The sequence below is a fragment of the Ahaetulla prasina genome, chromosome 1 (assembly GCF_028640845.1).
Source record: "Ahaetulla prasina isolate Xishuangbanna chromosome 1, ASM2864084v1, whole genome shotgun sequence".
Taxonomy (NCBI): domain Eukaryota; kingdom Metazoa; phylum Chordata; class Lepidosauria; order Squamata; family Colubridae; genus Ahaetulla; species Ahaetulla prasina.
Window position 1 is genome coordinate 291979648 of NC_080539.1, and position 144179 is coordinate 292123826.

Genomic DNA, 144179 nt, shown 5'->3' on the forward strand with positions numbered 1-144179 from the left:
ACGTTTCTATCTTGACTGGATTAACCTAAAAACTCCAGCCTTTTATCAATCTCAGATCTCAATTTAGAACTTTAAAAGAGTTTCTTTGTGACAGAGAAGTTTCTGTTAGCATAGCCTTACGGTAACATTAGAGCAGTAGTGGGATTCAACCGGTCGGGCTGGTTCGGGAAAACCGGTAGTTAAATTGCTGTCTGGCTCCACCCCTTCCCTTCCCACCGCTTCCAGAGCCCACACACCCCATTTTGGCTCCCAGGTAAGTGAAGGGAGGGCTCCTAAGCCCAAAATGGGGTGCCAGGGGGCCCCGCCCTCCACAGCCTGTTTTAACTCCCAGAAGGCTTCAGGGAGGCCTCTTAGCCTAGGCCCAAAACGGGGTGCAGGGGGTGCAGTGTACCCCCCCTTGGCATATTTTTTCTCCCAGGGGGATATAGGAGGCTGAGTGCTGCCTGTCACACACCCTGGCCACGCCCACCATGACCACACCCACCCACCCAGTCATTAGGGCAGAGAACCGGTTGTTAAATTATTTGAATGAGATTAGAGCTAGTATTTCTAGAGGTGCTTCTTATCTGGACTACTTTGCAAGACAAACCTCAATGTTGCAAGACTGAAAGGACATCTTTGCCCTTCACTTTTATACTCCAATCAACTAGGGAGGTTCCTTCTGAAATGTTTGCCATTATCCCCATTTCTTCTGTGGAGTCAGTGCCTCTTATCTGACTGTTGCCTAATCTTCCTTTTGTCTCCCAAATTCATTCCCATATACCATTACAGAGAGAGATTCAGAGTGAAATATTGTGAGGAACTGTAGCAGGGCAGATAGCATGCCACTCCCATGACCTGCTCTGAAGATCCTCTCAAAATTAGTCATTTAGGCCAGCATTAAGTGCCAGCATTTGCAAGGGGGATGCCACAAGACAAGATAGCATTCACAACAGTGCAATCAAAGCCCCATTACTTTTGTGCATGTGTTGAAGGACTGATAAGAAGGGAGGCACTATAGTGACAATCAGCTTGTGGTTAAACAGAGAATAAGCAGGTGGATAAGGAAATGAGCAAGGCAACTATAGGGTGAGCAGGTAAGCAAGAAACAATGGATTGGTGATGAAGTAAAGGCAGCAGAAGATGACAGTTAATTATGTCCTAGTTACAATCCTTTACCATACTCTCCTTTGTCTTCAGCACCCATTCCCCTTCTTAACACCAGATCCAATTCTTAAGTGAAATGCTGCAGTACTTTGCTCAAAAATGGAATATTAGGAACCTTTGGGAATTGTTCCTGGCCCTACAGACAACAAAAATACACAGCATCCATTAATTTTATGTATCATAAAATTAACATGTCCTTTATCAGAACTCCCAACATAAATATCAAAGCATATCCAAGATTTTTTTTAAAAAAAATAGAATGTTAGGCCCTATGGTTCAAATTTGGCAGAAGTCACCCAGGTACTTGACATGACACAGTAAATAAGAATTCTTTTCTATGTTCTGGGATAAAGCCATGTTAAGTGATTGATTGTTCTCTGCCAATATGAAGTGTGCCTTATGCCATAATCATTATGAAATAATTTGCTTAGAAATAACCCATATAAATACTCCAACACAGGAAGGGAGGGAAGGAGGAAGGAAGGAAGGAAGGAAGGAAAGTTGTTTTCATTATTATGTTTGAAACATGATAATCACATTACGTTTCAATGAAACATTCACCACTATTTTCATTAAACTGGTTCACTCAACCATTTTTAAGCCATGCAGGACAAGACTGTGGAACAAACATTACCAATTTAACTTCACTAAGTCCCACTTGTACCCATAGGCTACATCAGTTGAAAAGTACAGTTACCCCTGGATAAGCAAAGGTCATTGAACCTGTAACAGCTGTGATAACAAAGCCATCTTCCTCATGATTAAGGATGAAAATTCCAAATTGTATTTCAGTCAGAGAACATTGGTGAGATCTGCCAAAATGGATTCCCACATGTGTTAGATGAGCCTGAAAAAGAACTACTTCTGACAGTTGCATATGGAGTGGGATAGTTGAGGAGAAAAAAAAAAGATCTGAGGTTGAATGAATAAAAAAGCTCGCAATGGGGAAATTTATGTAACTGAGAATACTCTCAAGAAAATTTGGCAGTTTTAAAAAGTCTCTCTGAGAATTTACATTTACAATGCAAACCAAAGGGAATTGCTTATAAAGTTCTATATGTAAAGAATATCCATGAACAAAACCAAACGTTTTTAACAAATATTTAAAAAAAGAAAACCCACAGAAAACCTGATGGATTGAAATATAAAGGTAGGCAATAAAAAGGAGTAGATTTATACCGATCCACATGTTCATAACTATTTCCATCATTTATTTATTATTTATTTATTAAACATTATTTTATGGCTGCCTAATTCACACAGGTGACTCCAGGCAGCTTGCAACATTAAAATCTACAACATAAAAGCCTATCACTGCCTCCATGGCAGCAACAATACAATCAAATTAACCATGTGCCACAGAGAAGTGGCCACCAGACTATTTTTCATGGTCCCATCAGATTACAATCACTAATAGATGAGACCCACAACTTACCTTCCTTTCCCCCTCCATGCTTTTCTACAAATGAAAAAATAATAATTTTAATCACATTTATATAGCTGTCTATCTCACAAATGTGTACAACAACGTACACCATAGAATAACCATAAAAGCACAATAAACATGGATAACAAGATCATGGGAACCAAATTAATACATAATTGAGCCATTTCATTAGATTTACACCCCACCTTTATTCAACGTAACTCAGTGGTGTAAATTTATGGTCCTACCTCTAATTTTTTTCCCATTAACAACAATCTTGTGAGGTGGATTTAGCTGAGAAAAAATGACTGGCCCCAAATCACCCAGCTACTTTTCATGCCTAATGCAGGGCTAGAGGTCAGTACCTCAGCTTTTAGCTGGTTGCCTCAAACCACCACATCAAACTGTCAGACTGCACTCCGTTACCTTTTCTTTTTCTCTTGCAACAAAAATATGATCCTATGGTAGTTGTATTTTTAAATAGGAGATATACATGTAGGAGTGCTGAAATATAAGCAATTAACAGCAACCATAAGTGTTAAGTTCTGGAAGTAACGAGGCTGGAGACCAGGGTAGTGACAACAGCTCTTTAATATAGGGTGAACCCAGCAACTGGCTGGGAGAAAAACCTCTCCTTTTATACAGTTCTACTGGAGGCTTCGTCCAATCAGCAACGTGCTGATTTCCCGCTCAAATATTTAAAGGTACAAACCTGAATACATAACACTCCTCCCCTCCCAGAAAACACTTTGCCTCTATTTACATATTTATTTACATGTTATTTTTCGACGTAGTCACGCAAATAACCTGGGCGTCTCCTAGTTCTTTCTGACCTGCGCGGTTCAGTTCTGGGTGGTGTTTTGAGCTGGTCGGAGGGGCTGTTTTCTCCTCCCAGCTCTCTCTCTGAGCCAACGGGCTCCGGATTATTGGCCGACTCTTTTTCTTGGCCATCCGGCCTTGGATTATTTTGGAAATTGTCCCTGCTGTTTCCCTCGGGAACCTGATGGCGTCGCTGGAACTCTGGGACCTCAGCTAAGTCTTGCGCCTCCCCGGGGTCATTGTCAGCTGTGAATTCAAATTGGTATTGGTCATGATCTGTTTCATTTGGTTCGGTTTGATCAGTTATTCGTTTCCTTATTTGATCTATGTGGCGCCTCCACACTCGGTTGTCTGGTAGCTCTACCACGTACGATTTTGGGCCGGTTATCTTTATTATTTGTCCTGCAAACCAACTAGGGCCGTCCCCATAGTTTCGGGCCCACACCCGGTCGCCTATGCTCATTTCCCTTGTCTTTTCTAGTTCCCCCTTGTAACCCTCTGGTGTGTAATGGGGATTCAAACGGTCAAGTGGGCATCGGAGTTTCCGTCCCATTAGTAATTCGGCTGGGCTTTTCCCGGTGGCCGTGCTTGGGGTTCTGTGCTGGACGGCTAGGAAAAAGTCTATCTTTGTTTGCCAGTCACCTGGCTTGAGCCTGGACAATGCCTCCTTAGTGCTCCGGACGGAACGCTCTGCAAGGCCATTCGACGCAGGGTGGAAAGGCGCAGAGAGGGCATGTCGGATGCCCTCCTCTGCCAGGTATTCTTCAAACTGGGCTGCCGTGAATTGAGGCCCATTGTCGGACACCAGAGTGTCCGGCAACCCGTGAGTTGCGAATAGATGGCGCAGGGCTGCGATGACTGCTTGACCGTAGTGGATTTCATGAGTATGATCTCCAACCATTTAGAGAATGCATCAACAACCACTAGGAACGTTTGGCGTGGAAAGGGCCAGCAAAATCAATGTGGATTCTTGACCAGGGCCCTTGGGGCTTTTCCCATTCTCTGACTGGGGCCGTTGGGGTAGAGGTCTGGACTCTTGGCAAGCCTGGCATTTCCCTACCCTCTCAGCAATCTCTGCGTCCATGAGTGGCCACCACACATAGCTTCTAGCTAACTCCTTCATCCTTACGATCCCTGGGTGACCCTCGTGGAGGAGGTCCAATACCTTTCCCCTTAATTTATCAGGAATTATTACACGATCACCCCATAACAGGCAACCCCCTTGAGCCGAGAGCTCATCTCGTTTTTTAACAAATTCTTTGAACCGTTCGCCCGGCGCAGCGGGCCACCCTCTCTGTACCCAACCGAGTACAGTCCTTAACACAATGTCCCGGTATGATGCCCGAGCCACTTCCTTAGATGTGACTGGGCCAGAGTCCAAAGAGTCAATAAGTAGGATGGGCGTTCCCGGAGTGGGGTCTTCGGTCGCCCCTGGTAGTGGGCATCGGCTTAACGCGTCCGCATGCCCCACTTCTTTTCCTGGTCGATGCTGCAGCTTGTACGAATAAGCGGCTAGGAATATAGTCCAACGGGTCAGTCGTGGCGAAAGTGCCACAGGCGTTGGGCGGTCGCCAGCCAGTATCCCTAGTAGCAGTCTGTGGTCAGTCACAATTTCAAAATTCCGCCCAAAGACATATTCGTGGAATTTTTTAACCCCTGACACAATGGCTAGTGCTTCTTTATCTAGCTGGCTGTAGTTTCTCTCTGGGGAGGACATCGTTCTAGAGTAAAACGCTATAGGGGCTTCTGTGCCGTTTGGGAGTCTATGGCTGAGTACAGCTCCCACCCCATAAGGGGAGGCATCGCAAACCAACACTAGGGGTAATGAGTTGTGGTATTGGATGAGCAGGCTATCACTTGAGAGCAGGTTCTTTACTGCTTCAAAAGCCCTATTTTCCGACTTTCCCCAAGACCAAACAGTATTTTTCCTAAGAGCCTATGCAGCGGTTCCATAGCGGTTGCTTTGTTCTTTAAAAGACCGTAAAATTCACCAATCCCAGGAATGCCTGCAGCTCTGCTTTGTTTTTGGGCGCTGGAGCCTTCCTAATTGCCTTAACCTTGCTCTCAGTAGGGTGAATTCCTTTCTTGTCTATCCGGTAGCCCAAGAAATCGTGGATTCGACCCCTATCTGGCATTTGTTTGCCTTGACTTTTAATCCGGCTGTCCGGAAAATGCCCAAAACCTTTCTTAACCGCTCCCCCAATTCCTCCATGTTTTCCCCTGAAATTAGGACATCATCGAAGTAGGGAACTACCCCTGGGAGCCCCTGCAGTAGTCGTTCCATTAGGTTTTGGAACAGCCCTGGTGCCACACTAACCCCAAATTGCAATCGGGTGCACTTGAAGGCCCCCCTGTGCATTACAATCGTTTGGGCTTCGGCTGTGCGGGCGTCTACGGGCAGTTGCTGGTAGGCTTGGGCCAAGTCTAACTTCGCAAAGACTTGCCCTTGCCCCAAAGAGTGCAATAAATGTTGCACCACGGGAACCGGGTAAGCGCTTTTCTGTAAGGCTTTGTTAAGCGTCGCCTTGTAGTCAGCGCAAATTCTAATTGACCCGTCCGACTTTATTGGGGTGACGATTGGCGTCTCCCACTTTGCGTGATCGACTGGCACCAAAATCCCCTGATTTATGAGCTTGTCCAGCTCCTTATCGATTTTTGGTTTTAGGGCAAAAGGGACTCTCCTCGCCTTAAGCCTAATGGGGGCTACCTGGGGGTCTAAGTTGAAGGAAATAGGGGTCCCCTTGTACTTGCCCAGGCCGTCCTTGAAGACATCTTCGAACTCGTTAAAGAGAATGTCTTTCAGGTTACAGTCACTTCTGTAGATGCCAGTCACTCCCATGCCCAGGGCACGAAACCAGTCTAGTCCCAACAGACTGGGCAGAGTCCCTTCGACGATCGTGATGGGCAGGGTCTTCTTGTATGGACCGTACTCGACTCGGACGGAGGTGGTCCCTCGAACAGGGATGCGATTCCCCTGGTAGTCGTGGACTCGTAGCCGTTGTGCTTGCAGGTGGCGCTTCGCGACGGACGGCAGCGACTTCGCCAAAGTGTCCCAGGACATGATGGTGATCGCTGATCCCGTGTCTACTTCAAGCCGGCACCGTACTCCCTCTATTTTTGGCTTGGTGAAGATCTTCTTCTCCACTTGGGTCGAGGCGCGGCCTATGACCACAGTTGTTTGGTTGGAATCCGCGCCTTTTTTGTTTGAGCCAATCGTGGGTCGCCTTGCCGATTCCGCGCTCCGGTTGGCCGATTTGAATTTTCGGCGGAAGGTTGGGCCGCTCGACAAACTTGAGCTAGGTGCCCTTTCTTCCCACACCGCCGACATGTCGCGTCCTTAAACTTGCAGCGTTGGCGCTGGTGTTGACCCCCGCAGCTTCCGCATTCGTCTCGGTCCCCTTTGTCGCGTTTCTCGGTGTGGCAGACCCCTTCCTCATCTTCACCGTCGGATTCGGTCTGAACCTCCTCCTGGTGCACCAGAGTTGCCTTCGCGCTCGCCTTTTGTGGGACCGGCTTCTGCAGTGTCTCTGCCGCTTGGGAGGACATTTCATGTGCTCTGGCTTCGTCCAGAGCGTTGGCCAGCGTTAGGTTGCTCTTTGCTAGCAGCCGTCGCCGCAAACGGATGTCTTTGACCCCTCGGATGAGTTGCTCGAGGAGCACCTCGTCTAGGTCACGGTATCCGCAGTCCTTGGACGCTTTTCTTAGGGCGGCCATGTAGTCACCGATGGATTCGCCCTCCATCTGTCTTCGCTCTCCGAATTCAAACCGCCGCACGTATTTGGACGGCGTTGGTGCGAAGTGGTTTTTTAGTAAAGTCTGTAAGGTTGGCCACGACACCGACTGCAACGGCGTTGGCTCTGCCAGGGCTTCCGCGATATCAATGACCTCCGGACCACAGTGGCTTAGGAAATAAGCCCTTTTTCGGTTATCTGGAACTCCGTGCAGTTCGTTGGCTTCTAGGAAGCTTTCGAAACGGGTCATATACGTCCCCCATTTCTCTTTCGCCGGGTCAAACGGTGCGGGCGGAGTGTAACTGGCCATCTCCGCTTTTCTGCCCTGGGTTTGCTGGGTTCGGGTCTATCGTGCTTCAGCTCGGTTCTGGTTCTCCTCAGCCTCGAGATCCCACCTTCGTCGCCAATGTTAAGTTCTGGAAGTAACGAGGCTGGAGACCAGGGTAGTGACAACAGCTCTTTAATATAGGGTGAACCCAGCAACTGGCTGGGAGAAAAACCTCTCCTTTTATACAGTTCTACTGGAGGCTTCGTCCAATCAGCAACGTGCTGATTTCCCGCTCAAATATTTAAAGGTACAAACCTGAATACATAACAATAAGATAAACCAGGAGAAGCAGTTAGGGCATCAGAGTTACAGAGACACTGGTTGGCTTGAGGCATGATTAAATTAAAATAAAACAATTTCATAAGCATTTAAAGCAAAGCAATCTAACGCTGAAATCAGTTTCAAGCTGCAACTTTAGAATCTTTCCAGTAACTCAAAAGAGTGGAAGAAATCACACAGATTTTGTCAGGTGCGAACAAGCAAATCTACATGTGAAGAGTTCAATTGCTACTTTATCACTCTTGCCTATTTCACAGAAATCTTCCCAGATAAGGTTCAACAGCATTCAAAGGGATCAAACCTTGCCCTCTTGTACCTACCTAAATATTCCAGACTAATTCCCCACTTGACTTTTTCCCGTGACTCTCTCCAACAGATTTATGATATCAATGTTTCTGCGATGTTCTTTCCTACAAACCATATCTGTTTAGAATTCATTTTAGAATAATTATTTAGTGACTTTATTGATGTATACTAGTCCTTGACTATTTCTCTGGAGAAGAATGCAAAAATTCTCATGACCAAAAAATGTTCTTCCTCAAATTCAAGAGAAAAAAAATAAACATATAATATGGGACTCTACCATTGGGCTTTGTGTGGCACTGTTAGTCTTATCATTGAAAAACAGATAATTCCCATGTCCCTTTTTCTTATTGGTCATCTTAATCTTCACAGAATTTTGTTCTCTTTAATCATTTCTTTGGTCCTTTTTTCTACCATTAATTAACTAAAAATTGTCTTCATAACCAACTACCGAATCACATATCACAATGCACTTCTGAGCCCATGCAAAACCCTCTTCCTGGATATAATTATACGGTAAAGAATGTCTCCTGGTGTACTATCTATTGAATTCAGTTTCATAATGCATGCCCCTAAACTGAATGACACATTCAAAGTCATAGAACAAGGGCTGGGGTTTATAAATACTAAGCTAGAATTGTTTATTTTATAAGCTTGTTAATGTAGACCTCATCATCCTCTGCTAATTGACACGTGAGGAACATCTGAAATTGTATTTGTACCTTTGCTTCATTTTTTTAGTTTAAAGGGGGGGAAAGAGGGAATGTAGGTGTGCATTTACGATCTATCATTATCACACTCCATTCCTAAAGGAGTACCAATGGCAACAGTTGAACCAAACCACTAATGAGGGAATAGCACTGCCAGGAGGAAGCAAAGATATAATGCTTTCACTGGTTTATTAAGGAAAACTTGAGGAATTGTTAATATATTTCAGACCTGCTGCCATGGAGAAAACCTTCAGTCATATTGCCAAAATCCATCTTTGAACAGAAAAGGCTTGCTCAATCACTTTTATTTATTTGTTCACTTAAATACCAACAAAGTTTCATTAAAGAAACTATGAATCATTTGCATTCGCTTCACCAAATGTTCTGTGAGAACTCTCCACTGCTTTTTAGAACAGAATTCTACCACGTAAAGTCATATAACAAAGGCTAAAGCAGAACCAAGAAAATGCAGCCTGCCTGATTTTACTTTCATCTATATACTAAATGCCACAGAAGCCACGCCACTCCAAAACAAATTTTAAAAATGGAACAATACTATTTTAAAAATTGCACATGAGAAGTTTTTTTGAACAATGGATCTTTTGCTTTTCTACTCACCTTATATCTCTATAAGGGTTGCAAGTCATATTTTGCATTAAAAATAAATAACTGCTAGGTTAAATGTGGGATAAAAGAAGGTGTATGTATTCACCCTGTTTTCTATCAGAACATGCATTGCTAGTCTTAATTTGATTTTTTTTTAAATCCAAGGCCTTAGTTAAGAGAATTGCAAAATCTATGTCTATTTGTGATATTTATACATAATCCTAAAATGGCATTTGTTTGTTGAACAACTCTGGGTTGCATACAACATAAAGCCAAAATGTTTTGTGCATGATATTAAGCCAAAAGCAGCTGTACTGTATTATGGTTTACAAAACAACCTACAGCCTGTTCAACCTGATTTGACTCTCCAGTAAATGAATTTAAGATTCTAGCCTAAACTCCAATCCACATGTTCATTTTAGAAGCCTACATCAGCATTCAGTTTGTATTAATATAGGTAAAAATCAAATTAATTAAGCATTTCTCATCCTCTCTACCAAACAAGTAAAATCAAGAGAAGCTCATCAATATATATGCACTTCCCTAGACAAATAGCAATGAAATAGTCTTGTTACTGCATCTGCACTCTTATGTTGTTTTATGTACTTGAAAGTGAGGGAAGCCCACCACCCCCAGAAGACTTATTATTATTATTATTTATTATTTATTTGATTTTTATACCGCCCTTCTCCCGAAGGACTCAGGGCGGTGTACAGGCAAAAATAAAACAGATAATACAATATACAATTTAAAAAGCAGATTAAAAAACTTATTTTAAAATTAGCCTGATAGGTTAAAATATACAAGACTAAAAAAACCCCATTTAAAATTAATTAATAAAAATTTAAAATTTAAAATTAATAAAATTCAATTCAAGCCAGCCCCGCGCGAATGAAAAGATGTGTCTTCAGTTCGCGACGAAAAGTCCGAAGGTCAGGTATTTGGCGTAAACCCGGGGGAAGCTCGTTCCAGAGTGTGGGAGCCCCCACAGAGAAGGCCCTTCCCCTGGGGGCCGCCAGCCGACATTGTTTGGCGGACGGCACCCTGAGAAGTCCCTCTCTGTGAGAGCGTACAGGTCGGTGGGAGGCATGTGGTAACAGCAGGCGGTCCCGTAAGTACCCAGGCCCTAAGCCATGGAGCGCTTTAAAGGTCATAACCAACACTTTAAAGTGCACTCAAAAGGCCACAGGTAGCCAGTGCAGTCTGCGCAGGAGCGGTGTTACGTGGGAGCTACGCGTAGCTCCCTCTATCACCCGCGCAGCTGCATTCTGGACTAGCTGAAGCTTCCGAGTGCACTTCAAGGGGAGCCCCATGTAGAGAGCATTACAATAATCCAAGCGAGAGGTAACGAGTGCATGAGTGACTGTGCACAAGGCATCTCGATCAAGAAAGGGGCGCAACTGCCGAACCAGGCGAACCTGGTGGAAGGCCCTCCTGGAGACGGCCGTCAAATGATCTTCAAACGACAGCTGATCATCCAGGAAGACGCCTAAGTTGCGCACCCTATCCTTTGGGGCCAGTAACTCGCCTCCAACAGTCAGCCGCGGCTGCAGCTGACTGAATCGGGATGCCGGCATCCACAGCCACTCTGTCTTGGAGGGATTAATCTTGAGCCTGTTTCTCCCCATCCAGACCAGTACGGCTTCCAAACACCGGGACAGCACTTCAACAACTTCATTGGGGTGGCCCGGGGTGGAAAAGTACAGCTGAGTGTCATCAGCGTACTGCTGGTATCTCACCCCGAAGCCACTGATGATCTCACCCAATGGCTTCATGTAGATGTTGAACAGCAGGGGCTGTTGAAATGAAATATTTTGAGGAATATTTTAAGAAGGCAGATTATTATATTTCCCAAAGGGAGAAATGGAGAAACATGGGGGTTTTTTGAGGCAGAAAGCAACTTCCACTTTCCTTAATAACTCACAGCAGTTGTCAGCACTTAAGACATAAAGAGCTTATTGAAAACTAGATAGTGCTATTCATAGGCAAAGCAAATACTACAGGCAGAAATCCATTCAAGACAGGATATTTTGAAACTCCCTACAGCAAAGACAGAGGCAGAATGATAGGATTAGCCCTCACTCAAGATCCAACACAGGTCAAAGCCATTAAGCCAAAATAAAATTGCATCACCCTCAGAGCAGACCAAACGTCAACCAAACCTAGCTCAGACAAACACCCAGGATTTGTACTTTGCCTGTAGAGCCAGCTATGACCCCTATATAACCCCTACCTGGCCCCTACATAGAATACATGTTCTTGCACAGGAACAAGAAGCTCAAATGCAAAGCTCAAAGAAAGTATAAAAATCCTTCACTCTCAACTCCATTTTGTCAGCTGCACCAGAACCATGTGCTTGGTGGTTCTGTTCATCATTAAATCTTCTTTTCAACTAGACATGGTTCCAGTGTCTTTCTCGCAGGTTGGAACTGAAACAGATGGATATTTCTTCCCACAAAAATAAAAACTATTTAACATAAATTGCAATTGCCTAGATGGCATAAACTATAAATACATTAGGAGTGAGCATAATATATTGTGCTTCAGTGATAACATTGCATGTTGCAATTTACCTTAGGGCTACCTTTCCCATGAGAATCTGAACCTCTTTTAGCATGGTAGTTTTAATATAAAATATTAGTCTCAAAATGCTCTGGTATAAAAAGGATATTATTAGTTTCTCACATTTGCCAGATAGCCTTCCATGTGTTGTTATAATGCTGTCTTTAAAATGCCTGGTGTCTGTAATTAGGGCCGGGAAATGTAACCCAGCTTCATTCTCTAAGAAAAATCAGCTCCTTTGGAAGTGATTCCCCTTGAAAGTCTTTATTATGTACTGGTTGAATCCCTACTGATAAACGCAATTCCAGCAAAGAAACCTATGAGCTCTGACTGCATGTGAGTTGTGAGTGTAAAGATCCAGCTAGCAAAGAAACAGCCAAAGGCCAAAATGGTTGAGATGTTTTTGCTATAAAAAAATGCAATGCAAAAGTTTTTCTCATTAGTCTTTTCAGCTCTAGTGATGCGCTCTTGCTAATCCCCAGCACCTACTGTTCAACCCAGCCAATCCAATAATCATTTCCAGTGGCCACAGATTAATGATATTCAATACATGAAAAGGAATCAGAGATAACCAAAAGATGGAACACTAAACAAGAGTTGCCACAAGACACTAGAAGGCTCGTTAGGAAAACCAAATATTGCAAGGAAATATGCATCCTTCCAGTATACTGTATAATAAGGAATTTATTTTTCCCCAAAACTATTGGGGAAGATTGCCAAAGATCGTATATATTTGATATATTTTAGCTGACAGGAACAAATGGTTTGTGCATTGTGGCCTCTGCCATTCTTACAAAAATTTTGTACTTTGTTTGCAATACATGAAGCCAAAGTCTAGTTGTTTTTGATATTCAACTTAATTACTGTCCCAAATGAAACAGTAATCATCCAATTTATAAGTATTCGTGTGCAGGGAGAATCCTCAAATCAGATTTTGAGGATAGTAGGGGGTTATCAGAGAAAAAGAAATGAGTATTTTGGTATCAGTTACTGCCATCATTACTGTTTCATTTTGGAACAAAACATAGCTGAATGCAAAACTCTAGATACCCTGGTCATATTGAATTTTTACTGATCCCAGTAGACCAAAAACTTACAATCTCTACATGGTACAGAGTTACACATATCTTTTTACCCATTGTTATAGCTTCAAAGTAAGAAGACAGTAAGCACAACAGATGCACATGTCAGAATAGCCTTCGGATCAATATTTTATTTTTATTTTTATTTATTTAATTTTGTCATAACAATATACACAAGCATCACACAAAAAGATTATATACTATGTAAACATATATATGATGACAAACAAGGAAGTATAAGCATATATATATATATATAGGGAAAGAAACAATAGGACAGGAACAGTAGGCACTTTTGTGCTCTTATGCATGCCCCTTAAAGTCCTCTTAGGAATGGGGTGAGGTCAACAGTGGATAGATTTTGGTTAAAGCTTTTGGGGTTATGAGAAGAGACCACAGAGTCAGGTAATGCATTCCAAGCACAGACAATTCTGTTACAAAAATCATATTTTCTGCAATCCAAATTGGAGCGGTTGACATTAAGTTTAAATCTATTGGTAGCTCTTGTATTATTGCAGTTGAAACTGAAGTAGTCATTAACAGGAAGGACATTACAATGGATGATTCTATGAGCTAAACCCAGGTCCTGTCGAAGACGACGGAGTTCCAAGTTTTCTAAACCCAGGATTTCAAGTCTGGTGGGATATTGTTATGCACCTTTTCCCCACTATTTTTTACCAAAATCTTCCATCTCAAAAATATTCTTAAAGTTCCCTTCAACCCCACAAATATTAGCCCAGTAATAATTGGCACAATTAACTATTTCATGAGGTTTGGGGAGGGGTCATTGTAGGTGTAACAATATATTGAAGGGTTCAGATTTATTAAAAACCTTTGGCTTGCTACTTTTATATAACACGTAACTGATCCCTGCATCAAGATTCTTCATACATTCTATAAAGCTGGAACATTGTACAGTTCTAATTCATACATGCCTCCTTTTGCATTGAGCTCTTGCTTAGCAGCAGTTCAGAAATAAAACATATTGTGGCTGCAAAATTACTGCCAAATTACAGCAAGGTGATTTCTAACAAGGGAAAAAGGCTGTTGGTTGACAAGCAGCTACAAAGGATGCTGGGCTACCCAATTCTTTCACATGCTGGTTCATTCCCACCCACTTTCCATTGAATTGGACGCTAATTGGACATTATGCTTTTAATTCCAAGCTACTTTGTAATTCTGTATTGTTTCAAAGCACTTAGGAATCCTGTCACTTACTGAATTTGCAACATGTTTTTGAATTCATTTTTAGGGACAGAAAACCGACAACAGAGAATCTTGTCAACATTCTATTGGCAGGGATTTCACTTAGACTTGGCTGAAAAATTGTAAGGGCTGCTCCATGCACTCAGAGGAATTATTAGAAAATGCAGAATTTACATAGCCTACCTATACTGTATATTAGAAATGAGTAGTATTTTGGATTCAATCAACCAAGAACCTATGGCACTACATTGTTGCTCAGGCAAGCTTCCTGCATACCTGACTCTGGAAAAGGATGACTTAAGGTATTGCAGAAAGATCATAAGTTCATACTCCCTGAATCATACTCTCTGAAGCAGGGGTGACATCCAGCAGGTTCTGACAGGTTTTGGAGAACCGGTAGCGGAAATTTTGAGCAGTTCAGAGAACCAGAAAATACCACCTCTGGCTGGCCCCAGAGTAGGATGGGAATGGAGTTTTTGCAATATCCTTCCCCCAGGAGTGGGGAGGGAATGGGGATCTTGAAGTATCCTTCCCCAGGAGTGGGGTGGGAATGAAGCTTTTGCAGTATCCTTCCCTTGCCACGCCCACCAAGCCACACCATGCCCACCAAGCCACGCCCACGAAACCAGTAGTAAAAAAAAATTGGATTTCACCACTGCTCTGAAGGCAACCTGAACTGCTATACAGCTCTAATGTAGTTTATTCCCCACTATACTTACAGTGAATTAATTCTCCAAATGTCAATCAGTAATGGGCCAAATATTGCTCACTCAGGAGACCTGTACTAGGGATTCAAACCGCCGAACTGCCGACCTTTCTGATTGACAAGCTCAGTGTCTTAGCCACTGAGCCACCGAGTCAGTTTTTAATCCAGGACATTTATTTTAATCTGACATTATATTTTGAGTATAGTACTAGCACTAGCACTTAGACTTATATACCTCTTCACAGTGCTTTTACAGCCCTCTCTAAGCGGTTTACAGTGTCAGCATATTGTCCCCAACAATCTGGGTCCTCATTTTACTAACCTCGGAAGGATGGAAAGCTGAGTCAGCCTTGAGCCTGGTGAGATTTGAACTGCTGAACTGCAGCTAGCAGTCAGCTGAAGTAGCCTGCAGTACTGCACTGTAACCACTGTGCCACCTTGGCTCTGTTGGAGTGGGCAGCTATAATGCATGTAATTAAATAATTAAATGTCCTGGGCAGTCAAAGAGAGATTCAAAAGAAGCTTCTTATTTGGAAGCTAGTTAGATGTTAGGCCCGAACCAGAAAATTAAACTAAGAACATGCCTCTTGCAGCTGTACTTTACACATCCAGAATGATGAGCAAAGAATAAGAAACAAAATGACTCTCTGGAGCCTCTTCTGTATTAACCACAACCAGGTAAAGCTGTTAAATCCTTCCCAATCTTACCTCCCCGCCCCCCACCTGATTTCTTACTTTTCAATCACATTTTTCTACTAATTTAATCTCGTTCTTCTGTTTTACTGCTCAGCTTTGCCAATTCCTCTTAAACAAGAAAAGATGAGAGGAAGATAGATAATCAGAAAAGCAAACCGTGAAGTAAAGATGATTCTGCAACTTTCCCCTTGCAATCCCTTCAAACCAAATCAAATGCCAATTCACAGAGGAGCATGATGGTAAAATGCCAAGTTAAAACTAGTCTAATGCCAACTTCAGGGGAGAAAATTGAACACATTTTGATACAGCTCTACCAAAAGCTAATTTACTTCATTTCTTTGCTTGGATTTCCAGTTAAAATAGATGCCCTAATGGCTTACAAATTAAACATGGTACCAGACCTTCATTATCTCCTGTGAAAAATGACAGCACTACCATATCTAAGTTTCTAAACTTGCATATGTTTTAACATATACTTTTTACTTCTATACATTAGCATAAGTACTCAGTGAAATGTTGACTTGCAACATAATTAAGTCTCTGATCTTTGCTTCTGTTTCTCCAAAGGGTTAAAGAAAAGACATAGAAAATGACCATTAAAAGCAAAAAAGGAAAATTATGATGTTTGGGGTTCTTTAACCTAAGGAAAGATTGAAAATATGGAAAGAGAAGGCATACTGTCTTGTCATATAGAAGAAACCCAGGAACATCCAATAAAATTGAGAATAGGATAGTCAGGGGAGATAAAATGAAATACTTCTTCACACATGTATGTTTAAACTAAGGAATTTGCTACAGTTCCAGAGGTAGTATTCAGCCAGTTTGGACCAGTTCGGGCAACCGGTAGCGGAAATTTTCAGTAGTTCGGAGAACCGCCAAATCGCACCACTGGCTAGCCCCAGCCATCCCACCCCACCCCACCCTGCCCTACATATCTTGCCTTTGCCACGCAGCCCAGGTAATCTCTGTGCCTCGCCTCTGCACCTTGCCGTTCTTCTCACCAAAGGTAAGCATGCCGCCTGCTCGTCCTTTGCCTTGGGTTGGGGCCTGGGGACACGCCATTCCCTGGCTCCGGCCTTGCCCTGGAGCCTCCGCCCACTTGCTGTTCACCTCAGCTGGGTCATGGAATGCACCATTCCCCTGGTCCAGCCTTGCCCTGGGCATCCGCCCCAGGCCACCACCACCCCTCTTGCCTCAAACTATGGCCCCCCCAGGCCAAAGCAATTTATTTGACCTGTGGTCTGCCACATTAGGCTGAAGGGCACCGGGGGAGGTGTGGGCACAGGAGGGCCAAAGCAGTTTGGGAATGGACCAGACGGTTCTTCTTACCTGCAAGAAGTCCCATCTGGGAAGCGCTGCAGCGGAGATCTTGCAGATGCTTCTTCCATCCCTTGCCGAGCCTCAGTCACTCATGGAGACGTTCCATGTGCTCTCCGGGTCAGCAGCTTCTTCTCTCCACTGCTGCTCTTGCTGGGAGAGTGTCTTGTGCAATTTAGCAGCTGTGAGCCGACACTTTCCTCTAAGTCCCATCCAGAAAGTGCTGTGGCTGAGAGAAACAACATTCAACATGGCTGCTGCTTCTCAGTGCTGCAGCGCTGTCCAGATGGGATTTAGAGGAAAATGGCAGCTTACAGCTGCTAAATTGAACAAGACACTCTCCTAGCAGTACGGAGAGAAGCAGCAGCTGCCCCGGAGAGCAGAGATGGAGGGGAGGATGCCCCGACAGGCTGCTCAGTTGAGCCTCACCGCATGGTGGAAGCTACGCACATGCTCATGCGTGGAAGCCGTAAGCGCTCACATTTTCAGCGAACCAGTGGTGAAATTATTTGAAACCCACCACTGCACAGTATTCTAAAAGAAAGTGATGTTTATCAACTTAGGAAGCTTTGAAATGTAGGTCTATCAGATCCAAAAGCAAGATTACCACTTTTAAAATTTAAGATTAAGATTACACCCCAAAATTCTGAAGGAACTGACAGACGTAATTTCAAAGATCCTGAGGCACCGGGGAACTGCCAGAGGACTAGAAAAGAGCTTATGTACTTGCCATCTTCAAAAAAGGAAAAAAATAGATCTAGGAAACTACAGACCTATCAGCCTGACCTCAATACCTGGGAAGATTCTGGAAAAGATAATCAAGCAATGAATTAGTAAACACTTAGAGGGAAACAAAGTAATAACCAAAAGCCAACATCGGTTTGTCAAAAACAGATCATGCCAGACAAATCTTATTACATTCAATGACAGAGTGACAATTAGTGGACCAGAAGAATGCTGTGGATATAATTTACTTATTGGTGCCTCTTTTAGAGGCAAAAAATATATAAGATCAGGTCTTATTTTCGAGAAACATGGTAGATAATCCTTGAGATATTGCTGTAATATAGCCAACCCATTACAGTTGGATGTCATGACTGTCATTAGCTGAAGCTTCTCACCTAACAACCCCACCATTCCTTCTCTCTCCAATGAATTGTTAAATGAGTGCATGGCTTGTTAAATGGAGCACAGGGTGTATCAAGGATGAGGAAAGCCCTTGGAGGCTAGCACAGCTGCACTGGCCCTCCCAAGGCCTCCCTCCACCTTCTAAGATGCTCTGTGGCCCACTTCCTGACCCTTGGGTCCCCACAGGCCTTTTCCCACTCCCACTGGATCCCCCCAGGCCTTAGGCCTGATTCTCACCCCCTCCCCCCAGGCCAAACACCCTTACCTTTCAAAGAAGTCTCCGAGGTCTTCTAGAATGCTCAGATTGATTGCATTATGCCCCATTTCTGGTTTCCGGTTTTCCAAGTAAGAATTACATAAGTCTGATTCAACATGATTCTTTTTATGCTTCCCTTGCAAAACATAAAACAGCTGGGGAGGTGTAATTTAGATCCATAAAGTTGTCTGAGTTGTAAGGAAGGCTTAGACAACCTTTTTTTATCCTACTGTTGATATTTTAATGAAATTCACAATTCCTGTAGAATTTCTTTAACTCAGAATTAAGCTATTATGAAAAACTATTACAGATCACTACAATAAGAACTTCTCTCTCTCTTTCTCTCTCTCTCTCACTCACACACACACACACACACACATTAAACTACAGATTCACCATTTAACTTAGTAAATTCACATGAACCTACCTTGTGTAGGTAATGATGTAGTACGACATAAAATTGTCTTGAAGTAACCACTGTACACAGGTGATCCTCAATTTAAAATCTCAGTTGAGACCAGAATTTTTGGTATTAAACAAGCCAATTGTTAAGTGAGCCAGGCTCAATTTTAGGATTTCTTTTTCCATTGCTGTTAAGCGAATCATAGCAGTTGTTAACTGAACTGAGAAATCGTAAAGGGGGAATCCTTATTTCCCCATTGATTTTGCTTGCCAGAGAATAGCTGGGAAGGTCACAAAGGATGTTCATGTGATTGCAGACACTTTATAAATACATACTGGTTATCAAGGGCCCAAATTTTGAACCATGGAGATGCTATGATGGTTATAAGCATGAGGATTGGCTGTAGGTTGCTTTTTTCAATGCCATTGTAATTTTGAACAATCACTGGTTGTAAATCAAGGACTACCTGTAGTTTTGAACAACTATAAATTAGAAACCAAACAATGCATACTTTGTTCTTAAGAAAAAAATTTAAATGCCATGGGGTACTATATTTAGGACTATAATGTCAATAAAAAGTGTTGTACAATCTTATACTAAGGTGGCACATTACATTTAACAAAATCAAGCATACGAAAACAATAAGTTGCCATCACAGAATCAAAATTTAATCTAAGATTCTGTCATTCTTTCCAAACAGAATATTGTTGTGGAGCTGCCTACCAAGAGCAAATCAACAGATCTACCCACTCAAAAATATATATATATATTACAGAGCTAACTGGTTTTGTTAAAACTGTCATATTATAATACAAAGAAAAAAGAAGGAAAGATAAGGCATAGAAATACCCTCAAATAACCTGTAGCAATTAGCTAATTGTACTAAATTGTATAATCTAATGTTATAAAGTTGTGTAAAACAACCCGTACAATTCATCAATACAAATTTGTTGATGTTCTGAATAGTTTCTTATGGTTTCCCATTTGTTCCTCTTTCTGCCATAAGTCTTTCTCCCCTGCCGAGGATCAATGATAATTATAATTAGACTTTTTATAGATTTTATGTTTGCCATGCAGGTGTTATCCCCAGGAACTATCACCTCTACTTTATATCCCCCTAGCAATTTGAATCAGATTTTTCATATTGCAGATATATCCCTTTTCCCAACTCATTCATCTCTGTAAATAAAGATCTGTTGGCTTCTTGATTGGGCACTTAATTAGAATTGCTAGAGGCGGTCACTACCTAGGAGATTAATTATCACAGAGGGGATTCAATCAATTATTAGAATGACAGAGGAGGGAAAAAAAGTCAGAGTGGAAGAAGAGAATTGATATACCTGTAGTAAAAGAAATATCAGCAAAACTCTTGAGCACAAAAATTGCTGCATTATTTATATGAAGAACAAAAGAGAGCCATAACATAAAAGAGAACAATGTTAATAATTGTAAAGATTATTTGATGAGCACAACTGCCACCCTGTAAAAACCTTCCTCGGTTTTTTTGCTCTAGATATGTTGGACCATACAACTCCTAGACATTTGTTCATTTGTTCTGTTAATTGGGTATCATGAGACTTCGAGTTTGTCAAATCTAGACAGCATCAGGTTGAAAAGACAGCAGCTTTTTAAATTGTTATTCTTTCTGATTTCTTTGAAGAGGAACAGGCCACTATACTATACTTGGGTTAAATGTTAAGTCAAATAGTGTTTCTAATAATGCCACTGATATTTAAGGATTATTGGTACTGCATTACAAGATAGACTTAGCTTCTTATTCACTCCAAGTTTACATAATCTTTTTTTCCCCATGCTATAGATATGCATCAATCTCTGTGGAGGAAAAAACCCAGTATTTTGTGAGTATGTGTATTGAATGTCATCTGCTGGGCAAAAAGGGAACAACGTATCAGTAAAGGCTCCTATTTTAACCCAATTGTTTTGAGAGCCCAATGCCCAAACTAGCTAATCTAAATTTCTTGGTTTAAGATTATATTTTCATTAAGTCGCAATGGCATTAATCCAGTTTAAATTCCAGCGCTGTATCACAGAAATGGATAAATGCACTGTCTTGGAAATAAACTTTATTAAACCCAATATAAATTACTACTATGAAGCACACACAAGATGATGTCTCTTAACAGAAATATGGAATAGATTGATAAATAAATAGCTCTAGTTTTTTAGGAATAAAGCTTTGAATGTTCTAAGAGAAAACCCAATGGACAAGTGGGCAATAATTGGTTGAATTAATCAAGAACATAGTTAAACATAAGCAAAATATTGTAAACTGAGGTATGTGCTTATATTGTGCCTCCACTCTGAATTTGGTCATATTCATAGTATGAATAGTAAAACTACAGAGAAAGTTAACAGCAGTCATTGGAGACTGCACCAGAGAGAAAACGAATAAAATTATTGTTTACGATGAGGCAAGTTGGCATATCTAGAGCATATCTGATAAGCTCTACAATCTTGTGACTCTGATCACAATGAAGCAGTATGATAGAATTATTGGTGTCATTTAACACATTTATTATTTAAGTATGTATTCCTAAACCTTGGTTAAAAATACAAGCCCAACATTTCTGCACTACCAAAAAAATCTGGATGATCACTAGAAGGAAGAAATAGAGGTTTCTGTATCTCTTTGCTATCCTCTAGTGCAGCGGTAGTCAACCTGGTCCCTACCACCCACTAGTGGGCGTTCCAGCTTTCATGGTGGGAGGTAGGGGTTTTGTCCGATACTGAAGCACTTTCCTTTTTTTTTTTAATTTAATTGACTTTTGAAAAAAATTTCATTGCATTATTTAAAAACATTTTCATTAGGTTTTCATAAAATTCCCCATGACAATTTAAATTTCTGAAAATATACTATTTGTAACGTCTGCGCATAAGTTTAGTTCACGTTACGTACGTGAAACTAAATGGCGCTATAGTGCGACTGCAAACAAAAGAGTCTCGTCCCAGAATAGCTCGTGCATCTCCCCCCACATCACCCAGCTGTAACAGACAAGCAGAGCTGTTAGCCGGCGCCCCCCCAACCGCAATCCAAGATGCGCAAGAGGCATGCGCAGACAACGATACACGGCGCATTACTGTGGAACCAGTGGACGGTTAGAAAATTTTACTACTAACAGAGATACAAAAGTGGGTGGTAGGCATAAAAAGGTTGACTACCCCTGCTCTAGTGGTGGTTTGGATTTCTGCCCTATCAGAAGCCCTGTATCACAGTAATATTTCCTCAGTGCTCTTCCACAGCATTCAGCCAGAGAGAAATACAAAATGAAGTTTTTAAAAGGAATACCGAGATGTGTACCCACCTGGCATGCACAAATCTGTTTATGACATCCAATCAGTTGATGGGCTTCAGCTTCATAGAGCCCTTTATTAGAATATAAATTTCTAATTAATCTGTGTCTTGATTACCAAAGTAAACAAATGCAATATTTAGGTAATCAAATTTATGAAATTTCACATTGGTGTACTGTACTAATGCTGAAATATAATTCTGGAACTAAGGAGAGTGTAGCATTAAATCAGATACATCCATACATTATTGAGTGACACCAGTGAAGCTTTACCAATTCTTATGTACACTGCATGGCATACAAAATGCCAAAGTGATATTAATATTAAAAAACTAAAAGTCTTTCAGAATGCTTTCAAATAGACAGATGTTCTCATGTGAGGTACACTTACGCTACACTTTTGCCATGTTCAATCCTTAATCAATTTCAACCCCATCCCAGACTGGCTTTGGAATCAATTTGATCAGTTTGGCTGATCACAGGACTGAATCCAGTGAAGGCTTTCCCCAGAATCAGCCATCAGGGCTTTTAAAAGAAGGCTGGTGCAAAATCTTTGTTTGACTATTTCCTTCCCCCACACAAACATGCACTTTCTTCTCACTACCATCCACGTCAGTGTTGTTTCTCCATTGCGTTGTCTGCCAACATCAACAGCTCAGGTAACCTGATGAATGTGGAGAAACATGAAATAGTAGAATAACTTTTGCCATTATATATAAAATATTTGTTTTGCTTTGAATGAAAAATATTGATCCATGATCCAATCATTTCAAATATGAAGTAATATTTCAGATGTAGCCTCCTCCATGTTGGGTCTAAGCAATTTTCCTCATTATGCTCTCTTTAAAAGACAAAGTAGTTCATTAGCAGGACGCTTGGATCAAGCAATACTTTTCTTCTGTCTGAATAAAGGAAGAAGACCATTTCTGCCATTTGCCCCTTTATTCAATGTGTCCTTAAATCTGCTTCAAAGAGTTGGAGAACATCTGAAATAGTGCTGGAAGTGACTGGGTAAAGAAACCTCTGAAAGAAAACAACCAAGTTCAGAGAGCACCAAGGATCCCTCATTTCATCCCCGAGCTACAAACATTCTCCTTTATCGGTAAGATTGATCTCTTTCTTTTCTGACAGCAAGAGCAATGCAAAGGTCTGAACCAAACAAGATCATTCACAAAATTCCAGACTAATTAGTGTTTCTGTTTGTGCCGATGTTTTCTATATATCTTTTTTAGGCCATGTAGCTGCTAATGCAAGCATCCTGGCATGGTTGCCTGAAAGACCAAGAAGCTAATGAAAATGGGAAAGAAAATACTGGAAAAGCATGGGGGGGAACTATTTCCTATCCTTAGACCAGGGGTCATCAACCCATGGCTCTGGAGCTGCATGTGGCTCTTTCATCCCTCTGCTGTGGCTCCCTGTCACTCAAAATATGAGTCACAACTACCAATGTGCGACACCCGCCGGCATACAATTTATTGAGCTTTTTGACTCCTGGTAGGCCAACCATGGATAAATCCAAGAAAAGTTTCAGAAGAAAACAGAATGTTTAATTCAACTTCATATGCTAGTTTTGTGGCCGCTCAGGAAATAGTCAGGCATGGGAAGGTTTTTGTGGCTCCCGGAGTTTTCTTTTGTTTGGGAAATGGGTCCAAATGGCTCTTTGAGCATTTAAGGTTGCCGACCCCTGCCTTAGACCTACTAATTGCAATGAATATAAATCTATTTATATTCTCTGTGTGTGCACGCCTTCTGGTTTTGACTCCTGGAAACTAGTCCCTGCAGCTTTCTTGGCAAGGTTTTTGAAAGGGGTTTGCCTACTTGTTAGGGTTAAGAGAAAGTGACTGACTCAAGGTCACCCAGATGGTTTTGTGCCTATGATGGCACTACATTTTCCTGATTTTACAGCTGGTACCTTAACCACTACACCAAACTGGCTCCCATTATACAACCATTCTGAAAAATCTAAACCTAATAAGCAAATATAAGAGAATGCAAACTTCTTTCCTCTGCCATAGAATGTCTTTAATAGAATGAACCAAAATGTTCAAAAATATTAAATCCATTTGGAAAATGTTGGATTTTTAAGCAACCAGGAGAGGACACCAGGAGTGAAATCCAGCAGGTTCTGACAGGTTCTGGAGAACCGGTAGCGGAAATTTTGAGTAGTTCAGAGAACTGGCAAATACCACCTCTGGCTGGCTGGCTCCAGGGAATGAAGATTTTGCAGTATCCTTCCCCCAGGAGTGGGAGGGAATGGGGATTTTGCAGTATCCTTCCCCTGGAGTGGGGTGGGAATGGAGATTTTGCAGTATCCTTCCCCTACCACGCCCACTAAGCCATTCCCACCAAGCCACACCATGCCCACCAAGCCACGCCCACAGAACCGGTAGTAAAAAAAATTGGATTTCATCGCTGGAGGAGACCTATTATTATATAAAAGGCATAAGATCATCAGTCATGCCAGAGAGAACATGGACTTCATATTAACAATGTGGTTTCCTTGTTTGTGTGGTGTGTAAACTACTCCTGTGATGTATTCATTCCATAGATCAAGAGAACTAAACCATGATTTCACCAGTTATAAAATGTCAGTTGTACCAGAATTCCCACTGGTAATTTATTACATCTAAAACAGGGGTGTCAAATTCGTGTCATCACGGCATCATCACGTGACATAACATGACTTTTTTTCCCTTTCACTAAATGAGGTGTGGGCATGGCCAGTGCGTGACACACCCGGCCTGCAGGCCGCGAGTTTGACAGCCCTGATCTAGAAGAACCTTCCAACCATTATGCTGAAAAATGAGGGAAGGCTTTATATTGCCTCAACAATGGCTAGCTGATGCTGGAAGAACCTGTAAATCAGCAGTTAGGAAATGGCAGAGATCTTAACCAATGTGCTGGAAGAAATCATCAGACTTAATGGGGGTAGAATCAATTACATGTTCATGGATTTCAGGCACAAAGAATCCGTCATGGCAGCCCTTATCCTTTTTTCATTTTAGCCACATAATTCAGACTCATCTCCAGTTCTGAATGAAATGCACAGGTCCTTTATAAAGCAGAGAAAAGAAGTAAAAGGAAACAAGGCAGTCGTTTATAATAGGCAACAATAGAGAATAATTTTTTTTATAACGTGCAAAAAGAAATTACTAGTGAAGTGCCTGAGAGATCTATTTAAGTCACTAATTTAGATAAAACCCAGCATAAGAAGTAAGATAGTTCAATAAAGGACTTTCCTCTGATTAGAGAGAAACAGATGCAGCATATGTATCTGTACAACTTTGAAATTTCATTATGAATGCTTCAAGCCAAACAGTTCAAAAATACCCTGGGAATCCAATATTATAAGCACTTTCACCAGCCATGGAATTGAAATGTTTTGCTCCTACTAGTGCCTTTCTTTTCATATGGCATGAATTGCAGGCTACCGTGGATTCCTACTGCCATCTTGTGGAAATTAAAGGTGGCTGTTAAATGTTTTGTTTATTAATGAGAAAACCCTTAAAAAGTCAGCTTATGCCATAACCAGGGATATAACTGCCTCATTACAGTTCTGAGTTCCCCAGATGCCTGATTTTGTTTCTCATAGCCTTTAATGTCAGAGCTGCCAGATCCAATCTGGAGAAATCCAGGTGATTACTAGATGGAAATATTATCTCCTTGCTGCAATCTGGTGATTTCCACTCGCAGAGTTTAAGCAGAGCTTCTAAACATTTGGAATGTTGAAGTCATAAAATACCATTTATTCCACAAGAAGGCAAATTATTGAGGCTGCTTCCTCTTATTCCCTGTAGACCAGAGGTGTCAAAGTTGTAACGACATGTTGTCATCACATGACATATCGCAACTTTTCCCCCTTCGCTAAACCGGGGGTGGGGGTGGCCAGTGCATGACGCATCCGGCCCACGGGCTGCGAGTTTGACAGCCCTGCTCTAGATCTTCAAGATCATATAAGATAGCCATGCTGGTTGGGGAATTTTGGAAATTGAAATCCACGTATCTTAAAATTGCCAAGTTTGAGAAACACTGGTTTAAGGTGTTGGATTGGCAGAAGGGAAATTCAAAAGCAATAGCAGTAGCACTTAAACTTATATACCACTTCGCAGTGCTTCACAGCCCTCTCTAAGTGGTTTTACAGAGTCAGAATATTGCCCCCAACAATCTGGGTCCTCCTTTTACCCACCTGAGAAGGATGGAAGGCTGAGTCAACCTTGAGCCTGGTGAGACCTGAACTGTCAAACTGCTGGCAGCCAGTGATCAATGGAAGTAGCCTGCAGTACTATACTCTAACCACTGTGACTGACACTGCATTAAGTTTATCTACAACTATGGAGGCCAATCATTCTTTCTGCCTAGCTAGCTTATTTCACAAGGATGTTGTGAATGTTTTCTACCACTGTTGTATACCTCTGGTTGTTTTTTTCAGAGCTGCCATTGTTTTTATCATGTAAAAATGCCCCCGGATTCAGGAGCATTCCTGGAATTAATGATTCCAGCTAGAGGTTGCTGTCTTGTTTTCTGCACAGTCTCATCCTCTTTTTGTTTGAACTAAGAAAATCCAAAAAGAAATGAATATTTTCAGGGGGGACAGAGATTTTGAGAGGTACCAAGGGAAGAATCATCTATATATTTGATGCCCTTAGACATCATAATGTAGTGTGCTTGTAGAGAATTTCCTTTCCATGCCCAATGAAACATAATTTTTCTTTACCTCGTTTAGATTTTAGGAAATGGATTTAATTCATTTTCCCTATTAATTGCTCATTGCTTGTGGTTTTGGAGACAGCACCAGCTTCAAGTTATGTGTAATAGCATGCATACCCATGGGTGGTCACATTGACCTCACTGTGATTTGCTACAGGAAAATAACACATGGGTGAAACGGCATATATCAATCAAAGTAGAGCTGGAAGGGATCTTGGAGGTCTTCTAGTCCAGGGCTCCCCAATCCCCAGGCTGTGGCCCACTACCAGGCTGTGGCCTGCTCGAAACTGGGCCGCCAGAGAGATGGGCAAGGGCATACACACGTGAAGTTCCACCTGCATGAGTAGATGGCGTTTGTGTGAAGCTCCATGAAGCTTTGCACACAAGCACCCTCTGCTTGAGTGAATGTTCACACGAGAGTACAAACATCCTCCATTCATGTGCAAAGCTTCATTTGCGCAAGTGCAGGGCACGCACGCCAGCCGTTCATACAAATGGAGCGGTGCGTATGTATGGGCACCTGCCACTCACCTGCCCCCACCCTCAGGGTTGGACTGCCAAGCTGCAAAGGTTAGGGACTGCTGTTCTAGTCCAACCCTGGTTCAAGCAGGTAACCTTATACCTGTGATGGCAAAACTATCACACACATGCCAGAGATGGCACGCAGAGCCCTCTCTGCTGGCACGTGCGCCCAAGGTCAGATCTCTGTGGTGTTTCTTTCGTGAGCGTCTGTTTCCCTGCAAGCTCATGAAAGAAAAAGATCTTACCTCTTGCTTTGCTGCGGGTGTTGGGATGCCCCACCTCCCACCGGCCAGCTGGTCTTTTTGTCTCTGCTGCGCATGTGCACACGTGCACATATCCAAGCATGTGCATGTCTGTGCATGTGTGCTCATGTCTGTCCATGCACACGTATGTGCACACGCACAACTTTCAGTTTAGGCATGCACACGGTTTGGGTACTCTGTGTCTAAAAGGCTCGCCATCACTGCCCTATACTCTTTCAAATAGGTAGCTGTCCAGTCTCTTCTTAAACACTTCCAATGATAAAGCACCTACAACTTCTGAAGGCAAGCTGTTCTATTGATTAATTGATCTCAGTGTTAGAAAGTTTCTCCTTAATTCCAAGTTGCTTTTCTCCTTAATTAGTTTCCAATTATTGTTTCTAGTATTGCCTCCTGGTGCTTTGGAAAATAAGTTGACCCCCTTTTCTTTGTAGCAGCCCCTCAAATACAGGAATACTATCATGTCACCCCTAGTCTTTGTATCAAACATCTTGGGGAAATACATAGCACAGCATTTGTGCACATTGTCATTACTCTGACACACTTTTTATTGCAAACACCAGTTATCTGTTTTCTGACCATCAACACAGCTGACAAAGAACACAGACACAGGTAAATAATATAAACAACAATACATTTATTACAACTGTACAAGAATCAAACTTATGCTAAAGTTTTTGATCATAGATGATTCTATGATTGGGGTAACCAGAGCAAAAGAGACTTCCTCCTAGCGTTATTATGGCAGGGTCCGTTTAAAAATAGACCATTAAAAAGAGATAAAAGAGCAAGAGAGACAATTCACCCAAAATGCAAACCGGGAACTTAACCCCCTTATAAAAAACTCAGTACCTTAGCATAAATAGCGAAATGTGTAGAAAGACACTATAACAATGTTTTCAAAAACATCCAGAAAGGAGGACTTAGGGTTTTCTTGACTTCCCGTTTTAGCCTTCTTGGTGGAGAAGGAAATAATGCAGAGCGATCTCTATGTGCATAAACTGTAAAGTGTAAAAAAAAAAAATCTAAATTACGACGTGTATAAAATGAACAACGGCTCGGCTTCCAGCTTTTAACGCGAGTTTTTTAGGGCTCCTGTTGGAGTCCGACAACGAGTAAAGCTATTGTCTGCAAACCCATCCCCGGCCATCCGCGATCACCCGCGTTAATCTAAAAGAGTAAAGAGGTATCACGTGTCTCGCTCCCGAACGACGACGTCCCCTTGGTGACGTCACTCGCGCAGCCGCCAGCCAGCGGCACGGCTGCATTGTCACCTCCTCCACGATAGGGGCCGCTGTCGGACAGGATGCGGAAAGCCTTGGCCCCCGGATGTTGCGTAGCTGTTGCGCGGCCTGGCTTGGCGGTATCGCTGGCTCGGGTTTGCGGTGTGGAGGAGGGAGGGTGGTTGTGTTCGCCGCTGCAGCGAAGGGCGTCGGGGGTAAGAAGGGTGGCCGGCCGGAGGAGCAGACGCCGAGGAGGCACGATGCCCACCGTGGAGGAGCTCTACCGTAATTACGGCATCCTAGCCGACGCTAAAGATACCGCTCCGGAGGTGGGACGCGACTGGGGTTTTGTTTTTGAGGGGGGTTTTTTGCCCCTGGCCTAGCGGGGCAGAGAAGGAAAGGGAAGCCCCTCGGCTCTCCTTTTAGATGCGGGAGAGAGAGTTGGGTTCGGATGGAAGCGTCGCCTCGGCCACCGCGGCGCGAAGGAGCCCGTAGGCCGACCGAAGTCTCCGAATGCCGGGGATTAATGTCCTTCTCCCTGTTCGTTTTGTTTACCCCAAACGAGCTTTCATTGCTAGTTTACGAAGGCGAGCGCCTTTGGAGGCTTATTCCCAAGGGAGGGGAGGGGAAGCTGTTCTCGTTTCTCCCGCGCGCTGTGCCGGATGGTTAGGATTTAACTTAATAAATAAACAGCAGACGCTGCCCAGTTTTGCATAAACAATGATTGGCGGACCCTAAAATCCTCTTCCCTCTCTCTCCCCCTCCCCATAAGAAATTTGGGGTCTCCGTCTTGAAGAGGTACTCTTCGGCCGACTCCCCAGAGGTTAAAAAACAAAGCGGTTGGCTTCTGAAGTGCTCTTACTTCACTCCGCCAACTGGAAGGCTTTATAGACGGGATCCTGTGAAAATCGACTTTAAAATGTCCCTTTTGTACCCTATGACTATCATTAAGTGTTGTACCTTACGATTCTTGATGAACGTATCTTTTCTTTTCTTTTATTTATTTATTTATTTATTTTGTCACATCATCATACAAAAAGATTATATAGTATATAACCATATAAACATATATAGGAAGAAGAAAAGAAAAACAATAGGACAGGAACGGTAGGCACGTTTGTGCGCTTATGCACGCCCCTTATGGTCCTCTTAGGAATGGGGTGAGGTCAATAGTAGAAAGTTTTTGGTTAAAGCTTTTAGGATTATGGGAAGAGACCACAGAGTCAGGTAAAGTATTTTATGTACACTGAGAGCAAATGCATCAAGACACATTCCTTATGTGTCCAATCACACTTGGCCAATAAAAAATTCTTTTCAATTCTGTGAAAATTGACTTTAAAATGTCCCTTTAAGTTCTGTGGGATTTTCTTTAGGCTGTGGTTTGTTTTGATCTTTTCTAAGAGTTGGGAAGTAGCAATGCCTTGGCAGCATGGATCATTTCATTGAGAATTTATACAGACCTGCTTTTTCCTAGGAAATGATCACCTGTGTAATAATAAAGTATACCTCTATATTTCAGTAAATTTCAATATTTACCTTTCTGCATGGTAATTAAAGACAGGGTAGAAAGTTGAGTGCTTTTTCTGTTGTGGTGGATAATGTAAAATGGCATTTTTTTTAAAAAGTGCTCATTCTTTTCCTTTGAAACATTTTCTTAAAATACATTGGGAGATGATCAGGTGTCGTATTTAAAAAAATCTGCCTCAAGAAATATTCAAGGCTCCTTTTCTGTCTGGCAGGTTCTTATACCATTGTTGTATAAAATATGTGTATTTTTTCCTTCAGAAAAAAAGCACTTGGTTACCCTTTTTGTACTGCAATTAGGTGAAGCCTGTAATTTACAATTTCTAGAGAAGAGGATGAGTACGTTGCAACAAAAATGGTGTGAAAGAATCTAATATTGTCTTTAAGGAGTTACAGGCACACTGATTATGTAGCATATATTATATAAACATTTTCTATATTAGATATGCCTCATAGGATACAACATAAATCCTGTTTTTCTGTATTTCATTTAGTCTTGTACTGAAATATTCAGCATATTGGAAAGGAAAATTGTATAAGTAGTGCATTTACATGGTAAGAAGACTAGATCCCCGCCCTGCACATTTAAAATGAATTGGCCTCTTTAGATTTTCTGAAAATATAGCAACTATGTTTTGTGTATATCTTCCCTTTTGGAAGAGACCGTATTCTTACCTTCAGGATCATTGGCCTTTCGGGTGAATACAATATAGAATATTTTTTAAAAACATAGAACCTACTAAGTAGACAAAATATGGTTAGGTACACAGACATCACAACTGTTGGTATCTCCTTAATTAAAGCAACAGGATCCAAGGAGAAGATGAAAGTTCTTTAAGAATTTGCCAGTGCAATATTAATTTCCATGTCTATGCTGAATCACATTTGGATGACTGCACAGCCCTAGTGTTAAAATACTTTCAGTCCTTTAACAGATTAAGCTTAGTGTTCAAAAGCCAAAATACATTAAGAATTGCAACAGCTATAAAAGATGCTTAGTCTTGTGAACTTAACTGGCCATTCTGAACTGTAAAAAGGCAGCAGACATTTTCTGGTTGCTTGGTACATATGGAGGATGATAAAAACAGTGCTTGTGGAAAGATTGAAGTAAATTGTTTCCATATGTATATTATTTCATAGGCTAACACTTTAATATGCTAGCAGGAATGGGAGCTAGCATATTTCACCTTTTGAGTACACTATCAAAAACCATGTGTAGCAGTAGAGCACTCAATCATTATAAAATATGATACTTTCAAAGTAGTATGTCTCTGCTATGGTAAATGTTTAGTCAGAAATGATGGAATAATCTATGAATTGTTAATAGATAATTTGCTTATGAGAAATTTTTCAGGCAAATGTAATTTTAATTTTTCATTGCTTACTTAAAGCTCTGCATTCTTAGAATTCTCTCTTCTTTTCTAGCACAAGGATGCTTATCAAGTTATCTTGGATGGTGTCAAAGGGGGTGCTAAGGAGAAGAGACTAGCAGCACAGTTTATTCCAAAGTTCTTCAAACATTTCCCTGAGCTGGCAGATTCTGCTATAAATGCTCAGTTAGATCTTTGTGAAGATGAAGATGTTTCAGTAAGTGCCTTTTTCTTTACAAAAGGGAAAATGCTAAAGTACCTGAAAATTGCATTAACAATACATTTTATGTGCCTATTTTGCCCATTCTCTGCAAGCACTTGCAAAATCTTTTTGGGTTATGGTGTAACTATTAAGATTGTTAATAATAGTACAGGGAATGGACTATTATTATGGATAGTCCATTCCCTGTACTATTATTTCTGCTATTTTGCACAATTAAAATATATACAAAAGTTGCTGAATTACATTGTAAATCTACTAATAATTAGTGTTGATTCATTAAAATCCTAAATATTGTTCATGATGGATTTTATATTGTGATGATCCTGATGCCGAATCTTTTGTAATTGAACAAATATTATACAGTTGTTCCATGTGTGTGTGATTTTTTTGTTGTTGTTGTTTATAGATCCGGCGCCAGGCAATCAAAGAATTACCTCAGTTTGCTATGGGTGATAACCTCCCTAGGGTAGCAGACATACTTACCCAGCTTCTGCAATCAGGTGAGACAGATTATTGTATTAGTTTTAATAAAAGGCATGGTTAAATATTCATTGCTATATCTTTCTTACTGTTTTCTCATCAGAAGTTGTAATATTATATTTTTGAAGAATTTCTCTTTATTCTCGTTATTTTTCACATTATTCCTGAGTATTATATTTTCCCATTGAAAATACGATATGAGTAAGGGATGTTGTGAACTAAAAGATACATGCTAATTTTGAGTCCTTATTAGCACTGCTAACACTACATAATGCAGAAGAAACATTTGGATAGAAGACACTTTGCGGCTTCTAATTCTTTCTTAGGTATTACCTATATAATTTTGTGGTCACTAAAAGTCAACATTAACTTAATAGCATATAACCAGTTGGGAAATTGTGCTTTAGATACTGTTTCTGAAGTGCACCACAAAAGCTAAAAACTGGCATTGATACCTGCCTCCAAGTTAGTTTTATGTTCATGTCTGGTGCAAAATGAACCTTTTTCTTTTGTTCTTACTGCGGTCATATACTTACATACTTGGTATATATCTGTACATGTGTACAGATATATATTTATTGTAAATATTTAGCCAGAATCATTTTTCTCTGAATTTTATATTTTTATTGTCGTCGTTTCTTTGTAAGGGTTTTGCCTGGAACAGTTTATTGTGTGAAATTCTTTATTTCCTGAATTTCCAGTATTTGGCACTATCTAGCTTAAAAAAATTGCTGATCCTTTGTTTTCTCTATTTTTAGATGATTCTGCAGAATTCAACTTGGTTAACAATGCTTTGCTTAGTATATTTAAGATGGATGCTAAAGGTAAAGGATGTGTTTTATACTAAAATAGTTTGTTATCTTTTTAAATATTTTGAAATAAAATGAAGGATTGAGTGTACTTTGTCGCCCAAAATAGAATAATAATCAGAAGAAAAGATGTTATGGCAACAATAACAAAATTACTTGCAAGGAAAAGAGTTCAGTGCTTGCACTGTGATAGTTATTTAGAAATATAATACAGATCAGTTAGAAAGTTACAAAAATCTTAAAGCTATATTTTCTATATTATTTCAACGTACATATAATGTAAGTATAAATAATGGATTGCATCCAATTGGTATGTCTTGGCAATATTTATTTATTTAAAATATTTGTATGAGTGCCCACTTCAACAAAGGTGACTCAGGTGTTTACAAGAAAAGTCAACAAAATTGTTCTATTTCTACCTTACTCCCCTTTTAGAATCTGCTGAGCAGATTTAGAATAAAAGTGATGGGGCTGGGAGAGCAGTTTAAAAAGGAGAAGCTTGCAAGGAGAGAACTCAAGTGCCCTTTGATATTGTTGGATGTAGCCGTAAATGTTTAACGAAAAGATCAGTTCCTTTCAGTTATAAACAGACGAATGAGTGTCTTTTATCATTGTTTTAGGAACACTTGGTGGTTTATTCAGTCAGATTCTTCAGGGAGAGGATATTGTGCGAGAAAGAGCCATTAAATTCCTCTCTACAAAACTCAAAACACTGCCTGAAGACGTGCTAACAAAAGAAGTTGAGGAGCTAATACTGACAGAATCAAAGAAGGTGGATATATTGTTAAATGATTGCAAAGATTTTATAAACAGCATGAACTATTGTACTACATTTTGAGTAGAAAACTATTTTGCTTAACTATAGCCATTCTCAAAAACAAGTTCGTGTTAATAATGATATTTTGGCATTGGTAAAGAAATATTTTCCTTTCTGGATTATGACTCCCTGCGTTTAGTTACTCAAGACCTTGGTCATCTCTCATCTAGACTATTGCAATGTTCTTTACATGGGGCTACCCTTGAAATCCATTCAGAAGCTTCAGCTGGTGCAAAATAGGGCAGTGAGAGTAGTTTTGGCGGGCCCTAGATTGGTCCACATTACACTTCTGCTCCATGAGCTTAACTATCAGTCTGCTTCTGAGTGCATTTCAAGGTGTTGGTTATGACCTTTAAAGGCCTTAATGGCAAAGATCCAGATTACATGATGAACCACATCCTGCTGTGACAAGCCAGGCTTTGTGCCAACAGAAAGGTCCTACAGTCCTAAGCGTCAAAGAATTCTTGACTGTCAGGATCCAGAAGCAGCGCCTTCTCTGCTGCAGCACCCACCCTTTGGAATATCTTCCCTTGTAAGGCAGAGATGGGGAACTATGGCCCCTTTACGACTTGTGAACTTCCAGAATTCCTGAGCCAGCACCTTCCTATCCTTCCACAAGAGCCTAAAGATTGCCAATTGCCCTGGGGACCAAATGGGGGATTTCTCACGCTGGCGGTATCTGCTGGATTGATGGCAGATTCCAACTCTCCCCCCCCCCCTTTGTTCTCTGCTCTCCACCCATCTATCTTTTTATTTTCATAATCATGTATTCTCGTGTTCTTTTACACTGTTTATTTTATTCTATTATTTCTGATAATGTTTCTTTCATTCCTTCTCTTTTATTGTTGTAAGCTGCCTAGAATAGCCCCACAGCAAGATAGGTAGCAAATAAATTTAACAAATAAATGTAGCATGCATGGTGTGATATTTAAAAAACTTTGGGTACAATGTAGGTGATCAGATTTTTTTTTCCAATGGAATAAGCTTTCTGTTCTTTTGGTTTACCTTGAAGTTTCCATATGAAATTCCATTGTTGCAGAATAGCATAATACAACCTAGTCAAGCTGAAGTTGATGATTTTACCACATCAAAGTTGATATGTATGCTATGTTATCTAAAACTAATTTCAAACTATTTCAAAATAAGACCTGACAAGTTTTTCTTACTGGTATTATAATTATACTTATTATAAGTATAAGTTATAAGATAGAATTGCATGACTGCTCACACACACACACACACACATATATATAAGTACCCATTCTGATGTGCAAAACATTTCAATTTCATTATCCCCATTTTGTTGAATAACACTCCAGATCTTGTTCTTATTGTAGCAAGAACATTGAGAGTCAAAACAAAACCATTCTGACGTCAGAACACTTTCAATAAGATGAAAATGACCTATTACAAGCTCTTAAGGTTTAGAATTGGAAATATGTTGGTACATTCTAGTTATTATAGTTTGTCTAGCATTAGTTCCCATCTTAACGGTATTACAGATTTCACATTGAGATCATTGTGTCAATATTTTTTTTCTTTTTCTGTTTTGCTTAACATCTAATCTGAAAAAGAATTCCTTGAATTTGTATGTTACTTTTGTGAGAGCCTTAAGCTCTCATAGGATCCTACATTCCTGTACCCAATAATTCATGTGAGATTAATAGAGTTCTTTGTAATACTCACACATTTTTCTCAGTTTGGCTCCATGCAATTTTGAATCTAGTTGATTCTCTTGATCATTAGCCTCTCATTGGAGGACAAAGTTGTTTTAGTTGATCCTAATAAAAATACTATTATCCTAATTTAATACTACTGTTAAACAGTACAACAGTAGAATTACCTGCCTTAAGATAAGAACGTTGCTTGTGTACAGTATCTTTTGCAAATTGCTTTCTCATGTTTTAATGATACTACTATTACCTGTAACCACTGTAATCAGACATTCAGTATGATATAACAAATAAGAATATAATTAAAATCTTCGCTTAGTTATTGAATGAACTTGGAAGAAATTAACATATTATGCAAGAATACTATTAGGCTAAATGAGCAGCTATTTAAGTACTGCGTACATTGCAAGTAATTACAAAATCACTTATGGGGTAAAGAAAAGAAATGTGCAAATTTTCCCTTTCAAGTGCTATGTCCTTTATAACCTGCTTTCTTGCATTTCTTCAGGTGCTTGAGGATGTGACAGGGGAGGAGTTTGTCTTATTCATGAAGATACTATCTGGCTTAAAAAGTCTTCAGACAGTAAGTGGGAGGCAACAACTAGTTGAACTAGTAGCTGAACAGGCTGACCTTGAACAAACCTTCAATCCATCAGACCCTGATTGTGTGGACAGACTCTTGCAGTGCACACGCCAAGCAGTTCCACTGTTTTCTGTAAGTATTCATGTTAAGGAATGTTGCATCTTTTGTGCCAAGTCTCAAAAAAACGTAACTGGCATGGTTGGAGTGAATGCGGGTAATCCTCACTTCACAACCATTCGTGCATTGGCTTTTCAAAGTTACAACCATTCCTCAATGTTGTGACTGCCACAGCATCCCAGTGGTCACCATTTGGGTCCCTAGCAACTTGCTTGCAATTACAACAATCATAGCCTTCCACTGTCACATGATGGCATTTGCAACCTTCACTGCCAGCTTCTAATAAGCAAAGTCAATGGAAAAGGCAGCAGGAGGTCACAAATGGCAATCATGTAATGTGCATAACAACTATGTGTGGTTCGTTTAACGACAGCAACCATAACTCTTAACTTAGTGTGACCACATCATGTCATGCTTTGCGGCCACATATCTTAGAGACAGAAAAAATGTTAAGTAGGGACTATCTGTATTCTATAATGCAGGACACAGCTATGTATACATTTCTTTTGAAAATCATTTTTATCTTGATTTTGAACTCTTACTCCCCACCACTAATCCAAAGGGCTGACAGTAGAGAAACAATAACAAAAATTCAATCACAGTGCATTAAATAAGGATTTGTCACTGAAAGTTGTAAAAGGATACATGGGTACAAATCACTTCTCTACTAAGTGGAAAAATATAATCCGTAAACAAGAATAAAAGATTCAAACTAGATAAGATTGAAGAAGAACAAATAATAACTTCTGAAATGTCCATGACAGTAATTACCTTCTACTCTTGTGGCTACAGAACAGTAATTCTGTAATATAGTAGCAATTCTCCCAGATGAATAATGCTAAAATGGAACACTGCAGGTGGCCGTAAATGTGACCTGGTTGGCAAGCGCCCAAAATTCAGTTTTGAGCGTGGAGGGGAATGGCCATCAGAATTTGGAATCCGGCTCATAAGTACCCACAGTATGCGAGGAATGCATTCCCATCGAAAAAGCTAAATGTATCATACCGTAATATACCTATTCTTATAAATATTTCCGAGAGGGAGAGTCATATTGATAGTGTTGCTGAAAAGTCTTAATACTAAATATTTGCATATTACTAACTCTTAGAATGTGCTTACCTATATTACTCTGCTTCCTCTTACATACAGTATTTAGATGCATTTTATTAATTGTACTTGAACTAAAATGATTTATTCTACAGTATTTTTTATTAAAAATAGTTTCAATTAAATTCCTTACGGTTTTATGGCATGTAGCATACAACAGCTAAAAAAAAATTGATACATTCTTTTCTTTAAAGTTCAATTTCCAACTTCAAAATATCCTTTTTTCTTTATACTGGTCATTTTTTACTTTATCAGAGTTTGAATTTTATTATAGATCTGTTATTCAGTTTTATAGATTAAAATGAATGAAATGTCAGCCAGCAATTAGCAAAATACTAATTTGCTTGAGTATGAATAAGTAGTTTACTTGCGGGTGATTTTTGCCTAGAGGGGTGATTAATTGCAATAGTGTTACAACTGTGCATAAAGAGCACTGTGTGAAAATGAGTTTCCCAAATGATGAAGTTAATTCATTCATCTCAAAAAATAAGGCCAGGCTTACCTGGTAATAGAGAATTGTAAACCATATTGATACATTTTTCCCAATGCTAATAATCTTACAGTAATAATTGCTGTTCTTATTTACCACAGAAAAATGTTCACTCTACAAGATTTGTGACTTACTTCTGTGAGCATGTGCTGCCAAATTTGAGTTCTCTGACCACTCCAGTTGAAGGCCTTGATATCCAATTAGAGGTAAGCTAATCTGAATATATCTAACATGGCTAGAATTACAGTTATTCAGTGTATATATGAAACAAAGAAATATATCATTAATAGTAACAAATGCCTTTTAAAGTTTTATTATCTTCAAAATCTTTCTAATAATAATATAAAATTCCATTTTATTTAGTACATTGCAGTGCAAAAATAAAAAGCAAATTACTTCTTCCTAAGGTTTTCAGTCTAGAATAATCTATAGTATAGTGCATTCAGTAAGGAGGCATATTTTTTTAACAAATCAGTGTTTTTATCAGTTTCACTTATTTATGTCATAATCAAGTGAGCAGGATACGTTTTTCAGGTCTACTTCTGTTTAACATCATCATCATACAAAGTTATAAATATTCATTTTTACTTCATTTTCTAAAGATAGAATTTATCTTTTTTAGGTACTAAAATTACTTGCTGAGATGAGTTCCTTTTGTGGGGACATGGAAAAGTTAGAATCAAATCTAAAGAAACTTTTTGATAAATTACTGGTAAGTGTATTCATAATCTTAGAAACATTGTAAATGTTCATAATTAAACTTAAATTTCTGATTGTTATTCCAAAGGTGCTTTTTTCAAGAGGCAACTGGACTTTCTGGTTGTTTTTTGTTTTTATTTTTGTTTTTTGTTTTGTTTTTAAAGATTGGAGATAGATGATAGCCTCTTTAACCCCTCTTATTTTGGACAGAGAGGATGCTAGTTTGAAAGAGGGGTTAAAGAAGCCATCTATGTCAAAATTGATCAGCCCTTTCTCAACAGAGGGGGGGGGGATATGACATATATCTCCAATCTATAACACAGTCCTTTCAACAGTTCCAAGAAAGCTCCACATCAATTTGTACCACTCAGGTGACCCTGATGACACACAGAAACCTCCAGGTGACCTTAATGCTCCCTAAAAGAATGCAAATGTCTTGCTGTCTGCGAATATAAATCCTTCCATTCCCCACCATCCAGTCAGAGCTCATTCTTGGATGAGAAGCGAAATGTCTTCAAAGAAAACCCAAAAAGTCCTCTTGAAAAAAGCACCTTTGAGACAACCATGACCTGGATGACTGAGAATCTCCATAGACATTCTGATTGTTATATAAACATTTCAGGAATTAAAACATTCCTGAATGTTTTAAACTGGACAATCCAATTTAAACTGTGTGTGTCATAATAGCTAACTATTTTAGTGGATTAGTTTTATATAAGGTGCGTGTGTTGTGTGTGTGTATAGAATTTGTGTGTATGTATAAAATTATAACTTATAAATGTATAATACATTTATATAAAACAAATATAGAAATGCTAAAACATTCTGAATGTCAGTTCTCTGTGATAGTGCAACATCTAAAAAGTAAATGGTTGGCAGTTTGTAGGACTTACTTTTATATTAAAGGGTAGCAGTCCATGTACTGTCACAATACATGGTGACCAAAGTATTGATTCTGTTAGTCACTTCTACTACAGAGTCAGAATTTTAAATGCCTTTAAAAATATATACATACATATATGTTGTTATATAAATAACAAGAAATGAGGATTAAAGCAATTTTCAGAAATTGGAAAGTAGAAAATTGCATATGAAATATAAAAGAATTGAAAAACTTCCAATTCTTAATCAGACGAGTAGGGAAGACCAATAAACTACTAGGAAAAATGCTGCCAGTTATTGTACAAGGATAATGGAATGAAATTTTTTATTACCATAGCAATCTTATTTGTAGATACTTGTTTAAAGGAACATTCAAATGGAATCCAGAGTGTTGTTCTTTTGACCAGTGCTATTCTCCCAGTAGAATTAAACCCCTCATGCATTTGTGTACCCAGAAATCTGCTTTTTTGAATTTTTTGTGTTCTTGGGTGGGAAAACAATAGAAAGCTCAATTTATAACTGAAAATGTCATTTACCGGTATATTCTAAAATGTTGGAAATAGCTCATTGTATATAATTTCTAAGAATTTGAAATACATGCGAACTGTTAGCTGAAAATAAATATTATATGACTTGTATTTCTATTTCTCAGGAATACATGCCACTTCCTCCAGAAGAAGCAGAGAATGGGGAGAATGCAGGCAATGAAGAGCCTAAGCTACAGTTTAGCTATGTGGAATGCTTGTTATATAGCTTTCATCAACTAGGACGAAAACTTACAGATTTCCTAACAGCAAAGTTGAACACAGATAAAGTGAAAGACTTTAAAATCAGGTAGTACTATGCAGCCTTTATTAGAATGAAAATAATACATCTAGGTTAGAAATATGAAGTATTTTTCTGTGCTACAGACAAATTATTCGTATTCATAAAAGAATGGTCAAAATATGTGAAAGGGAAAGATAAAAAGAGAAGTTTTCTGTGCCACAATAAATACAGTATATAGCCCGGAACTACAAATTACAATTTTAGATGTAATTGGTTTAATTGTGTCTTCTGAAGAATCAATCTTGTGATTTTACCTGTGAAGAAATGCTATTGAATTCTGAGAGAAAATTAATGTGATTGTGGTTAAAATTATTCCAGTAGCCTTTTCGCCACTGTAAGCTTGAGTATTGATTTCATTTATCTCAGAATTAATTATCACACATTCTAGGTTTGGCTTTCTAAACAGCACAGCTGCTGCTAAATATTTGGGTTCTAAATAGTACAAATGAAATACAATTTCTTCTTGTGAAAAAAATACGTTTGTTCTATTTTGCACCCATTAAATAATTAGCAAACTCAAAGCAATGTCCAATAGATTTACTACAAAGTATTGTCTGTAGGTGGTCCCACAATATTTTAAGTCAAAATTGAACTGCAATTTAAAGTTCTGGAATAATGCATGAGGACTGTCTTCCTAAACCTAATGCTGCTTTTATTAACAGCAGACAAAATGAATCTAGTGGACATATAGTGGACTTTTTGGCATAAAGTCTTGACCTTTGTCTCCCTATAAAGAAATTGTAGTCAGCAGGTGAAGATACGATATCAAAGTTGCTATTAGAAAACATTTTTGTAGGTTTCTCAGTGACACTCTTAATTTTTCTGGAATGCTATTATTGCCCGATTACCTTTAGAGTATTATTACTGTCTTAGTGACTTTTTACATTCCAAGTTAAATAGTATGAGTTGTGAATGTAATAATATAATTTATGGGAAAAGCAAAAAGAAAAATCTGGGTTTGCCTCGTCATGGATATAAAAGGCACTTGCACATTCATACTGTTAGTAAGTTAGTAGTCAATTATTTCATTTGATTTATTCTTGTTTTCAATAAATATTCTAATTTAGCTGAATCAGAGCCTGCAAAATAGCTGAGTAGACTGAGACTTTTGCCAGGTGGCAAACTAAGAATATGTTCAGTGTTGAGATTTGTGATTTATTGCCAAGCCATAATCAAGGGAAACTAATGGCTAGTTTCAACTGTTCCTTTCCAGTATTCATCCAGAATTGGATTAGATAAAGACCAAGACTAATAAAAATACTTTATCCAGGTTCCCATGATGATTGCAGCCATTCTTCATTGTCCATCCAGTATGCAGCAAAACTTTAGAATTTCAGAATCAATGCAAAGATATGTCTAGGGCAGGGGTAGTCAACCTTTCTATACCTACCACCCACTTTTGTATCTCTGTTAGTAGTAAAATTTTCTAACTGCCCACCGGTTCCACAGTAATATGCCGTGTATCGTCGTCTGTGCATGCCTCTCGCGCATCGTGGATTGGGTTGGGGGGGAGCGGCACCGGCTACCAGCTCTGCTTGTCTGTTACAGCTGGGTGGTGTGGGGGAAGATGCGCGAGCTATTCTGGGACAAGGCTTTTTTGTTTGCGGTTGTACTATAGTGCCATTTAATTTCACTTATGTAATGTGAACTAAACTTATGCGCGGGCGATACAACTAGTATATTTTCAGAAATTTAAATTGTCACAGGGAATTTTATGAAAACCTAATGAAAATGTTTTTAAATAATGCTATGAATTTTTTTTAAAAAGTCAATTAAATTTAAAAAAAGGAAAGTGCTTCAATATTGGACAAAACCCTACCGCTCACTATGAAAGCTGGAACGCCCACTAGTGGGCGGTAGGGACCGGGTTGACTACCACTGGTCTAGGGTAAAATAATAAGTGACTGCACTATTATTCATAAATTCTTCTTTTCATTGGCCAATTATATTATTGAACAGCATTGGATTATAATAAAACTTGTTTAAAATGTTGCATGCATTTATACCTTTGTACATGTTTCCTACTACTACAAATTTGGTGTTCAGAAGTTTTTCTGCCAGGCAATATAGATTTCTTTTTAGGTCGTCAAGTTTGTTATTCTTTCCTAAGATTAAGAAGGCTATTGGTTTCACCATATAGTCCACAGTTTTATATTAAATGCTTCTGTCTTCTAGATTACAGTATTTTGCTAGAGGACTTCAGGTTTATATCCGACAACTACGTTTGGCACTCCAAGGCAAAACAGGAGAAGCACTAAAGACAGAAGAGGTAAGTCTTTGAAAATTTAGACCTTACATGAATTTAGTTTAATTTCATGTCAGCGTGCAATGTAAAACCTGACAAACACTTATATTTCTTTCAAGTTCTTGAGTTCCTTATTGTTTTATCTGGATCAGGAATTCCAATTTGTAAGCTCATAACAATACAAAAGATATGACGTGTACACCCAATAACAGTGACTTGGTTCATAACACTAGTAATGTGAATTTTTCTGTTTCCAAAAGTACTAGAAAAGTCTCTTCCTGTTAGAGAATCTTCTGCATTATAAGATATATTATAAAGTCTGGTCAAGAACATTGATGCAAATCAGGAGCTTGTCTTTCACTGATAAAAGAGTCACTCAGGATAGCAAGATGGGTGGCATATAAATTAAATAAATAAATGCACAACTGAACTGTGAATTGAACAAAACAGGATAATCAAAGTTAGATACTCATGGATGAGGGAAGGAGGCAATTTTGTTGATTTTACCCTCATAGTATCTGTGAAGAATCTTCAGAGTACAGCAGTGTGTTGTTTACTTAGTTTTATCATTTCAAGAAATTCAATCAATTTCAAGAACTACTATAAAGGTTGTAAATAGCAAGTTTCTTAGCACAGTAATTTTTGTAGCTGTTAGCCATATCTTAATTACATATTAGCTGCAGATTATTAAAATGGTTTGTCAAAGCTTCTGTGAATATGAACGCTTCCAACTAGAATAAAGTATAGTATTCCTATTGACAAATAATTAGTACCTTCAGTGCCAAAAATTGGACTGGGGAAAAGTCAGAGGATATTTCAGTGTTTAAATCATAGGTTTAATTTAATAAATTAAATTAAATAGATTTATTAAATCAATTTAATAAATAGTCCTTTTTTTTTTTTTGCAGAATAAAATTAAAGTGGTTGCACTAAAAATAACAAACAACATCAATGTTTTAATTAAGGTAAGTGTAAATTGTGGGACGAAAATATTGACAAGTCTACTTTGTCATTGCTCTGTTTGAGCAATATGTGAAGCCTGTGTCAAGTATAATGTTTATGTCTCTGAAAACAACACAAGGAGAAAATGAGGTTGTTACATTTTTTTTGAGATGGACACATTTTCATCATTCTGAAATATATGAGACCTTCAGAAATCAGAATTTTTTAAAATGAGACTTTTCTAGAAAAGTTTTTCATAATTCAAGAAATGTGATTTCAGAAAATTCAAAACAAACTTCTCATTTTGCCTCTAGGATCTTTTCCACATTCCTCCTTCATATAAGAGTACAGTTACACTCTCCTGGAAACCTGTACAGAAGTCTGAAGTTGGGTAAGATAACAGTGAATGTTCAAATCTTTTCTTTACAGTCCAGAGAATCTTATTGTCTTTCATTATGCTTTTGATGAGCAGAGAAAAGGACTTACCAAAATATGTTAAATGAACTAACTTTTGTGCAAGATAATCCATCTAATGTGTTGGTGTAACATATGGCTGGCAACTTGTAAATGCAACATTGCAACCCAATGGGAGGGCATCAGGAGGTGTCCTGTGTCTTTGTGGTGTTGCTGGGTAGATAAAAAAGTGTTCAACTTTTTAGGATATGGAGATCTGTAGGAGGCAAATTACCTATTCCCATACTTAAAACTTAAAAAAATCCTGTTGTGACTCCAGCCCCCGAACCTGGCCCCATGCCCAAAAGTGATTCCGAGAGTGAGGGGAAAGGGCCGGTAAGGCTTACCTCAGGAGCACCGATGCCTTTGGCCCAGCTCCAGGAGCCAGAACCAGGACAGTTGGAGGACGTAATGAGGCTGTCACCACCTGATTCCTCCCTTCCTCAGGCTACGCCTTCAGAACCAGCTGATAATAATAATAATAATCGTCAAGCTTGGATTAACCCGCGCTTCAGAAGATTAGAGAGGCCTTCAGAAGATTAGAGAGGCGGCGTCATCAAAGGGAAGGGTGGGGCAGGAGCCCCACCCCACAGGATATATAAGGAGCTTTGGGACTGCTCGCACTCCACGGGGAGCAAAAGATTAGCTTCAAAGAGAGCTGATGTCTTACTCTGCTACTCATTTGTTTGAACTTTGGCAAGTAGCTGCGATTTCTCTGTCAGGACTGATAAGAGCCGTGAATCCACTGGCTGAAGGCCAGCTTGTTACTCCGAAGTGGGGAGGGAGACAGAACAGATCCCTTCAGATTTTGGTCCATTTTTCAAGGGCTTCTGTGGAAAGACTTTGTCTCCCAAAGACAATCTATTCTATTCCAAGGTTTATTTTTTAAAAAGGAAAATAATGCCATTAAAATTTTGCATCATAGAAGAAATATTAATAACAACAGAACAGCCTTTTATTTTAAAGTAAATATGCTACTGTATTGGTTTTACATCTTCTAAAATAATTTTCTTTCCAAAAAAAACTGGTGATGTAGTCACTTTCTCTCAGCCCTAGGAAGGAGGCAATGGCAAACCACTTATGGAACAACCTTGCCAAGAAAACTTCAGGGACTTGTCCAGGCAGTCATAAAAAATCACATATGATTGAACAGAAAAAAATACTTTTTCACTGTCATTGACATATTCCAAAATTGAGCATTAAGAATTTTGAATTTTTACTTGTCTTCTAATTATATTGGTCCTGACTTTTTTTTAAAGGCAAAAACGAGCCAGTGAAGATACATCTTCAGACTTACCAGCAAAAAAGTCCCAAGCTGGCCCCAAAAGAGATGCTAGGCAGATTTATAATCCACCCAGTGGGAAATACAGTAGTAACCTGGGTAATTTTTCATATGGTGAGTATTACAACTTAATACTATTACAATTCTGTCTAATTTGAGAACAGTCTTTCTTCCTTTGTATCCTTTTCAGGATTATGTATGTGTCTTCTTAGCTCTTGAAGGCATTCTAATATTTCATTTTAAATGTTAAAAGTCTAAGACAAGATAATACTACCTATGTATCTGTATTATGTAATTCAGGAAATTATTGGTATAGATAGTCCTCCACTTACAACCAGTTGCTTAGTGACTGTTTGCAGTTACGATGGACCTCTCCAGGGCTACTTATGGTCTTATGAAATTATTTTGATTAGACTAAAAATAGGTTATAGAGAAAATATAAACAATAAGATTACCACAGAGTAAGAACTTACCTTATTCTGTCCATGTAATTGCTATAAAAGAAAATTAGAAGGAACTTATTTAACCTTTTTTCTCTTTTCTTTGGTTTCTGCACTTTTGTCTTTGCTCTTTCTTTTTTCCTCTTTTTATTTTGGTTTTCTGGTATCCTTGGTCTGGTTAACTGTCAGCATTGCACTTCCTATTAAACAACTACATTTAAAAATACTCAACCCAGACCCCATATTTGGGGGGGGGACGGTCTTAACTATTCAGAAAACCCTTTGTAAAATACTATTGTTACTTTAATTTCATACAATGGTATAAGCACAGTTACGATCATTAGTTGACTTCCAGATATGGGAAATTATACTGTTTCAGATTTCAGGATCAGCAGTAGTAGTGAGTAGAATGGTATAGAAACAGCCTAGTCTGAAGCAGAACAGACTAGCTGTTTTTTAGATTGGAGCTAAACTGTTGAACTCAGTAACCATTAATACTGAGTAGAAGCAGCCCAGTTTACTAACTATTACAAACTATTTTTTCCACAACATATTAAAAGTCAAAAATATATATTTAAAAAAATACTCCACCAAGGATAGGTTAATTTTATCAGATTTCTCTAGGAAATCAGGCAGTAAATAGTCCTCAATTTAAAACCACAATTGAGGCCAAAATTTCTGTTGCTAGGCGAGATAGTTGTTAAGTGAGTCTTGCCCCCTTTTATGACCTTTCTTGCCATAGTTGTTAAATCAATCACTGCAGTTAAGTTAGTAACGGTTGTTAAGTGGATCTGACTTCCCCATTGATGTTGCTTGTCAGAAGGTCGCAAAAATTGATCACCTGACCCTGAGACACTAACTGTTGTTCCTAGGAGTCAGTTGCCAAGCATCCGAATTTTGATCATGTAATTATGGGGATGCTGCAACTGTCATGTGAACAACTATCATAAGTCACTTTTTTCAGTGCCGTTGTAACTTCAAACACTAAACTAATCATTGTCAGTTGAAGACTACCTGTACTCAGAGCTGTTGTGATTCTTATTAACTTTATTAGACACTGCTGTGTTCCCCTTACACAAATTGTCCTCATGTAACAACCATAATTGGGGCCTTGAAATGCACCCCTAAACAATACATTGTAAAGCAAAAAAAGCATGTGGCCGTGCCACTTTATAGAATAGAATAGAATTTTATTGGCCAAGTGTGATTGGACACACAAGGAATTTGTCTTGGTGCATATGCTCTCATATACAGTTATACAGTTCCCATTACCGTTTTTAAGCAAATGGCGCATGTGACCACGATTTTCAACTTCCCACTGACTTCCCCATTGACTTAGTGGAAGCTGACAGTGAAGGTTGCAAATGCTCGCTGCAGGGACATCTCAACTTTGAGGACTATTTGTATGTGGCTACGTAAATGAATGTAGCAGTAAGCTGCCCATAGTGCTATTTGTTTTGGATTAAATTGGATATTATTTGAGTTGTTCACTGAGGAAGAGGGATGGTTTCTAAATATGGTATATAAATGAAAAAAATTAGTAATAACTGCTGTTCTATGTCAAACAGTTTAAATGCACTGGGACATAACTTTTTATTTTCTTTTATTTCAGAGCACAGAGGTGGTTTCCGTGGTGGACGAGGAAGAGGATGGGGTGGACGTGGTAATCGCAGTCGTGGAAGAATCTACTGAAAGCATTTCCAAAGCCATTATTGTATGGCTAAAGCATCTTTAAAGTTTGAAGGATTGTCTGTAGGGGGCTACGTTGTCTAAAAGACTTGCCTTCCACAAAAGACTGGTTTAAATGTTCTTACACCTTTGTATGTATGATCTACTTTTCTAATGGACAATAGACTCAGTGAAACAACAACTGTATTTTTGGATGTTTAACAGCTGGTATTTTGAATTTGTGTTTGTTTTTAAAGCGTCTTCAAGATTTATTCAGGAAAAAGCATGGGTGTTCAAGCTGAAGCTGCTTCCGTACAGATGTTACATTCATCTATAAATGTGGCTTATAATACAAAATGGACTCTGTATAATAATAAAATACTAGATAATGGATGGAAATGTTCTAATTGAAATGAATAGGAACTTTTCTTCAAACTGAATCATATTTCCACATCGGAAAGAATTATACTGCAAAAGAGAAGTACTATAAACTGCCAAAGGCATGGTTCGTTGACTGAATTCTACGATTTTAAAAAAGGCAACAAGATAACATGCTGTTATCTTAATCCAATCATTTCTGGAGAAACGTGTTAATTTTAACATCTTGCTCTTCTCCATATATGGTTATACAATGTAGGTGTTGCAAATTGATTTTAAAAAAGGCAACAAGATAACATGCTGTTATCTTAATCCAATCATTTCTGGAGAAACGTGTTAATTTTAACATCTTGCTCTTCTCCATATATGGTTATACAATGTAGGTGTTGCAAATTGATTTTTAAAAGTTCTGTACAAATGTGTCCATGCAGACACAAAAAAGATCCAGTGAAAAATAAAATGCTAGAAATTCAATCCAGGGAAGATGAATCCTGTAGCAAATATTAACGTGGCTAATTAGTAACCTGTCCCTTGTTGAATTGTTTTTTTAGCCTTGAGCAGCTGTTTCTTTTCAAGACAGTTAAATGAGTGTATTTTAAAATAAGTAAAATTACATCAGCTTATTTGTACTTTGGTTTTTAAAAAAACCTTTACAAATATCTTGGTAATTCTTCCAAAATATGCGGTAGACATTTTCAAATCTTTATTTAAAACATTGTACTGTATCAGATGCAATTGCTTCAGTGTTTGACATTTTGAGACTTTTTCTCAGTTTTGTTTTTGGACTGAACATTGTAAGATGCAGATGATGGTATAAATGTTAGAAAGGAGTAAAAACATTAAAATCAATCCAGCTAGAGCTGGATTTAAAGAATTGCAAATTCCTTCTTATCTTAAGACCCGAGCCCATTTTTACCATATTAGAAGGCATAATAGAATCAAATATTTGTACATAGACATTTCTGACAACTTGTAATGTGTATTAGCTAAAATTAGTTTATAAAATGGACAGAGATGCATTTCTTGGTAACTACAGATTTCTTTAGGTTCTAATGGCTCATTCATCCTTTTCTGATATAGAGGTGTTGAGCAAAATGATTCAAGTTAAGGGTCTGCTCTACATTTGTTGTACTCATGTTATAAAGAAAGTGATTTTAAAATTTCCAAGTTGGATTAAAAAAAGGATTCTAATTTGGAGGGGTAATTTGTGTCTCCCATTAAGCTATTGTACTGAAAACTGACCAGTTCAAACCACAAATAGTGGATTAGATTTTGAAACATTTTCTATTCTAATATTGCTTATTTGGACTGTCAGTTTTTAGAAACCTAGCTTTTACGGAAGTTTAACTACTTTTACTACATATAGTTTTGGGAGGGGGCTCTGTTGAGTAATAGGTTGACAATATAGTTCTCGGAAATAATGTGCAAATTGTCAATTAGAAATAGCTCTCATTTTGTGTTAAAAATGCAGTGAATTATTTTGGAGATACCCTTTAACCACTTTTTATTTGTAAAATTTCCTTTATTCTTTTGCAATAAATCCATTTTGTAATTTTGTTAGTGATTTGTGGCTGTTTATTTTTTAATGATACTGATAAAAAGTGCAGAACAAATTATGAAGTCCTTGATCTCTGCATTTTCTGAATAGTATAAACGTTAGCAGTGTTTAGGTTTCTTATGGATATGTGACTATGTAAAAATACAATTTATTCAGAAACAAGCATACCTGGGTGTTTATGCTTTTATTGAATTCTTAAAATAAGACTTTTCACAGTACCTTTCTGAATAAAGCTAGGGAAAATGGCACCTTTAACATAAAGTTATGGTAATTCTTGGAATATTTGTGGGTCTGCAACTGACAACCAGAAGCAACTAATTACTTTCTTCGCACAATCCACCACTTGACAAGCTAGTTAATTTCATGTGTCACAGATGGACCAATAGCGCCTCAACTGGACTTTGTATTTGCCTCCTATAGTCAACCACTAATGTATAATTAGACATCGGAAACAAAAGGGCACGTTGAAAAGTATTTTATTTAAATCTGGCCAATATCTGGCCCGCAATAACTGGTCACGAAGACGAAACTATAAGTACAAAGGAATTAGAACAGAATAGAGCTGGAAGGGACCTTGGAGGTCATCTAGTCCAGCCCCCTGCTCAAGCAACAGACCCTATGCCAAATTTAGACAAGTCTCTTCTTAAAAACCTCAGTGATGGAGCGCCCACGATTTCCACTGGTTAATTGTCCTCAATGTTACTTAACGGGACCGTCTGCTGCCACCGATTGCCTCCCACTGACCTGTGCGCTCTCACAGGGAGGGACTCCTCAGGGTGCCGTCAGCCAGGCAGTGCCGGCTGGCGACACCCAGGGGAAGGGCCTTTTCTGTGGGGGCTCCCACCCTCTGGAACGAACTTCCCCCAGGACTTCGCCAACTTCCTGACCTTCGAACCTTTCGCCACGAGCTTAAGACACATCTATTTATTTGCGCAGGACTGGACTAGAATTTTAAATTTTAAATTTTGTTTTAACGGGGTTTTATTATCTTATTGTAATTTTTTAATATTCGGCCTTCTTTAATAAGTTTTTTACTTGGTGTTTTATTTTGTATTTATATGTATGTTTTTATTAGGCTGTAAACCGCCCTGAGTCCCTTGGGAGATACGGCGGTATAAAAATGCGGTTAAATAAATAAATAAATAAATAAATGTTAGGAAGTTTCTCCTCAGTTCCAGGTTGCTTCTCTCGCTGATTAGTTTCCAACCATTGTTTCTTGTCCTGCCTTCCGGTGCTTTGGAAAATAATTTAATCTCCTTTGTGCAGCCTCGCAAATACTGGAATACTGCTGTCTTGTCGCCCCTAATATTTTTTTTCTTTACACTAGCCAGACCCAAAATCTGCAGCCGTTCTTCATATTTGTTTCGTCTCCAGGAAAGAAAGAACATTCCTACACACACAAATTAAAAAGAGGAACTGGGCAGGCTTCCAGTTTCCAAAACAATTCTTCGGCGCTTTTTTTTTTTCCAAGCAGCTGCCCTATAATCACTCGCAGCAAGTCCGAAACGAGGCCAGCTTCTTTGGCCGAGCCAACAGTGACTGCGCGTTTTCAAGCGCTGCAGGGCAGATGCAACGCCGGAGTAACTTCCCCTTCCCTTCGCCAACAAAAGGGGCGTGGCACCTCGTTCGGCTGACGGCCCCTCGGAGCTTCGGATTGGCTCCTGCCTCCGAGCTGCACGTGGAACCGCAGGACGGGCGACGAAAACAAGCAACAGGCCACGCCTTCTCCCTTAGGGGCAACGCCCACATTCTTTTGCCACATTCTTCCTCCCGCCTCCGTTAGAGATATTTTAAAAAAATATATATCGAAGAGTCGCCTTCCTACCGCCATTCTACCAATTATACAGCACTCGCGCCGGACTTTTTCATCCCCGCATCAAACAGAATGTACCGCTACATCCAGACATGTCCACTCCCCCAATTTCGCGACGTTCGAACTCCTTTTAAAAAAACAAAAGAAAAGAAAACTTCTCTCTCTTCTCCCTATGAGGTAGACAGAGCGATAGAGACAGACGCACCTTCTTCTCCAAAATGGCGACTTGAGCGCTTCCGGTTCCGGGTAAGGCGGGCAAGGCTAAGGTTGTGGAAGATGGCGGTGGTGTCAGCAGGAGCGTCCGGATGGAGTGGCCGAAGGCTGGCGTGCGCCTCCCTGCGCTCGTTCTTCGGCCTCTTTTTGCTGCTGGGCTTGGCGCCTCGTCCAGGCACCGCCACCACGCACTGGGTGGTCACCGAAGACGGCAAGATCCAACAGCAGGTGAGAGAGAGAGGGGTTTTCAGGTCGACGCGAAGAAGGTCCCTGAAATGAAAACATTTCTCCCTTCCTCCTGTTCTTCTCGGGCAGGTGAGAAGAACCGAGGACTGCGCGGTCTTCTAGGCTAGTCGGGTCAGCTTCCCCTCGAGAGTTGCCGCGTAGATAGGTAGGTAAGGGCTGGCTTGTCCCTTAAGAAGGACGGGTGAACCTGAGGAGAGAGTTCGGAAAGTTTTCTCCCTTTGCGATTCGAAATATACCCTCCAAATATATTTTGCCAAATATACTTGGAGGGTATATTTTTTTTCCTCTCTCCCTCCCTCTCTCTCATTTACCTCTCGAAAGAAAGAAGGCTTGCTTAGCTTTTCTGTGAACAGTTTGGCTGGATCCACCAAGTCCGCGGTTTCCCCACACGGGCCAGTGAGAATTCACAAGGGAAGGAGGATGAACTCAACTCGCATCTCCTCTCGCTTCCGTGTGGTGGTCCGAGAATAGGCTGCCCATACGCGTGAAGGTTTTGTTTGGCCATCGAGATATACGGGTGACTCTAATTGGGACAGACAGAGGAAATGAAAACACACAGCTGCCCCCCCCTTCCTTTTTTTTTGTTTTTTGGTAAATGCAAAAGGCTAGAATATTAAGTTTTCCGTGTTAGAAAACTCTGGACCCTTAATAATTTGCTGCTTTTATGTGTGGCATTGTCTGCTTTTAATGATTTTATTTGTTTCAATTGTTTTCCCTTAATTTCATCTTGAGGTAAGCTTTCAAAAGGAAGAAATGGCTAAAGCTAAGTAGTTTTTCTCATATGTACTTGGTACCCACAACTGCCATTTTATTGCTCTTTCAAGTCACCTAAGAACATCTCTGCAGAGTTTTTCAGTCTTCCTTTGCTGAATTAGACTGGCTAATTGCAACTGCAAACCTTTAGTAATTGCAAGCTAACGTTGAAGTGGGGGGTGGCTGGAAACCCATCTAGCAATACTAGATTGCAGTTGCATTTCTGGGAATTTCACTGCTTGCTTCTTATGCATTTTTTTAATTGTTTATTACTTTGCTTAACAGTTTTATTATTTGAAAGCCTTAACCAAAACACGATTTTTAAATGAAAAGACAACTCTGATAGGGGAGAGTAAATTAAACATTACTATATTCTCAGCTGTTCTCCATTTTAATGACAAATTATCCAGGAGAAAAGCTACACTCTTCACATAAAGTTTACATCTCTCTTTTTCCTACCTATATATGGCAATGAGAAGCTGTTGGTGGAGAATAAAGTTTCAAATACTGCTTTCTGTTCTCATTGCAATGAACCAGATGCTGATGTAATTCTAATACAAGCATGACATCTCTTTGCAAAAGCCATTCTAATTCATCACTGCTTTTTTAAAAATCTTATAGGTTCAAGAATAATTTCTATCTGATACATTAATTAGATCGAGCATTGTATTCTCTCAAATTTCCTTTGACTGTTTCATTCAGATGATTCAGTGGGCAGCACTTACCTTTGCCTCTTTCATTCCATTTGCTGTTTAGTATCAGTAAAATTCAGTAAAAGATGGAGATTAATAGAGTTTCAAGAGTACAAAGTCCCATTTTGCCCTACAGGGACAGAACAATATTCTTTGGTGTTTAATGTTTGAATGCACCAAACCAGATTGCTTTGTCATTTTTAAAATAAATTCAATCAATAATAGTGCAGATAATAACCATCAGATAGCATTTGATTCTTAACAAGGAGTGATCTATAACATATATTCTTTATTCCCTAATGTCCTTGTATCTTTTTGTCATACTGCACATGTACTATAGGACTTTTTAAAAGAAATTGAGAAATGTATTTAGAATAGTCTTGTAATGAGTCAATTCTATGACCAATAGCTTTGAAAATTTGTGAAATTACTTAATATAGGAAGCCTTGAAGAGAATTCTATATTTTCTTTTTCTCCTGTGTTTCTATTTTCTCTGTCCACCATCTGTTGTTGTTTTTTTGTCTTAGCTCAGATTCAATAATACAAAAGAATCAATAAAAATTATTCCAGTTCCTATATTAGGAGGTATAAATTAGCTCTTGAATTAATAGAGCTACAGCTGATGTCTAATTCATATTTCATATTAGGTAGCTCACAGCTTAAGAAAAAATTACATTTTAAAAAATGTTGCCTTAATTAATCAGTTTATGCTGGAGAGAATATAAGGGACACAGTCTTTTAGTCCAGATCACTGACTATTTTAGATTTTTCTTTTTACAGTGAAACACACTGATCATTATGGAGAAAACTGCTTCTTCTGAAATTTTAAAAATTGCATTTCATTAAAGAATTACTAGGCGATATACAGTATAAATGCTGATACACATGGATAACTCTATTTCATTGATGCAGATAACTAGATATATAATATAAAAACTAATGCCATTAGATTTTTCTTCATTCTTCACATATTGAGTGCTTGCCAGCAGAAGGGACCATTATTGTCCAATGAAGTGCTCATAGCTAGGTTTTGCATTGTGGTGTTTATGGGCATTAATGGGTTTGTGTACATTTTGGAGGTTTATCACCTGTTCCCTATTCAGATGAATTTAATTTTAAATAAAATTTATAATTGTGCTACCAAGGATTCCCCTGTATAACCTTATTTATTTCCAGCAATACCCCTATAGGCATTAGAAGGCAATAACATTGATGGGTGGTAGCATTTCATTGTTTTCTTTGTAAAGTGTTCACATTCGAAGTTGAACTCAACTCCTAGTGACTATACATATATTTTCTTTACAATGATATAATGCTATTAATCTTTTCAAGAAAATTGGAGATATGAAGGAAACATTTCATGCAAAGATGGGCATGATAAAGGACCAAAATGGCAGGGACTTAACAGAGGCAGAAGAGATTAAGAAGAAGTGGCAAAATTGCACAGAAGAACTATACAAGAACAAACTTAACATCCCTGATAACCACAGTGGGGTGGTCACTGACCTCGAGCCAGACATCCTAGAATGTGAAGTCAAATGGGCCTTAGGAAGTCTGAGCAATGACAAAGCTAGTGGAGGTAACAGTATTCCAACTGAGCTATTCAAAATCTTGAAAGACAATGCAGTAAAATTTGCCAGCAAATTTGGAAAACTCAACAGTGGCCACAGGATTAGAAAAGGTCAGTTTACATTTCAATTACAAAGAAAGGCAATGCCAAAGAATGTTCAAACTACTGCACCATTGCACTAATTTCACATGCTAGCAAAGTTATGCTCAAAATCCTACAAGCTAGGCTCCTGCAGAATGTGGACTGAGAACTACCAGATGTACAGGCAGGATTTCGAAGAGGCCGAGTAACTAGAGTGCAAATTGCCAACATACACTAGATCATGGAGAAAGCTAGGGAGTTCCAGAAAAACATCTACTCCTGCTTCATTGACTATACTAAAGCCTTTGATTGTGTGGTTCACAACAAATTGTGGCAAGAGATGTTAAAGAGATGGGAGTACCAGACCATCTTATTTGTCTCTTGAGAAACCTGTATGTGGGTCAAGAAGCAACAGTGAGAACTGGACATTGATTGGTTCAAAATTGAGAAAGGAGTTTGGCAAGGCTGTATACTGTCGCCCTGCCTATTTAACTTATATGCAGAGCACATCATAAGAAAGGTGGGGCTAGATGAATCACAAGTTGGAATTAAGATTGCCGGGACAAATATCAACAATCTCGGATATGCAGATGATACCACTCTAATGGCAGAAAGCGAAAAGGAAGAGCCTCTTGATGCAGGTGAAGGAGGAGAGTGCAAAAGTTGGCTTGAAATTCAACATTAAGAAAACTAAGATCATGGCATCTGGCCCTCTCAGTTTCTGGCAAATAGATGGGAAAGAAATGGAAGTAGTGACGGATTTTATTTTCCTGTGCTCCAAGATCACTGCAGATGGGGACTGCAGCCAAGAAATTAAAAGACGCTTGCTCCTGTGGAGGAAAGCTATGGCAAATCTAGACAGCATACTAAAAAGCAGAGACATCACCCTGCCAACAAAAGTGTGTATAGTGAAGGCTATGGTTTTCCCAGTTGCAATGTATGGCTGTGAAAGTTGGACCATAAGGAAGGCTGAGCACCAAAGAATTGAGGCCTTTGAACTATGGTGCTGGAGAAGACACCTGCGAATTCCTTGGACTGCAAGGTGATCAAACCGGTCAGTCTTAGAGGAGATTAAACCTGACTGCTCTTTAGGAGGCCAGATCCTGAAGATGAAACTGAAATACTTTGGCCACCTAAGAGAAGGAAGGACTCACTGGAGAAGAGCCTAATGCTGGGAACTATTGAGAGCAAAAGAAGAAAGCGACCGCAGAGAATGAGGTGGCTGGATGGAGTCACTGAAGCAGTAGACATAAGCTTAAATGGATTCCAGAGGATGGTAAAGGACAGGAAGGCCTGGAGGAACGTTGTCCATGGGGTCACGATGGGTCGAACACGACTTCGCAACTAATAATAACAAATGCTATTATATTTTTATAGGATTTAATTTTTTTAAGTTCTTGATATCGATCTAATATTTTCTTATGATCTTCCATCCAAATAGTAACAGGTATCATCCTTTTTAGTTTTATCAAAGCCAGACAAGTTCATAGGGAACATTGTTACATTTAGTTTGTAAATGGACAGACTTTTCCCATTTCCTTTCAGCACCCAAAATATCTTTTGTATAAAATTAGAGATTTTTCATCTATCTGAACTAGGTGTTTTTCTTCTGTTGTTCCTTTTATGTTTTCCTTTTTTTAGACTTAACAAATCTTTGGTTATTGGTGTTCCTTTTTTTAAAAAAAAAATGTTTTCTTTACACTGCAATTTTTCTCAATATAATCTTTCTGTTGATTAGTGAACTAATTTCCAAAATTCTCAGCAAAGGTCATGATTGCTCATTAATTCTGAAACTCAAAAACTGGGATAGATGAAATCTATTTTATTATACTATATACAATAGGTAGCATGTGTAAACTTGGAAAGTGTAGTTACTTTTAAAATTCACGGTTAAATATAGGAAGCTAGAAGTTTAGTTTATATTCTGGTCACATCTTTCCTACTTGGTTATCAGTAACTCTCATCATTGTACTTACGTTTCCAAATTTGTTACCTTCCAGTGAAAAGAATTTTTGCTGACATTTTAAAGCACATAAGATAAAAGTATTCAACCATTTTTTTAGAAAATGTAAAATATGCAACAAATTCTATTAATTTTAACTTGAAAAATAATTAATTCAAACTGCAATCCATTAAAAAAAAAAACAAGACACTTCAGTATAATTGAAACTGGGGAGGATCCAATTTGGAAACTTACATGAAGATGGAAGAGAATATTCAAAAAGTTGTCTGTCAACCTGGATCTAAGCCAAAGATAATAAAAAGGGCCCAAAGTGGATACCCACAGCCCCAGAGAACATTGGGATGACTTTTCCTGACCACTCTGGACTGAAACTACAATGCTGTATAGCAATTTTAAATTGTAGCTCTTGAGAAATTTCAGTTCTTTAAGAACGCTGGTAAGGAAAAACATAACCATCAGTCTCCTCCATAATAAGTATAGTGTTGGCAGACTCTGTTGGCTTCAGGCTCTTAAGGCCAGCCCAGAGGGGTGGAGCTTTATTCTGTACTTGACCAGGAAGTATTAGGAGCAGAGGCTTGCTAGAGTTGAGGAAAAAGCTTATGAAACTTTTCTTCAGAGTTCATCTGGCTATCAGTCTACTTAAGCTGTTCCAAGAAGCATGGCTAAAATAGTTTATTGCAAACTTCAAAGGAACATATATGTTGGTGAAATAAGGTTGGCTTCCCTCAGGAGATGTTTTCAAGCAGCATTTGGTGATCAGATTGTATGCTGTCCTCGGAAGCAACTTCACAAGTCCTTTTTCCTGCATAGAGGGTTTTTGTTGTTTGTTTGTTTTTTAAGAATTACTTTTGATTTAGGAAGAACTAAGACTTTACGAAGTTTCGCTGAAACTTGTCTTGACCAAAATAGAAACATATTTCAACCTACTTCTTTAAAAAAAAACGTTCTCTTCTGAAATCTTTATCCTACAACAGAAGCAGCTATGAGGAACACACTCACACCACATTTATTTCTCCAGACAAGAGTCAGGAAATAGTTGTGAGAAAGAATATTTCCTCTTCAGTTTGCAAGACATTTATCCTGCTTGGCTTCTACAAGCCCAAGGGCCTTAAGTTTTATCTTTCTAAACTTATAGTCTCTGGGTTTCCATGAAAATAATGGGAGACGATATGAGATATGGTAAATGCATTCTATTTTTACTTGTCTATGAATATGGGATTGGTCAAATAGAGCAGGTGAATAGATGCCAGCTTTCTTGTCTTGGAAGACCTGAATTAGGCAATTCAAAAAATATGACTGGATGCTGCATATTTTTCTAAGATTAATTTTATCCTGTGTTTACTTTATATGAATAACTCAAGGTGACAACATATATAGTGGTGCTTCTTCCTATTACAGTCCCACAAGAACAAGCACCTGAGTGAGGTGACTCAGTCTTAGGCTTCCATGCCTAAGGTGGAAAAAGTGCTCACAGTTTCCTGTTTTCAGAAACATACTAATATGCTGAACGCAGAATGATATCGGGAAAGCAACAAAAAATATTATTTAACTATAGTTTGAATGACATGTTGGGAAAGCGACACTTGACTGTTTAGCATATTGATAAAGTTACGGTAAGGATTACCATTAAAATGTGTCCTTAAAGATATGCTAGGCATTCAGCAATTTATAGTTTTAATTAAGATTAGATATTTTCCAAAAACCTGTTAAAATTTCTTTAAACATAAAATTAGCAGGATGATCTTCAACAACACCCAAATTGTCTCTTATTACTTAGATTTATACTTGCGTCTTCTGATGGCCTTTTCCAGAATCACTACACTACAACAATCCTTATCCTGTAAACAGTTTTATTTAGGGAAGAAAGGGTTTTGTGCCCCATTTGGTATGATGCAGTTAAATTTTTTATTTGCTCTATTTTATAATGTTTTAATATTCAGTTAGGAATATGGTTGAATTGGACCTGCTGTGCTATTTTGAAAATACAAGTGATATGTATTAAATTATACACACCCTGACTTAGAAATAGCTACAGAAGTAGCAATAAGAAAATGAGCAGCCTTTAAAGCTGTGCAACTACTTTTTTCTTCGTCAAACATAAAAGTGATCTATAAGCTTCATTCAAACTTTAATTGAAATGGTTGAAGATCCAACAATATCAAATTCATTTTTATTACATTTTGTATGTGTGTATCTTTACCCAGAACATGTTAAGATTTAGGCCTTCGGACTATAATGTAACATCAGTAGAAGTCTTATTTATACTTGTGTTTTAACTGTTTTAAGTTTTTAAATGGTTGTATTATTTTATATTGCTTATTTGTTTTATCATACACTGTCAATAGATATGTGATATGGGCAACTATATAAATTTAACTAAATGCCAATGGTAAAGAAAAATATTATTAAAATTAATCCCAAATTCATTTTTAGGGTTGATCTGAACTTCTCAGAACACATGATTAAATAAGATATTACAAAAAGGGATGGGGTAGATGAGAGAAAGATTGACTGGTATGCAAATTTTAAATCATGAGTTTTTGGCAGTTCACTCACAAGGTGGATTTTATACTACAATCATTTTTTAAATGTTGCTTATGGACCCAATAATGAGTTATTCATATCTGCTGTGTTTAAACATAAAGTGGAGATGATTGGATTTCTACTATGCTGGGATAGGGAAATGAATCTAGTTTTCCTATTAAAATTGTACAAGTAATCTCAACTTTGTGTAAATTATAACACAATAATAATATTTCAATTTTAGTGAGAAATTAGCTGAATTCTCCCCATCTTACCTTGCTTCGAAAGTTACCTAAGAAGAAAATACTGATGTCACTGCTATGGTTTTGGTAGCTAATGATTCTGTTTTTATCTGGATTCTAAATGCCTTAAAAATAATATTGCAAAATATAGTTCTTTTGAAAAATAGGTATTGGCACAGGTTTTTGAATTTCAGTGAATATAGCATCCAACATCCATTGAAAGTTATCAACTGTACCTTAAGGCTAAGCTACTGCTATTTAATCCAACATTTTCTCTTTGGAAAAGAAATCATATTTTCTTACATGATTTATAATATGTAAATTGGATTGTAAGGATGATATGTATAAAATTCTGAAGGCTCAGTAAAATATTTAATACAAAATAAAATCTAGAAGAAGGTTATATGAAATTTATGCCTCTTTAATCTACAAATAAATAGATTTGAGAGTGACTGTTAGGTTAGCTGAAAGTGTGCTGATTAACTACTTGAAGCACAGACTAATTTCCTTCCCTAGTTCTCTGTGGAAATCTCCAGTTCCTTGTTTCATTGCTAAATTATTATTTTCTCATACTTTTCTCCCTCAGCTATACTATCTATCATGTTAAAGTAGTGGACTCTTGTTTCTTCATGTGAACAGTTTATAGTCATGAAATGCTTCCCGTTCTAAACATGCATCACCAAAAGATCTTTACACTGTTTCTTCAGGACCTTGGTCAGCTCACTTGTTAAAAAAGCAATAGGAAGGCACTGCACCTGAAGTTGTATTCCCTTGACTTAAGTTTAACCCATGTGGGTTGTTTGTTTGTTCCCAAACTGTTCTCATCTGTCTTTTGTCTTCAAAATAATTCTTTTTTTTTTCATTTTCTTTTCCTTGCTTCCTTTTAGGTTTCATTCCACTTCTGCATTCATCTGTTTATTGGCTTTTAATCTATTCATGTCATTGGTCCCTCATGTAAGAGATTTTAGAAAAATCTCTTGGGATGAAAACTTTTCTCCAGTTTTCCATCCTGTTGTGTAAAAACATTCTTCTGTCCCTGATGTGTTAATAGCTTGGCCAAAACACTGTTTCATAATTGTAAATGCAGAACTTGCAAAAATTTAGTGGTATTTAAAAAATCAGAAATTAGATGCCTCTGAAACTAGACTTTTTTCTGTCAAGTGTACCCATTAATTAATTTTTCCTGGGCATTTAATTTCTCACACAATTAAAGCTTTTGAATCCATTGTAGTTATTCTTTTTTATTTTTAATGGAACTTACTTCTGAGTATTTATAATAAAGGTTCATAATCTGCAGCCAAGGAGCTCCATTTTTGCAGCTCCCTGAGCACCTCTGGACTGGGTAGACCCAAAGTTCTGGCTTTGGGGAAGATATTAACCAGTAAATGGAAGCCAGAAACTCTGGAGAATTTTAAGTCACCTGTTTCATCTCTTAAAATTAAAAAAATATCTGACTTTTTTTTTCTATCTATAGTGCATTCAAATAAGAATTCAGCCCTTTTGTTAACATTTGAAGCTGTGTCTTCAGAGCCAAATGAGCTAGTTCAGTTTCATTTCTGAACAAATACTTTTGTTCCAGTCATTGACCAGAAACATAGACATTTTTGTGACAGATAGATTCCAGTTGATTATTGAACTATTAGTGTTGAATGTGGTACCTGAAGTATTACTGTGAAGAGAGGGGGTAGGGGGAGGAGGAAAAACTAGTGTAATCTAGCTTTAAAAGTGTTTTTAAATCTAATTTAGATGAGCCTCTCATTTGTTTGTGTTTTTCTTTTGTTATTGTCCATTGAATAGTGTTCTCTATTATGCAGTAGAATTTTCTTTTCTCTGCTTTTGAATAACAGGGGAGTTAGGGAAAAATTGATCATACCATAGTTTACATTATTTGAAATTTTTTCCTTCTTTCCAGAATATTCTCTAAAGATCTGCGAATATGAATTTTATTTTTTCTTTTGTCATGACTAGACAGTAGCACACTGTTGCAATATTAGCCACATGGAACCTTTGAGAGATTGCTTATGTGCAAAGATCAGCATAAGTAACTTTGGCTAATTTTATCATGTACAAAAGAAATAAGCAGAAACTTGTTTGACATCAAGGCTGCAGGATGTTTGCCTCTACATGGTGTGAAATGTATCAACACTTTTGTGATTAACCACAGGACATTCCTTTTCTGATAAGGTTCCTTTCACAAAGCTTCTTAGAAGTTTCTTCTACATACAACTATATGAGATTTATTAACATGCAGGGTCAGGATGTACAAGATGTATTTCTGTTTGCTACGTGTAGCTTGAATAGTGTAACTGTAGAACGCCTTAGACACGTTTGGGAGTGATGTCCTTGTAGCCTGTGTAGGCTGCCATGCAGCTGTACCACGTGGGCAGAAGCAGAGAACAAAGAGCCACCTCATAGCAAGACTTCCTCCCAAAATCATAGGCTTATAGATGTGCTTGCAGTCACGTATTCACATGTTGATTATATGCTAATATGTAACCTCCCCTGCTTACCTTTTGTAACCACTCATTTTTACCTAAACACAATAAAAGGGGGCTCTGGAATTTGCTCTGGGCTTTTTTCATCCCAGACATTCTCTAAGCTCTCATCCCGAGAAGTCCATGAGTCTGTCGTTCATCAGCAGCCTTCATGAGAAGCCCACCAGATGATTCAACAGCACATGTCAGTTACCATTTTGCATTTTATTTGTTCAGTTGTTATTTTTTCTAGTTTGTAACAATGGCAAAGATACAAGAAGTAGGAATGCGTGTTTCCTAGTTTCAAAATCTTAACCCGATATAGTTTAAATTGCAATTCTTCGTTAGATCCAGTATTATGCTTAATACCAATTTTCTAACTAGGAATGTAAAATGTGTCAAAATTGAATACCCCATATCTTTTTCAGCCAAAAGGAACCATACTTAAACTTAAATTTAAGCTTAAATAACTAAGATGTGAAGTCCAAATCCAACAAATAAATAGTCTTTGATACAGATCCATGAGTGTTCGTCATTCTGAAGATACGACAGTGTGATTTACTAGGATAGTAAATTCAGAAGCATGCAAGAAAGTCAGTTTGAAGGAAGAAATCATAACGATGGTTATTTTGGACTGTTTTGCAGGTTGACTCACCAATGAATCTGAAACATCCTCATGATTTAGTAATATTAATGAGACAAGAAACAACTGTTAACTACCTCAAAGAGCTGGAGGTGAGATTGGTGTAATGATTTTATTACCAAAATCAACTTTTTGGCAGACAAAAGTAGAAAACAATAATTTTCTTTGTCAATATGAATTTGTAGTCTTAAACATATTGAGTATGGAAGTTTTAGCCTCAGTTCTAAATTTTTAGTAGTGTACATTTACTACTATGTTACTTTGGTCATCCAAGCTGATACATGTCCTTCTTTGAGAGTTTAACTGAACTCTTTGGACTATAGTTGTATAATAAGTTACAAAAGGGTGGTGGTTGACTTTTACACTTAAGGTTCTTCCTTGTGCCAATGTACCAAATAAGTAGAAAGTTATTTTTAAAAAAACAATAAGCCAATTCAATTGCTGGTTTTTGATCGTATAGTTTAGGTGCAAAATATCTTAATTTTCAGCAGAATTATCTCTGACAATTTTTAAAAAAAATAATAATAATAAAGTGATCTTAAGACTTAATAGTTCCATTTTAACTCTTATAATCCTAACAGTTCCCAACCGCAAAAAATAGGCAGGTAAGTTTCAAACCATTAACTACTAGTAATATCACTGTGCATGAGATTAAGGAACAAGAGCTAATTGCCATGTCACTTTCATAGAAACATAAATGAGCATGTATTTTTGTGATATTTGTATTTTGAACAATGCATTTCATTTTATTTTGGCTTTTGTTTTTTATAGAAACAATTAGTAGCTCAGAAGATCCATATAGAGGAGAATGAAGACAGAGATACAGGATTGGAACAAAGGCATAATAAAGAAGATCCTGATTGTATTAAAGCAAAGGTGCCCTTGGGGGATTTGGATCTTTATGATGGCACATATATCACCTTAGAGAGCAAAGACATCAGGTACTAAGAGAGCTAATTGTACAAAAAAAATAGAAAAACTGTAATTTTAGAAAGGAAGCGGATATCATAGCAATTCCTAGCTGGTAACAAGCTGCTTGGATAATTGGTTATTATGTTAATTACAGCTGTTTTGGGAGGTGGAAGAATGAACAGTGAAGTGATATAGAAAAATAGGTTTTAGTAGAGTTATTTTTGGCAATATTCCTACATTGCTTTTCCTAATTAGTAATTTGTAATTTATTTCATTGCACCAAAACTCTGTAATTTATTTATTTATTCTTATGCTTTAGTCCTGAAGATTATATAGACACAAAGTCTCCTTTACCTCTAGACCTAGAAGAACCAGAATGTACTAAAATTTTAGATCTACCATACAGCATTCATGCATTTCAGCATTTACGAGTAAGTAATTGGTTATATTAGTATTTTAAATACTGCAGACCGAAAACTTTACAGTGGTGTTATTAGCACAGTAAAAGAGAATTCAGAAATAGCAACTGTTTTGATGACACAGATCTTTAATTCTGTTTAATTTTTTAAACAACTATACCTATTTTTTTGTACTGTGTTGTTTTCAATCTCAACTTGGTATTTATACGCTTATAAAGAGTCCTGTGCATAAACACAGTTAACATGATATCTTTCCGAATTATTGGCAAAGAAATCATAATTTGGTGTGGACAACTATAGATTTTCTAGTTGTGACTGTCATATTATGTCCACTTAAACTAGTTAAGCTCAGTGGATCTTATTTCTGAGTAGACATGCACTGCACCTATCATTTGAAAGATTTGTAAATTACATTTCAGATCAGTTCACCCCTACCAAGGCAACTAATTTTCAAGCATAATACAAATAATTACCCCATAAACTCTTATTTTTAAGCAGCAACATAAAAAGCTCCAAAGATCCAACATATTAAACCAATGCAGACTGTAATGTAAATATATTTAAAATGCTTTTAAAGTTACCCTATAAAACCATGTATTGTTTATCAAGTTGTAGCACTAATGGTTGCACCTGGGTACTTTTCATAATATTTTTGAGAAGTGTTACAAATGATCATTTAAAGCAGCTATAGCTTGAACTGGGAACATTCACTCAGCAACTGAAATTGTGACAGCTCTAAACAAATGATGGTTACAACTGGTCCTCGGATACCAACCATTGCAGCATCCCTGCAATCACATGATCGCGATCGGAGCTCTTGGCAACTGGTTCACTTTTACAATTTGTTGTAGTGCCACATGATCACCCTTTTTGACATTCCCTGCCAGTTTCTCATATATAGTCCACGATAGGGAAGACGGCAAGTTGCTGGGTAAATCTCTTCCACCTGAATACCTTTTCCAACCCCTCTGCACTCACATTGTGGTGGCTAGTCATGCATCCCTGCATACTCTTTCTGACCTGCACTGTGCCTCTTGTACACTCTGTTGCAGACCCTCATCTCCACTATACGTTCTCCCATGCAGTGCCTCTTTCACACCTTCTTGTGCACTCTCCTGTGTACCATCCACAACTCTTTCCTGCACCTCCTCACTTCCATCCCAACCCAGGAGTAGCAGCTTATCTGCCTGCCAGCCTGAGGCCTGGAACTTCCTGCTATCTGACTTTTTATTGTGGAAAATCATCAGGAAGTCACCTGACTTAATGACCATAGGATTCATTTAACAATATTTTTTTAAGTATTTTGCTACTGCCTTCTTAGGCCTAAGAAAGAGAGATCAGTCTAAGGTCACCTAGCTGGCTTTCAGGACTAAGACAGTACTAGAATTTAGGTTTCCATGTTAATTCAGAACTTTAAACACTGGAATAAATTTGCTATCCAAATCATAATAGTTACCTTTTCAAAATGACTATATTTTTATTAGAGTACAGGAAGGTAAACTAAATATGGTGAAGCAATAACCAATTTCTGTTGAATGGCATTAATTGGTTTATTGGGTTTTTTTATAAAGAATGTTCACCTATATTATCATGATGTCACACATCCATATAATTCTTACTTTATTAATCAGAATTGCTCACCTCAAAATGAAACCTATTAAACTTGAGAAATATTATATATGCACATAGGGCCATAGGGCAGCATGGTGGCTCAGGGGATAAGAAGCTGGGCTTGTCAGCTGGAAAGCCGACAGCCTGGGTTCAAAACCCAAGTGCCACATGACAGGGTAAGCTCCTGTCCTCATCCCAGCTCCTACCAAACTAGCAGCTTGAAAATATGCAAATGCAAATAAATAAATAGGTACCTCTACAGTGGGAAGGTGACAGCGCTCTGTGATGTCATGCTAGCCACATGACCACAGAAATTTCTTCGGACAGCATTAGCTCAATGGCCTTGAAACGGAGATGAGCACCATCCCCTAAAATTGGCAACGATCAATTATGCCATAAAGTCATTAGGTTTAAGGGGTGGATTGTTTTTTCGGAAAGTCACATCATCTTAAGAATTCAAATGCTAATTACTTTTCCTCTTTTCATCTAGGGTATTCAAGAAAGAGTTAATCTTTCTGCACCCTTGTTACCTAAAGAAGATCCTGTATTAAATTACCTATCAAGACGATTAGGAAGAAGTATAGAAGAGATAGGACATCGTATATATGAAGGTCTCTTGAAGGTATTAATACAGTCATGACTTTGGTGTCCTGTCTAAATCAGCATCATCTAGATGCAGCTTTTCAAGCTTGGGGAGCCTGGGGCCTGATTCATTTTTCCATGACCCTAAATGCCCCTTTTGACCATGACTGTTGAAAACTGATAGTACAATTTCTCATCATTTTGAAATGGGAAATTTATGACGAGAATGGAATAACTGTTATAACAAGTCATATCCCAGTTATAAAATAAGTCCTCCTATAAAGCCTAACATGTATTTTGTATGTGATATAACTCCCTCCAGTTTGCAGTTTTCATTCTCACAAAGTGCCGCTTCCAAAAATTTCCTTACTCTTTAAAAGGCCTGATGCAGTACATACATACAACAGTATGATATCTAAAAAGTATTGGGGGGAAAATAACTCCCAACAAAGTTATAGTCGCATACACAAAAATTATAAACATGGAATGATGTTTAAAATCTGCTTGGGCCCATATTTAGCTAAAAGAACATCATTTCTTTCTATGTTTATTATTCCTTTTACAGAATTCATCTTCTTGGGTGTTATACAATATGGCTTCCTTCTATTGGAGAATAAAGAATGACCCATATCAAGTAGTAGAATGTGCAATGCGAGCTCTCCATTTTTCTACAAGGTAAGATATATATGGGGAAGTGATAGATAGGCTTCACTGGGAACGTAACATATATGCAAATTAAGTTAATTGTGGTTTTCATATCACTTAGGATTGATAGGAAATGCAGTTATATGGGCTCTCATGCAGTAACTTATTATTACTAGGCCTCAGTATGATTTACTTTCTGAAATACAATATGAATGAGGAAACTGGGAATTTCAGGGCTAATGGGCTAATTATATATACTATTACTGTTTGCCCTTGCTCACTTTCAGTTGGAGGAAAATATCAAGATCTGGAAGAAATGTGTAATATAAATTGATCAATGAATAAATACAACATTTAGTACATTTAAGTAGTATTACTTCTTGTATGTAATATATTGGCTCAATGTAATACATTGTATGTAATACAATACAATAATATTCTTGTATGTAATATATTGGCTCAATCATTTCTTTTTAGCTACTTCTGATGTACTGTAATGCTATCAGTTACTTTGAACTAAAATATTAAATATAAATTATATGCCATGATACTTTCACAAGATGCTCTTTCTCATACTACTCAAAGTGATGTCTTTCAGTGTAGCTGAAAGTGCAGTCCTACTAACTATAAAGTGTTTTCTAGGCTAGAATGTAAATGAACGTAATTATAATTTACTTTACTCTGCCAGTAGGGTAATTTTTTAATTAGTTATTATTATAACTCAGATATAGATATACAAACATACACAGATTCATTCATACTTAAATTTTCATTCTGCTATTAATTGGAAGTGTTAGCTATATTGTTGCCTTCTTAGCATTAGGTTAAACTAGAAGTCCTATCTACAAAATTCTTCAATCCATGTACTTAAAGTTACTCTTTGGATAGTAAACTAGATACAATTTGCAATTTGAAATAAATCCTTCATATTGGGTTGGACCACCAGTTTATCAAGCCCTGTGTATAGTTAACATCAGTTTGAATGAAATGCATTTCTCCATAGTTTCAGACTACTTATTTCTGTTTTATATATTAGAAATCTATTAGCTATTTAGAAAAAATAAAAGCAATAATCATTATTATTTGTCTCTTTTCTCTTTCAGGCATAATAAAGATGTTGCATTGATAAATCTGGCGAATGTATTACACAGAGCTCATTTCTCTGCTGATGCAGCTATTGTAGTCCATGCTGCTCTGGATTACAGTGATATCTTCACCAGCTATTATACTTTAGGAAACATATATGCAGTAAATAAGACCTTAATTTCAGTTCTCCTGAATAATAATATTGCATTATTTTATTCTGTTACAAATTATTCTGTCTTAAGCTAGTAGATCATTTATATCCTCTTAGGGAAGGGGAATAGAAAATTCACTAAACTAATAATACAGGAACCATATATTTATCTCCAATACAGTCACATGATGAAATTAGTAATTAAGATAGTTGAAATTTCATAACTGATCTGTCTATGATAACTTTTATTTCAGCTGACAAACCTTTTTCCTTCTCAATCTTTTTTCAGATGCTTGGGGAATACAACCACTCAGTTTTATGTTATGATCATGCTTTACAGGCCAAGCCAGGGTTTGAGCAAGCAATTAAAAGGAAGCATGCTGTCCTATGCCAGCAAAAGCTTGAGCAGAAACTTGAAGCTCAACATAGGTAGGCCTTTCTTTGTTCTATAGTCATCAGAGGAAAACTCATGGGTTTCTGCACTTACATCATATTTAACTATTCTTGTTTCAGTTGTATATTGTGATTTAAAATATGATTAAAATAATATATAACCTTATTTTTTTAAAAAAATAATTTAAAATTCATTCTTGTTTGATTCTTGGTTTCTTTCCCTTTTAACATTTTTTGCAGTAATAATAATAAAATTAATTAAAAATGGAAAAGTAATATATGATTGGGTCTATAATGACAAACTAAAATAATACATCAAAATTAGTACCAAAGTTCATTGGTACTAATGGTACTTCATTAAAGCAAGCTGAATGGAATTTTATCTGATGTTTTTCAAGATCGCTTCAGCGAACATTAAACGAATTAAAGGAATATCAGAAGCAACATGACCATTACTTGAGGCAGCAGGAAATCTTAGAAAAGCACAAACTAATTCAGGAAGAGCAGATCCTGAGGAATATTATCCATGAAACACAGATGGCAAAAGAGGCACAATTAGGTATCTGTTTATATAGCAAAAGTTCTTAAAGAAACATGGAAACTATTGTCTAAAGAATTCCATTCTGTTTCAGGAAAACCAAGGTTTCTGTATTCAAATACACATTGAGTAAAGTACTTTCCAGATAAATGTTAGCATGATTTTAAAAATTGCTTATTGTTAAGTTCAGGTTTATTTTATCAAAGTCAGCATTACTTTATGGATAAACATTTGTAGAAATGTGAAGGCTTTCAGAATCTCCTTTCAAGCATCAAGTATTCTTCCCAGAAAGCCACCTTCAAGGCTGACTCATAACACACCTCTATTTGCAGTTTAACAACAGAAACGAAGGGCGGGGGGGGAAGAGAATGCTTGGAATGTATTGGGAGATGAGGAATCTATGTGAGCTGTATGCAGCCTGAGAAGATCCTGATATTTCAAGGCCATGCGATGGGAACCTTCCAAAGGCGCAGACTGTTTTCCCAAAATAAAAAGAATGTGTTGGATTGCTCGACAATGGACAATGAGTGGCCCACATGGGGAAAAGGGGAAATTAAATATGCTGTTTTTTGTATGAAAACCTCACAGCTAGTTTTGCTGCTTCTGTGCCTGTATGAATATATCAGTAAAGTTATACACTTAGTAAAATAATTTCCCAGGAGTTTCTTTTGCTACATATGCCAAACGGACAGTTGACAGCCACCTTGTGAGGTCATGGGAGTATTTGTAGCAATTCCCTAAATTGTGAATTTCCTTCTGAAATAGGTAACTACATTGTACAAAAGGCAGAGGTATGCACATCTCTCTAAAGTCATATCTGTAAACTTGCAAAATGGGAGCTCTCTGAATTATTTAAAGCCTTCCAGAGAAACCTAAACTATGCTGCAGATGTTTGTCCTGTAGCTCATTATAGCATGATAATGCTATAATGAGCTACATTATAATTTAGAAACAGATATTTCTAAATATTCTGTCTGTCCATCTGTCTATGCGTGTTTTTATATCTTGCAGGAAACCATCAGATTTGTCGATTGGGCAATCAGCAGCACAGCTTGCATTGCCAGTGGGACCAACCAGTCCGTTATCACCGTGGTGACATGTTTGAAAATGTTGAATATGTTGAGGTCTGTCTACACTGAATTTGTATTTGTGACCCATGATTTGTAAAGGTGAACAAAAGTCATCATGAGATGCCTAAAAAAAAGTTACCAGTGGCAAGGGTTTTAAACAAAATTTAGGAATGCTGATGTCTTTTCTAATTCTCAGTTCTTTATGCCCAAATGAAGCATATTGATCATTCCCTTTGGAGCCAGTGGCTTTTTCAGAGTCTTCTGACATTAACTTCCTCTTTCCACAAAAAATATATTGCCACATGTCTTTAACTCATGGAAAAATGGAGATTGTTCAGTACCATGACATGAAGATAGGCGGTTTTCTTTCTATGACACTACCTTTCGTGAAGCTTAAGTAAAGAACAGGTGCCAAGCTAAAATCAGTTCACCTATTTTATTATTAGATTTTTATCTCTCCCCTATGTTTATTACTTTATAAGTAACCCAAGGTAGCAAACATCCATAATACTCCTTCCTTCTCTTTTTTCCCCCCACAACATTTTTAGTTCTGGAAAAGAAAAATAAAATATAGCACACCCCTTGCCTCTTGATTTTATAGATACTTCTCAATCTGAGGCCTTCCATAAATTTCCATCTATTCACCACTCCTTCCTACCAACCCATTTTTGAAATACAGAAATTGAATACTATTAATATTTATTGAATATTGCCTTAAAACAACTAAATAGAAAAATCACTTTTAATAAAACAGTTCTGTCTTACAGTTAAAAATCATTATTCTCCTATACTTATCAATGTCCTATTTAATGTTAAATTTAATTATTTCAACCCAAAATTATGGATTGGGGAGTTGTATATCGCTCAGATTTTATTGTGATGCCCTATAGTTCCTTTAAGTAAGTAAGTAATAAATAAATTCCCTATTCTTTAATGTTATCGATTGCCTAGAATAGTTTCTTTTTTAGCACTTTAACATTTTAGATTAGATTAGAATTCTTTATTGGCTAAGTGTGATTGGACACAATAGGAATTTGTCTTTGGTGCATATGCTCTCAGTGTACATAAAAAGAAAAGATACATTCGTTAAGAATCATAAGGTACAACATTTAATGATAGTCATAGGGTACAAATAAGCAGTCAAATCATACTAGGAAACAATATAAATTGTAAGGATTTTTTTTAGCACTTTATCTGCCTCTCTTTCTTAGGGCTTCAGAAGCAAATTCTGTGCCTGATTGAAGTAAGAAGTGTTGGAGAAGGTTATCTGCTTAGTTTAGATGTTTTGTGAATGTTCCAGAATTTCCAAGCAAAATTAGGTCTAGTTAAATTATTTTTGTAAGAACGTTTTTTAAAAATGTCCTTGAGGTGTCAGTTCTATCCTTCATTCTCATTCCTGTTTGCAGTTTGGTGGTGATTCTTCAATTGCTACAATGGCATCTGTGAATTCTGAACTTCAAGTCAACAGCAGTGACTTCAGCCATTCCTTGGAGCCCTCCCCTTGGGTTCATTCTGTATTCTCATTATGGGGTTTGGAAGCTGATGATTATAGGGTAAATGATACAACAGCAATGTTACTTTTCTTCTGGCCTGGACATTGTGAAAACTTTTTAAAATATATACAGTATTTAGTACATAATACAATAGTAAGATTTCAGTTAGTCTGGCTTTCCTTTCCAGTTCAGATATTTTAAATTTGCTATAATGTAAATAAGAATAAAATGATAGCCACAATGGTGCCCAGAGCTTCATAAATTGCTGCTTCATTTTTGAAAAGCATTAGCCTGCTAGGAACAGGATCAGACTAGATTAATTGGAATCATTGTCATTGGCCACATTTAAGTGGAAAATTTTGCTCCCTGTTTTATTATATCATATTCTAAAAGATTTACCTAACATCAAATAAGTGATGGTTAACAAAATTATGCTATGGGGGTTTTTTTCTTTGTTTAGGATAAGCAGAATATTATGTGGCCTAAAAGATCAGATTGTGTAGAATCTTATCCAGCTATCCCTTCCCCAGAGGAATTGCCAACTTATATCCTGCATCCAGAAAACAGGGATCAAAGGTAAAAATAATGCATTTTAATCTTTCTTTGTTGTACTTGAAGCAGTTTATAATGCATCGTTTAAAACATCTTAATGTAATCATAAAAATATAAACACACTAAATTGCTATAAAGCACAAACTGCACTATAAAATAAACTTTTGAAATTATGAATCTTCATCAATTATAAAACTGCTGTCTTAATAATTACAGATTTTATGATCTTTTTCAATTTGCCATTAATTATGTGACCTCATGGGAGAGGTCAAACTGCTCTCTTGACTATTTGTAATTAAAAGTTCTGCCTCTGCTAGTTTCCCCACGTGGATTTAGCTATGCTGTCTGGGATTATTACTCTGCAGTCTGAATCATGTGGTTATTCTTCTGTGTTTTGATTGTTAGAATTCATTCATTACTTGGCAATCCAGGAGAAGATCTCACACAGACAGAATTTAATGAGCCAGATTGTTCTTCCATTACTGATATCCCCAACAGTGACTCTGTGTATTTCTGGATCAAAGAGCTAAACAGCCATCTAGATCTAACAGAAAAGATTCCAGATGATTATGCAAAGCAAGTAAGTTTACTGATTGTGAACATGTTTTAGTTTGTTAGTATCCACATTGTTCATGTTTTATAAATAGATACTCCACAGTAAATCTCCCCATATAAAAATCAAATTTAGAAATAGTGGAACTATTAAAAAAAGGAAACTATTACAAGATTTATGTTGTACAAGTTGATAATAAAGAATAATCTGCATTATAATTCTCTGTTGTTTTCACTGTGATTTTGTACACTTGGCATTTTTCAACTGCTGCATGAAACATGCAACTATTGAAACATATCCCATATGTAAAAAGATCATAATAAACTATGAACCAATGGTAATTTACACTTTGTATTACTATAAAGTATAATGTTTTAAACTTTGATGATGGTTAAGAGATTGACTGGGAACAATGAAAGCCTTCATTTGAAACACCTTTACTCAACCTTAATACTATGCTGCCATCACCCACCAACCAGTGATCGTAGTCTCCTAATATTAAAATACTTTACATGATATAATTATCATTTCATCTTCTGCCTGTCTATTCACCATGAGAAATAGATGTAACTAAAGTTTTGGGGGAGAATAAGGCATGGAATAAATGTTGTATTGGTCATGAGAGAAGGGTATACATACATACATACATACATACATACATATATTGTGCAATATTAGATTTCTACCCCGTTTTAATTGATGTTTCTACAACCATATGTAATATATAGCTAAGGCAAAAAAACAATATCAAAAAAGAGATCCATGTAACCATAGCACAGTCTCTGCCATACTGCCAGACCTCAGGACCAGCAACAAAACTATTCCTTTAAGTCCATGTGAAAGGCTGACGGAGTCAAGATCAATATAATCTCTGGAGGAATAATGTTCCAAAGAGCTGGCACCACAGCATTTAAGATTTTCAATTAGTCCTGTAATTTATATAAAATCTTATTTTTTTTCTTCAATAAAAGTTTTTATATTTTCTGTTTAAAACAATTTTTTATGCAGATCTTATATTCTCGTGTCAACAATCAGTCAGTTACACAGCAACAAATAGGATCACTCATCTATCATGCCATTTTAAAGGTGAGTTCCATTCTCTATAAGAAAGCCTTTGAGTTTGTTTTTTTGATGGTGTGATTTATTGCTATGTAAAGTTCCTTATAAAAGCAGTACAGAATGTTGATTACTAACTTAGTAGTAATTGCAAGAATGTTTATGCAAAACAATTAATACTACTTTTATGTTCTGAACTTCAAGAATTCAGAGTGTACTTCTGCTTAACATTTTCCTTGCCTTCTAGGCTTTTCCAGCTCTGTTTTTACATCTGTTTCAAGTAAGGGCCATAATGTATATGGGTCTAGGACTTCCCTACATAGGGGAGCTTCCACCACCACCCTTTCCATCTCCTAACAAGCACCTGAGGCTGTTTAGCCTTGTCCTAGTAAACTATTTCCCTTTTCTGGGAATCTTCCTCTGCAGCCCCCCCCCGCCTCCGCCCCCCCCCCCCCGGTCTTTTGTGGCTGCATCCCTCCCCCTCTGAACTGCAACCCCCGCTCTACTCCAAAGCATTGAGCCCCTGCACCAATTGGCTGGCTTCGAACTGTCCTGTGCGCCCAAAAGCCCAGCACGAACTGTACTGCGACGAATGGGCCGCAGCGAAGGGACTGGGACAGAGGGGCCATGGCTCAAAGTGCTGAGGCATAGTAACACGGAGGCAAAACACTGGTGGAGAAACAGGCACCGCCAAAAGGTTGAGGCAAAAAGTCCCATTCAAAATGCATACAATGCTCCAGGTTCTGATGTATGATAGATTTATGGGGGCAGTTTTATTTTAGTTTGTTTCTATCCCCTGCATGGAATATACAGCCACTACATACTGAACTGTTGTCTTCATACAATATGTATGTGACATTAAAGAACTTTCTCCATCAGAGCAAATTTTGCACTAATATGCATATATTTACATTTACTTAAATTGAACCTTATTTATTGTTTAATGAATTTTCATCCAATTTAAAAAGATTCTGAATCACAATCACCTCAGATTTTCATACACTGCTATCATTTTCAAACTTATTTAGTTATTAGTGATTCCTACATTACCTGAACAAGTTAAAAAGCATAATCCAAGCATAGATCCTAAAGAGCACTATTCCTGATTTCCACTTTTAACCAGTTAATAATTCATAAAATAACAGTCCTATTATTCTATAACTGCCAAATTTGCTGAAAAGCCTTTGATGAAAACTTCATCAGATATGTTTTAAAAATGCAGCTGTATTGTGTCAACAGATTAGGCTTCATCCACATGCCTGGTGATACATTCCAAAACTTCAAAGTTTGTTCAGGTTTTATAAATACCTATAAAAATACTGTACAGTTATATGCAGTGTAATTAAAGGTAAAATAATATTAAACAGTTGAGGAATGACTATGCCTGGCCATATAAGGTATTAGAATAAGTAAGGCATAACAGAATGGGTTTTTTTATTTATATGCTCCTCCATTTTATGAACTCTAATCTTGACTCTTAAAAATTATAAAATAATAAATCCTAAAGGAATATATGTACATAGATACTTTTATCGTTTTAATGTGAGCTATTTGATTAAAAAATACTGACTTAAGTGATTATAAAGTTACAGCTGGATTTATTCAGTTATTCAATTTATACTCTGCCTTTTTTACTTAACCGAGCATTCAAAATGACTGATAATTAATTGGATTTGCATGCACTGCTTCATAGTAAAACAGGTTTTTTTTTTATTCATATAAGTCAATCAAAACTGAGGGAGATTGTCATAGTACTTTCAAACCAGAAGTCAGGGATGCTGTACTAGTAGATTCCTGCACTGAGCAGGAAGCTGGAGTAAATAATTTGCGAAGTCACTGCCACTATTACTTCTGGATTCTTAAAGATTACAAAGATTTTGGGTTATGACCATGACAGTAACTTTCATTGGCATGATGGAGACCCTTGCTTCAAAAATATTGGGCTGGCAAAAAATTAAATGTTATTATACTTAATTTACCATTAAAATAATTAAAATTAAGTGTAACTAATATGATATTAAAATGACAATTTAATAACGGGACGATTGTAGAAGCTGGAATCAAGACATTCAGGTGCTACATGTAGCTCTAGAGTCCCATCACTACCTTTATAGGTGATAGGAGAAAAGGTTATTTTTGCTTTCTCACCTCACTAGGAGAGTTTTTCAAAAATGCAAAGAAAAGAAACTGAATGTGGAAAAAAGGTTTACTCTCATCTGAGAAATGCAAGTCATACTGTTCCACTCAATTCTAGGTTTGACCTGTTTTACAAATAAGGTTTTTTAAAAATCCAGCTTGTTTACAGTTCATTATTGTAGAATTAAACATATCTCCCTTCCTAGTCTTTACATTAGGTTTTGCCATTTTTCATGTTATATTAATAAATGCTACTTTTAATGTAAGGAAAATCCAGAACATATTGCTTTAGTCTCACTCTGGAAAGCAAGGAAAAGCCCCATTCCTTCCAATAAAGGACTTTTGATTGTATATGCAACTTGTTTTTTTAAGCATGACATTTTGTTAATTAATGGAAATACTTTAGACCTGTATTTGCAGCTAGATTGACAAAGGGTAAACACTGCAACTAACCAGAATGAAATTAATAAGGGGAATATTTCCTCTTTTTTTCTTTTTTTTCATCGACGTTTAGGCAAGGGAACCCTTATGGCTGGTACTCAGTGAGGCCAGCCTTTATTGGCGTGCACTTGGAAATGGTACCTTTGCCTTCACCTGTTTACGAAAAGCATTTAACTTGACCCCTCATGAATATCAAGATATCCCTTTAGTCAACCTTGCAAACCTTCTCATTCATTATGGGCTTCACCTAGATGCCAGCAAGCTTCTCCACAAAGCTTTAGCCATCAATGATTCTGAGGTAAGTGATTTTTCTCAGAGAAGAAAAGCAAGATTTCTTGTCTCCACTTTTGCTCTTTCATAAGAGTTTCAAATGGAAATGTAGAAGTGCTCCTTTTATTCAAACTTTGAAAAGCGGGTTTTTGTACTACAGATAACCCCCTCCCTTCCGGGTACGACCGTTCATTTAGCAAATTTTCACATGAATGAATTTACATCCAGAAAGAGTATTTACATTAGAAACTTAAAAAGAGGCCTCTGTAGCCAGGTGACTTGGATTCAGTCACTGCTGCTGGGGCAGCCATTTTTAATTCTGTGGCTTCCCTTTGCCATTCGGAGTTACAACATGCAATTTCCTAAAGCTGGCAGGTTTTTTTTTCCCCTGGTCATATGGCCAAACAAGATCCGATGATTTTGCAGCCGGTGCCGAGTTTGCTTTTGGTTTTTTGAGCTTAGCAGGGGCAAGGGTGTTTTTTTTTAAAGCGACTCAAGCCAAGAGTTCTGTAAATTCCCCACCCCACACCCCGTGTAGCTACCTGGAAACATTTGAGCTGACTAGCAACTAGTGGTTCTTTTTTAAAAAGCAATTTGCAAGCGGAGAGCTCTGAGAGCCTGCTTGGAGGCAATTTAGTTCCTGAGCTAAAGGCTGCACCAGAAACAGCTAATGGGCTGGCAACAGTGGGGAAAGCCTATCCATTCAGCTAAGGATGGCAGTGATCAATTAACAATTTGTAGGGAATAGTAATTTAGATCTTCATTCATTTAACAACCCATTTGATTCAATTAACAGATTTGATTTTAAAAATGTGTAAAATTGAGTCTGATTCATTTGATGAATTTTTTGACTTAAGACCCTTTTGGACAGGCTCCATTAGGGGGTACCTTGAAAACCACCTGTATTTTGTACTAGGAAATGAATGTTTGTATGACTGTTTCTTCTTATCTAGTGTAAACCAGAGAAACTATGAAAAATAAACTTTAAATACATAACATGAAAGTAGCTATTTTCTAATTTTGGCCTTTTTCCTCAACCAGAAGGTTTCGGATTCCCTGGAAGGATTAGAATTAAAGATGGTTTATAAGCTGTACTTAGGATCCAAGAAATATATTTAACAACTAGATGGATAACCTCATTGTAGTACAGAGAATCTGTTTGTTTCCTTGTCATCCTATTAGTTTGCCAATATTTTTAGTCTTCATTTGAAATTAAAGTTGTGTTAATGTAAGAATATATATAGCCTAAATTATTTTGTTTAAAAAAAGAATGCCCAAAAAAGTAATTACTGTAAAAATTCCAGTTCTTTTTATCGCTTAGCAGTAGAAGAGTTTTTAAAATATTGTGGGGGAGGGGGGTCCCTGAATCTCTTGGAAAAGTTAAAGCTATAGAATTAGAATATGCAAGTGAAATTCTTGCCTTTTCTCCCATGTTTCTGTATTGAGAAAAGTTTGTTTTTCTCCTTTTAGCCTCTGACCTTTTTGAGCTTAGGAAATGCCTATTTGGCTCTGAAGAATGTCAGTGGGGCTTTACAGGTTTTCAGAAATGCTCTAGATATTGCCACCAAATGTCTTGAGTGTGAGAGGAACCTGAAGCTGATCCGTTGTTTGCAGTTCTATCCATTTCTATACAACATCACGTCTTCCAGCTGCAGTGGTAAGCTACTATTGAAAATATTCCCAAATTAATATCCTAACAGTGTAATGCTCAGTCACTATGTTTTCCTAGTGTTTCTCAACCTTAGCAAGTTTAAAATGTGTGGACTTCAATTCCCAGAATTCCCCAGATAGAATGACTGAAAGGAGAAATTCTGGGCTTTGAAATCCACTCATCATAAAATCAATAAGGTTAATAAATACAGCATTAAGCAGAGCAATAACTCCTGCATATTTGTTTTTTCCATTTAAGTTTCATTAAGAATAATTGTTTCTCTCTTTTTTTCACCTTGGCTACTTTGAATTTCAGTATCTCTGCACATTTTCTGCTTAGATCATGCTAGATATTAACCAGACACTCTCTCCAGAACTTTGCCTCTATTTAGGACTGTTAATAATGTTTTCATTATTAATGAAGTCGGTTGTCATATTTTTGATAAGTACTGAACTTAAAATCTGACCATCTAAGAATCTGGGTTTAAAACTGAAAAGTTTCAGGATTGAAGGAGCAGGACAAGAACTTCTTTGCATATGCAGTTACTTATTCTTTTCCAGTTGTATCCTACTTCCATTCTCCATTAAGTATCTACTTCCTTTCTTATTACTTTAAATGTTATCAAAATATTTCCAGTTCTTGGAGTAAAAACAGAAAATATACATAACACTACAATACATCATATGGATATTTACAGCTTATGGTTCTTAAACCCTAATATTTCATCCATTTCCTGATTTCCCCTATTTAAAATGTGAAGTGGCAGTTTTGGCTAAAGAACTCTGCAGTTAAAATTTGCATTACTATTAGGATATGTGCCTTTTTTTATGCTAGATTTCTTGTATATTTTGGAAGCAATAGCCTATTATATTTTAATCACATACTAAAACAAAATCTGGGGATGATAAGAACTATGCCATTTCTTTTTTTTTAAGCTGTTTTCATTTGTAAGATTCTTAACAGCGGGACAGCGGGACATAAATGCTTCTAATAGGAGCATTGCCAATTTTGTACTGATTTGTTTTCAAGCGGATTATACTTCTGACTTTTATTAATAATTTTGTCCTCATAAATATTCAAGAACTAACTGTAGTTAATTCTATTGATCTATTGATTCTATAGATCAATAATTGATCTATAACTGTAGATAAATAATCAAGTAGGTTTTACATTTAGAAGCTTGGGTAATATATGTTTTTCCCCCTGTTGCTTTTCATATGCTCTATGACTGCAGGGGCAGTAACTTCATGCTGGGGTCAGGCATCCTTTCAGTCCCGTCATAATTTTGAACAGTAATTTAACTGGTTGTAAGTCAAGGACTACCTATATTCAAAAAATTATCTCTCACTGCAGAATAAATATTATGATACTTTAAAGCAAATAATGCTTTAAATTAAAGAAAATATACATAGTGAGTTTTGCCATAAAGAATATCCTGTATTATTCATAAGGCACTGAATAATAACTAAAAGTATGAAATATTAATACTACTGTTGGAGAAGTATATTTTTCCCTCTGTTTCACTGTGGCAGCAAAATATGTCCTAGGATCATAGTTAACCTAATAATGATTTCTAGTTTCCCTTTTCAGTATTTAAAATAGCATATATGATTTATTAGGATACTATAATGCTACATTCCAGATAAAATTATATTACAGTGAAATGAACAGAACAAGTTATAATTACTATCTTATGTCACATTGGTTTTAGTTGGAGTAAAGCATGACTAAAAAATTGTAACCCGTTATAAAAATTGTTTTATGAAAGAGTAAAATAATTCATTAATTAACTTTACTTTTACTATAAAATAATAAAGTAAATTGGCCTTTGCTTTTGTTGCTTATTTTAATGATCAGTAACCAGAATTCATTTGTATAAAGAATTTACTACCTATATTTATTTAGGAAGTCAGAAATGAATAATTATTCCTACAGTTGATTTTTGCAGAATAATAAATTATGGTGAGAAAAAAAATAATATGAAATAAGGTTTTAAAACTACAGTTTAGATTACAAAAGTTTGCCAACTTTAAGCTGTCACCATTCAGTATTTGTTCTCCTCTATCTTTTAAAGGACATTGGGTTATTTTTGAGGCATTAATTGAAATTCAGGCCATAACACTACTTCTTATTCTGTTCTATATGTAGCTTCAACATAACCTGAGAAGCCTTGCAAATAGCATTTCATAGCCTTTCTTATCTGCTGCTGATGTTCATAATTTAAATTTAGAAAGCCATCATTCATGTTGGGCCTCATTTTCAGATAATGTTGAGAACATACTATGATCTCTGTCCACGTCACAAAAAGAAAAATCCTGTTATATCCAATGATGCAAGAAGAAAGATAGGTGCAACTAATTAGGTTGCCAACTTAACTATTACTAATGGTCAAAAGGATGTTTTTAAAGAGATTATGATAGTTATCCATCCTAATACATTCTTAGAGGAGCAGAGAAAAGGTTTGTGGTCATATACTCCATTTGTGCTCTATTGTATTTAACTTTTTTTTCATGGTTTATTTATGATACAGCTTAAATTACATTTATGAAATATAAGGTGTAATGTCTAGGAATCGCCCTTATGCAATGATTAGATGTTGAGTTTTTGTGTATGTTCCTGCTATTGCTTTGATATAATTCAAAAGAAATATTTCATAACTAAAAAATAAAAAGTATCAGGAGACGTGCAATTGCTCTGCTAAAATTGTGGATAAAACTAAATTGGAGAGGGATGGAACAGTAAAGTAGAGGAAGATGTAATCCCACCATGCAAACAGAAGACCAGTCATGTAAAGTTGGGGGGCACACTTTAAATCTCTGCTGAAAACATTGTGAATCAGTGTTTATTAGTGCACCTGCTTACTGGCATAAATGTGGCAATTTCTGTGGAATATAGAAGAGTTGAGCTTGGCTTATAAAACAAACTGAAATGGAAGATTTATCTATTATACTATCTAAGCCCAAATTCTAAGATAAGTTCTAATAACAAAATCCATGTAAGGAAGGATTTTGAATAATCTTTACTGATGGAGTATTTGTGGCATAAAGCATTGTATTATATAACTTCCTTTGGACTACTTTGATTTCCTAGTTAGCCTGGATCAACTGTTAGCTGTTTATTAATTGAAGACTGCACTAACTATCAGAGATTTATTACAGTTTCCAAAGTGATAGTTTGTACAGCTTGTCAGCCAGTGCATCTCAGGTGCATTCTTTTTACTGGTGTCATTCACTCATTCCTACTGTAAACTATCAAGTGTCTACTAACAAAATCCCATAAGAATTAATCTAGATTCAGTTCAAATACGCTATATTTTGACATTATCTTGTTTTACGTAAAAAACACTTGTACACTTTTGCAATGATGTTGATATATGCAGCTCATCTAATTTGTTTCCTATAAGATGCTTTCCTATCTCTACATTTTATTCCTGGTGTTACATTTTTACAAAACTCCTATGATTTTTTTTTTTACATTTATATCCCGCCCTTCTCCGAAGACTCAGGGCGGCTTACAGTGTGTAAGGCAATAGTCTCATTCTATTTGTATATTTACAAAGTCAACTTATTGCCCCCCCCCCAACAATCTGGGTCCTCATTTTACCTACCTTACAAAGGATGGAAGGCTGAGTCAACCTTGGGCCTGGTGGGATTCGAGCCTGCAGTAATTGCAAGCTGCTGTGTTTTAATAACAGGCTATCTTACAGCCTGAGCCACCACGGCTCTGGTGCTAAGCATTCTACAAAGCTACAATAATTCCTGTGATATCTTTACAATGTAATGGACATTCTACACAAGAAAAGAAAGAACGAATGATTCCCTGAATTTACTGTTTCATAGGAAGAGTCTGCTTGTTTAATGTGACTGTGAGATGCTGCAAATGTCGTAAATGCATGCCTTGGTCACAGTTATTTTTCCACCACTGCTATAGCTGGAAACAGATGTTGTACGAGTCAGTAGGCAAGGATTTTAGCAGCCAGAGCTGGAATTTGAGGGGAGAGGAGGTATTTGTTATTAATTTAATTTGCTGTGATATGTAAAAGAAGAAATATAGCAATAGCACTTTACAGCCCTCTCTAAGCAGTTTACAGAGTTAGCATAATGCCCCCAACAATCTGGGTCCTTATTTTACTGATCTCAGAAGGATGGAAGGCTGAGTCAACCTGGTGCCAGTGACAATTAAACAGCTGGCAGTCGGCAGAATTGGCCTGCAATACTGCATTCTAACCACTGCACCATCACGACTCGTGTCTCTTTAACTGCTTATCTGCCAAGAAATGGCAGAAAATCATACCTCTAGTTTATGATTTCCATCCAAAATTAGGCAGCATGTTTTATACAGGTACAAAAAATAAAATGTTTATTGCCAAATTGCTCTTCAATTTCTAGAATCTCTAGTAACTGCCAAAAAAGATAAGATTCGGCAGCTACATGTGGCTATGGGTTGTTTATGCCCATTGTCATAGAAAGCTGCCAGTATCCATGCTACATCCTACTAGTATTCTTTCCCATAAATACGTTCATATGAGGCTCACATGAATTGCCTCTAAGTAAGTGCTTAAAAGTGCTGTCAGATTGGCAGGAGAGACATATGGGTCTTGTCTCTCAAGATAATGTATATATTCTGACGGGACTCTGTATAGTCTTTTCTGCCAAGCATCTTTAAAAGGTCATTATCCTCCATTGTGCATAAAAATGATTGGATTTGATTATGCCATTTTCCTTAATTAAGCTTTTGCTTAAACTAGCATCAGATACTACTTTTGTTATAGAACTAAATGGAGGCAAAGATATTAAACAGCATATTAAAAGTGGAATTTTAATTTAGTGTATAAATCATAGATTTTGTTTTAGTTTTAGTTTTTCATAATGTATTATCTAATTTATATGGTATCTCAAGTTTTCCACACCTTTACGTTTTTCCGGAGATGGGTATGCCAACCTCCTGAAATGCTATTTGACTTGTAATGGAGTTCAGCCATGAATATTAAGGAGGAAGGGAAAAATATTTGCCTTTTCCCTGTAAGATTTCCTGGGTATGCTCTGGTATCATGTCAATACCATGGGAAGCTGTCATTGTGCTCTTAGCATGATAAAGATGTTAAACCACCAAGGACTCTATCCAAACAGTGTTGTAGGTTGACATCCATTAATCTCACAGCATTGTATATATTTATTCTTTCCTTTAGGCCTTTTACTTCTGTATATCAATAATTCAAGAGATGTAGCAAGTGGTTTGCCCTGAGGGAATCATGTCTACAATCTCTCTTTTTCTGTGCATATCTCACAGGTTACTGTCATGAGAAGAGTCAAGATGACAACCATGCTAAGCAGAAGTACTTTAACCCACAAGATTCTGATATCATATTAATAGAAGAAACTCTTAAAACGGCTGCTGAAGATCATTTGACAGATCAGATTCATGGTTCAGCAGGGGATTCATCCTCTTTGACTTTAGAAAGTAAGTGAATACTCAGAACCAATATAACATTTAGGCAAAGGCAGCTATGTCTGGCAGTGGAGTTTTAGTGACTTAAAAATACACCAAATGCATTTAATATTTATACAGTTAGTGCTCGTAAGAAATCCTGCTAAACTTTCTGCTTCTGGTATAAAATAACTTGGATCAGGTGATGCAGGTCCTAAAAGGTTCATTTAAGTTTAAATTCACAGAGACCTAGCCCACTGACTATTTGTCAGAGTAACTCTGCAACACCTATACATCGTTTTGGTCAAAATTGGATTGCATACTAGGATGAATAGGAACAGTACAAACATTTTTCAAATTGTATCAAATTATTTACATTTTTTATCATTAAAACATTTGCATATCGCAGGTCAAACCACTAAGCAAATGTCTCATCTAAAACAGAGACTACAAGGGGATTCTATGGTGGCAGAGCAGTAGGATGCATGCTATTCTGAACTTTAAAAAAAGGTTATGTACCCCCAAAAAGAAGGTGAAAATCTAGGTGCGTCTTATGGACCTGGCTGTTTTGGCTAATTACCATCCGGTCTCCAATCTTCGCTTTGTGGCGAAGGTTGTTGAGAGTGTGGTGTCTTGGCAGCTTCCCCGGTACCTGGAGGAAACTGTCTATCTAGAGCCGTGCCAGTACGGCTTCAGGCCTGGGTACAGCACAGAGATGGCTTTGGTTGCGTTGGTTGATGATCTCTGGAGGGCACGGGACAGGGGTTGTTCCTCTGTTCTTGTCCTGTTAGATCTGTCAGCGGCTTTCGATACCATCGACCATGGTATCTTGCTGCCACGGTTGGAGGGTTTGGGAGTGGGGGGCACCATTCTTCGGTGGTTCTCCTCCTACCTCTCCGACCGCTCGCAGACGGTGTTGACGGGGGGGCAGAGATCGACCGCTGGGCAACTAACGTGTGGGGTGCCACAGGGGTCGATTCTCTCGCCCCTCCTGTTCAACATCTATATGAAGCCGCTGGGGGAGATCAACCGTGGTTTCGGGGTGAGTTGTCAACTGTCCGCTGATGACACTCAGCTGTACATTTCCACCCCGAACCACCCCAACGAAGCCGTTGATGTGATGACCCGGTGTCTTGAGGCCGTTCGGGTCTGGATGGGGACGAACAGACTCCGACTCAACCCATCCAAGACGGAGTGGCTGTGGATACCAGTGTCCTGGCACAGTCAGCTAATTCCATCGCTGACTGTGGGGGGTGAATTGTTGGCCCCCAGGGAATCGGTGCGCATTCTAGGCGTTCTCCTGGATGCACGGCTGTCTTTAGAAGATCACTTGACGGTCGTTGCCAGGGGAGCTTTTTATCAGGTTCGCCTGATTTGCCAGTTGCGCCCCTTCCTTGATCGGGACTCCCTATGCACAGTCACTCATGCCCTCGTTACTTCCCGCCTGGATTACTGCAATGCTCTCTACATGGGGCTCCCCTTGAAGAGCACCAGGAGGCTCCAGCTGGTGCAGAATGCAGCCGCGCGGGGGATAGAGGGAGCATCACGTAGCTCCCATGTAACACCTCTCCTGCGTAGGCTGCATTGGTTACCGGTGGTCTTCCGGGTGTGATTCAAGGTCCTGGTTATCACCTTTAAAGCGCTCCATGGCATTGGACCGGGATACTTACGGGACCGCCTGCTGCCGCCAACAGCCTCCCACCGTCCGGTGCGCTCTCACAGGGAGGGCCTCCTTAGGGTGCCGTCGGCCAGACAATGTCGGTTGGCGGCCCCCAGGGGAAGAGCGTTCTCTGTGGGGGCTCTGGCCATGTGGAATGAATTACCCGTGGGGCTACGTCTTCTCCCTGATCTTCGGACCTTTAAACGCAAGCTCAAAACTTTTTTTTTTCATCAAGCAGGGCTGGCCTAACGTTTTTATTGAGGGTTTTTAGTGGGGCTTTTAGAATTTTTAGAATTTTACATCCCTATTTTAATTATTTAGTGCATTGAATCAGTTTTTTAACCAATTTTGTATTTTAACTTTTTCGATATCTATGTTTTATTTGTGATGTACTCGGAGAAGGGCGGTATAAAAATTTGAATAATAAATAAATAAATACAAATATAGCCCCGCCCGCCCACCAGCCCCCACACTTTGGACATTTTTGACCCCCGTGTGTCACGTTTTCGGGCGGCTCCAGGCGGCTGGGATCTGGGTTGGGGCACAGCCTGAGGAACGAGCCTCTTCAGGACATTCTGGGGGCAGGGGAATCTGCCCGGCAGCTTCAGCGAACAAGGCGGGTCCCACGGTTCGCAGCTGGTTCCCCCTCTGGCCACCCAGCAGGCAGCTTAGGGCAGACAATGGCCACAATGACTTCACTCCCCAGCAATGCGAGGAGCCACCGCCATTGCCTTAGCCCTCTCCGCACCTGGGAGCCCCTAAAGCGAAATGTCCCTCTTTTCCAGCACCGCCGCCCATTGGCCCAATGCAATTTGCAGAGCCACCTTTCAGGCGGCAGCCGGTTTCCCTCGAATGTGCTTCAGGGAACCAGGGAGGAAAGCATTTTCAGGTGGCAGTGCCAGCTGCACGGCGTGCTTTTGGATTCAGGGAGGAAAGCACTTTGCATAGCATAGCAGGGAATGGGGGTGGGGGGTTGATGGTTCATTTGAAGGGGAGGGGAAAGCTGCACCTGGATAAAATCTCCACCGTCAAGCGGGTCTCGGAGGATGTGGCTGACTACTTCTACAAGAGATACGGGGGAGGACACAAGCTGACAGGTGGGGGGGGCACCTCCCTGGACGAAGCTGGCTTTGGCCCTTTCCTCAGTGAAAGCCCTCTGCAAGGACTGCACGGTGGAGAGGTGCCGGATGCTGTGGCTGAAGAACCAGTTTAGCAAATACTACAAAGCTGTCTGCAACCTCCTCAAAACAAATGGTAGAGATCGTATCCGGGGCAGCCTGGGGGTGGGGGCAGAGGGCCGAAGCATCAGCACCCCCAGCTCCTCGGCCTCTCCTCCGCCAACACCGACCACGGCTCGTACAGTTAAGAGCATACATCTATACCTTCCCCTTCAAACGACCGATCAACCCCCCGCCCCCATTCCAAGGGTGAAATGCTCCCGGTTCAGACTGGATCAGGCGAGTAGGTAGCAGAGATTGGGGCTAGTTCGCCGAACCAGGAGCAATGGCTGGCGGATGTCTGCAGCTGACAACTATAATGAATATGTCCTCCCGAAGCACCACCGTGGCAAACAAAACAACCCCATTGCTCCACACCTCTTCCTGCAGCCAAACATGCCCAATCATGCGTGCCCTTTCCTCAAATGGGTTGTGCATGGGGCGCTTGGAGAGCAAGCTAGCAAGACAGCTCTCCAACCTCTGTTTTTGTGCGTGCGTGCATGTGTGATGGAGGAGGGAGGGAGTGATCTGAACCCGAGCCACCCAAACTTCTGGCAGAGATGGGGGTGGCTTCTGAGCAGCCCTGAATCAGCTAGATCCACCTGACCTATTCCTTGAGTCTCGCTGTTCTCCTCGCCCCCCCCCCCACTCAAGCAGCGGCTTCCCTGCTCAACCCCAGCTGAGAAGAAATGTCGCTGCTTGAGGGGGATGGGGATGAGGGGAGTGAGGAGAACAGCGAGACTCAGGGGATAGGTCAGGTAGAGCTGTCTGATTCAGAGCTGCTCAGAAGCTGCCCCAACCCCTACCAGAAGTTTGGGTAGCTCTGCTTCAGATTGCTCACTCACTCACTCTCACACATGCACACACAAAAATAGAGGTTGGAGTGCAAGCGAGCAAGAGAGGTCTCCAACCTGTTTTCTTTGCTTCTCTCCGGATGCTGGTGCGGGCACCATGGATGGATAGCTTGTTGGGGCTGAGCAGGGAAGCCACTGCTTGAGTGGGGTGGGGGGCGAGGAGAATGGCGAGACTCGGGGTAGGTCAGGTGGAGCTGGCTGACTCAGGGCTGCTCAGAAGCCACCCCCGCCACTGCGAGAAGTTTGGGTGGCTCGGCTTCAGATAGCTCCCTCCCTCATACACACCCACAGAGGTTGGAGAGCTCTCTTGCTCGCTCTTTCTCCAAGCGCCCCATGAACAGTCCATTTGAGGAAAGGGCACACACGGTTGGGCACATTTGGCTGCAGGAGGAGGCCCGGGTGGAAGGCAGCTTTTTCTGCAGCATCCCCCTCACCTCTTTGTATCGTCCTGCAAGGTGGAGGCTTTGCCTTTGCAGAAACGGGGTGGGCGGGTTTGTATAGAGGATTGGCGGGGGAATGCGCAACCCTCCAGGATGAAGAGCAGACAAGAGAAGGCTTCAAAGTTCGCTTGGGCACTTGAGAGGGAAATTCAAAGCGTTGGGGGCTTCAGAAAGGCAGAGTGTGCTTTTGTGCAGCTCCTGGCTTCTGTGGCATTCTGTGAAAGACAGAATGTGCTTCTGTATTAGAATGTGGAGCTCCTGGCTCTAGCACTGAGTGACATGAGTGACGTCAAGTTGGCCACGTCCACCCAGTCACATAACCACCAAGCCACGCCAACACCAAGCCACGCCCACAGAGCCGGTAGCAAAAAAAAAATTCACCCCTGCCCCATTCCCTGCTATGCTATGCAAAGTGCTTTCATCCCCGAATCCAAAAGTACAGTGTGCGGCTGGCACTGCCACCTGAAAATGCTTTCCTCCCTGGTTCCCCGAAGCACATTGGAGGGGAACCAGCTGCTGCCTGAAATGCTGCTCTGTGAATTGCATCGGGCCAACAGGCAGTGGTGCTGGAAAGGAGGGACATTCGCTTTAGGGGCTCCCAGGTGCGGAGAGGGCTTAGGCGGTGGCTCCTCACATTGATGGGGAGTGAAGTCATTGGGGCCATTGTCTGCCCTGAGCTGCCCGCTGGGCGGCCAGAGGGGGAACCAGCTGCAAACCGTGGGACCTGCCTTGTTCGCCGAAGCTGCCGGGCAGATTCCCCCACCCCCCCAGACCATCCCGACGAAGCTTCTTCCTCAGGCTGTGCCCCAACCCTCCCCGCACAGCATGTGAGGGGTCTCTGGGGAAAGCGAGTAGTCCCTGCGGATCACAGGAGCACCCCGATAAGTTTTCCGGAAAAGAATTTCTCAGTAATCGACACCCTCTTTCCCAGCCAAGTCTCTGAGGCACCTCTCGCTTGCAGGAGGAGGAGGAGGAGGAGGAGGAGGGCAGCATAAAGCAGCAGCACCTTAAATGCTGGTAGGCAGAGGTAGAATTCTTGTTTTCTTGTTTTCCTCCCCCAAATTAAGGTGCTTCGGTAATTAGTAGATTATATAATGCATTGGAGCACAGATGTAAGATCATAAAACAGCTGTCTGTCTTCCCAAGATAGTATATTCTGAAACACCTTTTGGAGATTGAATCTAAAGCACTGCATAGCCGTGCTCATCAATAAAATAATTACTGATTTGGAATATATTATATTTTAGCTGGTTTTAATTAAAGCCAAGGAGTTATACAGGCAACTGAGTAACATTTAGTTTTATTATGAAATCAAACAGGTATTTCTGAATTAATGTTTTTAACTGAAAAGCAACAGCAGTAGAGGAAGTGATAGGTGAACAAGGCACATTAATTTTAGCACAATCATTTCTTGACTACAGAAGGCAAAAACTGCCTACACCATTCCCTTCCCCGTTAGCCAACCAAGACAAATGAGCAAGGTGCACTTTCTGCAGTTGCCAGCTCACACTGAGCCATTCACACTGCCCTTAATAATAATAACAGTGTTATGCAAAAGTGTTTCAAAACAAGTTTTGAGATTTGGAAAGAGATTGTTCTTAACAGTCCAGGAAAATAGATCATTTTCACTCATGTGAATTTTAGATCTTTTTTATGTCATGTTTTCTAGGCATGGCCACAGGCAATATTTGTTTAGATTATATCTTTGTATTTTTTTTTAAATAAACAATGTAGTAAGGATTCTGAACTGACTAAACTGTATGTTGGCATATTCTCTGAGGATGTAATTGGTTCTAAACAAAAGCAGGGAGAAATAGCTTGATAAGATAATATTCTGTAGAGCTTTGAGTGAATGAGTGATACCAAATCAATGTCAACTCCTCGTGAACACAGATTTTCTCCATGATTACTGTCACTAACCTGGTCCTTCAGTTCTTCCAACAGTATACCAATCACACCATAACTGATTCCATCAACTTTGTTGTTGATCATCCTCTTCTTTTCCTTCCCCCTTTCCCAACAGTAGAACTTTCTCCAGAGAGTTAGAACTTCTCATAATGTGTTCATTATGCCTAGTCATTTTTGTTTGAGCGAGAACTCTGGGTTGATCTGTTTGTTTTCTTGACAGTCCATAGCATCTTCAGTCTTCTCCAATGTCAAAATTAAAAAGCATCAATATCGTTTCTATCTTGTTTCTTCGTAGTCCACTACCTTCAGTATACATACATTCATCACTATAAAATAAACTATTTTGTGTTTTGTCTTTTTATTGAAATAATATTTATTTAGTAGACTAATAATGAGTTTTTCAGGATAAGAAAAACCTTTTACAATGCAAATGGCCTTACTTAAAAATAAGTATTGAAGCTTTGTTTAAGAGTGTAACATGCTTTTCTACTGATCATCTGGTTTTGAAGTGGCAGAATTTAGCGTAGCACTTGAACATCAAATAACATTTGAACAAAACTTTTGAATATATTTTGTTGATTCTGCTGTCATAGGTACTGTTACTGCAGAAAACAATGACTCAGAAGAAATAGAAAACTTGGGAGATGCTCAGATGTCTGAGGAGATGCTAGCATTAGTGGATGAGTTTGAAAATTCTTGGCCCCTTGAAGCTTTTGAAGGGGCACTGGAAGTAAAAGGCCATCGGATGGACTTGCAAGGGATCCGTGTCCTCAAGAAAGGTTCTCAAGATGGACTTGCCAGCTCCTGTTTGGGAGATTGTGGAGAGGATGATGGTGATGATGGTGAAACTGAATGGGTAAGGACTCTTAATATCTGGCATATTATGCCAGATATTAGGAATAAAATTTACACTATTATAACCTTAAAGAGAACATTAATAAAATGATGTACCATTGGTATATGTCACCAGATAAATTTTCTAGAATGTATAAAGGCACTTCAAATTTATACTGAAAATGTGAACAAAAAGGTACATTTTATCAAACTTTCTGCGGAACCTTCCCTATTGAATGTGTTATTCAATTCTGAGCTAAACAAATTATTGTTATATGCTTATGTTTGTATGTTTGATGTATTAAGATGTGAGCAGAATTAGAGTAACCAGAATTATCAAGAGAAAGGAAACTGTCTGGAAATTGCCCTTGAAAATCAACTTAGTCTGAAAGGAATCAGCTTGGTTCTTCATTCTTATCAGCATGCCTCATGCTTTTAATTCTGTTACCTTCACCATTTTTTTTACTTTTGACAGATCACATTTCAAGTAAAACGTGTAAAGAAACACAAACCAGAAAATATAGACCCACAAGAACCTGCTGGAAGAAATGGAGAGGAAGCAGTAGCTGGAGAAAATGAAAATCTTTACCAAATGGCATTGGAAATCAGTGGGCCAAAAATACCTTCTCCTGGGCCACCTGGTAATATGCTTTCTTTTTTTTTAAGAACAAGACCGATACTTTTTCAGAACGTCAGGATACATTTGATACACACATTAAATAGGTTGTGATAAAACCATATTGTACACATTGTGCAGTAAAATCCTGTGCATATTCATTCATAGATATGTCCCAGAACATGCAAAGGGATTACCAACTATATGTGTCTAGTTTTGCAACCTTGGGCTTTTTGACAAAGAAAAAAAGCAAAATGCTCTCCTGGAAAGAAACTCTAGCATTTTGCTATAAACAGTATTTATTTTTGTATGATACTGTGCAAATTTTCCAAATAGCCAAAATAAAAATAATGTCCATAAAATTAGGGGCATTACTTATTACATCCAACGGTCATATCTCACAATAATTCCATTTGTGATTTTCCTGCCAACTTTCCACAAGCAAAGTCAATGGGGAAGCTAGTCTTAAGTCGCTCCTCCCTTTCCAATGCTCACAGTGCCCCACTTGATTGACCCTTCCAGGGCATTGCCTCCCCACATTGCACCCCCCTGCTCCAGACCTGGGACTCCCCCGTCTTCCTGCATAATGATCTAGGCATGTTGATATTATGATGACAGCCAGGACTGCTGGGATTGTTAAATGAGGCAGTCACCTGTGATCACATTTTATGGCCATATGGCTTAGTGACAGCAACCCCAGTTGTAATTGCTGTCAAAACCCAAGTGCAACCTATACGGCATGAAGCTGTGAGGAGATAGGGCAAGTATGCCGGATAGCTACAGAAAGCAGCAAGTAAGCTGTTCTGCAGAAAGGGAGGACAGGTCCATTGGGTGGGTGTGGGGAAGCAGCTTAGAGAGAGAGCAGTAAAGGGGAAGAAGACACTGGAGAGATTGGAACGTAAAGTATATTTTATACCAGGGTCCTCAATCCCTCGGGTGGTGGACTGTTTGGAACCAGGCCGTGTGAGCTGGCCAGAGCAGTCGCGCACACAGCTCGACTTGCAGGAGCAGTGGGCCGTTGCACAGCTTGATTTGCACAAGTAGTGGGACAGTATGCACTGGCCCGCTGTGTGCGTAGGCTGGTTCCCCTCTCTGGCCTCCCACCAGGCTGCCAAGCCATAAAGGTTGGAGACCGCTGCTTTATTTTTTTTAAAAAAAAAATAATCATAGTTGTTCATATTTTTATAATGGCTGTTTTTATATTATTGTTTTGATTGTTGTATGCCCCCCAAAGTGACTTCTGATGAAATGGGCAACTATATAAATTAAATGTGAATAAAATAAATTCAGAAGCTGGTGCATTAGACCTTACTGAGAATGGGAAAGAGGGATGAGGAACACCATCCTTGTCAAACCCTATATCTTTTTTGCCTCTTAATATTAGCACGGATTTTATTTAACTGAAACCTGGATTGAACTAAATTATTTTGGTGCCATTTTGGAAGGACCAAGTCCCACCCAGAATGATTCAGACATATTTTGCTTTTAGTATAAAGCAAAGTGCATGTTTCTTTCTTACACATGCATAAAATACAACCTTTTAAAATGCTTTTCTGTTTGTTTGGTTCACAGTCAATATCTTTTTTTTGTTCCTGATATGGTATCAGGTAGTTTGTACGATTCCAATCATTGAACTTCCCATTATGCATAGAAAAATTATTTTAAAAATTGAAATGGTTCTTCTTCTTTTTTTCAAAAGGTTGTCTTGCTTCTTTGCAGGAAGAAAGAAAGACTATCGCAGCTTGGGCTGGCCAAGTCCTGATGAGTGCATTAAGTTCCGCAGGATGGACCTTACTACTGTAGCCAGCACATGGCTAGCTGTTTCTGCTAAAAATATTGAGTGAGTATTTTTGCTATAAACAAAATTAAGTCAGTACATAACTGGGACAGATATGTATAACTTAAAATATTCATCTTAATGGGCTGGTACACCAATTGTGACTATATTATATTGTTTCACTTATTTGATAATGCTATTATTGGAGCTAATAATCCACAGAGGTCTGAGCTTCTGTGAGTGTCTTGGTTCTAATGTCAGACATGTCATCTCCAGCATTATGCATTGTCTTGCAGAATATCATGACTTATTTCTTAATGGCTTCAGAAATAAGTGAAAGTTAAGGGTGAGCAGTAATTTAGTCATGTCCAAAACAAAGTCTAAATATTTACGGGAATATCTCTCCAAATGAGACAAAAAAAATAAGTGAGATTATAAAATTTGCAAGGTGATACAGAAGGGATGCAGGAGGAATTGTAATTTCAGATCTATTTTGAATCAGTTATGACAATCCAAGAAAATATGGTTTAGATTTATATTTGTGGTGTACCACTCTTAACTTTGTCCTAAGATTAAGTATTACCATAATTGTCCAGTGCTTCAGTTTTGATACAGTCCTATTTTAATATGAAGTCCCTGAGGCAGTGGTGGGATTCTACTGGTTGTACCCGATTCAAGCGAATCGGTAGCAGCGGGAGGTTCCGCCCACCCGCCCGGACGTCATCACGGATGCTCTGCGCATGTGCAGAAGACTCTGCATGTGTAGAGGTGGCACGCGCAAGCACTCAGAACTGGTAGTGAAGGTAAGTGAACACCACTACTGCCCTGACGTAGCTGTAAAGCATTGAACCAAGTATTATCAGTATGCTGATGTCACTCAGTTACATATTTCAGCTCCAGGGAAAACAGGAGATGTGCCTCAGTAGGCTAAATCTGAAACCTAACAATACAGACATTCTTGGATACGAAGGTTCGCTAACTTCAGATTAGATCAGATTTATCATCTTTGACTCTGCACTCGCTTATGTTTCTTACGCAGAGTTAGTCCACAATTTAGCAGTCATAGGGAGCTGCCCAGAGTCCAAAATGTGTGGATTTCTCTCTTTACTTACATCTATTGGAAGGAAAAAGATAGAGTAATGTTCTGCTCAACTAGCATTTATTGTTTGCTTAATTTGTTTTATCTACAGGTAAGCATTTGTATATATTATCATTAAATTTGGTGGGTAAATGCAAAAATGACATTCCCCAGATGGCCTCTGTGGAACCATATTAGGAAGCTGCCTCTGGTGGAATACAGTTTTTAAATCAAGTATGTCTTTCTACTAAAATATGCTAGATATTTGTGGAGGAAGCATAAAAGCTTAATAAATGTAATGCAGTAATAAGTGAGCAGTAAGGTTGTCATACTCCAGCAAACCATATTAAGTCTGGAACATCTTGTTCACCCACTGGAAATCCATCCTACTTTAGAAAGCAGAGCATTATGCTAAAAAGTACAATGTTCTTGGATTCAGACATTGCTGTTAATCCATCCGGTTTTGTAGCAACACTTAGCTGGCCATAACTAAACAGCATTCAATATTCTTGGTATTTGAATGGGAAGTTTGATTACCAGAAAAACCCAAGGGTAGCTTAGGAAGTGGAAACTATACAGAATCCAATTCATGTATAGCAGTCTTTCCCTTCCCCTTAACAGTTCACTGTTAGAAAAACTTTTCATTGTTTTCTTCCTCTAGTATAATTTCAGAATTCTTTAAGAAAACACAGTACTAGAGTTAATCGCATGTTGTTCACATAAACTTTTTTGCGTAAGGGAATTTTTCAATATGATAGAAACATTAAAAATCTTTTGCAAAATGTGAGTCAGGTATAAAGCCTCTGAAATAAATCTCAGTTAGAATTGGTTTCATATATTCATTTAGATACGTAGATCTATTTGTTTCCTTTAATATCTTAACAATTCTCGGTCTCTTGTAGCATCACAGAGCACATTGATTTTGCCACTCCCCTGCAAGAGCCCGCCATGGAGCCTCTCTGCAATGCCAACCTGCCTGCCAGCATGCATACATTGGATCACCTCCATGGTGTTGCCAATCGAGCTAGTCTTCATTACATGGGAGAGAGTCAACTGAAAGAGGTAGGGTTGTGTTCTCATATGGGCTTGGGATCAATCTAAAAACCACATGCTTAGAACAGACTCACTTGAAATCAGTATTATTTGATTTATTCACGAGTTGCTGATTTCAGTACATCCATACGAAGTTCAGCTGATAGGAATCTACAAGTCTTTTTCTAGATAAATGTTCACTATGGTTAACAATTTTTTAATTCTGCGCCACTAGTTGCTCACAAGCATGTGCACATGAGATTTTTGGAAAATCAGATTGCATCATCAGATTTCATGGAACAAATATTTGTTTAACTTTCCTATTTTTAGGCATGAAACCGATGACTTTGGAGAATTTAGTTTGCAGAGAACATTATACTGGGCAAGTGAGGAAAGAATAAAATTATTTTGTGAATAACAGTTCCATAAAAATGGGTACCCAAGTTTAGATAAAGATTTATCTGATTTCTGAAAAATTCACCAAGGTTAATTGATTTTATCATGGGATCTGCTCATGAGTTTCTTAAAGTCTTCTAATTTGAAGTTTCCAGATTTGTAAATCTTAATTATTGAACTAAAACATTCTTAAAAAAATTTATATGCGCAGATTTGGAAATAGTAATTTTTTAACAATGTGTATTAATTGCAGAATAGAAATCTGCAAGAATACTGGACTCTGCCTTTAAGAAGGAAAGAAGTTGTATCTCTTTCTGTCAGGCCAATTTGATAGAAATTATATCAGAATGTTTGTTTTTTCGTGATTCACAGGTACTGCAGAATCTTGGAAAAGACCGATATCCACCACAGTCTTTAGAACAAGTTGGTACTCGAATTGCCAAAGTACTTGAAAAGGTAGCTGCATGCATTTGAAATAACAAAAATATATTTTACTTAACTTGCATGCTATCCCTGCAGACTTATAAAAACTTATAAACCTTATAAAAATACCTCAAAACATCCATCTACACATAAACACTTAAAATTGTATGTACCTGCAATTCTACCTTTAAGTTACAAAATGTCCTCTTCATGTGCAAAGTGCATCAGGTAAGTCTTCAGTTTTCCTGAAGCTTAGGAAAACCATTGATGAAACTGGAAATTGGAAGCCTTCAGTGAAAACTTCAGTTAGAACTAAAACGCCTTCTTGATACTAGGTTTTACAATCCAAATTAAGTTCTCAAAGCGACTTGCTACTACATTATGTTCTGGCAGCAAATATGGTCATCTTGGTAATAGTCAAGGATGTTCTGAAATGGAATATGAAATGTGCACAGTGCATGTGTATTACAGTTACACTTGTAAAAGCTACACTTTTGAGCCTTCAGGTTGCCAAATGAGAAACTATATTACTGTGTTAGTTGAGCTTTGCAGACAGATTGCCAAATGAAAAAAAAAATGTGCAGTGTGCATATACATTTTAAAAAGCTTTCAAGCCCAATGTTTGAAGCGTCATTTTGCTGCTGTTACATTGTTCATCATATGTGCTGAAGTGAATTCATTTTTGATGTTTGTGGATTTAGTGCTGTGGTTGTAGAGTTAGTGCTGTGCTGTGGAGGCAAACTGCATACAGCATGCTTTAATTGTTGATTCCATTGTTATATGAGGGCATTATATTTTTAAATGTATAAAATGTACCAAAAGCCAGGCTTCATGGACTAATCAGAATGCTTGATTAATTACCATATTTTTCGGAGTATAAGACGCTCTGGAGTAGAAGATGCACCTTAGTGTTTGAGGAGGAAAATAAGAAAAAAAAAAATCTGCCTCTGCCCACCAGCATCCATTCATCTGGCTAGCATCCTAGCAAACAGCCTGGTCAGCTTCAGCACATTAGCCTAATTCAGGACCAGCAGCTAATTGGCAGGTGGATCAGCCTCCCGAAATACCCCCAATCAGCTGTTCCCAGAGGTGAATTTTAGCATCAGGTTTGTTGGTTGTGAGCGTGCGCTGCCTCGTTGCGCGCAGATATGCAGCTTCAAAAATGCAGCTGATCATTGCAGGGCGCTCCAGTGAGTACAGCAAGAGAAGCGTGGAACCCGTCTGACAAGGCAGTAGCTGTTCCAGGTTGCCATTTTCGCCTCTGTGCCTTGCTTTTTTACCCTCCAAAAACTCCGTTTGAGAGGCTGAGTTTGCAGCCTCCAAAAGCTCCCCTTCGGAGACCGAAGGGTGGGGGCCCGTGGGTGGGCGAGTCTACATTAGATGTATAAGACGCACCCAAATTTTCACCCTCTTTTAGAGGGAAAAAGTGTATCTTATACTCCCAAAAATACGGTAATAGATTTTCAGAAAAAATATTAATGTACTTCAGAAGATTCAAAGATAATGCATCAAACAAGTAAGGAAGTGTTTAGAAGAAAGTGAGAACAATTACATTAACATGATATATATTACTCCAAAAGAACTGACAGCTGATAACAAACTCAATATATTTTTTGCATTCATTAATCTTTCCCCAAAATAATACAAAGCTCACTATAAACTCAAAGCTTTCTGGGCAGAAAATAGGTCTATCTTACTTTACCAAAGACTTTGGAGCAACCAGTTTTGAATTCAGGAAGATTGGGGTTTCATTTCAAAGTTTCAGGTAAGCCAACAATAGAATAGAGTCATAGGAAAGAATTTTGACTGTTATGTACCATTCCCACAGAGAGCCAATCACTAAAACTACGTCTTAGCTTGAATGATTGATGGAGTCATGCTTTGTTCAAGTGATAGTTTGTTCCTTTGTTCTTAATTTTCAAGATGTTGCTGGATCTCGGACTTTGCTTAACTTAGCACTTAATAATAGCAATAGCCCTTAGACTTACATACTGCTTCACAGTACTTTACAACCCTCTCTAAATGGTTTACAGAGTCAGCATATTGCCACCAACAATCTGGGTCCTCATTTTACCCACCTCAGAAGAATGGAAGGCTGAGTCAACCTTGAGCTGGTCAGGATTGAACTCCTGGCAGTCAGCAGAACTAACCTGCAATACATTCTAACCCCTGCACCACTGCACTCTAAGTCTCTAAATCTCTAACTTAGATTGAAAAGCTGAAAAGTTTAAAAAGTCTAAGCCTCAGCTTTCACCTGTGTCTCCTCAGGTATGGTCTCTTCAGCCAATTTGTATGACGCAAGCTGAGGTTCAGACTGGTCTGAATTTGAAGGCTCAGATTGATCCCTAACATTATTCCTCCATTTAACCACTGCCCACCACCACACACTGAGGGTTTAAGCTTCAGGGAGTATCCTAGCTGAAATCAATAAATAACATAAGTCCTTCAGGCCCATTTCCCTTCCAGTTAATTGAAGTACTTTCCTATGTTTGTAATAGTCAAGAATAGGCGTGTGCTACTTTTAAAGAACAAAGGACCCCACTGAAAATGCATAGCAGTAGGGATGGCAGAGTGTAAGGTGACCAAAAAGGCAAAAATGGGAGAGATATAAGTGGATGAAGGGGAATTGAACTGTTATAAATATGGGCAGGCTGCCAAGCATCCAAATTACGATCACATCACAGGGGCATTGCAATGGCCATAACCAATAAGTACTACTTAGTGCAATCATAACTTTGATCAGTCATTATACAAATGCTCATTAAGCAAGGAATACCTGTACTCAGTTGGAACTCAAAACAGGATTTTGAGCTTCTTTCAGTAAATGCCTTCAAGTTTCAAGGGGTACCAAGTCTCTCCAAATGCCATTTATCAGGTATCAGAATGACACGGTGATTCTGCATGATACAAAACGGATTTCCATCTATTCAGAATGACTATACAAAACGCAAAACAACAGTTTGCCTTTTGCTTTCTCATAACCATACCAGTTATATCATAGGTTCCTTTTGAGTTTTTTGAAAATTTGGAGATGTCTTAGATCATGCCCATACAACTTGTGAAGGACTATATTGATAATTTGAGAATAATTGTGAGCTGTCAAGGAAAATCGGGTATGCTATTTGGTGACCAGTTGTTTGGTGGTGAGCAAACCAGTAGCAGTGCTGGAGCTAGTGGCATTGGTGAGAGCAGGAGGCATTGGAGGGATTTACCAGCCTGTCTTTCAAGGCAGCAACCATGGTGAATTTATTGAATTTTTAAAAACACCAGCAGGCCACACAAGGCTGCTTGACAGGCTTCCTTAGAAGACCTAGCAACCAATTCAAAATAGTGAACCAGCTGAGAGCATTGTAGTCATTGGAAGCCTCAATTCTCCTGATTTTTTTCTTGACAAATATAGGAATGGCTGTGAGTGAAGTGAAAGGATGAATGAATTCCCACCTGGAATATTTTTTATGGATGTGCAAAATTTTGCAGAGTTCTAACTTCAGATTCTGAAAGAGAGTATATCTACCTCACTGAGATCTTGATCCAGGAGCCAGATAAATAGGACAGGGATGATGTGGTGGTAGCTTATCAACTTCCTAATATCAATCTGAAAACATCATTGAAGTTTGTATTTTTAACTGGAAGTCTGCACATCCCTCTATGTGAGGTGGGGCCATAGGAATCAGTTGGGCTTGTTGATCACGTACCTGGCTCCTTGCTGCGTGACCACAGCCCTGCCCGAGCTGCTGGAGTTATTTGCCACTGTGGCAGTTGAGACCCCCAGACTTATAGTTATGGGGGATTTCAACTTGCCATCAGCTGGCTTATCATCGACTGCAGCTCGGGAGTTCCAGGCTTCCATGACGGCCTTGGACCTGATTCGAGTAAATGATGGCCCTACGCACATGGGGGGAGGCACGCTGGATCTGATTTATATCTCTGGTCAGTGGTTAAATGATCTGATACTAGACGATTTAGTAACAGAACCAATGTCATGGTCCGATCATTTTCTCCTTCGCCTAGACTTCCGAACCGCCACCCACCATCGCAGGGAGACGGAACCTACACGTTGGTTCCGTCCCAGGCGCCTGATGGACCCTGAGAGGTTCCTGACGGAGCTTGGGCCATTCCCTGAGGATCTGGCCCACGGCACGACTGAGGAACTAGTTGCGGCCTGGGAACAGGCCGCGGCTGGGGCCTTGGACCGTGTCGTGCCTTTGCGGCCTCTGACCCGGCGCAGATCTCGTCCGGCCCCTTGGTTCTCCGAGGGGCTGAGAGAGATGAAACGCCGGAGAAGACGCCTAGAGAGCACTTGGAGGTCCAGTCGTTCCGATGCTGATCGGACACTAGTTAGGTCCTATTCTAGGACCTACCTAGTGGCAATGAGGAGGCGAGGCGCCCCACGCCCACCCTCATTGCGTCGGCAGATAACCGCCCGGCCGCCCTGTTTGGTGACCCGCTCCTCCTTCATCAGGAGGTGCGGGATGACCCTTACAGGAGGTGCCGAGGAGTTTAGTGGTTATCTATACGACAAAATCGCTCAGCTCGGGATGGTCTGGACCGAAATTGGGATGATCCAAGCGAGGAGAGGAGGCACGTCTTGTTGAGTCCGCTTTGGGATGAATTTGACCCTGTGGCTCCGAGGACGTGGACAGGTTGTTGGGAGGCTCCGCACCACTACATGTTTATTGGATCCGTGTCCTTCCTGGCTGGTGCTGGCCACTCAGGAGGTGACACGAGGCTGGCTCAGAGGATTATAAATGCTTCTTTGTTGGAAGGGTTTTCCTGCCGCCTTGAAAGAGGCGGTGGTGAGACCCTCCTTAAGAAGCCCTCTTTGGACCCGGCTATTTTGGGAAATTATCGGCCAGTCTCCAACCTTCGCTTTGTTGCGAAGGTTGTAGAGAGTGCTGTGGCGCCAGCTACCCCAATACCTGGAAGAATCCGTCTATCTAGACCCGTTCCAGTCCGGCTTCCGACCCGGTTACAGCACGGAGACAGCTTTGGTCGCATTGGTGGATGATCTCTGGAGGGCCAGGGACAGGGTTATTCCTCTGCCCTGGTCCTATTAGACCTCTCAGCGGCTTTTGATACCATCGACCATGGTATCTTGCTGCGCCGGTTGGGGATTGGGAGTGGGAGGCACCGTTTATCGGTGGTTCTCCTCCTATCTCTCCGACCGTCGCAGACGGTGTTGACAGGGGCAGAGGTCGACCGCGAGGGCCCTCACTTGTGGGGTGCCGCGGGGTCGATTCTCGCCTTCTGTTCAACATCTACATGAAGCCGTTGGGTGAGATCATCAGTGGCTTTGGGGTGAAGTACCATCAGTACGCTGATGACACTCAGCTGTACTTCTCCACCCCAGGTCACCCCAATGAAGTTGTCAAGTGCTGTCCCGGTGTTTGGAAGCCGTCACGGGTCTGGATGGGGAGAAACAGGCTCAAGCTCAATCCCTCCAAGGCGGAGTGGCTGTGGATGCCGGCATCTCGATTCAGTCAGCTGCAGCTGCAGGAACCTTGGGGCAAGTGACCACACAATATTGGAATTCGACATTAAGCAAATACAAGTAGTAGAACAAAGTCAAACTAGAGTCTTGGACTTTAAGAGAGCTAATTTCAATAAACTTAGAGAGAGCTTGAGAAGGATTCAATGGATGAGAATCCTCAGGGGGAAAACAACTCAAGAAGCTTGGGAAATTTTGAAAAGTGAGATTATAAAAGCACAGTCTAACACAATACCAATGAAGAAGAAAATAATAGATCTCAAAAGAAACCAGCATGGATGCATAAAGAACTATCTGACAAATTGAAAGACAAAAGGACAAATATAAAAAGTGGAAAGAGGGCAAATAACTAAGGCAGAATATCAGCAACAGCCCGAGCCTGTAAAGATGAAGTGAGGAAAGCTAAGGCTCACAATGAACAAAGGCTAGCGACAAAAGTAAAAAATAACAAAAAAAGCTTCTTCCAACATGTTAAAAACAAGAAAAAAGTCAAGGAAACAATTGGCCCATTGCTGGGAGAAAGTGGCAAGAAGATGACAAGCAACAGGGAGAAAGCAGATCTACTTAACTCATTTTTTGCATCTGTCTTTACACAAAAGGAAAAAACAATCCAACCTATCAAAAACAGCACTACAAAAAACAGATTAGAAACACAAGTTAAAATAGGGAAGAAAATGGTAAGTGAACACCTGTCTACCCTAGACGAGTTCAAATCACCAGGACCGGATGGATTACACCCCAAGGTTCTGAAGGAACTGGCAGACGTGATCTCAGAACCACTGAACTATATCTTTCAAAGATCCTGGAGCACAGGGGAGCTGCCAGAGGACTGGAAAAGAGCTGATGTAGTTCCCATCTTCAAAAAAGGGAAAAAAACAGATCCAGGAAACTACAGACCTATCAGCCTGACCTCAATACCGGGGAAGATTCTGGAAAAGATAAGCAATGAATCACTGAATACCTAGAAGCAAACAAGGTAATAACCAAAAGCCAACATGGGTTTGTCAAAAACAGATCACGCCAGACTAATCTTATTGCATTCTTTGACAAAATGACAAAATTAGTAGACCAGAGGAATGCTGTCGATATAATTTACTTGGACTTCAGTAAAGCATTTGATAAAGTAGACCATAACCTACTACTAGATAAAGTAGAAAAATGTGGGTTAGACAGCACCACCACCAGATGGATTCGTAACTGGCTGACCAACCGCACTCAATGTGTAGTCCTCAATGGAACTACATCCACATGGAGGGAAGTATGCAGTGGAGTACCCCAAGGCTCTGTTTTAGGCCCAGTACTCTTCAACATCTTCATCAATGACTTGGACGAGGGGATAGATGGGGAACTCATCAAATTTGCAGATGACACCAAGCTGGCAGGAATAGCCAACACTCCAGAAGATAGGCTCAAGTTACAGAAAGATCTTGACAGACTTGAACATTGGGCGCTATCTAACAAAATGAAATTCAACAGTGAAAAAAGTAAGGTTCTACATTTAGGCAAAAAAACCAAAATGCACAGGTACCATATATGTGGTACCTTGCTCAATAGTAGTACCTGTGAGAGGGATCTTGGAGTCCTAGTGGATAGCTGTTTAGATATGAGCCAGCAGTGTGCAGCAGCTGCTAAAAAAGCCAACACAGTTCTGGGCTGCATAAACAGAGGGATAGAATCAAGATCACGTGAAGTGATAGTGCCACTTTATAATGCCTTGGTAAGGCCACACTTGGAATACTGCATTCAGTTTTGGTCACCGCAATGTAAAAAAGATGCTGAGACTCTAGAAAGAGTGCAGAGAAGAGCAACGAAGATGATTAGGGGACTGGAGGCTAAAACATATGAAGAACGGTTGCAGGAACTGGGTATGTCTAGTTTAATAAAAAGAAGGACTAGGGGAGACATGATAGCTGTGTTCCAATATCTCAGGGGCTGCTACAAAAAAGAGGGAGTCAGGCTGTTCTCCAAAGCACCTGAGGGTAGAACAAGAAGCAATGGGTGGAAACTGATCAAGGAAAGAAGCAACTTAGAACTAAGGAGAAATTTCCTGACAGAACAATTAATAAGTGGAACGACTTGCCTGCAGAAGTTGTGAATGCTCTAACACTGGAAATTTTTAAGAAAATGTTGGATAACCATCTGTCTGAGATGGTGTAGGGTTTCCTGCCTGGGCAGGGGGTTGGACTAGAAGGCCTCCAAGGTCCCTTCCAACTCTGTTGTTATATTATATTAGGATCTCATCTGTAAATCCTTTCTGGGAATAATCCATCAGAGCCACCTCATTCCATTCCAGGACTTGTGCTAAGAGCCCAATGTCATTTACATAATCAGCTATTGACCGGTTTTCCTTATGTAGCTCTCTAATACTCCATTTGCTGTAACTGATTTTGTTAGGTCTTCAAACATCAACTTGAAATGCTTGACAAATTTGTCATAATTAAACAGTAACTATTGGAGTTGCAGCAGGGATGAAATGTAAAATCTGTTACTACCGGTTCTGTGGGTGTGGCTTGGTGGTGTGTAATTGACTGGGTGAGCATGGCCAACTATATTTTTTTTTAACGGCCAAAGATGCTGTAAAAAAAATTGCTTTTAAAGGGATCAGGCTACTCAGCTGGGATCGCTGGTCAATCCGGTCCGAACCGGGAGCATTTCACCCTTGAGTTGCAGATCGGTAGCTCATTTTACAGTTCAACCAGGGAATAAGGTGGTAACAACACCAACTTTAATCTAGTCTGCGAGAAAGTCTTCAGGGCATTATAGCATGGTGCTGGAGGCACTCAAAAATTCTGCTACGTGGTCAGAGAAGCTGTACATTCAGTAGTTGAATTACAACTTGTAATTCCTCAGTTTCAGTGACTGAAGTTAAAGGAGTCAACTCCTTTGATGTGGGGGTAGCAAACGATCTGTTTTGTGCTGTCAGTTACACACACATAACTAGCTTCTATTACAATCATAAATCTTTCACCAAAGTAACATAAAAGCTTTCAGCATAGAAAACAGGCATAAGAGCTTGGTTTAGAAAAAGTGTACAGAAAGACAAATCTCAAATTCAGGGAGATTCAAGGATAGTCTTTTTTTCAATCCAAGGTTCTAGGTAATCTAGCAACAGCGTTGTTTCCCAGTAAGAGCTAATTTCAATAAACTTAGAGAGAGCTTGAGAAGGATTCAATGGATGAGAATCCTCAGGGAAAACAACTCAAGAAGCTTGGGAAATTTTGAAAAGTGAGATTATAAAAGCACAGTCTAGCACAATACCAATGAAGAAGAAAATAATAGATCTCAAAAGAAACCAGCATGGATGCATAAAGAACTATCTGACAAATTGAAAGACAAAAGGACAAATATAAAAAGTGGAAAGAGGGCAAATAACTAAGGCAGAATATCAGCAAATAGCCGAGCCTGTAAAGATGAAGTGAGGAAAGCTAAGGCTCACAATGAACAAAGGCTAGCGACAAAAGTAAAAATAACAAAAAGCTTCTTCCAACATGTTAAAAACAAGAAAAAGTCAAGGAAACAATTGGCCCATTGCTGGGAGAAAGTGGCAAGAAGATGACAAGCAACAGGAGAAAGCAGATCTACTTAACTCATATTTTGCATCTGTCTTTACACAAAAGGAAAAAAACAGATCCAGGAAACTACAGACCTATCAGCCTGACCTCAATACCAGGAAGATTCTGGAAAAGATAATCAAGCAACGAATCACCGAACACCTAGAAGCAAACAAAGTAATAACCAAAAGCCAACATGGGTTTGTCAAAACAGATTAGAAACACAAGTTAAAATAGGGAAGAAAATGGTAAGTGAACACCTGTCTACCTAGACGAGTTCAAATCACCAGGACGGATGGATTACACCCCAAGGTTCTGAAGGAACTGGCAGATGATCTCAGAACCACTGAACTATATCTTTCAAAGATCCTGGAGCACAGGGAGCTGCCAGAGGACTGGAAAAGAGCTGATGTAGTTCCCATCTTCAAAAAGGAAAAAAACAGATCCAGGAAACTACAGACCTATCAGCCTGACCTCAATACCGGGAAGATTCTGGAAAAGATAATCAAGCAACGAATCACCGAACACCTAGAAGCAAACAAAGTAATAACCAAAAGCCAACATGGGTTTGTCAAAACAGATTAGAAACACAAGTTAAAATAGGGAAGAAAATGGTAAGTGAACACCTGTCTACCTAGACGAGTTCAAATCACCAGGACGGATGGATTACACCCCAAGGTTCTGAAGGAACTGGCAGATGATCTCAGAACCACTGAACTATATCTTTCAAAGATCCTGGAGCACAGGGAGCTGCCAGAGGACTGGAAAAGAGCTGATGTAGTTCCCATCTTCAAAAAGGAAAAACAATCCAACCTATCAAAAACAGCACTACAAAAACAGATTAGAAACACAAGTTAAAATAGGGAAGAAAATGGTAAGTGAACACCTGTCTACCTAGACGAGTTCAAATCACCAGGACGGATGGATTACACCCCAAGGTTCTGAAGGAACTGGCAGATGATCTCAGAACCACTGAACTATATCTTTCAAAGATCCTGGAGCACAGGGAGCTGCCAGAGGACTGGAAAAGAGCTGATGTAGTTCCCATCTTCAAAAAGGAAAAACAATCCAACCTATCAAAAACAGCACTACAAAAACAGATTAGAAACACAAGTTAAAATAGGGAAGAAAATGGTAAGTGAACACCTGTCTACCTAGACGAGTTCAAATCACCAGGACGGATGGATTACACCCCAAGGTTCTGAAGGAACTGGCAGATGATCTCAGAACCACTGAACTATATCTTTCAAAGATCCTGGAGCACAGGGAGCTGCCAGAGGACTGGAAAAGAGCTGATGTAGTTCCCATCTTCAAAAAGGAAAAACAATCCAACCTATCAAAAACAGCACTACAAAAACAGATTAGAAACACAAGTTAAAATAGGGAAGAAAATGGTAAGTGAACACCTGTCTACCTAGACGAGTTCAAATCACCAGGACGGATGGATTACACCCCAAGGTTCTGAAGGAACTGGCAGATGATCTCAGAACCACTGAACTATATCTTTCAAAGATCCTGGAGCACAGGGAGCTGCCAGAGGACTGGAAAAGAGCTGATGTAGTTCCCATCTTCAAAAAGGAAAAAAACAGATCCAGGAAACTACAGACCTATCAGCCTGACCTCAATACCAGGAAGATTCTGGAAAAGATAATCAAGCAACGAATCACCGAACACCTAGAAGCAAACAAAGTAATAACCAAAAGCCAACATGGGTTTGTCAAAACAGATTAGAAACACAAGTTAAAATAGGGAAGAAAATGGTAAGTGAACACCTGTCTACACTAGAAGAGTTCAAATCACCAGGACCGGATGGAATACACCCCAGGGTTCTGAAAGAACTGGCAGATGAAATCTCAGAACCACTGATCTATATCTTTCAAAGATCCTGGAGCACAGGGGAGCTGCCAGAGGACTGGAAAAGAGCTGATGTAGTTCCCATCTTCAAAAAAGGAAAAAAAAAACAGATCCAGGAAACTACAGACCTATCAGCCTGACCTCAATACCGGGGAAGATTCTGGAAAAGATAATCAAGCAACGAATCACCGAACACCTAGAAGCAAACAAAGTAATAACCAAAAGCCAACATGGGTTTGTCAAAAACAGATCATGCCAGACTAATCTTATTGCATTCTTTGACAAAATGACAAAATTAGTAGACCAGAGGAATGCTGTCGATATAATTTACTTGGACTTCAGTAAAGCATTTGATAAAGTAGACCATAACCTACTACTAGATAAAGTAGAAAAATGTGGGTTAGACAGCACCACCACCAGATGGATTCGTAACTGGCTGACCAACCGCACTCAATGTGTAGTCCTCAATGGAACTACATCCACATGGAGGGAAGTATGCAGTGGAGTACCCCAAGGCTCTGTTTTAGGCCCAGTACTCTTCAACATCTTCATCAATGACTTGGACGAGGGATAGATGGGAACTCATCAAATTTGCAGATGACACCAAATTGGCAGGAATAGCCAACACTCCAGAAGATAGGCTCAAGTTACAGAAAGATCTTGACAGACTTGAACATTGGGCGCTATCTAACAAAATGAAATTCAACAGTGAAAAAAGTAAGGTTCTACATTTAGGCAAAACAAAATGCACAGGTACCATATATGTGGTACCTTGCTCAATAGTAGTACCTGTGAGAGGGATCTTGGAGTCCTAGTGGATAACCATTTAGATATGAGCCAGCAGTGTGCAGCAGCTGTTAAAAAGCCAACACAGTTCTGGGCTGCATAAACAGAGGATAGAATCAAGATCACGTGAAGTGATAGTGCCACTTTATAATGCCTTGGTAAGGCCACACTTGGAATATTGCATCCAGTTTTGGTCACGATGTAAAAAAGATGCTGAGACTCTAGAAAGAGTGCAGAGAAGAGCAACAAAGATGATTAGGGGACTGGAGGCTAAAACATATGAAGAACAGTTGCAGGAACTGGGTATGTCTAGTTTAATAAAAAGAAGGACTAGGGAGACATGATAGCAGTGTTCCAATATCTCAGGGGCTGCCACAAAGAAGAGGGAGTCAGGCTGTTCTCCAAAGCACCTGAGGGTAGAACAAGAAGCAATGGGTGGAAACTGATCAAGGAAAGAAGCAACTTAGAACTAAGGAGAAATTTCCTGACAGTTAGAACAATTAATAAGTGGAACGACTTGCCTGCAGAAGTTGTGAATGCTCCAACACTGGAAATTTTTAAGAAAATGTTGGATAACCATCTGTATGAGATGGTGTAGGGTTTCCTGCCTGGGCAGGGGGTTGGACTAGAAGGCCTCCAAGGTCCCTTCCAACTCTGTTGTTATATTATATTATATTAGGATCTCATCTGTAAATCCTTTCTGGGAATAATCCATCAGAGCCACCTCATTCCATTCCAGGACTTGTGCTAAGAGCCCAATGTCATTTACATAATCAGCTATTGACCAGTTTTCCTTATGTAGCTCTCTAATATACCATTTGCTGTAACTTATTTTGTTAGGTCTTCAAACATCAACTTGAAATGCTTGACAAATTTGTCATAATTAAACAGTAACTATTGGAGTTGTAGCAGGGGTGAAATGTAAAATTTGTTACTACCGGTTCTGTGGGCATGGCTTGGTGGGGGGGTAATTGACTGGGTGAGCATGGCCAACTATTTATTTTTTTTAACGGCCGAAGAGGCTGTAAAAAAATTGCTTTTAAAGGAATCAGGCAACTCAGCTGGGATCGCCAGAATCCTTTAGAAGCATTTTTTCTACAGCCTCTTCGGCTGAAGAGGCTGTAAAAAAAATTGCTTTTAAAGGGATCAGGCTACTCAGCTGGGATCGCTGGTCAATCCGGTCCGAACCGGGAGCATTTCACCCTTGAGTTGCAGATTGGTAGCTCATTTTACAGTTCAGCCAGGGAATAAGGTGGTAACAACACCAACTTTATTCTGGTCTGCGAGAAAGTCTTCAGGGCATTATAGGATGGTGCTGGAGGTACTCAAAAATTCTATTATGTGGTCAGAGAAGCTGTACATTCAGTAGTTGAATTACAACGTGTAATTCCTCAGTTTCAGTGACTGAAGTTAAAGGAGTCAACTCCTTTGATGTGGGGGTAGTAAACGATCTGTTTTGTGCTGTCAATTACACACACATAACTAGCTTCTATTACAATCATAAATCTTTCAGCATAGAAAACAGGCATAAGAGCTTGGTTTAGAAAAAGTGTACAGAAAGACAAATCTCAAATTCGGGGAGATTCAAGGATAGTCTTTTTTTCAATCCAAGGTTCTAGGTAATCCAGCAACAGTGTTGTTTCCCAGTAAGAGCTAATTCAATCCTAGGTAGCACCAAATGTTTCTCTTCCAGGGCACAAAGAAAAAATATCTGCTGAGAACTCTGTGTGGCATCCAGGGAGTTCAGATCCATCCCAACTATACCATGAATTAAGGGAGTACAAAGGGTGGGTTCTAGGTAAACCAGCAGCAATGTAGAGACAGAATAATGTCATAGGTGAGAAATTTGCCAGTTACAGCCAGTCATAAAAGCCACCTCTCATTTAAAACCATTACCACCATCTTAACTGATTGAGTCACACTTCTTTCTTCTAAGGTAGATGGGTTGAGTTGCTTAGATATTCTGTTCATAATTTACAGTATATTGCTGGGCTCAGGACTTTACCTAGCTTTAACTGTGAATCCAGTGACTTACTCTGTACCTGTAGCTCCTCACCTGACGTCGGCCAATACTCAGTCTGATCAAATTCTTCAGCTTCTGAATTAATGATTCAGACTGGTCTCTAATAGACGTATTTTTATTTCCTTTTTGGAGTATGTCAAAGTCTCAAAGCAATTCAAACAACCATGCAGTTTTTTAGGGAGATCACCTGTTCTTTGTCCTGAAAAGAATACCAATATACTAATGTCCATCCCAAGCTCCCTATCTGCCTTGCAGCCCATTATCATCTTACTACTTTCAAGACACTCCATTGGAGAAAGGCTCCCAGAACAATAGGATTCTTAACCTCCCTTAGAACCTTCAGGGATTTCCTTCTTTTGTTTATCAGTCTACCTACCTATTATGTACAGTAATTCTTATTCTTTAAAGCAAAGCATCTTTTTCCAACACCATCACAATTTTTTCAAAGAAAATTTATTAGAAAATCAAAAGTTGATTTTTTGTTGTTATGAAATGTGTAATGAGCAGAGTACAAGTACAGAACATCCTATAGGCTAGATTGGGACAGCCAATAGAGGGGACGTCTTTCCACTGGTCTGTGTTTATGGAATATGCAGATTTATTGATATTGGTCTGTTGTCTGTTTTATGCTTTGATTTTTCTGTGAACAGCATGCATGTCTCACCTTCCTCTTTGGTGTAGCTGGATGTTTTGCCTCAATATATGTATTTCTCTGCTTGCCTTTTGTGAAATGGTGTTTTGTTGTGTTTGGTGCAGAAAAATATGTCTTGCTATTTGGTTTCGGACTCCCTTTGCTTTGTATTGAAGTTCTTGGAGAAGTTACTTTATCGTCACCAGTTTGCATTTTAGTATAGCAGTGTTTTTTATTTCCCACTTCAGTAGCTATTGATTGGATGGACAAGCTCTAGTACTTCAGGAACCATTCTGTGATAGTGGCGTCACTATAGTGTCAACATTCCAAATGTACCCACTAGTTCAAAAATAGATTCTTAAGGAATTGGTTTTTAGTCACCACAAAGTGGCAGTATTTCTCTGCTAAGCAAAAATCAAAGTTTTTATCCTGAAATAAAAATTAAATTATTTGTAACCATAATAAAGTTCAGCATACATCCTCTGGCAGTATGACTCCCTATACAAATTGTACCGTACTAAGAGAGAGGTTCTGAGTTTCTAGATATTTGAATAAGACTGGAGTGGTAGTGAAAAATAGTGAAACAAATGTAGTCAAATATCTCATGACAGTTTCCTTCTTTCTTGTGTTTTGTGGCAGAATCAAACTTCTTGGATCCTTTCCAGCATGGCAGCTCTTTACTGGAGAGTAAAAGGTCAAGGGAAGAAAGCAATTGATTGCCTGCGGCAAGCCTTACATCACACACCATATTACATGAAGGTGGGTGTAATAAATAATACTGGAGACAATATGTCTGTGAATACGGTTTTCATTTTATGTTTAGCAATATATATGCCTTCACTAATTTTAAGGATTTTAGAATGATGCTCATATAGATTAATTAAGGAATAGTCAACTTTATATAGTCTGTCATCAATACTTTGATAAAATATATAAATGAGAATGGGAGTGCGGAGATATTTCATTCACAAAAGCAGGGTAGTTTTCTGGTTGTTCTATTTCTGCACCAAATAAAAAGTAACCATAGGAATTCAGAGTACAAATTGGAGCTGAATGCATTGCAGTGGGGTAGGGGCAGACCCCTGCAAGTGAATGTCCAGTCTTAGTCTGTGTTTTAGGTTTACAATAGACAGAACAAATTTTGAATGAACTATAATCCTACTTCCCTAACAAGATGGAACAAGTTTAAGATCTATCTATTATGTAGGAATGAACTCATTTTTCAAGTGTCATTTATTAAAAAATGTATCCTCATATCTTCGATTTAATTGATTGGTAATAATTGGAGAATTTTTTCCATAGACACTTTGTTGGTGAAATAAGACAGGAGAACTTTCGCATTGGAACAGCTGACTTTTCTCCCTTATTGATGAAAATCTGTTTATCAGGATCATAAATACACTGCTGATTCTTTAAATACCTGTTATTTTAAATAACTTGATTTTTAAAAAAAACTATTTACCTCTCACTGGATTTGTTCTACTTTTCAGGATGTGCCTCTCATAAGTTTAGCAAACATCTTCCACAATGCAAAGCTTTGGAATGATGCTATCATTGTGGCTACAATGGCAGTCGAAATCGCCCCACATTTTGTCGTCAATCATTTCACTTTGGCTAATGTTTATGTAGCAATGGTGAGTAAATAATTGCTAAATTCTGAATCATATCTTTTTATAGCATCTTGAGTCTCAGTGATAGAGAAGTTTAAAAACAGGAGACCGCAGCACACAATAGCAGTTTGTAAAAGATTTTTTTCTTTTTTTAATGTTTCCATCTTGAAAGTTTTCAGTAAATTTAATTGTACCCCGTCTCTTAATATAACATTTGCCTATGCAGAACTTTTGGAACTTTGCTCTGGGTTTCTCACCCATGCTTTAATTTGGGAAAAGGATGAATTGTTCTCAGCATCCATATGGTCTTTTTTCTTGGATTTGAATTATGAATCTTCACTTGTCCCCTAGGCTGTTCTTTTTAAGACCAAAACCTAACTGTTTAAATTTTTCATAAGTTACACAAACTCTCAATTTGCAGGGGATCCCAATATGATATGCAGTCTCTTAGAATAAAGAATCGTATTACTGGCATTTATAATCATGCTTCTCTTAATGTGTTTTATATGGTTGAGCCACAATCTTGGCAACACTGACTTTTCTGTAATTCCTGGAGGCATGATAGACATAATCTTCTGGTGTCATCAGTCAGCACTGTTCCTAAAGGATATATGCCTCTTCCTTTGCCATAGAGAATATGGGAAAGGAATGCTGGTTTCAACCCTGATTGAACCAGGTTCATCCCAGTTTCAGCCCAGCAGATTATGATACAAATTGGTTCAGATGCACGATCAAGGAATATCGAAAGCTGCTTCTGTTGTGCCTAAGACATCTTGCGCTTTGCAGGGCTGCCTCGGTGGACACAGCCTTCTCCATTCATAAAGCCATAATTTTGATTCCCAGAGGCAGGCAGCAGAACAGTCTTGGCATCACTGGCTTCATTCATAGAGAACATAATGAAGAATTAGCTACCTGTTTGTAACTGCGGTTCTTCTGGTGGTCATCTGTGAATTCACATAACCTCACAATTTTAATTGTGTAATTGCTTTTCACTCCCTTGGTTTTGCCATTGCTATTTTGAAATGGGAAGGAAGAAGGACCCACATCTAGCTGTATAAATGTGTGACAATAGGACTCCCACCAAAAGTACTTGAACTGTGGAATATTCCAGTAGCACTAATGTGCAAGTGCAGAATCTCTTACATGCACATTCACAGATGCCTACTAAAACTAGGTATGGGTCAGTAGATATTTCTTCCCAGTTTGGGCATAATAATAAATAGGGTTTAATTTAAATGAGAAAGTGGAAGTTTAATTGAGGAAGTAGAAGGGTATACAGTTTGGGTTTTGACCAAGAAAAGGGAGAACAAATATTTAAGCTTAAGAGCTAAATAAGTTTGTTCACTAGCACTAAGTTATAACATAATGGTTAATTAGCCATATTGGGCTGCTGAAGGAAAGACAGAATATGTTTCTAATAAAGTAATGAGTATTAATACTTGCACAATTGAGGCCTAAACATTTCAGTAACAATATTGTATTTTGCAGTTGAACCTTTATAGTGTTTTGCACTGAAATATTACAGATTATTCTATTGCAAGAAAATTCATATAATCTTCTACCATGACAGGGAAAAAATATTCTATTAAAAAAAAGAAAATCTTTTTTGTTCTGTTCATTTGCCTGGGCTTAATATTGCAATACTTGAAGATACTTTTAAGATTCAGCACTCTATCCCTAATAACTTAACGAAGTATGGTATATGCCATTGTAAGATATAAGTTACTTTGAATGCTGATCATTTTGGATCTTGGATTCCTACAGGAGGAGTTTGAGAAGGCAATGCGATGGTATGAATCTACACTGAAGCTTCAGCCTGAATTTGCACCAGCAAAGAATCGAATTCGTGCCATTCAGTGTCATTTACTCATGAAAAATGAAAGACATTCTCCTTAAATATTACCAACATCTTCCCTTTTTTTTTCCAAGAAAGCAAAATCATTGTTCATTAATAGACTTGAAATGAAGTGAGCTAATAGAAATTGGAAAATACTATTTCTAGTAAGAATTGGAGGTTGGTTGTATTATTCAGAAGCAAGAATATCTTTGGAGAAACTATAGTATACCAGACAATTGTATAAATAAATATTGAGCCCAGAGAACTTCCATGTGCCTGTGTCCCAAATATCATTAGATTTTCCACAATATTTGATTGGATGCCAGCATAAAATTTAACCTGCTTCTTGTCTTAACACATCTACAAAAATGCAAAGCACTTCATTGCACCAGACACTATATATAAAAGGAAGGCATAATTAGCTTTTCATCCATCAGGAGCTCATATTCTACTTCTTCATCCAGTCCATATTTTAGTATTACCAAGTCAGAGAAAGATACTGAGATAACACAGGAGATTGCAAATCATTTTAGTACATTTTAAGAACAAGCAGCCTTCTATCTATTGTTGCTTTTATTGGGGGGTGGGGGGGAATAGTGAAAACAACATTGTGTGAAATCATTTATATTATGGTTTACAAAAAAAAAAAGCAAGAAAGAAATGTAATTTCGAAGGTTTCTTTTAATCCATTATATATTAGAAGCCCTTTGCAGCCTTTAGCCTATCTTTACTAATTCTTTTACCCAACTGAATGTAAACTGCAAATGTTAAAGGCATATGCACACATGTTCTTTCTCTGTATGTCTAAACACTTAAGTGAGAGAGAGCATGTTAGCAAATAGGACAAGTGGTCTGTTTCTTAATCAGCATCCAGTTTGGTCAACTAAAGGACCAAATTGCAGATTTCATTGTTGAATCAACAAGGGCACAAAACTTGAAGCAAAAATAAATAATTATTAATAAACAGAATTTTGATTCCTTTCTTTTTTATGGTGAAATTTGTGTTACATGATACACTAGTACCTTAGTCCAAAATTCCACATTCCATGACCTTTATTAATATACACATTTCATGGGATAAGAAGATTTTTGCTTATATATGTAGAATCATCCCTTGATTTTAACTCCATATTTATTACATGACAAAATATCTAAAATTTCATTTGAAAGAAGGCAGCAGTTACAGAGTTATTTCAAGGAGAAAAGTAGTTGGTAGAGTTTCAGCTTTTCTATTATAGTTGATTTGCTCTACAAAAGAGGCCATGGGTCTTGTTACTAAGCACATTAAGATGATTTGCTTAGTTCTAGCTGAACACAAGGCATGACTCTGGCCAGTTGTGATTTGTATATTAAATCATGGTTAAGCCACAGTTCATATGTGAATCCAGGCAGATATTCTGTTAACCCACCACCAACATTTCCATTGCTTTTCCATTTCTAGACTAGTAATACACAACTTGTCTAAAATCAGTTAATTCAAATTCATAAGAAAGTTTTCTATAGACTCAATTGTAAGGAAAAGCTGTGTATTTCTCTTATAGCCAGATTCTATTTGCACTGGTAAAATTTGAAAGCTAGATTTGGTACTCTTCATTTGAGCTGAATTAAATTGGATTAATTTGAATTCAGTGTTTGCTTTTTACTCAGTCCCGGATTTTTCAATGGCAGTGATTCAAATACAGCTTAATAAGAACCTGTTAAAAAATTCTAATTGCAATAGCTCACTATCTGGCATTCCATGTCTTCCTTAGCAGTTGTTGCAATCAAGTTTAAAATACTGACATTCTTTACTGCCGATTTATACACTTCAGAGATCTTTTAAAATGTGAGAAAGGTGAAAATATGGTGGTATTGCCTAATCCAGCATATAAATGTACATATTTCATCTTTGGTATCTAGAGCAGGAAAATTAACACTCAGTTTTAAATAAAATATGAGAAGAACTGTAAATAAAATGTGGGGAGAGTACTGGATTTAATGCAAGATATAACAAAAGATGAAGGGGAGAGTTACAGATTTATTTCCATACATGAGTGGAATATGCACATGTGCTGTATTTTGCAGAGTAGAAATCAATGTTATTACAGTTTATGTATGTTTGTTTACGTATACATACATACAGCACATTAATATATTAGTTTTGCTGAATACCTATCTTTATGAAAAAATTATATTGCTAATCTGCAGCCATTCCTTGAAGTCTTTCTAACCAACATGCCTCTTTTAAAAGAATGAAAAATTGAGGTATCTATATGCAAAATAGCAACAAAACATAAAAATATATATTTCATGTGACATGGAGCTAACCTCTTCACAGCAATCCAGATACTGCATTTGTATAAACTTAAATCTTCAGACATTTTTCAAGGCCAGTTTGTAAAAGACACTGAACACAAGCAAAAGAAAACAAAAATATTCAACTGAAATTTGGAAGGCAACTTGAATATAATGATGGGCAACAAATAATTATTTATGAAAGTAACTGCTCTATCTGTCTCCATCAGTGCCACTCTTGAATATGTAATATGAAACATGTATTAGAGAAACATTGTAAGAGTCCAGGATCATTTTTCCAGAAAAAAAATCATTCTTGCATTCACTTTCATGAGTAATGAAAGGCTCCTAAAAAACTAGATCAACCCAACAATGCAATAATACAGAAACACATCTTCATAAATCAGTTTCTAGTTAATAATACAGCAACAAGATTTGATACAGCAACAAGATTTTCAGAAACCCTGAATGCATTCTCATTCTCCCAACTACGCTTCTCTCCATCAGTTAAAACTGTTGAACACCAGATAGTGATGAAAATAGCTGCCAACACATCTGGAATCCTCCAGGTGGCAGCTTGAATCCATATTTAGCATCACTTTTTCTTTAAGACCCTAAAAATAGATACTCCTGCATAAAACAGGATGGGCAGTTCCCTTACCTCCAGTAGCTAAATATAGGAGAATGCTTCTACTTCTTACTTGAATGAAAACCAGAAAAAGGTATCTCTTATTTCATTTTCATACATATATGTACGCCATTTTGTGATTATTTCTTTGTTTTGATTTTTAAGCAGGGGTGAGCTGAGTTCCTCAGGGCTGAAGTAGATGAAGAAAGCTCTTTTTCTCCCTGCCAAATACCTCTTTTTCTCTTTGTCTTTTTGACACTATGCAGCAAGCATGGGAAATGGGACAGGTATCTCATATTAAAAAATCTAAACTTAACCCTCAGAGGATTTTGAAAGTAGGCCATGGACTGCCTGCAGCCTTAGAATCACGGTTTGTCCGTTCCACATCTCTGCTTCACTAATGCATTCTGAATTTACAACACAAGTGCAAACCCAGACTATCTTACACGGGTTTTTGGCAATAATTAATTTGTGATATGCATGGAATCTTCTTTAGGTACACAAGATGTACCTAGTGAGGCCTCAAGTATCATGATCCACTAGAAGCTGGCCAGCGATCATTAATTTGACTGGTCATTCCTTTTGTTCCTCTAGACATGAGTTTCCTTGCTATACTGTACAGTTGTAGGCAAGTGTAATGCTTAATTATACATAAAGGGTATGTCAATGTGCCCACCTTTTCTGGTACCCTATTTCATGAATCCTTTCCTTGGTAAATTTAAATAGACTTTTCAGAGAGATATTTCAGAGTTTTAGTGCAATTAACTGATCCACAAATTAAATCAACTATAGCTTTAAGAATAAAACATGGCAGCCTTTTTTAAAGGATTGATCTGGTCCTATTGGAAAAGAAGACACTAATAAATAGGAGAAAGAACAATCCAGTGAATATTAAGCTCATTATTTCTTATACACCATCCTAAAATAAAGCAGATGATTGCAAAGAAGTCTGAGATACCAAAAATTGGAGATTGTTTTTTTAAATCAGCCACAGAAGAAACTCCAATATTAATAAATGGCATATTGTACAAAGAACTGTAAATCCGCTGAATCATACCATTTTGCAAGTGGAAACATTAACTGAAAATAATTGCCGTATGAATACCTTTGTCCTAGCTTTGTCCAATGTTGAACAGTTTTCATCCATCTATGTTCATGGCTAATGACAAGGAACTAAGGAAACTGAAGTCCAAAGTACTAGGTTATCTATTCCTAAACACTGTTATGCAGATATTTTTATATCATTAGATGCATATTGAATGTTTAGATCTGTTTCTTAATGACATCTGATTTTTTTTACAACCTCACCACTCTACAACTCCTCAATTAAATCAAGTAAAATTTATGTTTGGGATCCACAGGATACTAGACATTTATATGATATGTTCATTAAAAGCATATTTATTTTTCTCCTTTGAATTAAAAATTGTAACTCCCTCCTCCCCTCCCCCACCCCCAGAATAGTATTTTTCAAGCTTTGATAAAAAAAACTTGATTAACATAAACCCTGGAAGATAAAGATGACTGCCTCCCTAGTGCATTTTCTTGAGGGTGGGGTGGAGGTAATTAAAAAAAAAAGGAGAATTGCCAACCGCAAAGAAATCTTAACAACAAAAAAGGAACAAGAATTTTCAATCCAGGCTAAGTGCTGCACAGGCAGAAACCTTGCTCTGACGTACATGAAAACTCTGCCAGGATTAACTCCTTCATGCCCATGAAAGCCAGACTCCTCTCAGTATTTGTCTTGCCATGGGTTTCATACTCTCCATTAGAGGTCATCCAGTTTTATTTAATTCTGCTGTCACGTTACATGTAGATATTGGAGACAAACATTTGTACACAGCATTAATGGATGGGTTAGAAAATCTTTGTCCACCCATTGATTCTTTTTTGCAGGTGGTAGACAGAAGTCCATTAATTACAAAACAGGACAGAGATTTCCTTTCTGAAATTGATATCCTCGGTAGCAATTATTTTTCTTATCTCCTTTTTCTGGCAGCCGGAACAAGCATAGGCATCTTTCATTCAAAATTTCAAAGCAACTGATAAAAATGCTGTTAAGGGAGGTGTATATTCTCAATGTTTTTTTATTCTCCAAATAAGACATAACAGGATGAAAAACTCTTTGCAGATGGAACAGCTGCAGGCTATGAACTGAATACAGAGACCAGATCTCTATCTCTATCTACTAGTTCAGGGGTCAGCAACCTTAAACACTCAAAAGAGCCACAAAGGTCCTAACCAGAAGCCCCACCCCAATCCCCAGTTCAAGTCTGGAGATGACCAGAAGTCCGGTTCCCCCCTATAAAGTCTTCTCCTAGCGCGGTATCCTTTTTCCTCTACCTGTCCTAACTGAAAGCCCTATCAATTGTGGAGCCAACTGGTGATAAGGAGCTGCTGCAAGGGGATGAAAGAGCCACAGAGTTGCTGACCCCTGTACTAGTTGCTCCCTCCTACAAAATTGCAGTACAGATTTCCAGAATTGTCTTTGTGATGGCATGGAAAAGAAAAGGACAGGAATAGAAGAACATGAACGATACTTAAACTGCCTTCTACAAGATCCTACATGAAGCTCTCTGGGATAATTTCAAATATCTTTGGGTTCCAAGAAATAAACCTCCATTTGACTAAATATGGCCTGTCTCCTGAAGTAATTTTCCAATGTAGTGACATACAGATGAATTTGAATTGTATCACTAGTACTCCAAGCAGGATGCCAGCTAAGAATTCCAGTTGTAATCCCAGCAGATCCAGAATACACCAGTTGATGGTGACAATTTTGTTTAAATAAAAAGCACAGAAAATAATTTTGCGATGATTATGTTCTGACTAGAGGTCTTCACAGCATTACCCACAGCCAAGCAGAAATAACATCATTTCCTACACCACATATTTGGTGTACCTGACATTACAAAAGCAAACACAGAGGGATGGCATACTGAATTGTATCTCAGGCCAACTGCATGAGGTATGATTGTATTTTTCCATACTGCAATTGCTGGAGCTTTATGTGAATGAAGACACTGGAGTTTAGTCACGATTTTAAAAAAAAACTGTTGGTTAGGGCAATGTGTGAAGCCAAACTGTGTATCATAGTTTCATCCATTAGCCAGGCTAACTATGCCACTCCCAAAGATTTCCTCCTCCAATCATAAAAGACTGATGCCTTCTTCCCATCCTGTGGTGTTTGTTTAAGATTATAATTATCATTATTGGTGTACACTAGCACAGACCTATTCAAATCTAAAATGGATTGCGGACTAAATTTTCACAACTCAAAGTATCATTTTTAAAAATCATCATATTATTGAATGATATATTGTAGCATGTTTATCAGAAGTCCCTCAGCAAACCAGAACCAAGAACCTTCAAAGTCCATTTTCCTAAACCAGGGGTCTGCAATCTGTGGCTCTGGAACCACATGTGGCTCTTTCAGCCCTCTGCTGTGGCTCCCTGTCACTCAAAACATGTGTCACAAAACGCCCGGCCCAGAAGCGGCGCGTTCCCCATCATGGGCTGGATGTGGGGGGGGGGGAAGCAAGCAGGCGGCAGTCAGCCAAAGGCCCCACGGAAGTCAAGCGCAAAAGCTGGGCGCGACAGGCCCAAAAGGCAAGCGAGCCTTGCCAAGTCCTGAGGCTGAGCACAGTGGGTCTCCCTCCCCCCCACTGCCAGCATCGGCTTACCTTCTAGATCCTCTCCCTGCAGCCCTGCCATGCTTTCCTCAGTTTCCCGCCTTCCAGTCTTCCGCTTGCCTGCCTTCACAAGCTGGCCAAGGGGACGCCGGGATGGCTGCGTGGAAGGCAGGGAAGCATGGCAGGGCTGCGGGCCGCAGACTGGTTCGGGGGCGTGGCCAGCCAGCGATTGCTACCGAACCAGCCCCAATCTCCGCTACCTACTCGCCCGATCTGGTCTGATTCGGTAGCATTTCACCCCTGGCAATGATGTTTACCAATGCTACCAACACCTGCAAACTAAACCTGTGTAACATGACTCATTTTGTATCTTTGTGAAAATAATAAAACGGGAATAGAAATTTGAGTTAATTCTAATGGATAGAAAAACAACTTATGGTCAAAAATAAAGGTCTCTCATGAACATCTTAGAACTCATAAATGTCTGCTATTGGCCTTAAGGAGAAATAAAATACCTCAATTATCAGGAATTGCATCCTCATTGCATGTTTACTTCATCTGTGTTTTACCTGTTTAGAAATTATTTGAATTGGGCGTGATTATTTTGTGACCAGGCATCAAATGTCTTTGGTGTGTATGGAGATTCTCAATCATCCAGGACATGGTTGTCCCAAAAGTGCTTTTCCAAAAGGCAACTGGGTTTTCCTGTTTTTTTTCCTTGAAAAATATTTTGCTTCTCATCCAAGAAGCTTCTTCAGTTCTCTGTTGTGGCACGCCAGTGGCCAGAAGAGCTGGCAGCAGATTCAGACAGTGAGGAGGTTGGGGAGGAATGTGGGCCAGTCCTGGAATCTGGGAAGGCTCAGACGAGGGCTCTGCATCGGAGGCAGAGAGGGGGCCAGGGCCATCTGGTAATTATGTGCTGCCTCCAGAGCCTCCAGAATCTGATATCAGTGGGGCAGAAGAATAGTGTGAGCCTGTTCCTAGTGTGCGCATGCGCAGAGCTGCCAGAAGGCAAGAATAGTTTTTTTAAAAGGTGACTTGAGAGTAAGGCTTGGAGATGATTGGCCCCTCCCATAAGACATAAAAGAGGAGCAAACGGATGTGAGCCTTTGCAGGAAGCAATTAGTTCATATAGTCAATTCAAGCTCTGAGAAGTCTGTTTGACTCTGTGCTCTGTTTGGCCTTGCAAAACTAATTGACAATTAGGTCTCTGGCAGCGTTTCAAGGGAGATAAAGGTGGATGCTTATCAACATTACCCTGAAAGACTGTGTCAACTCGAGCAGACATCTGTCGGTATCTTCACAGACTGTTTGTGAATCATTACAGGCTGTGAATGACCATAATTCACAGCCGTCTCAATAAAAGAGGTTTTTTGGGACTAAGATTGTGATTTATGCTTTCTCAGGAAGCCTAGGTCAGAACATTCTCTTCAAGGAAAAGAAAACCAAAGATAATCTAATTGCCTTTTGGAAAAGCACCTTTGGGACAATTGTTTTGGTGGTTAAGTGAAAGAGGGCAGCAAAGAGCATAGGGCCAACAGGACTGGTAGGCCAGCCGGTCTGGCAGGATGGCAGGGTGAATGGAGATGGCTGGAGCTTTGCTGGGGTGCTGGGGTGGCTGGTCACGGTGCACAGCCTGAGGGACAGTATTCCTCAGAAGAAGCAGTAGTGCTGGGGATGAAGTAGAAGCCCAGAGATGGTAGCAACTGGTTGAGACTTCAGCCCCTGCATCACCACTGCCACTGAAGGGGTAGCGGGAGAGATATAGGTAGATGGCGGGAATAGAATCATCACTGAAACTGCAAGTGCAGCCAGACTGCCCAAATTTTGGTCACATGATTGCAGGTCCATAACTCAAGGACTACCTGTGAAAAGTACTCTCCAATAAACTGGGAAATGGAAAAAGGATACAGTACATAACAAAAGCAGACTATTAGGGACTAGCCCAAATCTGTCATAATGGGAGTCAAGATGGCTAAAGTTAAGAAAACTCAGCTTGCCGTGAATATCAAAACATAACAAAACAAAACAAAAGTTTCTTTGGATATTTGTAGAAGAAAAAGAAATTCAAGGAAGTGGTCAAGTCTGCTAGTTGTAGAAGGTGGCAAGATAGTGATGGAAAACAGGGAGAAGGCTGAATGCTTCAAATTCTGGCTTTGTACCTGTCTTTTCACAAAAAGCCCAACTTGTCAGAAGACACATCATAGGGAACAGAAGAGAAATCCAGGTCAAAATAGGTAAAGAAGTGAGGATATAACATTTAGCTGTTTTGAATTAATTCAGATTTCCAGGGCAAGGTAAATTCCATCTCAGAGTATTAAAAGTAGCGGCAGATGTGATATTTGAAATACACGGAAAGATTGGTGAACAACTAATGTTGTTTCGATATTTTTAAAAGCTGGAGGAGAGGTGGGAAACTCAGGATGACCTAGGAAGCCACAAGATAAGAAAGACTTATTGGCTTGATATTGGTATCTAGAAAATCCTGTCAATGTATAAGAGTTCATGAATTGGAATAAACATGGCAACAGGTCAGCCAATGGGGACTGTTTGGTGACTCAGACAGTTTGGAGTCTGGGTGTGGCTTAGCTTGATTGTAAGGTATAAAAGAGTTGGTTTGTCCTTGCATTATTGCTTCTGTGATTATATTGATTCTGGGCTTCTGGATTCTGAGTTCTGCTTCTGGCTTCTGCTGTATGGGTATTGTATGCATGCATCATGCTTTTTACTACTGTATATAAAGAAGTTTCTTTTATAAATGAATCTTGCGTTACTTGTGTGCTGATTGGATTGCTGCAAACTCTAACAAATCCCAGAAAAGGTCATCAAGCATTGAGACTGCAAGCATTAGAAAGGATCAATCAATCAATTTTTATTACAGACACAGACCAGCATTACAAATAGAAGTATTAAAAACAATAGTTAAAAAAATAAAACACAAACAAAATAATATATTGCAATTTGCAGTGAATTTAGAAAGGAACAAGGTGGTTACTAGTAGGATTTCTTAAAAATGGTTGTGCCCAACTTATTTTACTGCTAATTTTTTTACAGTAATTAATTTACTAGTTCAAAGGAATGCCGAGTGGAGTGGAGTTAGACTTAGTAATTTGATAAAGTTGACCATAGCCTCCTTCTTGATGGAATGGAACAAGGTGGGATGGATGGTCCCACTACCAGATGGATGTTGGTTCTTGTTTAAGAACAATACCCCTGACCTGGTCCTTAATAAATCTATTGGGAAGAGGGAGATTTGCTGTGGGCTATTGAGAGTCCTGTGCTGAGCTTAATAATATTCAAACTGTTCATAAATATCTCAAATGAGACAGAAAGGATGCTCATCATATTTGCAGGAAACATTGCTGTTCCAGGCCTTTGAAATGCCACATCAAGAAAAGCCAGGGTTTACTCCTTTTTTAGTAACCTTCCTACAAAACAGCCAGATTCCTTCCTGAATTCTGGGGTATCCTAATGTAATAATTTGCCAGAATGAAAGAAATGTATATAGGATAGTAAATAAGCTGCTGCCAGGGCATCTACTAGAGGAACAAACAAGCAAACAAAATCAAGGTAGCTATTGTGACCACACAATCAAAGCCTCCCCCCTTTTTTCTGTGAATGCAATGTATGAAAATAATTACAGGCTTTGACTGCATGGTTACAATTGTAATCTCTGCTTTTGGGGCAGACATTCCCACAGGACACTGTGTCTGGCTGCCACCACCTGTTCATGAATGGGGAGATGTTTCTCTGATATCCAGATGGAGCAAAATAAAAGACTGTCCCTTCCATGACTGTTTTTTTAAATAAATGATTTCAGTTTTCTCTGTGTTAACCAAGGTGGTCAGTCTAAAACATGGGTGATAAACTCGTGGCGTCATGTTGCCGTCACATCCCCTCCACTGAGCTGGGGTGGGCATGGCCTGCGCATGATGCATCCGGCCTGCGGGCCACCAGTTTGAGTCACTCTAAAAAGATGTTGGAATATGGAGCACCATTACAAATATGACCCTGGGCTAATCACAAGTAAAGAATATTTAAGAAACAAAATAAAGTGAGTACTTGAAAGTAATACATACATTTGTTTTCTGAGGTTTTCGCGGGTGTTTGTATGTAGGTCTTTGGTTATTCGGGTTTTCTCCCGCGTAAAATTGGAAGTGTCTTGGCGACGTTTCGACAAAGTCTCATTTGTCATCTTCAAGCTTCAGCTTCGTGCTTCTGGAAGCACAAAGCTGAAGCCTGAAGATGACGAATGAGACTTCGTCGAAACGTCGCCAAGACACTTCCAATTTTACGCGGGAGAAAACCCGAATAACCAAAGACCTAATAATACATATATACATACATACATACACCAAGCCATATATCTACATATACGAGTTATGTATCATTAACAGCACACAATTTAAGAAATAAAGGAACAGAAAATGTAAACAAAGATAAAATTACTTGACTGAGCAAAGCAACACTGAAAAGAAATAACATGCTCCAGAGACATCGGCCTGTAGTTTCCTGCCAATGTTTCCCTATCAGTTCCAGTGCTCCTCATCAGTTAGGAAATCCTTGTTATTCTTAGAAATTGAAATCAACTGACAAAGAAAAGAGTCCTTTCACTGAAAAAAGTTATTTTCTAAGAGCTATAGCATTCCAGTCATCAACAAGCATGCAAGCTTATCCACTACACTATGGCATGTAAATGGATTTGGGTTGTGACTTGGAGGTGGACACGCTGTTTTTCTTGTGTATTCCTAATGGTGTTTACATGAGAAAACTTTGTTTGGAAATCCAACTGCATTATTAGATTTCAATCATCCATTTTTATTGTTACTGCCTTAATATCATTTCACAAAATGATAATGTGTCCAAAGTACGGTAATTTGAACCTGTCATTTGTGCTTCACGTACCTCTGGTTTGATTTATTTGATGAATCATTGGTTTCCTTGCTTCTCCAGTCCTATTTCAGCAATCAGAAAAGAGTTATCAACCTAGTGCTGGTTATTGAGGGTTCTTTCTTCAATTTTAAAATCACACTCAACTTTTCACAATACAATCTATACACAAAAATTTGATCTCATTTTAGAATCATAGAATCATATGGCTGGAAGGGATCTTGAAAATCTTCTAGTCCAACCCTGCCCAAGGCAGGAGATTTTATTCCATCTTGGACAAATGGCTCTCTACTCTTCTTGAAGACTGCCAGTGATGGTTCACTCCCAACTCCAGGAGGGAAGCTGTTCCATTGATTAGTTATTCTCAGTCAGGAAATTTCTCCTTAGTTCCAGATTGGATCTCCCTTTAACAAGCCATTGCTTCTTGTCCTGTCCTCAATGCTCTGGACCCCCTGCTCCCTGTGACAGACCTTTAAGTACCAGAAAATAGCTATCACGTCATCCCTAACCCTTCTCTTCCTCAGGCTAGACATACCTAGTTCCCTTAATTGTTCATCAGATCATTTAGCCTCTGGACCCCTTACCAGCTTTGTTGCTCTTCTCTGCATTCTTTCTAGGGTCTCAATGTATTTGTACTGTATTGTATCATTTGTATTGTGGCAACCAGAACTGGATGCAGTATTTCAAATTTGGCATTATTAGTGCTTTAAGTTAGTTGAGATCAAGGATTTTGTAACAAAATAGTTTAAGAGAAGCAGAAGACAAACATCTAAAATCCATACATTACTTGGAAAAATGTCTCGCTCACTGTACATGAGTGGACCTCTCTAGGTTAGTTTTTAAGGAACAGGAGACATGGCTTGTAGTATGAAGCAAAGTAATTTAGCTGCTAATGGCTATTAGATAGCACTCATATTTCCAAGCTCGGTCTTGATGGCCAAAATGACTATCGAGACCAGCATGCTTTGAAAATACACTTTTTACTGCTTTTTATGATTGTTTCAAATATAAGAATCTGTGGTTAAGTTCATGCTTCCAAGTGAGGATCAAAACTGAACTTGTAAGCCTATGTAAGATCACTTTAGTAAAGGAGTCAGACTAAATGAACTTAGCATCTCAGCATTTATGTTTATTTTCCCACTGGTGTTTTCATGAATAATAAAAAGTAAAATATTTCCCTTCATGTTACACTTTATTATCCTAAACCTGATGTCAGTAATATGACACGGTGGATGATGGATGAGTTGATATAGGGGAAAGAAATACCCATATTTTCAGAGTTCCTGAAATTGATGGGCATTCTGTCATAGTAGCTTTAATCATGTTTGCCATATTGTTTCTCAAAGCCTAAGCATCCTTGAACGTACTTCTGATATCTTTCTAAATATCTCTAAAATCACAAAATGGGCAACATAGTTGTAAGTTCTGATCACCAAATGCATCAATGGCACTAGCTGGTAGTTCGTGACACTTATACACCCACGTACGTACTCTATGTCACCAAGTAAAGCAATGGATGCACATGGAGAGAGAACTTAATTTTCCCAGATAATATACTGAAGCTTGATCTTGGGGAAACTAACATTCCTGCAGCAGAAAAACTACAGCATGCAAAGGCATCACAGAGAGAATATTTCTTTGCAATGAAGGAGTAGCTACAGATTTTAATTCACAAACCAGACATCCTTGGAAGTGTGTCCTGTGGGTGCCGTGTTTCATTTTAGGCATAATTCCCCTTGTCCTCACCCTCAAATTGAATATATTTACCAAAAAATCAAAGCAACCTTTCCATATCTACTTCCGAACGTCGCATATAATATACTAAAATAGCACGGTATTTGTGTACCTAAGGCTACACACCTATTTCTCAAAGCATACTTAAGGATATGTATTTTAAAAGCTTCCATAAATTCCCTTGAAACAAACTGGACTTGCTTCCAAATAAATTAAGATGTTCCTTTCCAAGTGCCAACCGAGTCTCTATAAATGAAACGCAGGAAACTGTAAAGTTGAAGGTAATTTACTATCCAGATTTCAAAATATTTGTTCTCTCTCCAGCCTTGTCTTTTATCTCTCAGGCTTCTACACGTCACTACAGCAACATCCATAGCTCCAGCGAGGGCTGCCTGGCTGAATGTGCTCTGCTGTTATTAATGGAAGGAAGCACTATTACACCTTCTTCTAAATATAGGCAATCTGTGTGTGCCTAATGACTACAATGTGAAAACTCAGAGGGACCAAAATATTGACATCCACTAGGTGTACATAATTTGTTTTCGTTCCTGCTCTCTTCCGAGGTATTATCTAAACCTTCATGGAAAATCTGTTATTATTTCACAGGAGGAATGTGCAAACTGTTATTTAGATGTGAACCTGTTAGATGGAGTTTCCTCTGTTTGTTTTCCCTTGCTCCAGCCAAGCCGTGTCAATGAGAAAGCATTTGCTGAGCTATTTTTAACTTCCCCCTTCCTTCCTTTCCTGTCTCTCTGCAAGGAGCTGCACCTTTTCATCAACACTGCAGGAAAATGGCATCGGGAGCCCAGGGGTGGAGGAGTCTTCTGGGGACACAGTTTGTCTAGTGTGCAATATGGGAAGAGAAGAGAGGGTTGGGGACCAACCACACCTGATAAAAGGAAAAAGACAGAATGGAGCAGCAGGTCTCTTATCATTGGCAAGAGAAATGATAAAGAATCAGGGAAGGGAGAAAATCTGGGCAGGAAACAGGACAGAAGGAAACACAACCTGGTATTAAAGAGAAAATGTGAAAGTAACGGGTAATTCCATGTTTATTCAAACAGTGTCCTCAGTGAGTGTTTCTCTGCTATCTCTCCATTTCTTCATTCATCAGTATGCCTTTCTATGACCCTGATCCTAGAACACCCAATCAGCAACAATCCTACTCTACTAGTGATACTGCAGTGATATTGGCAAAGCACAATCACACTAAGTCATCCTTTTGGAACACAAAGTCCCCACCCATTTTCTCCAGGAACAGCCAAGTATTCTATAAGCCCATGTCGTGATAGGACTTTAACAGGAAATAGAAAACAAGTGAAGACCAAATGGCACATGTGCCATCACATCAGGATGCAATGTAAGTAGCTAAGTCATAACATTCATCCATCATTGCATGTGTCATCCTTTCCCTTCTTTCTTCTCTTCCCTGTGGATGCCTAGGTGGGGATTCAAAGACAAAAAACAAAAATGTTTTGGAGCATGTAGAATTGTACACATGGAGCCTGTCTATAATTCTTTGAAGCAGTAGCATCTCTTCCTGGAAGTTGCATGGTTCACTTTTGTATCATCTTTGGAAAAGGTGCCTTTGGCTTAAGAAACTGCAAGTAGATGGTGATGAATCTCTCTGCATGCTCCAGAGTATCTTTTGCCTTTGGAAACAATGCATGTATCACCAGACCTTTCACAATTATTCAACAAGACAGCAGTTAGCATTTGGGATGTATGTACTGTGCTGCCAGGGCTTGGCAATGGATTCTGGAATGCAGAGGCTTACTTTTTCATCCACTCTTCCTCTCCAGATTTTATTCCCTAGAAGATTAAGTAAGAAAACTGAGTGGCTGGGTATAATTTAACCTTCTGCAAGACTACATCTATTTTAGGCTAAACCAAATCTTGAGTTGATTGATCGGACCAAGTGATCCAAAGTTCATTTACACATTCTTCAATACATTGTTTCCTCATCTCCACTGCATCCTAGGAATATGATGATTTATATGAGTCTCCCAAAACAAGATATATTCGGAAGAGAGATCATATAACATAGAATAAAAGGATTGGAAGAATATTTTGAGATCTTGTAGTCCAATCTTCTGCTGGGACAAAAGACCCTATACCATTCTAGACACATTGTTGTCCAAACTCTTCTTGAAAACTTCCAGTGATGGAGCACCCACAACTTCTGGAGGGAAGCCATTCCACTGATTGACTGTTCTCACTGTTAGGAAATTTCTACTTATTTATTTTTATTTATTTATTTATTTATTTATTTATTATTTAGATTTTTATACCGCCCTTCTCCCGAAGGACTCAGGCGGTATACAGCCAGATTTAAAACAATACAATATACAGATTAAAACAACAATTAAAATAACATATTATATTAGTGGCCGAGAGATTTAAAACCGTCAAATTTGACCCATAATTAAAATACCCCAATTAAAATTATTAAAATTAAAAAAATTAAAAAAATTAAGCCAGTCCCGCTTCGATAAACAAATCCGTTTTCAATTCACAGCGAAAGGTCCGAAAGTCAGGTAATTGACGCAAACCAGGGGGAAGTTCGTTCCAGAGGGTAGGTGCTCCAACAGAGAAGGCCCTTCCCCTGGGGGCCGCCAGCTGACATTGCTTGGCAGACGGCACCCTGAGAAGACCCTCTCTGTGTGAGCGTACGGGTCGGTGGGAGGTATAAGGTAACAGCAGGCGGTCCCGTAACTACCCGGGCCCTAAGCCATGGAGTGCTTTAAAGATGGTAACCAACACCTTTCAGCGCACCCGAAAGACCACAGGTAGCCAGTGCAGACTGCGCAGGAGTGGTGTTACACGGGAGCCACGTGTGGCTCCCTCAATCACCCGCGCAGCTGCATTCTGGACTAACTGAAGCCTCCGAGTGCACTTCAGGGGTAGCCCCATGTAGAGAACATTGCAATAATCCAGACGGGAAGTGACAAGAGCGTGAGTGACCGTGCATAAGGCATCCCGGTCAAGAAAGGGGCGCAACTGGCGAACCAGGCGGACCTGGTAAAAAGCTCTCCTGGAGACGGCCGCTAAATGGTCTTCAAACGACAGCCGTCCATCCAGGAGAACGCCCAAGTTGCGCACCCTTTCTGTTGGGGCCAATGACTCGCCCCCAACAGTCAGCTGTGGTTGCAGCTGACTGTACCGGGGTGCCGGCATCCACAGCCACTCCGTCTTGGATGGATTGAGTTTGAGTCTGTTTCTCCCCATCCAGACCCGTACGGCTTCCAGGTACCAGGACAGCACTTCGACAGCTTCGTTCTAGGTTAGATCTTGTTTTAAGGATCTTCCACCCATTACTTCTTGTCCTGCCTCCAGGTGCTTTGGAGAGTAAGCCAGCTCCCTCTTTGTGTCAGCCCTTCAAGTACTGGAAGACAGTTATCATTCTATTAACTATTCTAATGAAGAGAAGAACTCCTAGTCCTTCTCTTCATTAGAATAGTTCCCTTAACTGTTCTTCATATGGTTTAGTCTCCACTCTCTGAAACACCTTTGTTGCTCTTCTGTGCACTCTTTCTAGGGCCTCAGCATCTCTTTTGTATTGTGGCAACCAGAATTGGACACAAATGTGGACTCTTCAGTGCATTATAAAGTAGTACTAACTCTTCACGTGACCTCAATACTACCCTTCTGATACTAACCTGCTTTTCTGGCCATTGCAGCAAATGTCTGGCTTACACTTAAATGGTGGTCCATTAGGATATCTAGATCAAGTTCTGGTCTATTCTCCCTTTAATAAGGGCCTTCTTCCCAGTTTGTAATTGTAATTACAAATTGCCTCTGGCCTTATTATGTACATTTATATGTAATGGAAAGGCAGACCCCCGTCAGAGATACCCTTATGTCAGTACCTTTATTTTGGAATCATTCAGGTTATGGGTTTTTTAATAAACAAAGGACAAATGTCTCTGTACATTTGTCAGAGAAAATCTTTACTGCACTCTGCAAAGATCAAGGTGATAAACACAACGCATATGCCCCATCTATTTTGTGTCCCAGCCAACAAACAGACCATCTGCCACCATCAAGTAGTGGCCCAGTTTTTTGCAGCACCAATTTCAATTCGGTTCTGTGTAATGAAAGTCGTGAAAATTCATTGAGCACATATGGTAAGCACAGTGAGCACAGGAAATGGGTCTCTGAAGTCCACATAATTTTCTCATATGGACAGTAGTGTATGTATGAACATATAAGAACTAGTCAGGCTGAGCTCAACGAAAGGGTCAAGCATGTCATCAGTTTGGAGTCCTTTCACATCCACAAGAGATCTAAGTCCAGCCCACCTTGAATTCCATTGACTCTTATCTACCACCAATTTGCTTTGGCCCTTCAGATTCTTGTTAACATTCAATAAACCTGTAATCATTGAACTGCCTTGCTTCCTGATTCCTTGTGTCTGACAAGAATGTCATTCATCTTCTAGTCCACCACTACTTATCATTGACTGACAGCTGGTCTTATGGGTTTGACACCTTTCTTAGACTTTCTACTGAAAATGACTTTCTTTAAATGCCAACATTCAGACATAACAGCTTGAGACAAACCCTGGGACCTCTTCTACTGTTTTACTTTTTTTAAGATAAATATCCACTCATTCATAAAAGTCACCAAGTACATAGCAAAATAATCTTTTAAAAATAAACTTACAAAACTACTTGCTACAAAATCAGAGTGAAGAAATCAGGAAAGAATGGTTTATTGTTACAATTTCATGCCAGTTTTCCATTTAATAACACCATAACTCCACACATATTGGATTTACACTTTGTGCTAAGCCATTGTTTCCTAAATTTTATTTGTTGAATAAACTACAAGGGTGTGGGTGTATATGTGTGTGTGGGTGTGTGGGTGTCTGTCTGTCTGTCAGTGTTCATGGAACAAAGACAAGACCAAACTATATAGGGCTGTATCTAACCAAAAAAAAATCAATCTATTTCCAAGTTAAGCAATTGATCATGATGACCACAGCAATTTGCCATTTCCAAATAAAACCCATGGATGCCCTGTAGCCAAGACTAACTTGATGTAGGTACATTTAACTGCAGCATATCAAATAACAGTGCTGCTTATTCCATTCATCAAATATTTCATTATGTTTTTGGTCAGTGTTTTGCTTAGCTGGTTTGCTTGCCAGATGAGACTAGTTAGCTATACTGGTTGACTGGTCCCTATACTTTCTCAGCATCATGAAAATATCACCCTTTACACTGATGCAAATCCCATCCAGTGCCTGGGATAAAGACATGGAGAAGTTTATGGCTAGTTGTCCTCAGCACAAGTTACCTAGAAGGCATGGATACATGGACAGCCCAAGGTATTTTCCTGCCTGAACCACAGACTAGATTAGATCTGCAACCTTAAACACTCCAAGAGCCATTTGGACCCGTTTCCCACAGAAAAAACACCGGGAGCCTCAAAACCTGGGTCAGCGTGGCCAACTCCATGTCACTCACTCCCACCCAGTCACATAACCCCCCCAGCCATGCCTACCCAGCCGGTCATTAGGGTAGAGAACCGGTTGTTAAAAAACACCGGGAACCACAAAAACCTTGCCTCTTTCTCCCTCTCCCTCACTCTCTCTCTCTCTCCACCTGTATCTCCCCCTCCATCTTCCCCACTCCCCCTCTCTCTTTATCTCTCTCTATCCCTTCCCTCTCTATCTTCCCTCCCACCCCCCTCTCTGTATCTATGTCTCTCTCTCCCCCACTCTCTGTGTATCTCTTGGATTTCCAAGGCCAGGCGAGGAGTGACTGGGAGGGGAGGTCGAGGGGTGGGGCCCCAGTGATGGCACAAGGAGCCACAGCAGAGGGCCCAAAGAGCCACAGGTTGCTGATACCCAGACTAGATGATGGGAAATGAGCACAAATGCTCATTTCCCATATAAAGATAACTGAATTGCCAACTGAATTTATTTCAGATCTGACAATTGGACAGCAACCTGTATTGCATCTGTGAGTAACCTTAGAAGTACAGGCCATTACCCCATTGCTCGTTCCTACGATCAGCATCTGCTGCCAAAAGTCTCTATTAGAAGAACCAGGCCTCCCTATTTTTCATATGGAAAGAAAAGCATAGGAAATTACTGTTCTTTACAATGAACAGAGCCATACTGGCTTTCCACTGCTTTGATTTGCTAGATTTGAAAATCTGTGATGATCTCCATAGGCTTCCAAAAGATTATCAGATGGAAGGTCATTTCACTCTCTGGTTTCAGTGATCTGTCAGGAACAGGGCCACTCCAATATGGAGGTAAAAGTGACTAATAAGGCAGCATCAATGGAGCAGACCCTTCTTAAAAAGCCATAAACCAGGGGTGAATTGCTACCGGTTCAGACCGGTTCATCTGAACCGGTAGTAAAAAATGTAAAAAAAAAAAAGTTCTGACAATCAGCTGAGTGACATGGGATTGTAGGAACTTTTTAAAAACTTTTTTTAGCATTTTTTTTACTACCAGTTCTCTGGAACCGGTATTTAAAAATGCTTTAAAAAGAAGAAGAAAAAAGTTCTAACAATCACATGTCACTCAGCTAATCATCAGAACTTTTTTTTATTTTTACTTTTTAGGCATTTTTTACTACCGGTTCTCCGGTAAACTCGCCCGAATAGGTAGTAAAAAAATGCTTTTAAAGAAGTAAAAAAAAGGACTCCAATGATCATGTGCCACATCTGATCACACTCCCCCCCCCGCACTGTTCAACTTACCTTCCTTCCCATGTCTCCTTTGGGTGTGCACTTCCTGTGCGCACTTCCCATTATGATGCATTGTGCGCACTGCGCATGCACATTTAGCGCACATTTGGCATAGCGCACATGCGCAGCCACCGAACTGGTAGTAAACTGGTTCAGATTTCACCACTGCCATAAACCTCCTGCAGAAGATGGCTGAATGAATAATACTGTATACCCATGATGGCAAACCTGTGGCACACAGAGCCCTCTCTGCGGATACTCAAGTCATCACCCAGCTCAGCTCTACCCCGCATGCATGCATGCCTACCGGCCAGTTGATTTTCAGGTCTCTGCAACGCATGCGCAGGGGGCAGGGCACATGTGGAAGATGTGCACACATGCCTGGGGGATGGGAGAGCCAATTTTGGGCCTAGAAAGCCTACCTGCAGCCTCCTGGGACCAAAAACAGACTGCGGGGGGAGGGGGGAACGCATTGCACAACCTACACTTGTTCTGGGCCTAACAGGCCTCCCTGCCCCCTCCTGGGACCAAAAATGGGCCGGCCCCCCCACAGCCCGTTTTTGGTCCCAGAAGGCTGCAGGGAGACCTACTAGTCCCAAAACGGAGCACGGGCGGCTGGACACACATGCGTGGAAGCGGGGAGCGTGGGGAGACACCCGAAGAGGCTGTAAAAAAATGCTTTTAAAAGCCTCTGATGATCAGGCAACTCACCTGGGATCGCCAGAGGTGCCTTTTAAAAGCATTTTTACAGCCTCTTCAACTGAAGAGGTTGTAGAAAAAATGCTTTTAAAGGATTCTGATGATCCCAGCTGAGTTGCCTGATCACCAGAACCCTTTAAAAGCATTTTTTACAGCCTCTTCAATTGAAAAGGCTGTAAAAAAATGCTTTTAAAAGGTTCAGACAATCCCAGCTGAGCCGCGCGATCATCAGAGGCTTTTTTTTTACTTTTAAAAGCATTTTTTCGGCCGAAGAAAAAATACTTTTAAAAGTAAAAAAAAAGTGACCACGCCCACCCAGTCACATTCCCCCCCATGCCACGCCCACAGAACTGGTAGTAACAAATTTTACATTTCACCCCTGGAGTCTACCCTTTTTTAAGTTGCTGAGGTTGTGAAATGTTGCTATAGACCACACCCAAAGCAATGGCCCATTATGATTTATATAAATTTAATCGAAGCATATCACATCAAATCACGGATCAGGCTCTGCGCATGCGCGAGGATGGTGTTTCGCTAGAGGATCGGAGCCGGCGACGATGGTGCCCTGAGGATGGCAGCGCCCTGGTGGCCTGCCGAGCTGCTTGCACCCCCTGGCCTGTTGGGTCATCTTCTCAGCAGCCGTAGGAGAGGTCCTTGGACCTTCTCGGACTTACGGCTGCGGAGAACGGGGCCGGAGGGCGAGCGGCGAACGGCGGCCATTTTCCTGGGCGCAAGGTGAGGCTGTGAGGCTCTGGCCCGTCTTCTTACCATCGGCCCGTCTTTTTACTATCGGCGCTCCATCGGCGTGAGGCGAGGCCGCGGCGTGAGGTGAGGCCACGAGATGAGGCCGCGACCCGTTCTTCTTTTCCATCGACGTTTCCATCGGCATTCCATCGGTGTTCCGGCCTTCCCCCCCCCCGCCTTGATGGTGGTGATGGCTGTGAAGGGGTGAAGGATTGTTCCTGGTCCTGCAGTCGCCTTCCTGCCTTGAGACTCTCTACCACGATGCACCGATCTCACTCCCTGCCGCACTGGGATCTGCGGCGTTTTACAGCTTGCTGGCCCCCTTGGGGAGAGGCCTGGCCTGGCCTGGCCCTTGGAAAAGGCTTGGTCCTGCGGAGTGGTCAGGCCTTGGTCAGGGCCTGGCCCTTTGGAGTGAGTTGCTTGCTGTGGAGGGGTTTTGGCCTCGGAGTGGCTTGCCCTCGGAGCAGCTTGGCGGAGGGCGGCGATGTGGTAGGCATCGGAAGAGTCCTGGCTTATTTTGGCTTGATTCTTCCTAATAGTGCAATGTCATCTGCACTTTACATGGGCTTTGGGACTCAGGCCGTGAGCGGTCCCTTGGGACTACTGTGGAAGATGTTTTGGGACTGGTTTTGAGATCTGCCGGGGGACTTATCTGGGAATCAACGGTTGGGCATCGACGGCTGGGATAATAACGCCACTCACCTTATACCCAATGGATTTCAGGACTGGGTTGCAGACGGATTAGCAGTATATCCTTGACTCATTAAGACCTTTTATCAGGATTTTATCATGGACTAGTTGCCATAGGTGCTATCTGTCTTTTTTCTTCTTTATACCATCTTTGTCATCATATCCCAGCCCCCCATTTCAATTGTCATCTGACAATGGGCATCCATTGGAGGAACCATCATCTAATAATACTCTGCCAACCTGGGATATTACCATCTCTCGCCGATTCTTATTTTTCTATGTACATGAACTCTTGCGCCTGCGAGGTGCCCCCGCCTCGCAGAAGTGGCCCGTTTCATTACCGAGGGCCGACCTCAATGACGGGTCTTGGGACCCACAGAGGTGGCATGCGTCGAGAAAGAGCCTTTGGGGATTTTTAGATAGGGAATTTTTAAGGGGAGGGAGGGTAAGGGCGGGTGTTGGGGGTAACCCTTCGGGGGGGGCAGTCCCTGCGCATGCTCGCGGCATTTATTTAATAGGTTCGAAGGTTATGGGGGAGGATTGTGTTCCTTCCGGTGAGGGTGGTTCCATCTGCACGGTAAGTGGGAGGGGCAGATATGGCGGAAGTGAGGGCTCGTATTGATCTTTGGGGGGCGCGTGCCCGATGTTTGAAGGCGATCACGCGGCCCGACCCCTCAGACTTTTCCCGTTCCCCGGGTGGCCAAGACCCTCAGAGCTTGGGCCTCCGGTTGATGTTGTGTAACGCACGGTCCGTGGTTAATAAGGCCCCCCTAATTTGTGATCTTATTCAGGGGGGATCCGCGGACCTTATGGGAGTTATGGAAACCTGGTTGGGCACAGAGGGGGGAGTGCCCCTTGTAGAAATGTGCCCACCGGGTTTCCGAGCATTCCATCAACCGAGGGCCCAAGGTAGGGGTGGGGGGGGTGGCGGTTGTTATTAAGGAGAGTCTAGAGCCGAGGGAGACCACTGTACCTCAGATTTCTGGCTGTGAATCCCTCTTTGTGAGGTGGGGTCATAGGGGTCAGATGGGCTTGTTGGTCACGTACCTGGCTCCTTGCTGCGTGACAACAGCCCTGCCCGAGCTGCTGGAGGTGCTTGCTGGAGTGGCGGTTGAGACCCCCAGACATATGGTCACGGGGGACTTTAACTTGCCATCGGCCGGCATGTCATTGACAGCAGCTCGGGAGTTCATGGCCTCCATGACGGCCTTGGACCTGACTCAAGTAGTTGATGGCCCTACTCACATTGGGGGAGGCACGCTGGACCTGATTTTTATCTCTGGACAGTGGTTGAAGGATTTGGACTTGAGAGATTTAGTCATTGAACCTTTGTCATGGTCAGATCACTCTCTCCTTCGCCTGGACTTTCGGACCGCCACTCAACACCGCAGGGAGACGGGACCAATACGTTGGTTCCGTCACAGGCGCCTGATGGACCCGGAGAGGTTCCAGACGGAGCTTGGGCCGTTTCCTGAGGGTCTGGCTCACGGCACAGCTGAAGAACTAGTCACGGCTTGGGAACTGGCCGTGGCTGGGGCTCTAGACCGTGTCGTGCCTTTGCGGCCTCTGACCCGGCATAGGTCTCAACCAGCTCCTTGGTTCTCCGAGGAGCTGAGGGAGATGAAACGCCGGAGAAGATGCCTAGAGAATTCCTGGAGGTCCAGTCGTTCGGAGGCTGATCGGACACTAGTTAGGTCATATAATAGGACCTACCTAATGGCATTGAGGGAAGCGAGACGTTGTTTGTTTGTTTGTTTGTTTACATTTATACCCCGCCCTTCTCCGAAGACTCAGGGCGGCTTACAATGTATAAGGCAATAGTCTCATTCTATTTGTATATTTTTTACAAAGTCAACTTATTGCCCCCCCAACAATCTGGGTCCTCATTTTACCTACCTTATAAAGGGTGGAAGGCTGAGTCAACCTTGGGCCGGGCTCGAACCTGCAGTAATTGCAGGCTTTGTGTTCTAATAACAGGCTTCTCTATTGCCTGAGCTATCCCGGTCCCTGTTACGTCTCCTCCCTCATTGCGTCAGCAGATAACTGCCCGGCCGCCCAGTTTCGGGTGACCCGCTCTCTTCTTCAACAGGGGGAGTGGGATAATCCATTACAGGGACGTGCCGAGGAGTTTAGTGGTTATCTATACGATAAAATCGTTCAGCTTCAGGATGGCTTGGATCAAAATTGGGTGGATCCAGGTGAGAGGTCGGAGAGCCGTCTTGTTGAGACTGTCTGGGATGAGTTTGACCCTGTGGCTCCCGAGGACATGGACAGGTTATTGGGGAGGTTGAATGCCACCACGTTTACTGGACCCGTGCCCCTCCTGGCTGGTACTGGCCACGCAGGAGGTGACACGAGGCTGGCTCCGAGGGATTACTAATGCTTCGTTGTTGGAGGGGGTCTTTCCTGCCGCCTTGAAAGAGGTGGTGGTGAGACCTCTCCTCAAGAAGCCCTTCCTGGACCCAGCTGTTTTAGGTAATTATCGTCCGGTCTCCAACCTTCGCTTTGTGGCAAAGGTTGTAGAGTGTGTGGTGGCACGTCAATTACCCCAATACCTGGATGAAACTGTCTATCTGGACCCGTTCCAGTCCGGCTTTCGACCCAGATACAGTACGGAGACGGCTTTGGTCGCGTTGGTGGATGATCTCTGGAGGGCCAAGGATAGGGGTTATTCCTCTGCCCTGGTCCTATTAGACCTCTCAGCGGCTTTTGATACCATCGACCATGGTATCTTGCTGCACCGGTTGGAGAGTTTGGGAGTGGGAGGCACCGTTTATCGGTGGTTCTCCTATCTCTCTGACCGGTCGCAGACGGTGTTGACAGGGGGGCAGAGATCGACCCCGAGGCGCCTCACTTGTGGGGTGCTGCAGGGGTCGATTCTCTCACCTCTCCTGTTCAACATTTATATGAAGCAGCTGGGTGAGATCATCAGTGGTTTTGAGGTGAGGTACCAACTGTATGCTGATGACACTCAGCTGTATTTTCCACCCCGGACATCCCAACGAAGCTATCGAAGTGCTGTCCCGATGTCTGGAAGCCGTATGGGTCTGAATGGGGAGAAACAGGCTCAAGCTCAATCCCTCCAAGACGGAGTGGCTGTGGATGCCAGCACCCCGGTACAGTCAGCTGCAATTGCGGCTGGCTGTTGGGGGCGAGTCATGGCTGTTGCGCCCAAGCGCAACTTGGGCGTTCTCCTGGATGGACGGTTGTCTTTTGAAGACCATTTGACGACCGTATCGAGGAGAGCTTTTTATCAGGTTTCCCTGATCTGCCAGTTGCGCCCCTTCCTGGACCGGAATGCCTTATGCACGGTCACTCATGCTCTGGTTACCTCTCGCTTGGATTACTGCAATGCTCTCTACATGGGGCTCCCCTTGAAGAGCACCTGGAGGCTCCAGTTGGTTCAGAATGCAGCCACGCAGGTGATAGAGGGAGCCTCTCGTGGCTCCCATGTGACACCACTCCTGTGCAGGCTGCACTGGCTACCTGTGGTCTTCCGGGTGCACTTCAAGGTGCTGATTACAACCTTTAAAGCGCTCCATGGCTTAGGGCCGGGTTACTTACGGGACCACCTACTGCCACCAATTGCCTCTCACCGACCCGTGCGCTCTCAGAGAGGGACTCCTCAGGGTGCCGTCTGCCAGACAATGTCGGCTGGTGGCCCCCAGAAATAGGGCCTTCTCTGTGGGGGCTCCCACCCTATGGAATGAACTTCCCCCAGGACTTCGCCAACTTCCGGACCTTCGAACCTTCCGCCGCGAGCTGAAGACATATTTGTTCATCCGCGCAGGTCTGGCATAGGGTTTTGATTTTAACTGGTTTTAATTTGAGTGGGTTTTATTCTTTTAATCGCATTTTTAACATGGGCCAAATGGAATCAGTTTTTTAAATTGTATTTTATTCTATATTTATTTTGTTTGGTGTTTTTATCTGGCTGTAAACCGCCCTGAGTCCTTCGGGAGAAGGGCGGTATAAAAGTTTGATTAATTAATAAATAAATAAATAAATAAATAAATAAATAAATAAATAAATAAATAAATCACACTGTATAGCTGAGAAATAACTGTAAATGTGTCTCGAAACAAAATGTCTGAAGATAAATTACCTTTATTCAAGTTAGTAATAACTAGTGGTGCTTTCTTTCAGGATTCTCCATTCCATTCAGTTATCCTGTTTTCTTGAACTTTCTTCCATACATTGTGACTGAATTCACAAAACAGAGGTAGTTTGTTTTTGGCTTACCTTCTTGAAGCTAGCCATTACTTTAGTAAACTAATATTTCTATTTTAGCATATTTCATAAAATAAACTTTGGCTTATTCAGTACATCAAGTACATCATAGCTTAGCATGTTGGGTGAATACTGTCATTAAAACAAACATTTTAGTGTTCATTAGGTTAATATATTTTTATGTTAGGTTCTTGTATTTAAGTGCACTACAAGCTTTGATTGTCTCCACTATAACCCAATGAGTTAAGTTGGCCTGAAAGGGAGTGACTAGCCCAAAGTCAGCTTCCATGGCTGAGGGCAGACTAAAAACTGGGCCAACACTTTAAACCACTACCTTAGAAGACGATTCTATTCACATCTCTATTTCTTTTCCTTTTGGTTATCATTTTTTGCAGACATTCCTCAGGATGCTGCTATATCCTTCTGGTTTTAACAGTGGCCCCATATAGCATTCATTTATTGTCTGAAATCAGTATTGTAAACCTTGGCAACTTTTGATTCCAGAATTCCTCAGACAGCAGACCATTACATTGCCTATTTCCCACCCTTCCTCATTCAATGAATGCAGAATTTGAACATCTGGGTGCTTTATGGAGAGACGGTCTATGGCCATTTGCTCACAGTGATTTTACAGCATCACTCAGCCATCACTGAAGTGACCCAAAAAGCCTCTCCTCATTGCTTTTATTTTAGTTGGTTGGACGACCCTTAGAAGCTCTATCTTGCTTAAGGCTCATCAATATATCTCAAGTTTTAATGTACGCATTTTGTTTCTTGGTTTTGACACACTTCTCTTGGGGGGAATATATATCTATATTTATAACGAAGCAGGGCTGAAAAATGCTGGGGTGTCTGTGTGTAATTCCTTCACGAATTACACCCAGACACCCCAGCACTTTTCAGCCCTTCTCCGTTATTTAGCCACCGGTTATGGTGAGATAAGAGGTTCAGAAGCAAAACGAATACTGTACTATTTTCGCTTTGAAAGGGTGGCTTTTAAACCAGGAGGGTTTCTTTTGTTCCCGCAATTCACAACGGATCAGAAGAACAACCCCCCCCCTTCCGAAAGCTTCTAAAACTTGGGATTCTCTCTTTTTTTGTCCCCAATACGGAAACGTGAAAGGGCACCCGGCTTTCCTATTCAACGGGGGTGGGGGAGGTTTTGGGAGGGTTTTTTGGTTCAGGCGACGGGTTTCTGGAACACCGCAGTGAAGCGAAGTCGGCAGAGGACCCACCTCTGCTGCTGCTGCCGCGGCCGGCGGGCGAGGAATTCTGCCGGGCCCCGCGCAGCAGGCTGGCTCGAGCTGGCACCGAGCAGAGGGGGAGGCGGCCAGATGGCAGGCCGACGGGGGAGGGGCCGCGCTGGAGGCAGCCGCGGGAGGGGAGCGAGACACCTACGCAACCAGCGAGCGAAGAGGAGATCCTTGGATGCAAACACAGGCGTCCTCCACATCGCTTCCCCCCGGCCCCCCCCCCAACAGCTCCTCACATGCCCGTGATTCATTTCCACATGCCGTACACGTGACATGCTAATTCAGGGCTACTACACAATTCCGCGGCGGCAGCAGCAGCAGTCGGGAAAGCAGCGAGCCGGAGAGCTGCAGCTTGGCGTAAAAAAGAAAACCGGGGGAAAGGGGGGGGGCGCCACAAAAGGGGACAAAAAGCGGGGAAATAGAGGTACACTAAAGCGCGCCCGCAGCATCCCGCTAATGTCAGGGTTATCCCACCCTCCTTTTTTTGCCTTCGCCTCCACCCCTTTTTTTTTCCCCTCGCCTGAGCTCCTCCACCCGCCGCTCACCCTTTCTGGGGACACGGGGTGACGGCAGACCCAGGCGCCGCTCGCCCACGCTTCCCAAGCAGCCGCAGGAGGGGCTGCAGAAGGCGGGACCAGCGCCCGCCCTCCTCTGTCCTTCTCCGGAGTTGGGCGCTGAGGAAGGGTTGGGGCTATATTTAAACACAAAACAAACGCACGATCTTTATTAGCCGGGGACGGGCTCTGGGGGGGGGGGATGGAGGGGGAGCGAGGTTAACTACGCGAGCTACGTTTGCCGTTTTCCCTTTCTTTTCCACCACCACCGCCGCCACCTTTCCCTCCCCTCCGCCAAGCCTAGCGGGGACCGCAATCCTCTTGCACGCTTCCTTTGAAGTCAGCTCCTTGTAGCTCCGTGGGATTTGCCTCCGGAGTAAGAAACACGCCTGGAATTGTGACTGAAAACGATAGAAAAGCGGAATCCCTTAGGTCGTGTGCGCCATTTTAACCACGCGTCTGAAAAAAGGGGAACTCCCTCGGTGGAAGAAACCGCGGTCAACTCGAGGGACTGGCTTCGCTGCTCCTGGGAAACTTGAGGGATCCGCGCGTTTGGCGGATGGTGTGGTGGTGCCAGGGAACGGAATAAAGGACTAGAAGTTGTAGTTGGTGGGGGGGGGAGGAAAGTTGCCACACAGGAAAGAAATACCGATGTATTTTTCAAGGTTGATACACACTCCATCTCAGTTGTAGGAAGCTCCCCCCCCTTTCCCTCCCATCCTAGAGAACGAAATATTTTGGCGGGTATTAAAAAAGAGAAAGAATATTATATTTCCCCAAACGGGAAATGGGAGAAACGTGTTCTTAAAGGCAGAAAGCAGCCCCAGTCTTCCTGCAGCCTACAGTAGATGCCTGAAGTCTTTAAAGGGATGGATTTTTTGTACCCATTAAGAAATCTGGGCCAATCTATTGGCAAGCAAATCACCTTCACCTCCAGTTGATGGGATTAAAATTTACATCCCCCACCCAGCCAAATTCTAAGACCAGGACATAATAGGATTAACCCACCACCATTAGACTAGCAAAAGGCACAAGGCTGACTACCTTGCACAACCCCCTGCAGCATCTCAGAAACCTATAAAAATCCATCCATTCCATGCCTTGGTTGACCAAGAGATCAACCACCCCAGAAACATGCTTATGAAAATGAAGTTTCTGGAATCCAAATAAACCTTTCCTTGCAGCCAGTCGGCCTCCATTTTATTTTCAGTAGCTTAGAACTGGACCGGATTTTTCTTCCACCGGAGTTCGATAACTGCAAAATATTGTGAGACAAAGCCTTCGCTAAGGTAGGACCTTGGAAGAACAGTCACACATTGGCAGTCTAGTCCTTTTCAATGGCTTCTGTTCGTTTGTGTAACTTGACAGCACATCAGTTGGGTTCTTGCATGCTGAACCATGGTTTGACTAAGCATGTTTTTTAACCAGAGTTGGTTGATTTACAAATCAAGATGAGTGTTCACTTAACATACTAAATCAAAACCACATTATGGTTTAGTGCAGGGGTCTCCAACCTTGGCAACTTTAAGAGTTGTGGACTTCAACTCCCAGAATTCCTCAGCCAGCTTTGCTGGTTATAAAAAAGAGGCAGGATAGAATATTTCCCTGAAAGAAGAAATGGAGAAAAATCAACAAAGGCCGAAAGCAGCCCCAGTCTTCCTGCCATAGGAAAACCGCCTCAAGCAGAAACTTGAAGATGCTGGTCTTTTGGAATGGAGATTTTGTATCCATTTAGAAAGACTGAACCAATCTGTTCATAATCAAAGAAACTCCAAATAACACAGTAGGCAAGCCAAAGCTGACAAGACAAATACCTAGGGTTTGAATTTCTCCCTTTTGCCTGTAGAGCCAGTCATGACCCCTACATGACCCCATAGGAATCTGGCAACAGCCATTAAAATATTAAAGGACACATTCTTACACAGGAACAGACATCTGAATCACAAAGTCCCAAAGAATGTATAAAAGCCCACCTATCTGAACCCCATTTTGTCAGCCAGCCCAGAAACATGCTGCTGTCACTGAAGTTTCTGGCATTCAAATAAACATTCCTTTCCTACAGCCAGCCTCCATTTTATTTCCAGCATCTTTCTCCTGGCTTGGAACCGGACCGGATTTTTATTCCAACAGTAGATTTCCCACCAAGTCTGATGCAGACAAAGCAAAGTGCCTTAGTATAATTTTACTATTCCATGATATTTCCATCTTTATAATTTGTAACTGTAGATGTGTAAAGACTGTAAATGTAGCTCTTTCTTAGCACTAATTCTAAACGAAATTAACAAGAGCACTTTAGAATAAACGAAGTGGTTTTCCTAAATTCATCCCTGCTATTTTAAACAAATTATTATTTCCTCAAATAATTCTTAATACTATTTAATATCTACTGCTAGTATGTTCTAGTGGAATGATTTTAGGAAATTCCTAGGAGGGCCAGGTGAAGAATCTCTCTCTCTGGCTGAAGCTTGTCAACAGAAAGACTTTTTTTTTTATTTGCATTTATATCCCGCCCTTCTCCGAAGACTCAGGGCGGCTTACAATGTGTAAGGCAATAGTCTCATTCTATTTGTATATTTACAAAGTCAACTTATTGCCCCCCCAACAATCTGGGTCCTCATTTTACCTACTTTATAA

General features: G+C 39.8%; 2 protein-coding genes across 4 annotated transcripts; both read left to right on the forward strand.

The window, feature by feature from the left end:
* The first annotated feature begins 28839 nt into the window (after positions 1–28839).
* On the forward strand, positions 28840–49297 carry API5 (apoptosis inhibitor 5). Its single transcript, XM_058161700.1, has 15 exons — positions 28840–29056; positions 31677–31838; positions 32251–32344; positions 33083–33148; positions 33754–33905; positions 36132–36338; positions 38022–38126; positions 38543–38632; positions 40154–40335; positions 42505–42598; positions 43483–43539; positions 43831–43907; positions 45229–45365; positions 47304–47996; positions 48121–49297. The coding sequence occupies exons 1-14, from the start codon at positions 28988–28990 to the stop codon at positions 47381–47383; spliced, it is 1572 nt and encodes a 523-aa protein (XP_058017683.1). The 5' UTR covers positions 28840–28987; the 3' UTR covers positions 47384–47996; positions 48121–49297.
* A 2033-nt stretch (positions 49298–51330) lies between these two features.
* On the forward strand, positions 51331–114478 carry TTC17 (tetratricopeptide repeat domain 17). 3 transcript variants are annotated; one of them, XM_058161697.1, is made up of 25 exons: positions 51334–51549; positions 62511–62600; positions 63280–63449; positions 63740–63851; positions 65941–66072; positions 66598–66707; positions 67781–67925; positions 68204–68343; positions 68706–68866; positions 69857–69969; positions 71322–71468; positions 71869–71984; positions 72366–72540; positions 73522–73599; positions 76220–76444; positions 77887–78073; positions 83357–83527; positions 90167–90429; positions 90883–91048; positions 92743–92863; positions 94781–94940; positions 95679–95762; positions 110702–110821; positions 111553–111696; positions 113437–114478. In XM_058161697.1, exons 1-25 carry the CDS (start codon positions 51385–51387, stop codon positions 113566–113568), a joined length of 3627 nt encoding a protein of 1208 aa, XP_058017680.1. In that variant the 5' UTR covers positions 51334–51384; the 3' UTR covers positions 113569–114478. The 3 variants fall into 3 exon arrangements, with proteins under 3 accessions (XP_058017682.1, XP_058017680.1, XP_058017681.1); XM_058161698.1 differs by having other exon boundaries at positions 68255–68343; XM_058161699.1 differs by lacking the exons at positions 95679–95762; positions 110702–110821; positions 111553–111696; positions 113437–114478 and having other exon boundaries at positions 51331–51549; positions 92723–92863; positions 94781–94919.
* Positions 114479–144179: the final 29701 nt, after the last annotated feature.

What these genes read in the sequence shown, in the direction of transcription:
- API5 (XM_058161700.1), top strand. Translation starts at nt 28,988, where the DNA reads ATGCCCACCGTGGAGGAGCTCTACCGTAATTACGGCATCCTAGCCGAC. An exon ending in CTAAAGATACCGCTCCGGAG is followed by an intron (nt 29,057 to 31,676) that starts GTGGGACGCGAC and finishes CTTCTTTTCTAG; the next exon opens with CACAAGGATGCTTATCAAGT. An exon ending in ACATCAATGTTTTAATTAAG is followed by an intron (nt 43,540 to 43,830) that starts GTAAGTGTAAAT and finishes TTTTGCCTCTAG; the next exon opens with GATCTTTTCCACATTCCTCC.
- TTC17 (XM_058161697.1), top strand. Translation starts at nt 51,385, where the DNA reads ATGGCGGTGGTGTCAGCAGGAGCGTCCGGATGGAGTGGCCGAAGGCTG. An exon ending in GCTCTCCATTTTTCTACAAG is followed by an intron (nt 66,708 to 67,780) that starts GTAAGATATATA and finishes TTTCTCTTTCAG; the next exon opens with GCATAATAAAGATGTTGCAT. An exon ending in CACGTCTTCCAGCTGCAGTG is followed by an intron (nt 78,074 to 83,356) that starts GTAAGCTACTAT and finishes CATATCTCACAG; the next exon opens with GTTACTGTCATGAGAAGAGT.